At 41.1% G+C, this 108,146-nt stretch overlaps 4 protein-coding genes and 1 long non-coding RNA gene across 19 annotated transcripts; 1 reads left to right on the top strand and 4 right to left on the bottom strand.

The window, feature by feature from the left end:
* Positions 1-1,060: 1,060 nt before the first annotated feature.
* LOC117564004 (ATP-binding cassette sub-family G member 1) lies at positions 1,061-14,110 on the bottom strand. Of its 2 annotated transcripts, XM_034242594.2 has the most exons (7): positions 13,502-14,110; positions 11,033-11,768; positions 4,887-5,213; positions 3,495-4,825; positions 3,331-3,431; positions 2,980-3,268; positions 1,062-2,922 (listed from the first exon to the last, which is right to left on the bottom strand). In XM_034242594.2, exons 2-7 carry the CDS (start codon positions 11,344-11,346, stop codon positions 2,711-2,713), a joined length of 2,574 nt encoding a protein of 857 aa, XP_034098485.1. In that variant the 5' UTR covers positions 11,347-11,768; positions 13,502-14,110; the 3' UTR covers positions 1,062-2,710. The 2 variants fall into 2 exon arrangements, with proteins under 2 accessions (XP_034098486.1, XP_034098485.1); XM_034242595.2 differs by lacking the exons at positions 11,033-11,768; positions 13,502-14,110 and adding an exon at positions 5,281-6,004 and having other exon boundaries at positions 1,061-2,922.
* Positions 14,111-16,660: 2,550 nt separating this feature from the next.
* LOC117565502 (protein borderless) lies at positions 16,661-23,703 on the bottom strand. Its single transcript, XM_034244634.2, has 6 exons — positions 23,036-23,703; positions 19,055-19,562; positions 18,558-18,967; positions 17,753-17,981; positions 17,473-17,679; positions 16,661-17,418 (listed from the first exon to the last, which is right to left on the bottom strand). Exons 1-6 carry the CDS (start codon positions 23,303-23,305, stop codon positions 16,850-16,852), a joined length of 2,193 nt encoding a protein of 730 aa, XP_034100525.1. The 5' UTR covers positions 23,306-23,703; the 3' UTR covers positions 16,661-16,849.
* A 3,157-nt stretch (positions 23,704-26,860) lies between these two features.
* LOC117565500 (protein turtle) lies at positions 26,861-70,331 on the bottom strand. Of its 13 annotated transcripts, none has more exons than XM_034244629.2 (14): positions 70,235-70,331; positions 67,734-68,275; positions 55,873-56,457; positions 52,000-52,121; positions 46,943-47,225; positions 45,420-45,661; positions 44,997-45,071; positions 42,883-43,153; positions 41,868-42,731; positions 37,568-37,651; positions 34,882-35,295; positions 30,125-30,242; positions 29,818-29,888; positions 29,499-29,656 (listed from the first exon to the last, which is right to left on the bottom strand). In XM_034244629.2, exons 3-14 carry the CDS (start codon positions 56,393-56,395, stop codon positions 29,628-29,630), a joined length of 3,096 nt encoding a protein of 1,031 aa, XP_034100520.1. In that variant the 5' UTR covers positions 56,396-56,457; positions 67,734-68,275; positions 70,235-70,331; the 3' UTR covers positions 29,499-29,627. The 13 variants fall into 13 exon arrangements, 11 of the variants coding, with proteins under 11 accessions (XP_034100513.1, XP_034100515.1, XP_034100514.1 ...); XM_034244628.2 differs by lacking the exon at positions 37,568-37,651 and adding an exon at positions 41,324-41,428; XM_034244630.2 differs by lacking the exon at positions 37,568-37,651 and adding an exon at positions 41,324-41,428 and having other exon boundaries at positions 29,558-29,656; positions 29,818-29,847.
* LOC117565510 (uncharacterized) lies at positions 45,635-83,468 on the top strand. Its single transcript, XR_004571884.2, has 3 exons — positions 45,635-45,723; positions 74,026-74,153; positions 82,562-83,468. It is a non-coding gene; the product is annotated as an uncharacterized LOC117565510 (long non-coding RNA).
* LOC117565507 (uncharacterized) lies at positions 79,855-99,716 on the bottom strand. Of its 2 annotated transcripts, none has more exons than XM_034244640.2 (3): positions 99,131-99,715; positions 98,931-99,063; positions 79,855-80,212 (listed from the first exon to the last, which is right to left on the bottom strand). In XM_034244640.2, the coding sequence occupies exons 1-2, from the start codon at positions 99,631-99,633 to the stop codon at positions 98,976-98,978; spliced, it is 591 nt and encodes a 196-aa protein (XP_034100531.1). In that variant the 5' UTR covers positions 99,634-99,715; the 3' UTR covers positions 79,855-80,212; positions 98,931-98,975. The 2 variants fall into 2 exon arrangements, with proteins under 2 accessions (XP_034100531.1, XP_051859328.1); XM_052003368.1 differs by lacking the exon at positions 79,855-80,212 and having other exon boundaries at positions 98,697-99,063; positions 99,131-99,330; positions 99,442-99,716.
* Between the last annotated feature and the right edge of the window lie 8,430 nt (positions 99,717-108,146).

Genomic DNA, 108,146 nt, shown 5'->3' on the forward strand with positions numbered 1-108,146 from the left:
AGTTTTGGCTCGTTTGCTTGATTTATTGAAATTGTCTCTGCTTTTTGCATAACAATTTTCTATGCACACACACAGACATAGAAAATGCTATTTTATGCGGCGCAAATTTTTACCCAAAATATTATCATTGCCCTCTTGGCAACATTTCCTTCTCTCTCTCTCTCTCTCTCACTCTTTCTATCCAGCTGCATCGTTGTATAGCAAAAATTGTCGCGCTGTGTGAAAGTCAACCGTCTCTGTCCCCTCCGTCTGTCTCCCCCCTCTTGGCTACTCTCTATGCACAGCAAAGCTTAGCGCCACATAAATAATAAATTTGTAACATTGCATTTTACAAGCATATGTGTGTGTGTGTGAGAGAGTGCTTGTGTGTGTGTGTGCGATGGCGTATGTGCGTGGCTTGACATTAACAATTTATCAGTGAATCGAAAAAGCAACAAGCCAATAAAAATCACTCCGTTTGACCGGCTACATTGCGCCTCTGTCCTGTCCTCTTTCCGATTGCCCTTCCTCAACCCCCTCTCGCTCACACCCATTACACGGACTGCGCTGCAGTCAGCATCGTTTTGTGCCCATCGCCAGCGTTACAAATGTCAAATGGTTTTGCAATATTGATGTTAGAATACATGACGCCATTGAGAGTACGGGAATGCTACACTGATCAAAATATCTGGTGTGTAATAATATAGTTAGTATAATCGGTGTATTTAGTGTATTTATTTTCAAATTAAGGAATATAGATTAGAAACAATTTGCGATTTAACATTAAAACCAATTAATTGCGTTACAAATAAAATAAATACTTGTTAGGCTGATAAGTCTGGTAACTTTTCGATGAAAGCTTTTGTTAAGCTCTGGCAGTATTTAGTTCAGACATGAACCACTCTTTAAGCTCTTGCGAGCTTTCTTTTTCTTTATAGCTCGTTAGTGCGAGTGAGACAACTGCTGTGTTCAATGCAACTTTAGAATTTCGTTTGAAGTTGCGCGCATTAGAAATTCAATTTCAAAGTATAGCAAAATGAATAAAAGAGTGTTGCTGTTATTGTATGATATATTTAATTTCTTTATTAAAAATATTCTACTGGTATGTGTGTATGTGTTTGACAGTTTGTGTATATGTGCAGGCCGTGTGTGTGTTTATGTTTAATTTTATTTTATTATACAGTTGAACATTCGCTTTAAATATGTTTGTTTCCGTTTTTTGATGTTGTTTATTAGATTTAATGGCTACAACTAAGAATGTAGTACTTAACGCGTTTGCTAATTAATTGGATTGCCATTCTAGAGTCTAGACAATTACAAGTATCGATCCTCACAGGATGCTGAATATGTGGCAACAGCTTCTTGTTTTAGAAGTTTACAAGTTACAAATTTAGATTTGCGATTTGCTTTTGTAATTTCTATATTTATCACAAAATGATGTATAACTAAATGGGGGCAAATTAATCGAAGCATTAATTGAATACGTCCGAATTCCCCTTTTACATTCTTTGGCTTAATTTTGTTGGCCTTTCAGATTGCGTTTGTTTATCAAATTTCAAATAAAAAATGTTTAATTCATATTGCGTTTATTTTGCTGACAGATTTAATAATACAACTAAAGATTTACTAAATTAAAAGATAATATATAATCACACATATGCCGTAAATTACAAACACGTTATTGAAGATTAATCGACTTGCCGTAAGAATAGTAGCTACATATAATAATAATCGTAATAATAGTAATAATTGCTTCATATCACCAGTTTTGCCTGGACACAAACGAATTCCCCTCGCACTTTTTGTTGTCATATCGATTATGAGTGTGTATCACAAGGTTCAGTTTGTTGCTCTGTTTGTTGTTTACAAATATTTCAATTTCTAAGCACGTTCCTAACTAACCGATTTGCAAATTAGTTTGAACACGAACTAGCTGAAAACGTTGGCAAAAAGGTGGATTGGTTTATACGTCACGTTGATTGGTTGGGTCAAAATAGGGACGGACTGATCTATAAAGAACGTTGGGTAAAATTGCACTTTCTATGGAGATGGAGATGGAGACGGATATGGAGTATTGATGTACAAATGTACTTGAGAGTTCACGGATGCCGATTTAAGTGTTTTATCTATGGGAGCTACGCGGTGTCGGTCGGGTACACGGGTTTAACGACTTCTCTACAATTTGTTATAATTTTCAACCTATTTAAGTTCAGACTCTTCTGCTTGGTCACAAGATTTACACTTGAATGGGTTAAATATTGTTTGCTTGTTTTCTGAGAGTATTTTGTGTGTCTCTGTGTGTGTGGTTGTGAACGTGCCTATTTTACGCTAATCAATAATTATTAATCAATTGTAATAATCAATAATCAATAGTCATGCATGCCTATATACTCTATATAAATGTAAAACCTTAACGAACTAGACGTTTTGTGTTTATGCGAATTTCGATTTGTGTTGGCCAGATATTTTTGTTGTTGGGCGCTCTGCGTTTGATCTACTCGCTATTTGGTATATTTTGTTGTTGTTGTGGTTGTCGTAATCTTTAAGTAGAACCTTTAATGCAATGAAAAAACCATATGAGGGAAAACCAGTCGAAATGTCGAAGCACCATTAAGCTACGCCTATCTACGGTCCTCGAACATAAATTCCTATTGCGCGACCTCTATTTACAATAGATTTGATGATTCCAACTTAGCCTAGTCTTAGGGAGTACAAAAAACAGATCGTCTGCTTAACGTATCATATGCAGCTTCCAGCGGAGCACAAAATACGCAATGATGCGAAGGGCGAAGAAGATGCCAAGCAGGGCGACGGCATCGACCCAGAAGCGAGCGTCCTCCATGGACATCCACTCCAAGAACTTCTTGGGCACTCGATGATGACAGTAGATCTCATTGCAGTGCAGCTTGGCTCGATCCATGCCATAGATGGACACCATGGCACCTGGAAATACGGATTGCTAATTAAGGAACTTTAATATAGGAATGAACAGTTATTTACCCTCGAATCCGTAGCGCACGTAGCTGACATATGTGACCCACTGTAAATACGCCGGTATGGTATCGAAATTGACAAAGAAACCCGAGAAGAGAATCGTTGGAATCGTCGTGACAGGACCTAGAAAGACGCCTGTCTCGATGTTCATGCCAGCACCAATGAGCAGACCCAAAGATTGGGCCACTAGCGAGTTGAGCACACAGATTAGCACAAACATTGAGATGCGCTCCAGTTCCATGGGCTGGGAAGTTAAATAGTAGACGACGAGCACAAAGACGCTAGAGAAGACAATCTAAATGGAGATAAAGATGGTCTTTAGTGTATGATCTACATCTGATTGCAATCGCTGCTCACCTGAAAGGGAATATCGGCTATGGTCTTGGCAAAGTAGAACGCCTTCAGGGAGTACCAATAGTTGAGATGCTCCCGCACAAACACCGACATCTCCGTTGGAACTGTGACAAGCAAAACCCAAATTAGAATTCATTTAAACAGCTCAAAAGCTATGTTCCACTTACAGGTTAGAATGGTGGGCATCATGGCCGTGAAAGTGGTGAACAAAGAGACAAAGAAGATGCAGCCGGCATTGCTCATGATCTTGCTGGCCTCGTTGCCCACATCGTAGTAGATCATGCCGATGATGGCGCCCACAATGACGTGCGAAGCGAGTCGCATATGCGTCAACATCTTGTCGCGCATAATAGTGCGAAATGAACGCTTTAAAAGTATCCAAAACTGCGTCCAGCCGCTCGTGGGGAATCCCGTCTTGTTGGGCAATGTGACGACGCTTTCATGCGAGTCCAACAGCGATGTCATGCAGCCCACAACGGGATTTGTGCCGCCAGAGACAGCGTTCTGGCTTTGGCCACCCTTTGACGAGCTGAAGCTGCAGCTGTCGTCGTTGGTGGTGGGCATATTGATGACGCTGCAGTCGGAATTCTGCGACTGTTGGGCCTCCAGCTTCGGTGGTTTCAGTTCGGTTAACTCGTCTGCATCCGCGTCCGCATCGTCGGCAATTGCCTCGAGCGCTTTCGGCGGCTTCTCGTCCTCCAATTTGATCGTAGCTGCTGCCGTCGTCGAAGGCGCTGTGTTGGCGCTGCTGTTGTCTGTGCCGCTGCCGTTGCCCTTGATTATGTCGTTGGCAATAATGCCCTTGGCGTTGGCCAGATTCACGCCGTAATCCTTGTGCATGTACTTCTTGCAAGTGCCACTCTTGACTGCCTCCACCAGCTTGGGCACCGCCTCGCCGTATTCACCCGACGCCACCTCGAGCACATAGTCAGCGGGATTGTGGTAAGAGGGGCATTCATAGCCCAGCGAGGCCAAGTAAGGCACCAAACCATGCACGCGTCCCTCGTAGACACACTGGCCCTGGGCCAGCAGATACAGATGATCGAACTTCTCGAACAGCCGAGCCGAGGGCTGATGAATTGTGCAGACAATGGTGCGTCCTCCGCGCGCCAGGGATTTGAGCAGTGAAATTAGCTGGAAGCAAGTGGAGCTGTCCAGGCCAGAGGTTGGTTCATCGAAGAACATGACCGGCGGATTGTTGACCAGCTCGAGAGCAATTGAGAGCCGTTTTCGCTGGCCACCAGACAGATTGCAAGTGAGCGTGTTCACCGACTCCTTGAGGCCAATCGTTTCCAGTATCTCCTCGACCACTACGCACTTGGCATAGCTGATCATATTCTTGCCCAGCTTGAGATTGGCGGCCACCATCATGGCCTCGCGCACTGTGAGGTTCGCGATGAGCACATCGTCCTGCATGATGTAGCAGGAGAGTTTGCGGAATCTGCGCAGATTGCGCTCCTTGCTGTTGATCAGCACCGAGCCACTTAGCTGTGATGTTCTGCAAGAGATAAAAGAACAGTTAAAATGCTGCCCAGCACAGATAATTACATTGCACTCACTTGTAACCCGCAAGGATATTCATCAGCGTGCTCTTGCCAGCTCCAGAGGGTCCCATGATGGCCGTAATTTGTCCATTGCGAAATTTGCCCGATACGCTCTTCAGAATGGTCTTGAAGCCGCGCAAGTGGCCGTCGGGCACAGAGTAGGAGATGTCACGGAACTCAATGTCCACTGGCGGCCGCTGTGGCAGATGGGACAACGAGATTGTGCCCTTCTTCTGGCCATTGGGGCTGCTGTTGTTCTGCACCTTGGGAGCCAACACATGGTTATTGAGGGTGCCAGGAGTCGTCGAATTGAGTCTTCCATTGCACAGATTATTTTGTGAGCTGCAAAGAGATTACATACAATATATATTTCAGATGGGATTGGATGACTCAAGAATTGGGAGCCTACTTAAGTGGCTTTCTTAGCCAGCATGGAGTTCCGTCTTCGGGTCGTTGCAGGGCGCTCACACAACCGTTTTTGGTCAGTTTGGTTTGAACAAAGGACATAGAACGTTGCGTCCTGTGCAGATTGCACTTGGCCACATCCTGAAGCATATCCGCATACGCCTCAGCATACGCGGAGCGCCTGCGTTGCGCCTCCTCATACTGCGAGTTCGTGATACCAGGGGAATGCGGATGGGGGGGAAGGGCGTTGTTGCTCTCAGTGCTGCTGCAGCTGATTAGCGTTAGCTCCAAGCTGTTGGGCATACTCCTTCTTGCTGCTCGTAGTTGCACCACGCAGTCACAGGCACATTTTAAATTATTCTCCTTCTTTCTCTGTCTCTCTGTTTGCGTCTCTGCGTCTATCACTGCCTACTATCAGCTGGCTGTTTTATCAATTGGAGCTAAATGAGCAATAGTCCCAATCAATCAAGCGCTATCAGCATCGCTGAGCCGCAAGCTTCACAAGTATTTGCCACTTCACGTTGCCCCTCTTTGTTTATTTCCGACCCACACAAGTCCCACAATAGCAGCCACCATCACTGATGCGTGTAAGGGGCAAAGTTCGACTTGCTTCCCATTCATAAAATGCCGTGCGATTGTCATTCATGACAGCGTGAGTGTTCGCTTAAGCATGTTCATTAATATGCTGAACTATATCAATACATATTATACGTATGCATATAATATTGTAGTGACTATTGGCCAAAGTAGACCGCCAATATCGAATGCATGCCAATTACCTATACATGAAATAATAACAATTTGGGTGCAAACTATTTAAGACTGATTGATGGTGCATGGCAATTTGCTCAGCCTACAATTTAATTGATACTAAAAATAGGGAAATAGAACACTCCAGTGGAAGATAAATGTAAAGAATGCATGCTAAGTCATTCAATACTAATAAATTATAAATAGCCCAAAAACTTATTTGTCATACTTTATTAATTTATGTTTTTCTTGTCTTCTCATTTGCAGAATTTCGAATGCAACTGAATCATCGGTAAGTACCCTCATAAATATTTATCTCATTATTGATGTTTTTAGAAAAGATTACTTTTCATACTCAGACTATCTTTAATCATAATTTGCAACACACAAATTATTTACCTTTAAAGAAGTGTAATACTCAGTGTCCCCTATCTTCACTTGACAATTTCGGTTTTGTTTTTCACATAATTAACATAGGTTTGCAGAATTTCGAATTAAATTGCTTGGCGGGAGTATCTTAAATTCGCTGCTGAGAGAGAGTTTATTTTGTTTCAAGTGTTCTTGGGTTGCCGATTTTATTTGTTTTCATTCCATTAAATATTTGCGTTAAGTACCGCACACATTTAGTGCGATAATATTTCCGCAGTGTGTGGTAAATGTTTTTGTAGACCGAAGAATCTTTGGATTAATGAAGCAATTGAAATTCTTTCACTGTTCGAATACCAAATGGGAATGCTGGGGGAGGTGGGGGACTTCGATTGTAATTTTATACTCGACGCACTGTTGTCAATTAGTTTTGCGGGCAGCAATCATCTTTGGCTACAGCAAATTACAGCCATGTGCCGCAGAGCAAAAACGAAACAATCGAAATTGGCAGCGTGGCGAAGCAATTGGCAAAAGAGATCGAGCCACAGACTGTTTGACTGTTTGTATACAGACCAGAACGACGAGTCAGCTGTTGTCTATCTGCAGTCGACGTCGTCGCCAACTAATACCAACGCACTCTCTCAATCGCATTGTTACCAACACATATGCGAAATCAAAACAACAACAGTGTCAACGTCATCGACTCATTTGTGTTTGTAATTTTTGCAGTTTGCTTTTAGCTTGATACGATAAAAACGAGTGAAGCTTTCCCCACCGTTAACCACTTCGTCACCACTATGCAGCAGCCTCAGCTAGAGCTAGAACGAGAACCACAAACACAAACACAACCACAACAACAGCTACCACATCCATTGCCATCTGCTGGCCCGGTTTGTCTGTCCGGGTGTCCGGGTGTCCGCTCGTCGTATATCGTGTATCGTGAATCGTTTCCCGCGAATTTCTCGGTGCGCGTGCACTCAGCTGCTAGTTCGACTGGGTACATTTTAAGTGCGCATGTACTCGCTTTGCACTCAGCACTCAGCGGCCGCACTGGCTTCGTTCAGTGCATGTTAATGTTAACGAACCCAACGAAGCCCCAAGCCAACTTGTCGAAGCAGCAGCAACACTTTGTGTGCGACGCTCTTGCGAAATGCACGCGACTCGTTTGTTCCGCTGACTCAATGCGAGACGGGCCAAGACTGACTGACAGACATGGACATTGAAAATTCTTTTCTTCTTTGTTTGAGTTAGGAATGATCCGTGAGCTCTCTTTGTACTTTGTACTTTTGTGCAGTTGGTTGCTGGAAGCAAATTAGCGAAGCAAAAAACACGAGAGTACTGCAGTATTTTGGATCAAGAAAAGTATTTTTCTTCTGCTCTTATTTGAAATTCAGAATTTCATTATCGACCCTCGAATTACAATTCACACTTTCGCGTAATTTATATACGCCACTTTGGGCACTCGTGGCGCACAGGGTACGATAAGTATAAGTGCTTATCAATCTTAAGGCGTTGTAATTGTTGCCAAGTTCCTGCTGCCAATTTAAACTACCATTAGACCATTATGGAATTGAGTATATTGATTGATTAGCAGGGTAATAAAACAGCTGCTACTGCTACTTCAAGAATTCAATTGCTCTTTGCCCAGCCAAGCGGGTCAGGCATAGTTACATTGTTGTTTAGCACTGATTAAGGCTAGCCGGAAATATCAGCTGGTGCAAAAACACATTAGATCATCTGAGCTCAGCGACAATTAGGCATTCTAACATACATCTACTAGCTGGGTAAAACTGAGCTGCTGCCTAATCTAAACGAAAGTCATATTCATTGTTATTAATATACACATGACCAGATACGAGAGTGGAGAATGTGAGTATGCTAAAAATGTGAATGTGTCGCATTTAAATGCTTTGCTCTCAATTAAAAAACAAAAAAAACGGCATTGCAAATCCCCTGCATACGCGTGTCGCAAGAAGAGACAAAGACTGTAACAAAAGGCCGATAACTTGGTCGAGTACAGTGTATGATAGCGAGGTGGGGTTAAACCTATGTACATCAACAACAACCTTAAGACTGCGCAATTAATGTATCTTGAGTGGGTATCTCGAACGGGGTAACATATTATCTAATGTTCGTTGGTCTCTCTGTCCAGAGTGGACGATTGCACCTTGTGCTTTGCCTCGTCTCGCCTCGATGGAATGCTAGCTAGCTGACCTCGAGGTGTGGGAAAAGGTCAATGTGTCTGGAGTGTGCGAAGCGGACTTTTATGGCTGCCTTGACGCTGTCCAAGTCACCAAGCACCAAGCACCTCCTTGCCTAGCCTTGCCTTGCCTTGGAGGATTCACAAGCTGACAGGAATTAGCAACTTAGCAACTGCGGCGCCCAAGTGTCTGCTTGGGGTTTTTCTTTGCTTTTATTGCCCTGCATTGAAACACTCGGTTTTGCTTGTGGGTTGTATGGTTGGTTGGCCAACACAGTGAACTCCTCGTCGTTGTCGCAACTTTGCATTGCATAATCGTAGCACGTTTCGCCCGAAAGGTGGCCGACTTTCAGAGCCGAAGAGAGCGTCAACATCGCGACCCGTTTAGCTATATAAATTTCTTATGGCAATCGCTGTCGTTTCTAATATGCACATAAATATTTAAAGACAAATCGAAGCACGGAAAAATGAAAATGGACGAACACCACAAAAAAAAGACACCAACGCAATATGGTTGAAAGGCGCCCGCAGAGAACACAGAACAGAGAACGGAGAAACAGAGAAATGAACTCAACTCAACTCAAACTGAAACTGAAACAGCAACTAAAACTGACTACAGCTAAGTTTGGATAACTTGTCCGCTTGTCGGCTTGTCGGCATGTTCGATTTTTCCAAGCCCGCGGCGTCGTCGTTGCCACGAGGCATGAAAGCATATAGTATCGAAGAGGTATGCCGATATGCCTTAATACCCTGCATGTTCAAAATGGTAGGTGAATATTTGTTAATAATGCATAAACACAGAAATACAGAAAGTTATTTGAGCTGTAGTCAAAACTTTAAATACAAATTGAAGCAAAATATCTGTAATTTATAAATATATTGCGTTTATAAACTTGAATTGGGTAACATATGTTAGTAATATATTACAATTTCAATCCAATGAATTTCAACATAGGTATATAGGAAATAGTATTCCTGTGTTTAAAGTTGAATCAAAAGAATTTCGGTTAGCAGTTTATTTCCTCCTCTATAGGAAAGAGTATATTTGTAGGCGATTCCCATTGTCGGTTCCTTTATCCGCTTTGCTTCGCTATTGTTTCTGACAATGTGGCCTTTTCGCCTTTACCGTTTCAACTCGCAGTTACATATTTATTTCGCTGCCAGCTAGTTGTAGTACGAATAGTTGCTCATACGACATGTAGGCCCATTCTTCCTCCCATTCAATGGGAATAAGTGTGCGTGTATTATTTATGGCAGTGCCGACAATAACGAACCAGAGAATAGAGAAGCGCTTTCAAGGGGAAAAAAGATGTAAGGATGTGCCAGGCATTTACAAATGTTCTTGTCTCTGTCTCTGTGCTAAGGTTGGCTTTTGTCTCTGCTCGGTGAACTACGGAAAAGTCCAGCAGTCCGTGCAGCAGTTGTTGCATCTCTTGTGAAAGAACGACACAGGATCGACTATTTTAATTACTTTCGCTTGAGGAGGCGGAGATGGGCGTGAACGGTGTGTGGCATTGATTTGAGCGTGGGTGCTTCAATGTTCTATTAGATGTTCTATTAGCATTTTAATTACAACGTCGCTCTGGGCAGCTACATCGAACCAAGGTCGTAAGTTACCAACTTATTCACTACCAACTCGCTTACTAATATTTTCATACGTTGAAGGACATACAATTGATTAGATTGAGCAATATTTTAGAATGCAGGTTTTGTTTTCCGTCCCGCGACCGTTTGCAAATTATGGTTACTAAATCAAAGTCTGTAACTATAATCACAAAAGTATTACAGAATTATGTTCGTATTGAATGACGACGCTGCACATTTCTCAGCTCGCACGCGATTTGTGCTGCTCCTTAAAAGTGTGCTTGACTCGACTCAAGGATGATGATGACCAAGGGGCCAGCTAGCATTCCGCTAGCATTTGTTGCATGTGCTTTGTCTATCGATTTTTCACTTCCTTTTGCTAAGGTGCGCCGCCATTTTGCGTGTGCGGGTTGAATAGCAAAAATTAGCCAGAGATGACATTCCGCCAGACTGTCCCAGTTTATTTTTGGCCTAGTTCAATTAGCTATTCGGAAAAAAACACACCCATCTTCCGGGTCCTGCTCTCCTCTTGATTTATGGGGGACAACTGAACAAAGCAAGCCTCGAAAGTGTCCTGGCGTGATTTGGCTGATTAGCCAGATATTTGGTATTTTGGTATTTTGGTAGGGAAATTATGAGCTAATGAGCACAGCAGCAACTAACGTATTTGGGTCAGGTGAGCATGTAATGAAGCACCACCTGAAAGGGGGATTATCCTTGGTATATTCCCATTCCCATTCTCATTTCGATTCCATTTTTTCGCCTGTCATTCCCCAAGACATAAGCTATGCTAATCCTATTAACGTGCACTCAATATTTTAATGATGAAATCGTGCGCCTTATCTTTCGTACTCACCCGTAGTTGGCATTGCTGTGCTTCAGGTCATTGGTGGTCTTCTGGAGGGGCAGTGCCTGCAGCTGATTCAACAGTGGCACTGGCTCAGACTTGGCGTTAACTGTGCCAGATAGTTCCCCAGTTGCTGTGGCTCCTGCTACTGCCGGTGTTGTTGTTGCTGTTGTTGTTGTGCTATTGTTGCAGCTCTTGTAGTGAACTGCTGATGACGTCGATGTGGATGTGGATGTGGATGATGTCTTGGCGGGCAGTATGATGGCGCTGGAGCCGTTCTCCTTGTCCACGAGTGGCACATTCGATGCGTGCATGTCATCCATGATGACTGAGAACTCAATGGTCTGTGAATCACTGTGAGTGTCTGTGTTCAGTTCAGTTCAGTTTAATAGTTGCAGTTGGCAATTGGCATTAGGATGTGTCAGTCAGTCAGTCAGTGGTTGGTTGGTTGGTTGGTGCTTGTGCTTCTGCTTTGTGTCTCTTTGAGAGTTCTTTAAAGCTACTAGCTTCTTTATTTCACTGTCGCTTCAGTTTTCTCTATTTATTATTTATATTTATTTGGCGTTGCCTCTATTTACATATGAATCTCTCTGCGTTCGATGCTCGTTCTCTTACGAGTACTTTGAATTATTCATTGTTTATCATGTTCACAATTTCTTGGCATTTCTGTTACGTAGTTGGAAGTCGATGAATAATGCAGGTTGCTATCGCTGTCGATGCTTCTCTTTCTCTTCATCCCAAGCAGCTGCAAAAAAGTAAATTAAATAATCTTATTGGAGGATGTAACACATCTATTTTCGATTGTTTATAACAGCATACAAAACAATGCAAACTGACAGACATTGGACAGTGTTCTCCGCTGCCAGCTGCCAGCTGCCAGCTAGACAGCACCTCATCGATACTGTCACATGAATCACACTCTAATTTCCATTCAATGCCAGAACAAACGCACTAATGTTAACGACACTGATGTTTTCAATGTCGCCAGATGATTCTCGCTTTCGAGTTATCAGCAAAGACAAACAAACAGAGATATTGTGTTGTTGTGATTTGGCGCCAAGTACACGAAGAGGAAGAAGTTAATCTTTGTTCGAAAATAAAAATCTCTTCTGACTATGTAAAAAGTGCAACTTCTCATACAACAGTCTGTTTCTCATTCTATGGTGCGATGTCCACACGTGCTTGGAAAGTTCTGCGCTCTGAGTTTAGCTGCACCCGACTGGGACTTGATGCTTTCGCAGGTGGCTGCCTGATAAGATTGCAGCTGTGTATGAATCGAATCGCAATTCAGCGAATGTCAGTCTATGAAGTGCCCCATACACTATATAAATTTATTACAGATTTGTTTGCCTCGGCGATTAGCGTCGATTGTGATAAGCCCAATCAATCGAATATGGTTTCGGCTGCTCTTCCTGTTAATCGGAGATGTGTAAAAGGCCTTGCTGTCGTTGTTCTTGTTGTTGGTGTAGCTAATCGCTTTGCTCATTTTTGGCCAGCCAAGTGTTATATGCTGGGCCAAGTTATCAGCGTTATCGACGCAGCTGCAAATGGTCTAATCATGATGTCGATGGTAATACCAATGATAATGATAATGTTAATGATAATTATAGTGTTAATCATTTGCTCCTAGCCATTTTCACACTTCATTTGTATGGAATTTCGGGATGGAGTAGACCTTGAGGTCCTACCTTAATATCTTTAAAAGTGGGTTAGTGGTGCATACAAGGAGCAGAGAGTAGGGCGCAGGAGCGTGTCTTATCATTGGCGAATCCTTGACCTTTTCCTTCCCACAAATAGACGAAAGTTCACGATTAATGCATGCAGCAGACAGCAGCCGCAGCAACAAACAGAATTGCTAAGCGATTTATTTATATTTGCGGTAATATTCATAAACAAATTGTGACCGTAAACAATTAAATAAAAATGTTTTGCCAATTCTTCTCGCACTCGCAGCATAGCTGAGAGCGCAGCGTGAGAGTTGAGAACTGAGAACTGAGAGAGCGCACAAAACAGACAAGAGTTTAAACAGAACAGAACGCACGCGCGCTCCGTAGATACAAAACGGGAAGGCATTTAAAGATACATTTTTTTGTTTAAATTAAAACAAGCATGTTGTTCCTATGGCAGCTCTACGACTGAGTATTATGTGAGCAAGCGAGTGCAAACAAAGCTGATAATATTTACACATTTGAACACAGTTGGGGCTAATGCATAGTAAGGGGGATTGGGATGAGGATGGCAGCCAAAGCCATCAATCAATTGGCGGTGGTGTTGATTATGCGGTGGTGCATTGGGCTGCTGATGGCTGCTGCTGCTGCAGTTTGTTGTTGTTGTTGTTGTTTAGCCGGGGGGGGTTGGAAAGTGCGTGCAACAACCACCAACCGTGAGAGGCAGAGAAGAAGCGTGTAACGAAGTCACGCTAGGGACGACGCAATTCCATTTTATTCCTCGTGTACTTAAAAACTATTGTTTGCCTACCTTAATTCCATAGAATGAAATCCAAGAGTTGCCAGCGCGTAAAACTTGTTCTTCTAATTGTTGTTGCTGTTGTTGTTGTTGTTTGTTGTTTTTTTATACTTTATACTGTTGCTGCCGTTGGTTGTTCTCTTGAAACAGACAGCGATGCTCGTGTTGCTAGCTGAATTGCTTTTTGATTTTCTTTATTTTAGGCCCATTTATACAGTCAAATATTTCACATTAATTTGGCTGGTTGTTGTTGGTAAAACACACGAGCTATTGTCTCGCTCTCTATCTCTCTCTCTATTTATATTTTTTAATACGTAATTGTTTTATTTTATTATATTGCACTACAATTCGGTACGAGAACGAGGGGAATGGGAGAGGTAACAGCTGAGCACAGCCAAAGCAACACACATAAAGAGCAGCTCCTCCAGCACAATTTGAGAGTTGTGTGTGTTATGTTGTGTGTGGTGTGCTGTGTGCTGTGTACTGTGTGTCTTTGGGCTAATTTAAGATACCTCGAAAGACAACGAAAAAAAAGTACTAAACGTGTTTCTTCTTTGGCGGCGGGTCGCGCGACGACTGTTCCCCAATGACTTGTGAGGAGACTTGAGCGCAGCGCGAACGAAAAAGAACTGAAACTGCGAGCACAGCTAATGCTGCTGCTAAGCTACGCGCTGTATCTCGCTCTCTCGCTCCCCCTATCATGCGCTCTTTTGCGAGTCTGTGTGACTCTTGCTCTCTGCCGCAGTCACGCTCTCACGATGCTGCTCTCACTTTGTTGCTGGCATATGGGAGTGTGAATGTGTGTGCGTGAGAGAACGAAATCGTGTGGGAGCTGTGTGGAAACGAAGCGACGCTACTTTGTTGTGTTGTGAATGGCACCCCGCTGCACACCCCTCTCCCCATACAGTGGCTTTGTTTGGCTGATTCTCAATGTTGCCACACTGTTTACGGCCTCTCCCCTTATCGGTTGTTACACGAGCACGAGTCTATGCGTTAGTGTGTGTATGTGCTCTGCGCATGTCTCTCTGTGTGTGTTTTTGCTTCAGCTGACTGCCAACAGCTGATCGTAAACACAAAATAATCCTACCCCATGCCCAATGCAGTCTCAGTGCACTTGACTGAGTGCAGCTGCACTCGATCTTCCAACTGCTTTGTTAGATTCTACTGCGTCTTTATTACAGGTTAAGCATTCCTCTCTTAATACTCTGCACACAATTAACTGTTAACTGGGCGACTTTAATAATACCCCCTTCGGCTGCCATTTCGAGCTGAACTTTGAACTGCGCTTACTCAACTCGACTCGTTGCCATTGCCTTTGTGTCGAACAAAGCAAATGTCGAATGGCAAGAATAAAAAACAAAACGGAGCTTTGATTTGCCACGAAGTACCGAGCATGAGCAATATGAGAACTACTGAGTCCACCAGTACACTCTGTTGACGATCGCACTCAAATGCACACACACACACACACACACTCAAATGAACGCTCAACTACATATCTATTCGCTGGTGTGTAAATATCGTATTCAAACTCTGAGCGCCAGCTGCGTGTGTGACCTATCTGTGATAGGAAGAGCGATTCTAGCATTGACCTCATTCTATTCATAATCCGCACTCTGTGTATAAATGTACAAAGTGTGCCTATACTTTTGTACGTGACTGTTGGGCTTGTTAGGCGAACTTGAGCTCAATCGCAGTATCAGCAGTCGATTTTCGATGTTGTTCACAACATTTTGCAAGACAGCGGAAGCAACTATACTTATATTTATGTAAATGTGTTCACTTATTTATTATTGTACTTATCATTGGACTATGATTTAGCATGGATGCCATTTATTCACACGTAGCATTTGTTTTATAGCCGTTCAGCCTAGGATTGGATGGATGCCATGGATGCCATTAATTCACCCGTAGCATTTGTTTTATAGCCGTTCAGCCTAGGATTGGATATTGGAATAAATATAATTATATATTAAAATTAAATCAATTAAGGAATTTTAACTTTAATTTAGATGTTAATCGTGCATTCGAGTAAGGTTGTTATTTTTGTGTTTCTTTTTTTATTCTTGTACTATGGACTTTAAATGAGTATGGATCCCATTTCACTAAGACGGCATTATGAGATTGTCGAAATATGTGACTAGGTTGCACATTCTTCTATTTCATTTCGTCAGATAAATAATTCTGAGTGTTATCAGTTTCCGTGTATTTAAGTGTTCCTTCTATTCTCCTCCACTGCTTACAGCTGGCTGTCATTGGGTGCGTGGCAATTCAGGTCAGAGCTGCACATTTTCGCACTTGATGAGCTGCCATCGTCGACTACCGACAACTGACAAGCGACACGTTGCGACAACGAGCAACTGCATCAAAGCTTTGCGAGTGCAAAACATTTGGCGGTGTGGGTTAAATCAATTGAACCTGTCGTGGTCGTGGTCGTGGTTGGGGATGCAGCCAAAAGCCGCTTTTGCATTGAGTGCATTGTATTTGTTCGACAGAGCAATTAAGCCGACTCAGTCCAACAGTCGTCTCCCGGTGCATTCAGGTGTTTACTTTCCTTACCTTCGAGGCTGCCACGTCACGCCACGTCACATCCCTCCCATCCCACCTGCTATACATATTATATTTGTCTAATCGCTTGTCGTGACTCAATGCACGCTCTGTCGTGATTGAAAAATTACTAACTTCATGACTGCAATCAATAAAAAACTGCTTAAGATTTCCGATATAAATAACTCCATGTTTCGTTGTTCTCAGCTTTAGTAATTCATATTTTTCAAACGAACGTTGTTGTCTTAGAATTTTTTTAAAGTTTTAACATTATTTAGAATCTTAAAAATTAGGAACAATTAATTGAATTTTTAATTAATTACAAAAAACCGTTTTTCTTATTTGATTTAAACGTTCAGAGCTTTTGCTGGAAATGCTATTCCACAAGCTTTGTGTTATAACGTTGTCTCGCTCACACACATATGAATACAGATAAGAGAACCTATTTGCTTGCATACTGTGTGAGAAGAAGACAACCTATGTGTCATTAAAAGCTTTTCAGTAAAGTGCTGCCCATAAGGCGCGCATTTCAAACCTTTTGAATTAATAGAGAATGATGTACCCACTTATTAGTTTCTCAAAATCTAATGTTTTAAAAGTCGATTGCTTTAGTTTTAAATAGTTTTATTTGTCAAAAATTAATTAACTTATAATTTCCCAAAAGAGTTAACTTTAATTACTTTATTATTGAACTGGTTGATTTTGTAAATCATGGAATTCCCCTTATTCTGGCACTAAAGTCACGCTCACTGAACAATCTCGCTGTGTATTTCCATCCTCGGTCGCCTCAAAGCGCCACCTGATCTGCAAAATTCAGGAGGACGCGCGAATCTTTCCGCTGTCTCGCTCTTGGTCGCTGTCGCAGTCGCCACTCTCAGCAGTATCTTCGTCACCGCTGGCTCCCTCGTTGCCCCGGGCAAACAAGTGCCGAAGGCAACTACGCTTCACGTATAAAAAAGCGCACAGAGCGCAAAGTAGAAAGATAATGCCCACGGAGCTGCCAATAATCAAAGCTCGCACTTTACGCTGCGAGGGTACATCGAGTATCAGTTCAGGGCTGGCTGCTTGGTGGGCATCCGATCCCACGGCCAACACCTGTATCTTGAAGGTGGCGTCTTCCTTCAGGTGTCGCAGTTGATAGAAATTGTCAAAGGTTTCGGCGGTGCCGATGAGGAAATGCTCCGGCTCCTTCCACCAACGGACCGTGTACAAGCGTAGCGACTCGAGGCCTTGCAGCGGATGCTCCCAGTGCAGCAGCCAGCCTTGCGGATTGTTGATAATGCTCAGATTCCAAGGTGCACCGAGTCCACCAGTGCTGGACGGTTGACTCTGTTGATGTGGCAGATGTTGGGCATCAAAGTCTTCGCCGCGAATGGGTGAGGCTGGAAGGAAAGCAATGTTAGTGAAGGGAAGTGAGGTACTTGTGAGCGCCTTACGTTGGGTTTCGAAACGCAATTGCTTGCTAAACATCCCGTCGCCATACTTGTCCTGGCTGAGCACCATGAACTCATACTCCCTCCCTGGCAGAAGATGCTGCACAGTGGCCTCCATGACGGTCTTGTCGAGCACTCGCAGAGTTCGCCACTCTGGCGCATCGCTGAGACGATACCACACAGTGTACTCGAGATTGGGTCGCAGGTAGCCTGCGAGAGGGGATGAATAAGCAGGAGAGTTAATCAATTGAATTTTGGCGAAATTGCTTGCAGTTGATCTCACCTGGCTGCCAACGTATTGTGATGCAGGTTTCGGTGCTGTTCGCCGTTAGGTTGTATGGCGGTCGTGGGGCAATGTTCTCAATCATTAATTCAGCTTCGGCCGTTATCGTTGCCGCTTCATTGGTCGCCGAGCATTCGTACATGCCCCGGTCCGTTTCCACCAGATTGGTGATGGTCAAATTGCCGCCGCTAAAACTGTGCCGGTCCACTGCCAGGGCCTGGCCATCTTTCTGTGTGCGTGTGTAAATTAGTTAAATCAGAGTCAGTCGTCGCAAAAATGCTGCACATGGTCGCGAGTCGCGACTCGCCATGGCTACGCGACAACGACACACATGAATATTTCAAAAAGCAATCAAGCGTTTTACCAACCAGGTAGATTGGTACACTACCAGAATAGCAGACAGGCAGTGTGTCGTTGTCCGACCATCTGCGAATTTGGTGAATAGCCAGCTCCGCCGGCAGATAAAAGTCGAGTGTACTCGCCTGTGAAATATCTGCAACCCAAACTGCTAACCAAATAAGGTCCTAGCTTGCATTTAATTCTGTTTTCTTTAAGATATCAATCAAATTTCCCTGAATCTTTTGCCTGCTTTGTTTGAGAGCTGTATATCTCAAAGTCCTTTACGGCTACTTTGTGTAATTCCAGGTGCATTCTTCTATCATGTCTGATGACACTAAGCTAAAATACTCTTCTATACTTCGAGTAGCGAGTACAGCCAGTCAGTTGTCCATTTGGGGGCTTGGAGCAGGGCATGTGGGCAGTGGGCAGTGGGGACAGTCTTTGTAACAATGCAGTTGGGACTTACCCGACTCCACACAATGGAGGGCCGATTGTTTCCGTCCCGGTCGATGGCTTCGCATGGCAGTTCGGCTGTCTCGCCCAGTTTCTGTATGTAAATCGCCTTCGGCGTTACACTGAATATTGGTGGGCGCAGCACAATTACACTAATGATGGGCGAGGGGCCATCGGTGCCGAGGTCATTGTAGGGAGTGCATGTGTAGCTGCCCGCATAGTTCTCGTTCACCTTGGAGAAGAAGAGGCTGCCGTTCATCTTGTAGAACACGCCGGGCACATTGTACGAGTCAAAGAGGAGGCCATCCTTCTCCCAGCGCAGGTTTTTCAATGGCGGATTAGCCCGGAAATGGCAGTCAAGCACGGCTGGCTGTCCATAGGGCAGGTAAACTTCCGGCGGTGCATAAATAACCTTGGCCTTATCTATGGGTATGGGTACATAAGTGAGAGAGAGAGAGAGATACATTATCATCAATTTTGTAGTTATGGCGGGGGCTTCGACTCACGCACATTGTATATTGAGAAAAGCCTTGGCTGTTTGCAGTTCGCCTTCGTTGTTGCGCACCTTGCACTCGTATTCGCCCAAGTCGCTCATCATAGTGGGATCAATGCTTAGGCTGCCATCGGGGCCCATAAACGAGCGTCTGATCAGATCCTGCACCTCCTGTAGCAGCACGCCATCCTTGTACCACGAGGCCTGCGAACTGTCGGGATACTTCATGACGCAGTGAAAGAACGCCGTCTGACCTTCCATGATGGTCTGATTAACGGGTGGGATTTTGATGAGTGAGCCACCTTGCACCGCCAGATGATATCGTGTGCCGTTGTTGCGTACGCTTGGCGAGCGATTGGGGAAAACGATCTGGCAGTGATACCAGCCCTGATCAGACTCTCGAATGGCAGTTAGATTCGCTGACGCTTTGCCGTACTCCGGATGATGGCTGACCAGATGCAGGCGTCCATTGAAAAGCTCGTTCGTCGAGGTTTCGTTCTCGAACCAAGTGAAAATCTTTTTGTTCTGAGAGAAGAGAGAAGAACTTGATAAATGTTTAATTTGTTACTTATTTATTTGTTAGTCAGGAATAGTTTGCGCCAGTTTCAAGTGGAAATCCTTGTGTTCAGATAGAAAAGCGTGCAGGTGGCGTTTGCTTAATGCGGGTAGCATTTATAAATTAGTCTATGATTTTGAATTGATAGTAAAATTACAATTTGTAGTTTGTAGTTTGTAGTGTCGCATGGCAATAAATCATGCAAAAGTCAAGCACATTTGGCAGACTCGGCGCTCGGCACAACGACGCACAAATGCAGTAAATAATTATACGTCCCGTCAGCCCTGGCAATGTAACAGTTAACGACACACACACACACACACACGCACATGTCTGTGTTTTGTGACTGCCTGTCTGTGGGTTTGTATACGTGTGTGTGGGTATATATTTGTTTACGTACATGCACAGACAAAGACCACAAAGTTGTATCTATACGCCCAATATAATTTGCGCAAACACCCGCTGTGTTGAGCACACAGTCGATGTCGATGGCGATGCCGGAGTGGCCGTGAAAGGGAACCCCTCTCGAGCAATGCGAGGACGTTGACTGACCGTGTTTCGGGTCCATGTCCATCTCCGCTCCTGCCCCTCACCGGGTCGCAACATTGTTGACAAATTAAAATGAGCTCACGTGGGGCATAACTTTGGTGACACTGAATCGATTGAGATGCGGAACTCATGTTTCTGTTATTATTTATCCCCTCGATTTGGCCTGCATCTCATTTGGGAAGTCTTTTGTAGGCAGGCAAATATGAATTTGCTTTTCCCATCATTTATTGTATATCATATTTTTTCTAGATTTTTTCCTCTGATAATGTTTGCTAAACTATTATTGTTTTAATTAATGTTGAATAGATATGCCAATGTTTATTAAGCATATTTCATATGTTTATAGACAGATGCAAATTAATTGCGTTAGTGCAAATAAAATGAGTTTGCAGCGCACAATGCAAATATTCGCAAAAAGCAACGTGGAATTAAAAATATTAAAATTCTGCTTCACTGGCTGCTGTTGCGGTTGCCATCCTTTATGTAATTGCCTTGACAATTAACGCAATTCAAATAGCGGTTTTTTAATTTTCACACACTGCTCAACTCGGAAGGAAATGCGTTGCCTTATTAAAGTCCTTTGATTCGGTTATTTCGAGAATGAGGAATGTAGAGATTTCCCCCTTTTAACTTCCCATTCGAAAACTCTGATTCAATACGGTCATGATTGTTTCATTTACTGCACCTCCTGCTGTTAGGCTGCCAATCAGGCAGTCAGTCAGTCTGTCATTCGGTCAGTTATGCTGCCTTCCTCCTACGGATTGATCCAATAATAAACCGCATGCTAGGGATTTGGTTGCATTCGCGACAGTGTTGGGTTATTGATAGCTGATGACCGCAAAGAGTGACAGTCGGGTTGCAATTTGATAGTTTTAATTGTGTGCCACAAGTGTTGGTTGATCTATTGACATTATGTGTCGAGTGCTGCTTTAATTAAAATCGGCAAATACTCATAGATGACAAGTCCCTCTTTGTGTGTGTGTGTGTGTGTGTGTGTCGAGCTTTCCGGCTTTGGCCGAGACGAGCATCAATGTCAGGCAAAACACCAGCATCATCATCATCATCATCATCGTTATCATCATCGCCAGTTTGTGACTGTGAGAAATGTTTTTCTCTTGATGCGATGCGTTGCATCATTTTTGTCTACTTTTGGGACAGCCAGACAGCAGTCGGGGATGCCAAGTACACCCAAGTACACCCAACTGTGTGTCAACTGGCAACATCTGCTGCCTCGCCGTACATTTATCAACATTATCTAACAAATTACAAACGTAACTTGATTTATCCGGTAATTTTTTACCGCTTGCCCAGGCTACTACGTGCGCAAAATTCGCGACTACGGCCGTGAAAAGTAGTTTTTGATTGCACACACACGAGTTTGCATTTGCATAAATATATGTTTTGTTTTTTGTTGCTCGCAGCCAAAGGAAACATAATAGGAGGTCTAGGTGTCAACTCATTCTCTGAGTACTATCTCAACAACATGATCAAGATTAGACCACATTCTTCTGTTTCGGAGGCTTAATTAAGTCACCGAATTGATGGTGGATCAAATCACTCGGTTAATCTGAAAGTTCGCTAAACTGTGACACTGTTTTGGATCGCAGTTTGCGTTGAAACGTTTTCACGCACAATTAAAGTGAATCTATCAAAAATGACATCATGACCCGTTGACCGAGTAGACACTTATGCATTAATACAATACAATAAAACAGAATCAAGCCGAGTCCAAACTGCGAGCTGCGTGTTTGTGTCTGCAGCAAGTGACAGCGAATTACGCAGCCAAGCAAATAGTTAAAAACAGTGGCGAACCAGAAAAGAGCAGACATTCCCCATTCCCCATTCCACAGATTTCGAGCATGATTTTGGGGCGTGTGAGTGATGAGGCGATGAATAGTAATTCACTTGATTTAAATACAAACGTGCGCCGAGTGGGTGGCGAGCACTGCCCCCTTGTCCATTGCCCCCTTGCTCATTGGCCTTTGGTTGTGTAGTCGCGTTGTGCGAATTCCTGCAATGAATTTGCAATTGAATTTAATTGCATTACTCACAGTTGTCAACAAAATGCCAACCAAATTCAATGCGATTCAATTCAATTGAAATTGATTTCAACTCTTTGCTGGTCTGTTCAGTTCAGCTCAGCTCAATACGGCTCGGTTTGTTTCCTTTTTGTTGCCCTCTTTGATGTCACACTTCAGATTCACACTTATCGAGCAGTGCAGTGCAATAATTTAAAGTGTTTGCAATACTGTGCGAAATCAGCGCACACGGGGCTGCGTGTTTAATGAAATTTAAAACACAGACACGCCCAATAAGCAGGGCAGGACTCAACTCGACACACGCCCAAATGACTGCATGTGGTCGTATTTAATTAGTGGCCAGGGCCAAACCAAGCTCGACCAGCATCAGGCAACCCTTTCCCTTTCCCCATCACTGGATGGAGGCAGAGCCCTTTTAATGAATGTGAGAGCGCCGCTGCTCTGTTGCACAGTTGAACGCTGCAGCTACAGCTGCCACGGCAGTAACTGCAATTAAGGCTAACCAAGCGCACGACATCCCACGTCAGTCAGACAGCCAGTCAGACAGTTGCCAGTTGGCGCACCTACGCGTAAATATATATATATATATATATATAGTATTCCTGATAAATTCATAATTTCGACAATTTCATTTGAAGGTGCGTGTGCGTCAGGACACCGCATGAAAAATAAATGTCGTGAACATGTTTGAATGTGCCACACTGCTAAAAAGCGAAACATGTAAATGTTTGGAATCAAACTTCATTCTGCTATCGAGCAGTGCTTTTTTTGAAATGTAATTAACGATGAATGATGGATGGAGGCATACTCTGCGTATGCATACTATTCACATGCAATTCATGAGCTTGACTTACATCTTTGCTCCAGTGGACTACGTAGGAGATTGGGGAATCATATGGGAAATCTATATAGCAATTAAAGACGACATGCGAACCGACTTTGGCCTCCAGATTTGTTTGTTTACGATGATCGCGCGCACATGCCACACAGGATATGTTCATTAAGAGCACCAGCAACAGCAGCAGAAGCGGCAGCGGCGGTTGCTGTGCCTCGCTCTGTCCCGCTCTCCACTTCGTCGTGAGATGACAGCTCTTTGCGTGTGTTCTTTTCTTTGACTTTGGCATTTTGGTTTGGTCTTGGGCTTGGATTTGGGTTTGGGTTTAGAGAAGTGTCTAAGACTAGACGTAGATGCTGGCATATACTACGTATTTAACTTTGCACTCTTTATGCTTTCTCACTTGCACTTAGGGCTTGCGTGGCCTTGCTTTGTAATTTGAGTATTTCCGCATTGTTTTTGTGAATCACAACAATTTGAAGTCGCAAATGAAAGAAAATCAGGTCTGATCCGTTTACGTAATCGTGTCTCAAAACAAAATATTTGTTGTATTATTATTTGAATGATGCTGTATGCTGTATGCTTTATGCTTTGTATGTTTGGCGGAATACTATCAAGACTGAGGACAAAACTGAACGGGGTCGCGCACTCGGGAACTACTCTCGACGACTGCAGAATCGCTACTGAAAAATGCCACTGAAAACATGCGATCAAGAGGCGGAACGCGTTCCGTTGTCATCAGCGATGATTTTGACTAGAGTAGAACTAGTACTACATATATGATGAGCACATATTACTCTATGTACTTGTAGAAATTTGAGCATGAGATGCTTGCACTGCGCTCAGTGTGCACTGACGAGCTGAGCCTGAGCTGACGATGATGATCATCAGTTGAGAGACCTTAGCACACTCCACTTTCACATGCCTCGAGGCTTGACTTTTGACATACGCCCACAAATCGCAGAGGCGTTTGGCTTTGCCCCGCTCTCTTTGTCTGTGTCATTCGCAATTTGAAATATGCTCACAATTCACTTTCATCGACGTTTATCCACTTAAATAATTGGGGGTGCGCTCCGTCTCCGAAGACGTCTATGTCTATTATTGTCACTGCATCTTTGCAATTTTTATTCGCTTAATTACTCAGACGGATGGACAATAAACGCCATTCGATGCGCAGGCGTATGGGTTAAATGAATTACTCATACGACTCGTAGTCCATTTCAGTGTGTGAAAAGTTATGATACTCGTAATTGGTCGACTGTATACACACACATATATTAATTGAATGACAGGTCTACGTTTCCGGGTCATCGGGTTATACTCGGTTGCAGCTGCGCCCAAATGAAAACTCAATTTCATGATTGCTTTATTTGATCAATTTCAAATTGTTTTTGTTGTTTTTTTTTGTATTTTTATTTGTATTTTTTGTAATTTTATTTGTTTAAAAATTTTGTTCATTTTGCTAATTTCATTTTATAATTGTGTCTTGTGTTAATTACAATATATTTCGTTCTAAACTGATTTTTTTTGTTCTTGTACGTTTTTTATACGCTGAAATGCTGGGGGAATATTTGTGTGTTGTTTCTTTTTATCGGAATGGAAAGTTGTGAAAATCAAGCGAAAGTTTTGAAGAAGGTGCAGTTGAAAGTAAGGAATACATATGGTGTGAAGGCAGATAGGAAAGATGTTTGGAAGGAAAGGAATGATGAATAGAAAGAGTTCATTTTAATTGTTTAGTGATAGTTGTGCTTGGGCTTAAGATTGAATTCTTTCGTTTATTAGACTTTTTCTTGTTTTGTTGTTGTTTCTATTCGAGTCGAAATGTTGAAGTTGACTGGCGCACCTTGTCCAAAAATCAAAGTGGCAGACTAAAGCGTTAGATTTACTTACGAGTAAATTAATTTGTAATTTATTCCTTTTACTTAATGTACATGCCATTTAATTCAATAATTTATGTTCATATAAATAATTGTATGTATATACTATATATTTATATATATGCATGTATATATATATTTTTTTAAAGTCCTTCACTTTGCGTGTGTGTGTTTCTTGTATGTAAGTTGCTCTATTTTTCATCGTTCGCATCTTTCAATTTATTTCTCAATTCTCAATTAAAATTTAATAAGTACATTAATACGCATACTGTAATTGTTGTTTTGGGTTTCTTTCTTCCTTTTCATTTTCATTGTTATTTTCATTTTCATTTGAATTTTGTTTTTCTTTAAAGTTTTTATATTTTATTTTCGCTTAATTGGATTTTTCGTTAATGCTCAATTAATTCATTAATTGCGTTCTAGTTAACATTATGTGACAGATTATGTGGTAATGTGTAGGTGTGGGTCTGTGTGTGTGTGTGTGTATGTGTGTTTGTGTGTATCTGTATCTTTGCCTACTCAATAGAAAAATGAACTTTCTTTTAATATTGTTGGTAAGCATTTACAATTAATCGAGCTCCATCAGCATTACGAGTACTTTGTGCAGTAACAATCAATTATCAATTACATATTTGAATTTCAATTGCGATTTCTGTTTGATCAAATGAGAAACCATTTGGAGAAGCGTCTACACTGCAGTGAAACTTTATTACACTCTCTCTCTCACTTCTGGAATATAGTAAAACACTTATTTACTGCGCTTAGAGCACAGACAGCTCAGGGGCTGGTTTATATAATTTGAACTATTTAAAATTAATCAAAATGAAATTGTCTGATGCAAACAAAAGGCAAGACAAATTATTGAGATCATTTGTGTCATGTTCTGAATATTTTGTTTGTATTAACTTTCAATTCATTTCGTTTTTCTTTTTTTTGTTTCTTTTTGTTTTTGTTTGCTGCTCAACGATTTGCTTAAATTGGTATTTATTTTTTAGTATATCAATTTTATTATTATATTAGGTATTATTATATATTTGTTGTTGATGTTGTAATTTACATACGTTATACACACGGCAATCGTCGTCCTCATGCATCTCGCGCTCTGGCAGTGTTTTGGCGTCAAGTTGTGTCAAACCATTCCGTACAATTTGATGTTCAGACAAGTTTATCATTAACAAGTTATTAAGTATATAATAACTGAAACTGAAATTCATCAAGCATCTCTGCTCATCTCTTACATCTCTCGCCTAAGTAAAACTGAAATTGGGTTTCGGGTCGCGATATAAAGAAGAATTTACCAAACACTAACTCCTATATGCATCAATTTGAAATCGTATATAATAAAATCTGATACTTAAATCTCTCAGTTGAATTATACTACAGACTTATATCATTCTTGTGAATTGGTTTTTTCTTTTATATATGTAGGACCTGCACAACGGGTACAACTCAAATATCAATCCTATCCATAGCCATATAGCCCAGTAATTCTCCATTTCTATTCCTGTTTCGCTTGCTCTTGTTTTTGTTTTTAGTTTCAATTTTTATATTAATTAATATTATAAGTTTAATGAATGTCAATTAGCGCTAACGCAGTATTGTTTCATCATTATTTGTGTCCTGTTTTGTTTGTTTATGTTTTCTTTTGGTTTGTTGGTTGGTTGGTTGTGTTGAGCGTGTTTATGGATTTGCTTGAAAGAGGGCTCCTATACTCGGCACTGGAAAAAGTATTTAGGTTTTTGTTTTCTGTATTCTCAATAAATGTACATATCATTGGAGTTACTCGTAATAATCTTTTTTGTTGTTAATTGTGTGTAGCTCAACAGTAAACATATGTATATGCAGCAGTTATATGTATTTCACGTAATTATTTGGTTTAACTGATTTTATTGTGATACTTTCATTAAATTTCGGTAATTACGATTTTCACATTTGCATTTGTATTTAAATAATTTAATTTGAAACAATTTGTCTATATATTTAGCTTTACTGAGTTTTTATCGCTTTATTTAAATTTAATTTTCAATTTCAACACTTCTCATTCGTTTTGTTTTGCTTATCAAGTTTAACAACTAAGGACTTAACATCTATATCTTGAATATCTTCATCATTTGTTTGTATTAATTCGTTAATTAATTAATTAATTTACGTTAGTGTTAATGTAACATAATGTACGCTTACGCTTGTGGATTTCTTTTTAATTGATGTTTAACATATCAATCTGTGTTTCGCTTCGTTACGCCTATATATGTTATATGTATATATATCTAATATGTAATTTTGTTGTTTTCTTTTTATAAATAATAATAATAATAATCATTTTGCATACACGTACTGTGTGTCAAATATCAATTACATATTATATTGAGTTTTTATAAGTAATATGTCCTCATAATTGCTATAGTTTTGTTTTAATATTATGCTTAAAGTTTGCTTCTTTGCTTTGCTTTCCTTTCTTTGCGTGCCATCTTATAATGCTGTGTTTCGATTCGTGCATTTCATTTTATTATATTTACAAAAATTATCTTCGCTTCTTTGTTGTTCTCTTGTCATCATTTTGTGTTGTTCGCCTAGCGTGAATATTCCACAACTAATTGTTTACTTGCTTCTCTCTGCGGTCACCTAAATGGCTTCACATACTCGAAGTACTTCCAACTGCTTCTATGAAATGGGCAAGCACTGTTCGTATGTTTTTATTGCCGGATTGCGATTGATTGCGATATCATCTAATCATATGGTTTATGCGGTTGACTTCGATAGCACATTCAAACTGCTGCCGCATTCTCATACTGCATTCAAGTCTGACTGTCTGTTGGATATGCTTTGCGGTCGCCTCAACTGCGGTTCAGCAAATGCTCTCAATTTCGGGACCGCCTGCTCGTTGCATGGCCTTACGCTTCCGATATGCATAGAACTCTTCCCGCATGGCCTGCAGGCGAGCCTCGACATTGTCATAGCGGGGCAGGCTGCGCAGCTTGCGGGCAGCTGAGGCATGCAGCAAGCTGCCGCTCAACGGCCCCAAAGTGTGGTGATAAGGCAAAGTCGCTGCATGGTGATGTTGTTGTTGTTGCTGCTGTTGCTGCTGCTGCTGCTGATGATGATGATGATGTTGGTAGGGATGAGGATAGTGATGGGTGTCTATATGCAGATTGAGATCGTCGCGAAGAAGTCCGACACCGACACCGACTCCGACTCCCGTTGGCGTCGAGGCACTGGGCGTTGGTGTGGCAGGATCGAATTCGTAATGGCCATCGACGCTGCCCACATCCACAGCGGGGCATGCCTTGGGCAGATTACTGTCCGTGGCTGCGTTCAGTCTTGAGATCATTTCCAGCCAATGGGCCATGGTGTAGGGTGGCGTCAGGCCGGCCGAGGGCGGACTGGGCTGCAGATAGGAGTAGTGGTATGGCTGCTGCTGCAACTGGCCTGCCACCAAGGTCTGTGCTTGCGCCTGCTGATTACCCGACGCCGCAACGCTGGCTCCAAAGTACGCTGAGTGCTTGGGCGGCGATGGAGGAGGCCTATAGGGCGGCAAGAGTCGCCACTCGCTTGTGCTGCCCGGATGATTGGAGGTGTTCTTGGAACCAAAGCCACTGGAGCTGGATCGCGACTCGGGTGACGCCTCCAGACCCACTCTGGCGCCATTGGCCGTGCCTCGCAGGGATAGATTGAGATCGGGCAGTGGCGAGAGCAGTTCGTGCTGCTGGCGACTGAAGAGTCTCGAGTAGTGGCGGGGATACCAGCGAGTGCGCGGTCGATAGCTGTGATATGGCAGCTGAGTCTGATAGTAATTGCGCCACGAAGGCGGCGACGGCAGCTGCAACGGCACAAAGTGATCCTCGAGTGGATGCTGAGGAGGCTGCTGCTGGCGACGCGTCTCCTCCTGAATGGTGCGCAGCGAGGGCAGTTCCTGCGAGTGATAGCGATAGCGACTCAGATTCCCGGTGCCACTGAGATGTGATGTGGGCAGCGAGCGTTCCGCAGAGTTGGGATACACCGTGCTGAGATCGCTGAAGTGCGTATGATGCGTTGGATATGCGCCGCTATAAGACAGCAGCTGATGCTGATGCTGATGATGATGATGGCCTGGCGTGCTGGCTGGCGAGCTGGAGAAGATGCGGGAGACGCGAGTCGGTGTGTACAGCGGGGGAGAGAGCAGCTGCTGGCCGAGACTGCCGCTGATCGTGTTGATGTGCAATGGTCCACTGTTGGCCGTGTTGTGTTGCAAGTTCCTGTAGATGTTGTGCGAGTTTGAGCTGTAGGGACGCAGCACATTTTGATAGCGTGCACCAGTTACAGCCTCATCGAACTGCTGTTGCTGCTGCTGCTTGACAGCGCCGCCAATCTTGAGCAAGCCACCCAAACCCTGAAGGAAACCCCTCGCGGAATCTGCTGCCGACTGCAAGCTGACCTGACTGGATGACGCGACGAGTGGACGCCGCCAGGAGGCACGAGCTGTGATAAAATTACGACGCGAGAGGAAGCCGCCATCGTCACTGGATGATTTCTGTGACACATTGCTGTTCCTTCTCTCAAATAATGCGCCGTCGACGACATCGATGCTGTTTTCCAGGATGGTCTGATCGTAGCCGGGCTTAGCTCCATCTTGTGTCGAACGTCGCTTGGCATCGGGATCGCAGTCTTCGGGTAGATTGGGTGAGCTGTAGATGGATTGACAGTTGGTGCAGCGATCGGGTGGCCAAATCCAGTGCAGTATGGCGATGAGTATGGCAGTTAGACTTGATATTCGGGTTTGTTTGTACCTAGCACATGAGATGGCGCGATTAGTTGGTAGGTAAATGTAGTAAGGAAATCAAAACATACAACTAAAGAGTAAACGTGTTTAAACCGAAAAGCAGAATGAAACTGAGGATAAAATCGAACTGAAGATTGTATTGGTTTTAGTATAGAAAAGTTTGCTTACGATTTTGATTATGACAGGATGGACCTGGAACTATAAAAACGCTTTCATAATCACGATAATGTTCAGTATTGCTATGTTTAGATGTAGCGAGAGTAGAAGTAGTAGTAGTAGTAGTAGTAGTAGTAGTAGTAGTAGAAGTAGAAGTAGTTATAGGTGCATGGCGTATAGTACCAATCAATGTGTTTTTGGGCGGATGAATGGACGCAAGAGACAGTTAAGGGGGAAAGATCAATTTAGATCAATTTAATCGTGAGGTCGTTTCAGGAATTCGTCAGGCATTCCTATAACTTAGACGGTCTATACTCACTTTTTTAAAGGCACTTGACCAGAGGAAATTGAGCCCGTACTACGATTGTGCAAATGATGATGATTATTGGCTGCAATGTTACGAGCGTCCGTTATCCTGCAAGCTACCATGTTGAACTCTGTAAACGTATAATTTCTACAATTAATTTGGCGTGCAGCGTGAGCCATCCTATCCGATAAATAAAATACATGATAGCAGCTAACAAGCACACACTATATAACGAGTATGTATGTATGTCCGTATCGAATGTACATACATAGCATACTGCACTACCATTTACACATTGCATTCCCCATATATATGTACGCGTATATATATATGTATATATATAGATATACATGTGTGGCAAATACGAAGTACTGTTCCATTTGCTGTTCCATTGTTATGAGACAGCTTCTCGAACTAGCACAAACTGGCATAACGCGACCCAGCTGAAAGTCAGCTCGATTATAAACCAAATAAGTAGAACTTATGTACTTATGAGAGAGAGTGTGTGAAAGGGCGGGCGGGTCATTGGCACCCAAACTACATACTCGTACAATGTGAGTACATTCATGTGTGTACGACGCGACCAGTGTATGTATTCGAATTGTAGAGCAGGACATGGGACACGGACGTTATACCAATTTGCATGCTAGCCAGAGAGTCATCATTGACAACTCCAACAACTCGAGAAACAACATCAGCAACAATAACAACAACAGCATTATCATTGTTATTCGCGTAAACATAGTTGTTGTTGTCATTGTTATATTATTGTAGTTGTAGTTGTTGTTGTTGTGATTGTTGTTGTGTTAACATAGTTAAAAATTTAGCAGTTTACTAGATAATTACTAAGAGTACTGAGTACAGAGTACAAAAGCACAGGCAACAATACACCCACACACCAGTTAGGCCATTCTATCTATTCTAGAGACTATGCTATGGAATTGTTAGTTTTATTTGCGGTTTTAGTTTAGTTGCGTTTAGCTTAGCTTAGTTTAGTTTAGTTTAGTTCAGCTTAGTTAATTAGGGTTGCAATTACATATGTATGTACAAGAGGTAACCAATTTAAAATAGCTAGACAATCTAATTTAGTTGGCTGGGGATCAAAGGGGAGTACAAGTACTTCTGCGTCATTGAGTTAACTAACGATGCATTCGAGCAGAGGACCATATTTGGATTCGCATCAGCCTCATCAATTTCCCATAGGCTACATACATATATGCGACTATACGAGTATACGAATGTATAAACGCATAGCATGTGCTCTTCGCAGTATTTTATTTAGGATCGGGCTTCGAAATGTTGGAAAAAAAAAACAATGACACATGAAATGGCTTTTTAATGGTCAGTTGAAAATTGTGCCAACGGAAAGAAGTAACCAAGTAAGTGCAAATCAAGAAGAAACTGAAAACCGAAACTGATTGGTCAAAGTCAAATGCAAATGCAAATTAAAACCGAAAATAGAGCTGATTATGGTCGACTTAAACTTAAATGCGAGTACCAAACAAAATTGATGACGAAAGAAATGCTGTCAAGTTGCTGGCCAAAAGCTGACCGACAACTTGGGGGCTAGAAAATCAAATGAAAAGTTATTTAGATAAACATTAAACAACGAGTGTAAAGTGTTAAAGTTTTGGCAGTGAGTTCTTTTATTTGTTTTTGTGAGTTTCGACGTTCAGTTCGATATACGGTAAATAGTAATTATGAAGACCGTGAAATGACTTTTTGGCCGCCTTGAGTGAGTGCTTGAGAGATTTAAGAAAGTGTGCTTGGTAGACGAGTACTTAAACGCTTTTAGTTTGTTCTTTTTTTTTTTTTTTGATTTTGATTTAAAATGGAATGGAATTATACAGATATTCACTGAGAACGATTAATTCGCATGCGTTCGATTCATGAACCTGTTACGAGTACGAGAGTGAATAATGAAATGCGCACGTGCTAATGCGGTTGGTTGCTTGCGTATGTGTATGTATGTATGTGTGTGTGTGTGGGTATGTAGGTGTGATACTAAGTTAGGCATGTATGTATTAGTTAGTTGGTACTTGATACTTGGTATTGGATTCTGGGTACTGGGTATCTGGGTACTTGGTATTGCGTCTGAAAATAACCTTTTAGTTGTTTCACTTGTACAGTTCGAATCTGTTGCACACACGACATCGATTTATTATGGATTATAAAAAACTTACCCAGTTGCTTTGCTTGACGTTGCAGGGGGCATAGTTGGGTAGCTTTTTATTATTATTATTTGATGTTTTCGTTCTCAGTGGAAATTCGTTCTCTTGCAACACCCCAAAACAATTTGCATTCACAAACGAGATTCTGATCACACTCAGGATGGCAATCCGCAAAGATTGGCCCAAAATCTCTAACAATTTGCGCATACAATTGCAGGTTGTGCTTTTATCTCAGTGTCACAGTTGACACTTCAAATGCTACAATATTTGTAGCGCGATCATTTTATGTATGTTCTTTGACTTAAGATGCGGTTTTACGGTTTTTTTGTTTTGTCTGTTTTGACATCGATTGTGGGCCTTATTTTACCATCTTTGTGCGTGAATTGTTTACAAAAAACGTCTGCCCAGTATTGTGCTATATATATATTATCAATCTCTTGTTCTTGTACATATATATATAGGTTTTGAGATCATATCCTATGGCTAAACACCTTTATCCGGCATGAACTCAGCCCTGGGCAGAAACAACGACGAATTGGCTAAGAACATGCTTTGAAAATATCATTGGGGGATAAAGGTGTTTGGTTTTTGTCTGGTTTTAATATTGTTTGTGGTTTTCAGCAGTTACGTTAATCATTTGCAACTTCTCTTCTCTCTTGTATTTCTTGCATGTGTATAGAACTCCTTTCAAACGAAAATGAAAACGCATAAAAATCATAAGAACTAACTATTTGATAATAATTTCAATTTATACTTGGTTGTTTTATACGCTATTGATTTTGCAATGCATCATTTTCCATTTTGCATTTATTTCTTTTGACTTGTTGTTTGTGTTGTTCAAGTGTGTGGAGGTTTTACAAATCATACTATATAAATAATTCATTTGAAAAAAAAACACATCATTAATTAAAAATGAATAAGCATTTTATGCTGTTAAATTGAAACAGAAAAGGCTTCAAACAAAAAGGTCACACAAAAAAGCAGACAACTTTCATAAAGGAGTCCCCGCCATTGAAATTTCCGTTCAGTTCAGCGGCTGCATTTCAATTTGAAATTCCCTAATTAAAGGAAAATAACCATTTGAGCATCATTTCATATAGTTGCAGGTTGCACATGAAGCCAGTTTACGTTTAACTAAGTTTGCAACAACTATGTTGATATTTGTAATTGTACATGCTTTGGAATTGATTTCAACTAAATTATGGAATCATAACAGAATGCACTGGAGGGGGGATTTGGTCTGATTAATGCTGTATAAATCTTATTTCAGTATAAAACAATGAACAATAAATAACCAAGTCAAACAAGGGGAAGGGGATAAAATGAACAAATTAAACATAGAGCATTCAACATAAATGTAAGGTGCAATATTGCCAATGTGTAATTGAAATATAATATATTTGCCTATTAAAGGGAATCAGCGTCAGGTGAGGTCAGGTCAAGGCAGTTCAACATTACGGACGAATTGAAAACATATTAAATTCATTGAAAGTATAAATAAAATATAAAATTCAAAGGCCAGTTACAAAATCAAGGTTGTTGTATATACATAAATATTGAAAATATTATTTGTTACTTGTTTGAATTGAATTGAAAATTAATTCGACTTGCACACAACTACAACGGAAGAGTAAAAACAATTCGTCAGGCATAATTTGGTTAATTTGTTATCAAATGCCTTTTGATTTTTGTTTTACAATAAGTATTTGGTTTCAGTAAACAAACAATTTTAAATACGAGTATGTTTGTATATATCAATTTAAATTTCAATATCAATATCAGTATAGATATTGCTTTCAATATCAATTTCAATTTCAATGCATTGTTGTTGTCGAAATAGCCAATGAGAGGAGAGGTGTGTAAGTCGGGGGAACTAAACAAACTTTATTGAACTTGCAATGTCTTCAAGTACTGAAACAAAGTACACATTTAATTAAGATTGTAATGCCTTAAACATTCAGTTCGATAATTAAATATGCGCAAACATAAAAGGCCGTGTGGCCCAAGCAAAACTCATAAAAGCACGTCGAAAATTACGAGTGTCAACTACAAGTTAATTGAAAATGGGAAATTCTATGGCCTTGACCGCAGAATGGTTATTGCCAATATGTTGAATCGTTTGCTCTGTTGCCACGTATTGGGGCACAAATCGAATCGAATCGAAAGTAACTGTTGTTGGAACATATACGTGAGTAGTATATATTTTTAGTATTTGTAGTAGTAGCAGTATTTGTGGTAGTAGTGGAAGATTGGTAGAAGTATAAGTTGGAGTAATTAGTATGTGGTAAGTTGTAAAGCAATTAGTTAGTTTTTGGTGGTTGGTTTAGTTTGTTAGTAAGCTGAGCATAATTGCCAAAAGTGTCACAATCATCGTCATAGTCAACAACAACAACACGAACAACAATGAAGACGAGGACGAGGAGTCATCGTCATCATCATCGTCATCATCATTGTTATTATTGTTATTAGTTATTTGGATTCTTTTTTTTTTTTGGTTCTTTGTTATTTGTTATTCTCGTTATGATCATCATCATCATCATCATTATAGTCATTAAAAACCATTTCAAGTGTGTGTTCAGCTTTTCGCCTCAGTGTTACCTTTTTCCTGTTTTCGTCGTTTACGTTTATTGCAAATTTTTACGGCACAAACCGATAAAATGATCGCAACAATAAAAAACAGGATGCCCCCAACGACGCCGGCTGTTATAGCTTTATGTTTGACACGCGCCGGCACCGGGAATTTCACCTCATCGCTCGACTCGAACGATTTCTCCGAGTTGGCCAGCACACGGAAATAGTAGGTGCGACCGCCCACCAAGTTCTTCACCAGATACTGCGTCTCCTCCGGTCGTATCTGGCCGCGATTGAGCGTCTTCCATTCCGCATCCGTGCGATATTTAATGGTATAGAACTTGACGATGTGTGCGCGCTCCAACGGCGACTGCCAAGTGATGAGGAAGCCATTCGAGATTTCCGTCACGGACACATTGCGCGGTGGTCCAGGCTTCGGTCCTGTGAAACGTAAAATGAAACAGGACAGAGTATTAGGACATGCGTGAATGAATGGTGCAATTAAATTCGATTAGTCTTATCCAAAATCATGTACTCATGAGCTCATCTGAACACAGATTTGATTGTACCCGCTACCCATAGGGTAGAAGGGTATTCTAACTTTGTGCCGTCAGAATATGTGTGTAACAATTCTTTATATTTTGCACTCTATGATATATTTTAAATGTTGTAGTATACTAATAAACCAAATATGAGCTTGGGTATATTTTTAGTATTTTGTTTTAGGTATTTGGTATAATTTTCAATAATTTGGTATATTTTTATGTGTAGCGGGTATCTTGCAGTCGAGCACACTCAACTGTAGCTTACTTGTTTTATCTTTGTTTATACCTAATTACATACGAATATAGGGTATTTTGTTTGCCTTATGAGCATCATAAACATTTCATTTGATCACTTTTTTTGTGGCACGGATGTATTTATGAGCTCACCTCAAATGTGTGTGTGTACATATTTTAATTCGCATTTACATATGCACACATTGTGGTTTTACTTTTGCATAATTATCCCATTTCTCTTTACAAACCAATGTAGAGAGTTAAATGGCTTTTGGGACGTGAACCTATCGCAAATTGGTTAGCAATTTCTAAGTATTTATTATGTGTACTACTTCGTTGTCCCTCGCGATGTTATGAATATAGACAAATTAAAATGGCTTTAAACATGTCATTAAAAAGTAAGTCGAGCGAGTGCTGACAGTTGTCTGACATCGCTTCTCAAAATGTCGATGGTGTCTAAGGATATTAGAATTCGTGTCGCAAACACACACGCACTTTCATTTTGATGGCGGGGTGAAAAGGTAAATGTAACAAAAGACAGGAGCAGGCAATAAGTGGAAGCCATTTATTTAACCACTGCACAGAACGGCGTGGTGTGTGTTGCTAGCAAAACGTTAGTGAAAAATGCCACGCTTATTATTTATGCATGTATGTTAATTAGAAATGCTTTTAAAGAGCACTCAAGAGATTTGAAAGCGCATATATCAAAAGTTGATTATGCGCAATGCGGCGACGGCGGCAGCAGCGGTTGCTGGCTGCAGTAAATGAGCAAAAGAGTTTTGCCTGCCTCCTCCGCCTCCGCCTCCGCTTCCGCCTCCACCTCTGTCTCTGCTTCCTCGTCTTCGGCTTGCTCCTAATGCTCGACGTGCCGTACTGCTTGTCCTTCGTCTGGTATCATGAAAAATACCCACAGATTTGACATAATATAAACGAGACAAGTGACAAACATATATATGTATATAAAAAAAACGGCGAACAGAAAACGGAAAAAAAAATGGAAAGCAGGAAAATGCCACGCCACACAGAGGCCATAGGCGAAAGGCGAAATGAGATGGGTTGACTGTGGAGACTGGGGAGACTGTAAAAATGTCAAGGGTAGACAGGGCTACACAGGACTACGCAAAGCAGACAGAAACTCATCGTACACATAGAGGCATCCACCATCTACGCCAGGGGTAAGTAAATGTTATTTATGGCTGAAACAAGTTAGAACTGGCATCAGCTACAGCACAGCGTCAGCATCAGAAGCTTATCCTGCATGAGCGGCCCACAAAGTGTGGGTGAGTTAGAGGCAGTAAATCTGCAGTCTGCAAGGAAATACTCGTAAAAGGCATTACTTAAGCGCATTAAAAGGTACGCACACACACACACACAGACACACGCATACTGGCACACGACTTGCAACAGCCGTAAAATGTCATTGTAAACAATGCAAAAGCACAATGAGTGCGCACTTTACCCTTACGAACAGCTAAGAGCTTTGAACTGGTAGCAGGAATGTGCAACTCGAAGTTGCTAACTGTCGGGGGAGAGAAGGAGAGAGGGTGCAAAGAAATGGTCATGATGTGAGAATTCAAAGGCAAATGGCCATAGCTGAAGCTACAGCGAAAGATGCAATTGCAACTGCGACTGCAACTGCAGCACTTGGTGGCAGCAATACAATAAGTAAACAAAGGAGCAACAATGGCCGAGAAATTTCAAATGTAATTGCTTTTTCAAGTCTGATGCCCACTTCTCGAACCTTAGCATTTACATTCACATTCGCATAAGACTCGTACATATTCTCATTTCATTTCATTTCATTCATTTGCACGTTTGGTGGACCTTCACGGAATGAATATGCATAGCTTTGTGGTGTGGTATAGGATCGTAGCTTGAACTGAAACAAACATGGGAAAATATATTTTGAATAAATTGGATAATAATACGAGTACCTTGCATTCTCAACTTGGGTGGCGAATAAACTATCATGCCTCTCGAATCGGTATGAAAGTAAATGTCAAAATAGGCTAAAAGGTCTGCAAATAAAACAGAAAACAAAAATTGCAACAAAACAAAACATATTCAAATTCCAATTCCAATTTCAAATGAAATGCAAAAATAAATGCCAAAATAGTATGTATATGCCAATGCCAGATTAATTGAATGCCGAGCACTCTTGAAGAACCCAAAAAATATTGAAGTTGAAAATATTGAGTGTGCAGGTTGGAAATGAAAAGAGTGCAATTACCCAACAAACCAAACATAGAAGAGTTTTCTACATACATACATAAGTGTGCTTAAACAAATAGCAAAAAGCTACAAAATAACTAGAAAGGAGAAAAACAAAGGATTGCCACCAAGTCTTATGTCGGGTCTTTGAGGGGTTTGTTCATCATCGCAAATCCGCCCGCTTTGAAACCACTGAAAAACTAACTCACGTGAAATAATCGATTAGTTGTTTACCTTGATGGCGGCTGAATGAAGTATGTGAAATATATTTACCAAGGAACGTATAGAACATATAATATTGAGCATATGCTGTATGAGCTATAAGTATAGTGGTGGGATTTTAACGCAACAATTACGCATACGTATGTGTGTGTGTGTGTGAGTGTGTATGCTAGCAATATGCGAATAATGTCGGCAACAAAATACGTGAATGTGTGTGTGTTTGTTTGTACTGCGTGCCACAGGCACGGATCAAAAAACAACTGCAAAAAGCTGGTGCTCTGCAATTATGACAGTGAAATGCATTGAATATTCATAAATTCGCAACTACGGGCAAAAAGTGTGTGTCGGTTGGCGAGTGTGTTTGTGTTAAACGTAATCAGCCTTGACATGATTTCCGGCTGCTCTTGTTGTTGCTTTATCTGCTTTCTTTTTGTGCTGTCTGAAAGGAAATTTGTTACTGATCATGTGGCGTTGTTGTTGCCGTTGTTGTTCGCTCACTGTTGTTACCCGTTTACGTTGTTATTAATTTTTAAGCTTTACGACGCGAAAGCATAAAACAACATCAAGGCAGCAGTGAGCATGCGACTTGGCGTATTTCGTATTTCGTATTTCGCATGGTGTATGGTGTATGGCGTGTACACGGGGCGTATGGGGAATGCCTCGCGCGCACACGCACACTCGTGAGTACAGTCACAAATACAAACACACTCACACGCATACAAGCACATAAATTGCTTTACGCGCGAGGTTGAAATATGGTTTTTATGCAGGATTTACGAAAACAAAAAAAAAAAACGAAAAAACAAAAGATTAATAAAAAAAACACTAAAGGAGCAGAGAAAAAAGCCAAAAAGAAATATTATTTCTGTTTGTTGTTTCTGCGGCAATGTTAATGACAGTTGTTGTTGTAGCCGAGGCTGTTGTTATTGTTGTTGTTGTAGTTGTTGTTCTTGTCGTTGTTGGTTGGCTGGTTGTTGTTCTTGGTTGTTGTTGTTTGGGTAGCGGCTCTTCACAGTGGTGTTTAGCTGCTCTGGGTCATATGAGGCGAAAGGATGTGTTGTGTGAGTGAGCTTGCTGTATGGATGGATAGATGGCTGGAAGGATGGATGCGTGGCTTGATGGTTGTAGGATGTAGGGATGCAGGGATGTAGAATGTAGGATGTAGGATGGTCTGTAGGTGTTTCGCTACAAGCGCCAAAGGTACACACGTACACGAAATCCAGGGTTGCATTACACAACACACAACACATTTGGCTGTTAGTTGACGCTGCTATTGTTGTTGTTGTTGTTTTTGGTGGTGTTGTTGTTATTGTTGTTGTTGTAGATGTTACCGTTGGCGTAAGCGTTGTTGTTACTGTTGCCATTGCCATACTTGTCGTTGTACTTGTTGTTGTTGTAGTCATTTTGTTGTTGCTTAACATACGCGTGCGCCAAACGCACCGAGATACACATACAACTACACGCAGAGACAGACACAGACACAGATACAGATATAGATACAGATACAGATGCAGAGCTACAAACACAGGCACATACAAGGGACACTAATACGAGTATAATAAATACGCTAAATGGGGGAAAACACTTACATATGCGTATGCAAGTGTGTGTGTATGTGTGTGTGTGTGTATGTGTGTGGGTGTTTGTGCAAGTACCGGTATGTAGGCTTGTGTGTGTGTCATTTCGTATTCTGTTGTGTTGTACTTTGTGTGGTTGTATGCGTGTGCGTGCGTGTACTAAAGTACGAGTACGTTTCGTTGGGCTAAGAGTATAGGTGGCCTCTACAGTAAAAGAGTGAGTGAGAGACACAGCGAGAGAGAGAGAGAGAGAGAGAGAGAAAGGGGGGAGGGGGTAATGAAGAGAGGAAGATAGGGGAGCAAGGCCGGGGCTGGCTGAATGTGGTGCAGACAGAGGCAGAGGGTAAAGTAAAAAATTAACTATTATCGCAAAACGGTTGGAAAAACACGCAGCCACGATGGTATTCAAATTGCCGCACCTACACACTCAGCTACACACTCTGTCCCGGCAGGAGAATGCTGAGAAGAGGGGGCGAGACAGGGAGTCGTCTGTAAGTCTTTTTGTTGCCTGTGTTAAATGTGGCTCGGCATTTGGTAATATGCTTGTTTAAATTACGCCACCCAGCCACGCCACTGTTGCTCTTGTTTCACTTGTCGTTGTCGTTGTTGTTGTTTTTATTATTGTTGTGCTGTTGTGTTGCCATTGTTGTTGGCGTGGGCGTTGTCATATCGACCGCACGACCTGCGCCACACGACAACGACGACATCACGTCTGTGTCTGTGTCTGTTACTCTGTATGCGTATACACACACATGTGTGCTTGTGTTTGTGTTTGTCCGCGCGGGGCACAATTGTAAAAACAGTTCAATTAATTTAAATAATTAAATGTGGGACAAACTGCTTTAATTACGTTGCGTTGCAAAAAGCGGAACAACGCGCTCTGGCTTATTCACCTTACACTCACACACACACACACACACTCTTACACCTCAATGGCTTCACATACACAATGTACGTACACACATCAGTTATGAGTGTGCGAGTGCAGCATGAAAATGTAATATTCACTTTCATCGCCTCTCTCGCTCTCTCCGCCCAGGAGACGCACATGTGCCGAGTTATGCCCGAGGGACTTGGCGCGAATTTAGGGCGTGCGTTGGCAGCCAATAACAGTGGTGAATCCAAAAGTGGAACAGACCCAGGGACAGTGATATGGGAGGCGTGGCGGGGCGGGGGAGGGTTGGGAAGAGTGGGGCCTAGGACCAACTGGAGAAGCTGGCTTCCTCTGTTGCTCACTGTATATAATTGCTTCGAATATTTAATTGTTGTTTTTCGTCGACTACCTTTTGCCGTAAGCTCCGTCATTTTTTGTATTTTCTCTGCGTACCCATTTGCTGTGGTTTTTTGCTCTGCAAGGTATACGCGGAACCAGGCAAGGGAAACTCTGGGGAGCTCTGGGAGGAACCGAGCGAAAGTCGCTAGCCTGGAAAATTAAATAAGCTTGATGTGGCAGCCATTTTTCGCTGGCATCTTCGTTTTGAGTCCTGCCTTATTTTCGACTTAATTCTGAGAGTTGCAAATAAATACATCATGTGCCCATGTTTGTTGTCGTTGTCGTAGACTTTAAATTGATGCTCACAATGGCGTTTCGTATTTGGTTTTAACATATCATACACATAACTATAGGTATAGGTATTGTTTTTTGTTTGTTTTATGGTAGATTTATGGTAGTTGTCTTACCAGCTTCGTCTGGCATTGGCTGAAATAAGTGATCGGGCGGTTGTGTTGCAGCCTTGACATTACGTGGCGCTGCCGGAGCGTCTTCTATTGAATTTGAATTTTTGCCTTGTGGGGGTCACCAGCAGCGAGAAAAATTCAAAATTCAATGCGCGATTGAGTTTTTGGCAATTGATTTGGTTTCGCATGATTAGTATGAGAAAGTTAATAACGAGAGTAGCGTTTTTGGTTTGGTTGGTTGGTTGGTTGGTTCGATGGAGATCGAGATCGAGATCGTGAGAAAAGAGAAGAAAAAACGAGAGAAAAACAAGAGCGTTATGTTAGAGCCAATCCAGATTAACGAGACTCGCGTCTCAACAGTGCATAAAGTTTGTAGTATGAGAATGTGCAGAACGCTGATCTAGCAACGCGCAATTTGAACAACTGCAGCAAACCCAAAAAGGAAATAGGAAAATCAATATGGAAATCAAAATAAAAATCAAAGTTTGAAACCAAAGCTAAATACTAATCACACTAAGAAGGAATATGGTGGAAACAGGACACTCACCCAGAGTACGCACAGTCATCACTTTGCTCATCATGCCATCGCCGAGGACGTTGCGCCCCACCACCTGGAACTCATAGCTGGTGCCGGAGGCCAAGCCATTGATGGTTACCTGTGTGCTGCCGGACGGCGTCACCGATATCGTCTGCCAGTCGTTGACCCCCGCCTCGCGATACCAAATCGTGTAGTCCTGCTTATACTCGGAGCCACCGCTGTAGCCGGGCAGCCACTGCAGCGTAATCGACGACTCGGTGGCCTTACCCGTGATGTTGTAGGGCGCATGCGGCTGCGTGCCCTCGATGACCAGCTGGGTGACGGCCATTAAGGTGGCCACCTCATTGGAGACCACACACTGATAGTACCCAAAGTCATCGCGGCGCAAATTCTCGATGGTAATGTTGCCGCCAGAGATTTTGACCCGATTGCGCTGTGAGTCGGAGAGTTGTTCGCCCTCCTGGCGTTGCCACTTGATGGTTGGACGCTCTGTGCCCTCCGCCTCGACGGCGTCGCAGTGCATCTCGACGCTGTCGCCGACCTTGCGTTGGTAAAGCGTTTCCGGTTCGACGGTGAACGCCGGAGGCTTGCGAACCAACACTTCCATCACGCCCGAGTCGCCCTGGGTGCCCTGTGCGTTGTACGGTGTGCACGTGTATCGTCCCTGATGGTCCTCGTTGACGCGCGTGAAGAGCAGCGAACCGTTGGCCATTACCACGATGTCCTTCATCTGATAGGGCTCCAGCAGACGCTTATCCTTGGTCCAGGTGACATACTGCAGCTGCGGATTCGACTTGATGTAGCACTGCACAACGCCGGCCAAGCGAAAGGGGAGATACTGCACAGTTGGCGTGAAGGTCACTTTAGCAGGATCTGCAAGAGAATGTCACATTTAGTTTAAGCAAGTAGCAAGTAGAAAAGTTGTCCAGAGTGTCTACACCAAAATTTGTCACTTTAGCTTTAAATGAGGTTTATTATCGACGATGGTTGGTTAAGGGATTTAAAAGTTATGTGCTCTACTCACATTCAACACTCAGGTAGGCCGAAGCACTTTGCGGATCCCCAATGCCGTTGGTCACTTCGCACAAATACTGGCCAGAGTCGTCGGCGCTGATGGGGTTGATAATAAGTGAGCCATCCTTGCGAATGGTGACACGTGTCTCCAGCGAAGCCACCTCACGCACCGGAGAACCCTCGCGGAACCAGCGCACTGTGACATTGCCAGGCATTGCCTTAGCCTCGCATGAGAATATCACTTTTTCGCCCTCGAGTTTCGTTTGGTTGGTGGGCGGCACCTGTGAAAGTGAAACAGAGGGAGAGAGAACACAGCAAAGGTTTATGATGATATTTGCTTAGGAACAGCATGAGTTTCTGACATATGCAGACTAAAGACGCGTTTCGATTGTTGACTGTTGACGGTTGACGTTTGACTGTTGACTAATTCAAAAAACATGAAGCTTGCGTTTAGGATGCGTTGATTATAATGTAGAACTCTAACTTTGCGGTTCACCTGATTCCAAAATTCACAATGTCTCTAGTAGTCACAATGCATGTTTCTTGCTTGACAGCACATTTCTTTCCGACTTCTCGTCATCGATACCACCTCATACCTCAAACCCTCGGTTCCCCTTTGGGAAATAACAATGCTTCTGTCACATGTACAGCAAGTATGAAATGTTGTTTCTTTCTGTGCCCTTGCTCTTCCCTACTGGCATTGACAAGTTGTCAGTCAAATGTCAGCGACAACATTCAAACCCATTCCTCCATTTCGATCTGCCTTTGGTAATTGCATGAGTGCATTCTGCTCATCTTCTCGATTTATTCAAAGGCCACATCGCTTTGGAGCAACTCGATTGAAAAAACTCTGTCTTCAGTTAGTTTTTAGTTGTGTGGCTCGAGTGATGTGGGTTGACAAAAGGATATTGCTCAACGCATATTCCAAAATAAATTGCTTGTGAACTCAACCCATATTTAATTTTGCGTTTCAAGTGCAAAGACATTTGGATAATCAGTTAGCAAAAAGCGAACCAGAATCTACGCATATTTAATATGAATTGCTACTGCATATGCTGTTTTCTGTTCTAGAAAAGGTCTGAAATTTAAATCTTAATGGCTTAAACGTCAATATTTTATGGCATACCATGTGCATGTGTGTAGTGTGGTTGCCTGACTTACTGTAAATACCCGAAATGCAAATACATTAGCGGACGGCGCACAAAAGTATGCTATTCATATTAGAAGGCAGACATCGCTTGAACGCTTTAACGTGCATGTGTGTGTGTGTATGTTTGGTTTTTGTGTATGGAAAGGAGGGAGGCACTATATGAATGTATGTTTGGCAACACGGGCGGCTATTTGTATGCATGTTGTAAATAGTAAATGGCAGAAAGGGAGTCGGGGAGTCTGGCTCAGGCTGGACGAATGACCATGTCAAGTGTGCGCTCGCCGAGACCCTTTTCGCTATGGGTTTTTGCCGCTGTTGGCACTTTTTCGTTTGCAGTTGTTGTTACTGGCAAGCGAGGCTGGACGAATCCCAAATGCGGGCGCGACCAGCACAAAGGCAGCACCGTCCGCATCCCGCCAACCGACTCATCGACCAACAGACCGACAGACAGACAGAGACCCCGAATGCAGAGCACATAAAAAGTTGCACACTTGTAATACTTTTTTTGCTCTCCTTTCTTTTTTGTGCTTTCGGATCTGGGGTGTGCTCTCGTTGGTAAAGTGCAAATGTAAGGCCGCGTTTTGGTCTGAATTTTTTGTGTTGGCCAAAGCTGATGACGTTTCCTGGCTGACGGTCTCGTCGGTCTATGGGCGGATTGGTCGACTAGTTGGGATGGTGTTGTTTGGTCGAGTACGTGCGAAAATGGCATGCCTGAGAATGGTTTGGTTTTTGATCAGCACTGATGGCTTCTGATTTTGGCTGTGAGTTTGTGTTTTGCTGTTTTGTAAAAATCCAGCGAAAGGAAAAGAAAACATTTTGGATGATTAGTTTGCTTTGAGTTCGGTTGTTTGTCTGTTAGGCGTTGGGCAAAGCATTTTTGATTTGTTTAATGGTAAAGCGCTTAACAGATTATAAGATAACTATTATGCAGAAAATGCACGAAAAGAGATTATGAACAAAATTTGAAAACTTACTCTTATAGTAAATTTTTCAGAGATGCCGTTCATTTTGGATTTAGTAAGCGTATTTTTATTTCGTGCCGCTTTGTCCTTTTTAATTGTTAGTTGGAGAATTGTTTAATTTGTTTGTGTTCGTGTGCAGAAATTATAGGGAAGATTCTGTTAGAATTTCACTGATTGCTGTTTTTTATTTTATTTATTTATTTTTTTTTTTTGGTCTTCTGTGCATACAATGGATATCCATTATAATGGAAACGAAAATACAACTAGGTCAACCAATGTCTTCTAAAGAGAAGGGTGTATTTTAATTTAATGTCGTTGATTTAATAAGCCTTATGCAATCATTTAAATTTTGTTGGATTTACATGTCTAACTATTTGATAATATTTGTTTAGTTATTTATCTGATAATTAAGTCATTTGTTTTATAGGTTTTTACCATTATTACAGCGCCACCCGCAATTATAACACGGGCCGTATGGGAGACTTGCCCCTCACCATTGCGTGCAATGCAAGTGTATTCTCCAATGTCCTCGTGGCGTATGGTTGATATCCGTAGCTCGGTACCATCGTTGAAGATGCCCACCGTGGGCGAGGGATCAACTGGATTTGCGTCCTTGTACCAAAGAATCTCTGGCGTTGGTGTGCCATCGGCTTGGCAATTGAGTATAATTGAGTCACCTGCAAGAAACAAATAACGCAACCGAGGCAACGTCGACAATGCACAATGGCAAATTAATAAGGTAAGTGCCGGCAATTGTTACGCTTCTCGCTCGTATGCCTAACATTACTATACTACTACTGAATGCAGTAATGCGGCTATAAAAAACTGAAAGAAAATTGCATGCGCCTGCCTGCCATTTGCATTACCCGTCTTCCGGCTAACGGTAGTTGCTGGCTCGACCTCCCGCTGCATGCGTCTTTATACTGTATATGAGTACTGAGTACTGAACACTGAGTACTGTAGTTGCAAGGAACAGCGCCCCTTACTGTGCTTTGTCGGCTAACTACTCGCACTTGGTGCTGCCATCGCCATTTGTAGCAGACAATAGAGCACAATAAGGCCGTGCATTGTTGTTACTTTAGTCGTTATTCGTTGATTCTACCGTTGTCGTTGTTCTTGTTGTTATAGCTCTGTTGCTCAGCTTTGTGCCGCCTGAGTTGGCTGACAAACCATCAGAGCTGTCTGATTTATGCGCTGCAGCGCCATTTTCTCTTGACGCATTTCCGGCGCAACCGTTGTCTTTTGTTTGGCTTTCGAATTGTTGTGTGTGAGTTTGTGTGTGTCTTGGATGCCACTAGCTGCTGGCTGTCGCAATGCTGAGTGGCTGCGCGTAAACATTTTAACTTTGATTAAGCGACGGAAATTCGATTTGGTCTGCGATTCCACACGCATAAAGGCTTATCGATTTTGTCGGGCATTGAGTATTCAGTATTAAGTGCCGACTGTTGAGTGTTCGGGGCATTCGGCGAAAGATGACAAATGAGGGCACATAAGTAACAGTAGCTCAAACAAGCGTATTCTCTGCGGACCAGAGTTGAAAAGTATGCCATACTTTTTACTAGTGCGCACCATTATGACGCATGAGTGAACGCTGGGCGATGCGATGGGCGATGGGCGATGGTCGATGGGCACCGTTTGTTCGAGGCCCCGGGGTCGTGCCCATAAATAGACTCGTAGCTCATTTCAAGGTGACAGACTCTTTAGGGGACACTGCAACAAATTGCCAACCATTTGACACAGTCAAAATTGGATAGAATTCTCGAGGCGAGAGCGCGGCAAACGCAGGCAATGGCTTGAGCTCCTACTCCACTACACTTAATCTATGAAACGTCATTTATTGCAAATAACACGGCAAAATATGAGTCAACTCAGCTTTGACAATCTTACTGAGTTTTCGGTGAGTTTTGGCCGGGGGGTTATTATTGATGGCTTTGGCATTTATCATTGTTGAGACTCACCTAAATTAACATATATAATATCCTCTGGTGTAACACTAAAGCGCGGCGGTGCATGTACATCTAAGTGGAACCATGTACCATTCTTATGTTGCTTGGGATCACGGTTCAGGAATACGACCTTGCACTCGTACCAGCCCTGATCCGACTCTCTGATGCTCGTCAAGTTGAGTGAAGCGGAGCCGAAAGGCGAGTCCTGCGATACACGTGACACACGTCCTTTGTAGCCCTCTTCAATGTGTTCCGGGTAGCTCTCATACCAAATGTAGATGGGCAGATCGGAGCCCTGTTTTTGTGCGGTGCATAGAATTGAATTGAAATTGACTAGTGAGTACAGAGATCAAGATTTTCGTGTGGCTTCGAGTCGATTCGATTCGATAGTTTTGCATTGATTTACATACTGATGTACGAATTTATGGCATTGACTCAACTTATGCTAAAACATTTTTACATATTCCAAGACAATTTATATACACAAAGTGATACCATATGTTAAACAAACAAAATTATTATTTACAACACAAATTGGGTAGCTAAAATAGTTAGTTTAAAGCATGCAATATTAAATCGGGAAGGGTGCAAATACATACAGTTGTAGGAATGTTAATCTAGTTGAAGTGGGACTGCAACACACACCAAAGCTGTCAAAAATAAAATTGAATTACGACAGACCCAACACTTGCAATGATATTGTGAAAATCATCATCAGGTCGAGGGGTTACATTTTGAAAAACAAAGTCAACATGAGACAATAAAAAAGTCATCACGTTAACGTGTAGAAATTGCGCTGCCAACGAAACTGTTGTCTGTGCCTGTGACCGAAAGAGAGAGAAAGAGAGAAAAACTGAAAGAAACATTTATGATATGCAGACGCACACGGTCACATTTTCACTATCAACAAGGACACACTTGGTAGCTGCAGCAGCCTGCAGCTATCCTTCCCCCCCTTCTCACTATTGCATAGGCGTTCAGTTTGCATGGCCATCAACAGAAACAGCAACAACTACAGTTGGAGTGCCAGCGCATCCTGGCAACAATAAATCATGTGCGAACAACTAAAACAACAAAGCCCAGCTACGGAGAGAGATACATTTGAAATTCTAGCTTGAGCTGATAAAAAATGTGCATGTAAAATATTTTGGGGCAAACTACAACAATTGGGGTCAACCTGCAGTCAAGCTCTCTCACTCCCGCAATGTCAGTTTGTTTTGTTTTTCGTTTATTTATTTGTTATTCGCAACTGGCAGCAGAGAATGCAAAATATATTGAATGTATCAGGGATTGCAGCGCATGTGCATTTAGATGAAGTCATGCAATTTCTTTCGCACGACTTGGCCACATCAAGTATCGCCACTTGTAACAACAATACATACTACATATACACATTTCCAGTAGTAAGTTTGAGTCTGATGCGTGTCCTTAATTGTCTGGCTGCAAATTTTTGATACGATAGGAGCGAAATAATTGATTTTGGTTAAATAATTGGTAGGCATATTACTCATACTCCCGAGCATGCGGGAGCATCAAAGCTAATCGATTTATTTTTGAGCTGTCGAGTGTCTTCTCGCCTCGTTTATTAAATGTGGAGTGCGAAGACTACGGCAAAGGCAAGATGAGTATATCGCTATAGGAGACTATGAGCATATGACTATACTCATATATGTGTGTACGTATACATTTTAATAATTTTCCCGGCTGACGTATGAAATAATTTGCTTTGGCAGCGGCAAGCAAGCACAACATAGCAGCATATATAGTAGAAAGTAGACACCAGGGGACTTGGAAGATGCCATGGCATTTGTGGGCTTTCACATATTTATTAGAGCGCAACCCAACGTTGTTGGCAGGCAGTCGAGCGAGTGCCAAAATTAATATTCGCACTCGCAGAAGCGTCATAAGTTGACTCAGTAAACATTTTTCCGCCTAATTTATTCAGTAGCAATTAATTTAGATTGCAACTAAGGCAACGAACGAAGACACCGCTCCTTAGTTGGACTGTAGCAGCCAGGACAAGCTAGGGCAGTCTGGCTTTGGGCCCCTTAAACCAAATAACAGTCAGCAAAGGAACGCGCGTGGAACGCACAGAAGTAGGCAACGTAAACTATATGAGTGTGTGTGTGTGTGGCAGCGCACTTTAATGTAAAATCGCTATACGTTTGTACTTTCGAAGAGTGTGCGTAAGGCAAAAACTTGTCATTTTTGTGTGCAATACTGTTCCATATATAATTAGTCTCTTACAAACAAAATAAAGCATACAAAGAATGGAAAAAAAAAGAAGAGAACAACAGAGGCAAAGAGAAGAAGTAGTAGAAGTAGAGAGCTAGTCATATAAATTAAAAGCTAAAGCCTTCTTAATCCCTTTAATTCATTCATTTACTGCTGCTCTGCTGCCCTGCCACAATTTGCCGGCATATTCTTAATACGACAAAGCGACGACTGTTTCAACGTATGCGTGTGTGTATTTTTATCGCAGCAAAACATAAACTTACTTTTTGCAGTACTTATAACTTTGTTTGGCATTAAAAATGCTTGTAAAACTTTTAACTTGGCACAAAAAGCAGCGGCGACGTTATCTGTCCAAATGCACAAACACACACACACAAACGAAGAAGCAAACGGAGACGAAGACACACACACACACATGCACGTGCGTGCGTCGTAGTACAGTCACGAACAGTGAGATTCCCTTACTTATATTCACTCAGACAGAGACACGCGAGGCAGCACTCACCCAGATACAGATAGGGCTACAAATCGCAGTCGCAGATATAGATACTATATACACACAGACTCACAAAACTTTAGCTGCAATATTCCGCTCAATGCTCGCTGCTTTCGGCCTGCGAAGCAAAGTATAAAGCGTAAAGCGTTGACGTGGACCTAAGAGAAGCCACCACAGCATACAGCACATAGAGCAGAACACAGCGTCTACATTTCTACTTTATTATCCTTGCGGTTTTTCTTAGTTTTTGCTCGGTTTAACTTTGCTATCAAGCAGCAACAATAAAGTAAGTTTATCGGCTTGCAGCGGCTTAGGCGTGCTTCAAATTATGAAAGTTAAGCTCATAGACCTTGCTGCCTGGCCGTCAACCAGCCAGTCGTAGTTGCATTTTCAGAGTCTGATGGGATCAGCTACGTGTTACTAGATGCTACGATGCTATTTTATAACTAATTCATGCAGGCGTCATAATACATAATGGGAAACAGTGAGCAGATATCGAATAAAAGTTACAGATTACGTGTTACAGTACGTCAGATAAATCATATTTTTGCTTGGGTCTATTGTGTAATGTGAAAGCAAACAAAAAAGTAACTAGGAATTTCAATGGGAAAAGGAGGTAAAGGTAAAATTTCTTTATTTTTGTGCTCTAGAAAAATATTTGCATAATGAAATTGCAGCCATTTTATGGCAATGCGGCGTTTGCGAGTTTGCTGCGCATTTCATTTGTTCGCTTGCTTGTAAATGTAATAGAAATAAATTGTACCTTACGGCTTGCTCTACACTTCAACGGATTTGCAGTGCTGGTTTGGTTTGGTGGTGAAATTTGAGTTGGGGATTGGTATTTCTAGTGAAATGTACTCGAATATGCTGTTAGTCAGACAGAGAGTTGAGGGAAATATGTAATGATTCCGCCTTGTTAATTACGTTTCAAATTCTTGTATTTAATTATTAAGTTCATCACACAGAAATAGTCTGCAGAGCAAGATATCTTCATACAAACTTTGCTGTTTTATCGTGGCAAAGTTTTCTAGAATTCCAGTCACTTACTCTGCAAGTTTAACTGAGAACTTAAGGAAACATTATCATATTTCCGGCAACCATTGAAAGGTGCAAAGGGTTGTCTAAGTTGGGATTGTGGCTAAAATGTTTTTATTTCTTTTTATTTTGTGGTGAATTTTTGCTATGAAATTTTGCGACTAATTGTTTTTTTTTTTGTGTTTTGGCAGTGAAAAGCTAAAGTTTTTGTATACATATTTAGAATTTAAATTTGCGATTTGCGAACGAGATTGTTTTGAACGAAATGAACGTATGTGAACTTTTCTTCTCTTTCGCTCTCTTTGGTCTGATTTGTTATCTTTTGATTTTTGAAAAGCGTTTCAAATTCTCATTTATTTCTTAATGTCGCAAAAATACTCTTGTCAGTGGAAGTGTGTCTGTGTGTGTTTGTGTCGAATCGTAGTGTCACGGTTTGTGGCTTATCTACAGCGAGGCTCTATGAATCTGCTTTTAAAAATTGCTATCGAAGAAGCTTGAAGCGCAGTATGCTCGCTGTTTGTTACTTGTCTAGGAGTAGTTTAAATGATTAAAATATACTGAGGTTAGAGAAATGAAGAGTTTAAGTTGGTTGCTAGCATCTAGCAAATTAAAGTAAATAATATAAAAAATAAATTAAATTCGCCAATCGAGCAACACATTAAACATATACGAGCATGATTAATACGAAAATTCCGTCTCAAGCTAAAAAATATATCGTATTGTATAATTGTAAATCGTATATCCAACATCATATAGACAGCAACACACATGAGCATTAACAATATTTGTAAGTTGCAATAGCAAAAGCTGTATACAGATTAACATTTTTAATTAAATGATTCTTAATATCAAAGAATTTCGGTTATTACGCATACGCACCGTAGAGCCAGAGCTTCAACTGATGTTTAGCTCTTGGCCTACGTGGCAATAACAATAGTTACATTCGTTCGAATATCATGTAGCCAAACTATATTGAAAATGGAACTTAGAAGCATAAATTGAAAACAGAATAGAACATACTTAGAATTGAGATTATAATAATTAACCGATAATTATTAGTTAAGGGGATGCTCATATAGTAAGTAAGTATGTAAGGTGGTATATATGATAGTAGGTAAAGAATTCAGAAAACGTTGAATAGCTTGATATGTAAGTATTTTATCGATTACTGTGTTACATTTTGTCGCGCTTTCATTGGCATTGTCTTTGTCTGACTGTTTCTTACTTTCTTTAGCTTTTTTGCGTATCAAACAACAATATAAAAAAGAGAGTTTAGAGAAGAAATTTATCTGTGATATCGTACCGTTTCGCTCACCTTCTTGTCCCACTGCAGGACATATGGCACTGGATGATCGTTGGGGAACTCCACGTGGCAGTTGAAGACGACACCCTCGCCCAGGATGGCTGTGATGTGCACAGCATCTTCTGCAAATAAAAGATGAGGGAATATTTAGTTCAATCTTTAGCGTATTAAATATTCGGTTATATAAATTCAACACTGAAAAACTGCACTACAGCATCTATATCCGTCCATTCGGGGCAGATTGAATGCTTTTGGCGATTGCCAGTTTGACGTCCATTGATTGAAGGCTGTCGCAAAAGTTTCGCTGAGCAGCTTTGCTATCAATCTCTCCCTTATTGCGGATTCTCGTACTCGTGCCGCACCCATAATACGGCCAATCCTCAAGCCACAGTCGATGTCATCCTTTTTGTGCTGGCCTCCTGACTGTCGCCGTGCTTCTATGTTTACTTGACATTCGGCACGATTTACTATGTTGGCCTGACATTTGCTCGCCCCGCCTGTTTCCCAGGTCGTTGCTATGTGCACCAGCTGCCTTTGTGTGTACTAGAGAGTAGCCAGCGTAGAGGGTTGTCAAGGATGCATTGGCATGCTGTTGACGGTTCTATTTTTTTTTTTGCTGAATACAGAGAGACAAGAGAATGGGGGCAAAGCGGGTTACTTTTAAATGGATTCGTTGATAGCCACATCGGTCACATGTCAAGTGCCGGTCATTCCGCAGAAACGAACTTTGAGGTTTGCTGATAGGATTTGGCCTCCGCTTAAAGCATTCATGTCTCTTGACATGCAGTAGCTTGTGCAGGATAAAAATGTTCTATTATCCCATTGCGCTGCTAAAGTTTTGTTAGTTGTCCAGCGTAGCCACTTTATAGCCTCGACTTCGACATCGCTCGATAATTTACCTTGATTAAGATCTATGCATATCACACGACCAGGCGAACAAATGGCCATCTTCTTGTCCATTTTGTAACCCCCCGGGAGCCACAAAGAAGCGTGTATTTCTCTTCTCTCATTCCACCTTGGAGTATTAGCAATTTTGTCTATCCATTGGGTGAAACGTGACATTTGATTAGCGTCTGTCAGTCGCGTAGCCATGAGACGGCTGTCGACTTTAGTCGTCAACACTTCAAATGGAACGAGCTTGGCGTTGATTTCTGCCACTGTCTGTGACAGCCAAGTTCTGTTGTTGTTCTTGATCTGCGAATGTGTTGTGTTAAAAACGTAGCCGTCGACTCAACAGCCACGGCAACCAACAAAAAGTGCAGCCCTAACGGCATTACTTATTAACGACGCCTCACGTTCAACGCTTTAATTGCCGAAATTGCTTTTTTGCCCCAGTTCAGAGGACCAGCACCACAGCTGAACTATAACCGTAGGCTACGTACGGATGGCTATGGTCTGCGACGAACTTGAGGGAAAATGCAAATGAATAGTCGGGAGCTCTAACACCCGACGCCCGATGTCCGACACCCGAAACACGGAACAATGGCGATGAAAACGAACCGATGCAATGCCCTAGCGCATCCTGCTACTCATTTGCACTTCAGAGTACTCACTACTCGCTACTGGCCAGGGACAAAAACACTAGAATATACGGCTTCAGCTGGGCTGGCCGTGGCCAACATGTGCTAGGCTTGTTAACAAGCAGCTTTTGACCTGTATCCGAATTGCCATGTCATTGTTATGACCATCAATGTGGGATCGTTACATTGTTCAAAAGTGTGATAGCAACAGACGTGAGTAACATTTAAAGTATCTACGAAAATCGACTCGTCTTCGAATTATGATAGAATTATGCTGGGGCTGTCAATAACTGGCAAGAAAAACAAATTAACATATTTTGCTAGTTCACGCCCTGTGGCATGGTCAGCAACATGAGAATGTATATGTGTGTGTGAATAGAATATAGCTCCGGTCATGCGTATGGGGAAAAGTGAAAAGAAAATGCAGGCAGACAGTGGAAAAAGGAAATGGTGTGAGTGTCTACACGGCTGTCAAGCTGCCAAGGATCTCAACTGCAGGCGGCCTAGTTGCCTCCTCTTAGTCGGCTCCTCGACTCCATGGTTCGCTTAGTTCGTTTGTGCCTGTCAACTAGTCGCCCCGTCGCTTAGACACTTAATCAGTCACTCACTGGCTTGGATGTCCTCCTTTGTCTCCGCCAGCTTATGCAATGAACGCTTGTTGACTTTGGCATTTGCATAAATTTCTGTTAACTTGGCTAGCTTAGGCAACATTTTGCCACATTGAAAGTAAAACACTATGAAAGCGTGGCTGCCGCATCCACTATGTGAATGCGAGTACGAAAGTACAGCACTGCTCGAGACGCTGCACAAAAAGCAACATAAAAATCAACGTCATAAACAACAAACGCAACAACAAGAATTGGAGTATAGTAAGCGTGTACAGTCAACGTACTTGAGCGTCTATTGCCCTTTGATAATGTTGCAGACATGTCGGCAGCTACTCGAGGGAAGCAGGAAACACAAGGTATCAGGGTGAGAGCAGAAACCAAAGAGCAGAGGGTAAAAAGCAACCCCCAACCCAGCTATTCCCGAGGCCCCTTTCCGTTAGTGTTGGTGTTAGTGATGGTGTTGGGTGTGTTTTTGTCGCGCCTTTTGATTGCGTTAACATGCAAAAGTGGTCTCATTATTCCATTTAAAATGTCCTTCAGCCAGAACAGAACTGAACAGAACAGAACTGAACAGAACAGAACAGAACAGAACAGTCGTTGGTGCCAGGCACTTGATGTCCTCCCGTCTTGCCTTGAGTTATTCAGCAACGCACTTTGTTTTCGTGTTTTTGAAGTTGAGTCCGTCGTTGGCAAGGTGGCAAGCTCTCAAGCTGGCAAAGCTGTTTACTTCCACTACCATTCAATTCTGCCAGTCTCGGCACTTTCACTAGCCCAGTAGTCACTCCTCTGCCTCCCATCTCTGTTGCCCATTTTACGCCTTGAGGCGCACTTCGCAATTGACCTTTCGACCGCGCACGAAGTGGCCATCCGTTGGCAGCTATAGAAAATCCCAAGCGGATTTTCAATTTTCGGCTAAATTAATTTAATTCATTTGAAGAACATTACAGTACATTAAAGCAAGCATTCATGGGAGACTTTATTCGCTCGCAGTCCAGGAGACATCCACTGCATTGAATGCCCAAGCGGCTGTCACGTTCTCGTTTTCATTTTCGATCTCTGTTACCTTCCGCTACACTCTTAGATGCTAATCATTTGAATATTCATATACTCTACCCGAACATTCAGGCAACTCTAGCACTCGAGCAGCGTTCGGTTGCTGTCAGCTTTGAGCTGCTGCCATTAGGCCGAGCTGGGTTGTACTTTTGTACTTTCGTACTGTCGCACTTCAACTAACTGTCAACTAATTGCCAAATGTAATCAGCTTTTCCCGCACGTAAGCCGCTTATTGTGCACCATTAAATTTTCGTGAATTCCGAATAAAAATGAATCTAAACGAAATGAAACGAAACGTAACGTAACTTAACGTCACAAAGCGAAATGCCTCGCCACAGTACAGTCAGTGCGAGAAATATGCACACACATGAATGTGGGCGAAATAGAGAAATAGAAATAGAAATTGACATAGAAATAGAAATGTGTTCAACGGTTGATTGCTGCCGCGCAGAGAAATTTTCATACCTCAACGACAATCAATAGAAATTGTTAGCGGATTTACCAAAAGGTTTTTCTATATACACAAAATACATATAGTGTACAGACTTTTTGTTGCTATAATATTTACCCGCATGTCGAATAAAGCTTTTATGCGATTTTGCTGAAATGTAATTAATCTGGAGATGTGCACATGTGGGTGCCACGTGCAAATAACTCTACCTCTTCAAATGAACCATTGGCTGGGCACTTACCTGGTATATTGTGAGCTTGTGCATTTTTTGCCAACAAGGCAAGCAGCCAAATCAGTACAAATTTGAGGTTGAGGGTCTGTATTGATCCGCTGCTGACGTGGCAGGTTTTTGTTCTCGGTCTAGAGCAGCCGTCGTTGACGTTGACGTCGACGTCCTCGTCGTCGTCGTCGTCCTGGTGGCGGCGGTGTCTTCTTTTCGTTGTGTTCACTGTTACCGCAGCCGTTTTTACCGAGGGTGCCGTCGGAGTCACGGACTGGATCGTTGTTGTTGCTGTCGCAATTGCGATTGTTGGTATAAAACTTGCTGTAGTTGTTACTGCTGCTGCTGTTGCTGCTGCTGCTGGTTTTACGATTGTTGACTCCACTGTAGTAGTAGTAGTAGTACTCTCGTTGATTGTGTCTGATTGTTGTGCCTGCTGTTGCTCGCTTCTTGTTGGTAGGCTTGAGTTGGTGGCACACGACCAACGCGACCGGCTTAATGCCTGACACCATCGATAAGACCCAAGGTCCGCACACACGCCCATGCCTCTGCTCCCATAGTCAATGCCGCCTAACGTATTCTCGTTCTCACTTGCAGTGGCGTCATCTGTAACAAAGAGAAATGCATATGAGATGTTGTATTATCTGTTATTTCTTTTTGTGTTGTGATCTACTACATAATCGTTTGGGTGCTCGTGAGTACAGCGAGTACACCTGGCTGCACTTGATGAATCTGTCACGCCATAAGACATCAACAACAACATCATCTGTCAATCGAGATGTCATCTGGCATGCCATCTGGCAGGCAACTCGAACATGCCAATCAGTGTAATGTTCAGCTCTCTAGTGTGCTTCGTGCTCTCTTCATTTGTGCAGCTCCCAATGCAATTGATTTCATTATTAACGTCGAAATCAGTTTGAAAAAGGTACGAGCAGTTATCACAATACTAAAATCTTGAACAAGTTTGCCATGTGTAAATTACAAATTAATAAACAAAAGTTTTTCGTAAGAACGCGCTACGTGAGACAAACACCTTTGCGGAGACATCAACACTATTACACAGGCTTAGGCACAGACACAAACACTTGGCCATAAAATTAAGCAGCTAATATGTTGTAGCTACAAGACAGACAAACTAATAAGGGCTAGTCGAGATACAAAAAGAACGCGAGAGAGAGAGAGGGACGCGACACTTGGGAAATTGAGACTAAGGACAAAGGAACAGACCCATAAACTTGCCTTGTGCCTATACAAATAGAACAAACTTTTCCTTTCTTTACGCTCTTGTGTTCAGAACACTAAAACTTTCCGTTTTAATGTAAAACTCGTGTTGATTGTCATCATGGTCTTTTGTTGTATTCGTATAAAGAATGTTGTATAGTTTGCTCGTATCTGGGGATCTCGAACTAGGTGTTATGTGCTATGTGAGTCCTGTTTGCTGAGTAGTTAATTAAAAGGGCTTGTGCCCACAATTAGCAATCTTATTCGCTTGTAGCCCAATTCGCCCCCACAAGTATGCAACGAAATGTTGCGCCTCACCCTTTGTTGTTCATCTATCCTCAGTGGGTATGTGTTTTCATTCGTTTGCTGCCAAAAATGTATTTTTAATTAAATTATTTGAAATGCTTTAAACGGAATTCGCTTAATTTGTGTATAATCTAGCGACGCACAGAGACAGCTCCTGGAATGCTGTTCTACCCACAACGGAGAAACCATCCACATGAACATAAAAATGCTACACATACATATAACCGCAAATACGCTCACATACACACTTCTATTGCTCACATGAGCACACTCTGCGTATTTTAAAACGCAGGATTCGTGTCTTTTGATACGTTTTTCCCTGACATGGCCCCAAGTAGCCACGTGAAAGAGGAGCGACGTAAACGTTTTCATCTGGGTTTACTGTTGCTTCTGTCTTTGTTTTATTAAATGTTGTCTGTGCAATTAAGCAACTCGAGTACACACATACACGGAGAGAAAAATGAAGGTCGATATTCAAATCTCTTAATTCTTCAATATCACCAAAAAATTTAAGTTTTATTTAGTGCAAATTCACATCACGCAAATAATAATTAATAATTCTTTTTTGAAATCTTTTTAAAATGAAGGAAATCTTCTTAAGCAAAGAATTTTTAGCTTAATATTGTTTTTTTTCTCTCTGTGTACACACAAGTTGAGCTGGTACGCAAAAAATGGCAACGCATGATAATGTCAGAAATCGAGAAGGCAAGGTGATGAGGTGACGATGGAACGAAGTCGTTACGAGTCGGGAAGACAACTCATTACGTTTAATTTTCAATTTTGTGGAAATGGGGAAAAGGGTTTTGTGGTTTGCTTTTGTGCTTCGCTTTCGACGGCAGTGTATAAACGTCATTAGTGATGTTTTAATGCATAACTTAATACCCTCCAGTGAGAGCGCTAAACAGACGACGAACAATAAACAACAACAGCAACTGTGCCACAGCCAGGTCCATGATGCTCAGCAGGACGAGACACATGCGTTGGTTTTAATCCTTTTGCCATGTCATGTACAATTTTAATAACGTCAAGGTTTGTGAAGTATTATGAAAACTTTTTGCGCGTTGGCATTATGACAAGTTTATTAAAACAAAATTTATTTATAGAGCGTGCGCGCTCCGAGAATAAGTGCCCACAGTTCCCCCCTCCTCTATTCATTACTCCACTTTGCTTGGTCCCTGGCGCAAGCCCAAGCCCTACATGCTCTACCTCACTAACTATGGCAACCACATCAAAACTATAGGCCCTCCACTTCTGGCAGACAGCAAGCAGCGAAAATCACATTAGGCGTCCTTCCCATTTCCATTCCCATTTCTGGGCACGGGCGAACAACAGTACCATGGAGCAATGGTGTGCACGGCACGGCACAGAGAGCCAACTAAAATAGAACAAAAGCCGGAAAAATGATTTCCCTTATGGCTGAATTTTCATTACCGAAAAACCCGCTATGGCGTATGATTTCATTTGTAAATCAGCTCAAGTTGAGCTCGAACATCGCATAATGGACGCCGGATGTCGGACGATGGGACGATGGGCCGGGAAATCAGGAACGACAGACGTAAGAGACAACTGACGGGCTAGTTGACTGTGGCAGCCATCTTTGTTGCAGACCCAACTAACAATGACAAATCAGCAAACGAATTGCATTTTCTGCCACTACACCAAATGCAAACCAAACCGAATGTGTGTGGCAATCATTGAATGAAGTACAGTTAGGAGAGGAGACAGAAAGACAGTCAAACGTGCTAAGAGATGGACTCAGGACGTGGCTGATAAATTAGTTGATTGATTCGGCTTACATACTACGACTACCAGTACACACTGCCTATCTTTGCAATTGTGTGTGCATGTGTGTGTGCGTAATATGTGACCAAGTGCATCACGAGACTCATAACTAGATTTTCGGGTACAGCGTTGTCATTAAATTTGTTTGTGTACAGCAATGTATACGGGCACTACTACGGAGATGTACCAACTCCAAAATTCATGACGCATTGAGGACATGGAACGCATTCCAATGAGTCCTTTTGACGTTCACATTTACGTTTACGTTGACGTAGACGAGCCGCCATTTTATATTTGCCCTACGTGGTGACAGCACTTTATAGCATCCGTTTCCGCTGCCATTGCTGCTGCTGATGTTGTTTGTGCCGCTGCCGCTGCCGCTGCTACTGAGAGGCGGATGTGGATGATGTGGCGAGTGAAAGCTTTTGGTTGACTGCACACTGAAGTTGAAAATGGGCAACTGTCGATTAGTGGTCGGTTGCATTACGAGCTCATTCACATGATCTTTCTTCCAGCTACTTGGCTCATTTACATTAGACCTCTCTTTTAATTAAAAATCCTAATTTCCCCGAAAAAAAACACACAAATTTTCTGTTATCCACAAAATTATTCCACAACACACACATGACCGTGGCTGGAATTCATGTCTAATTTTTTTTGAGTGCTCCCAGCTTATACAACGCTAGCTCTAAATGTCGCAAGAGCGAAAGTGCTTGGCACAAAAATAAAACTAATTAAATGTGTTGCATACAATTCACTTACTAGCAGCTCCTTGCAATCAACCACACTAGGTATTCGGCCAAGAAAGATTTTCAACACCGAATTCTACTCTAATAACTAGGAGTGCTTGTTCAGCTTAGCCCCCATTACTTCTCTCAGTTGTCTTGCAACGCCTTAAGACACTTTGAAACGTGGCTGGGCGAATGTTTGAATGTGCAGTGCGAGTATGTGATAAAAGCGCTCTTAAGCACAAAACACAAAATTTCACAAGTTTTGCTCATTGTGATGCCATTGTAGCAGCCGGACCCAACTAAGGGAAGGCCATGTACTTGTTCATGCCCCAAAAAATATTAAGAAGCAGCAGAAGCTGCAGCAAAACATCCACTTGTAGTGCGAGTAAAGTACAGCTAGCAACCAGTACAAGGGCTAGGGTACTCAGCTGTTTTCGTACTGTTTTCGTTTTTAATATCGCTCATACGCCGCATTGTGCGACTTACAACTTTAATGAAATGGGTCGTCCCTTTTGCTCGATGCTCGCAGTTCGCTGCATTTATGTTTTAGTTGGATAAAGAGAGTCGAGGCATGAGGTACGCGCATGTAAGCTTGTTAGCGCATCAGGAAAAGAACAATGGGGAAAACAATAAGAAGAACAGTCACCATGTATTATATCATAGCATGCTTGTAGTATGTAGGACACTTATGAAACATATGGAATCAGCCTCAACGCAGCTGCTGCTGTCTTTTTCTCTTGCGGACGTTAAATTATCTTGTTGACTTTCATTGTTGACGCACTGTGTCCGTCTCGACAACGTGACGCAGTTGTGCCTCAATTAAACGCCTGCAGATTCTATAGTACATGATTCACCTTTCCAGCCCCATTCATTATTGCGAAATGCTATGCAAATAACAAAGTTATTTATTGAGCATAATGACTTTAGAACCAAAAAACTCAAGAAAATAAAAGCCACAATACAATACAAAATCATACCAAAATATAGATACTATCAGTTAATCTAATGTCAAGGTAATTTTGAAAAAGTCCAGCTAATTTCTCATAACCATTAGGAAGAATGTTGCGTAAAAGAAGTAGAATGAAGCATCAAACGACTGCCAAAGTCAATATATCATTATGCAGGCACTTAACGCTAAATGATCTTAAAAATATGCGGCAAAATAAACTGGCGCCCATCGTCAGGACATCCCAAAATACAGCAGCCATTTTGGCCTCATGGCGATTGGGATTGTGGCTCCAAAAACAAGGCGATGACCGAGGGCCTCGGACTGTAATGGGAATTGGACAGGGACTGGCTCTGGGACTAGGACTGGGACAAGCATGGACCATTGTACAATTTTAATTGCTCTAAAATGTTGTAATACAACACGAACCACAAATAAATAAAATTTGCTGACATCAACAGGATGTTTGCGGGTTCCTGTGCGGGCCAGAGTCATCGAGACCAGCACAACCCATAATGGTCTAATGGCTGACAACCGCCCCACCACGCTTTGAAATTTAATTTGGTCGGTGAGACTTTCAAACATTCAGGAGCGGCTAGCAGAATGGCCGCCTATTGGCTTGTGCATAAATAGCCAAAGAGGATGGGAGACGAGGGAACGAATGGCCGGTCAGGCTGGCCAGGAAATGATATGGCTTTTGTTAAGCGACCCGTCTGTCTGAAGGCAAAACTTCTGGAATGTACAATACGAATATGTATCCTCATCAACAGAAAGAACCATAGCAATAGCTTAGGTAGCTGTTGCTGCTACTGTTGTTGCTGTTATTGTTGTTGTTGTTGTTATTACTGAGGCGCAGTCGTTTTTGTTGCTCATTTATATTATTTACAATAAATTTTTGCTTCTCATTTAGTTTTCACTTTTATCATTGCCATTCAAAAGCCATTACGCAACAAATTTTCATTGAAACCCAAGTCAGAGAGTCAACGTTTGCTTTTGTTGGCCGTCTTTGTTACGTTGCTATTGCCGACATATGTATGGGGCTAGTGATTCCATAATGAATTGTTTAATTTTACTGGCATTTATTTTCTTTATTGGTCATTATTGCATTGCTATCTGATGATACCAAGACCAAGCGGTGAGCACTGACATCAATGACACTGCACAAACAGACCCTTAATTTTCGTCGAGTATGTCACAATATTCTCATTTCTTCGCCTTTCAATTTTTTGCAATTTTCTCTGCAACGTTCCGAGCAAGAAACTTTCTTTTGAAGCAATTAAATTCTTAATAATATTTTTCAAACTGTACAAAGTTTGCTTCGTTCATTTCGTACACATTTCGTTTTTTTGTTGGCTCCCAAAAAGCTCTCTCAGCTTTTCTTAGAATATATTTCCCTCAAATTGTGAAAGAGCAAAATTATTTCAGAAGAAACAGAGCGCTCACCAGGAGCTGGTGGCTTTTGTGGTTAGGACGTTGGATTGTTGGGTTTTTGGGTTGGCTGTGGGAGGACACAACAGACGTCTTAGCGTCAGTCCAGAAGTGCCACAAGCAAACCAAAGCTGAAATGCAAGAGCAAGAGCAAGGCAAAAAAATAGCCCGAAAGACGGGCAGGCGCTATCAAAAGGGAAGTGCAAAGTTTTATGCTTCATACTTAATTGCGGCATTTCGATTAAGAAAAATTAATAATAAAAGTTTTGTTATTATATGTGCTGCTCAAATGAACAAAGTAATATATAAAAGGCCAGCAGACGGAAACTTAAAGAGATGACAATTGTGAAGATATGACCTGCAGATAACCAACAATATTTTACTATAGCTGCTCAGTCTTGATTAACTTAATTAATTATTAATTAATTAATTTAGTAATTATTGAAAACGAATCTTGGGTAGTTGGGTTGTAATCCGATATCCAATCCGTTCAGCGCATTAGAACAAATGAAAAAGTTTATGGTTTCCTTGTGCTTTAACTTTTGCTTGTCATAATTGTTACAGGCGAAGCCATTTTTTATACTATGATAATATGTGTTATATCATTTTGAATATAATGAGCAGGTAAAATAATACGAGTTAGAAGCACAGAACATGACCATAATTGTGTTGGTTCAAGACACAGGGAAATTTGAACACTCCATGCGAAATTCCCGAACCAGACTCTGTCATAAAGTTAGGCACTTGACTCGACACGATGTCCTCTTGTGTCGTTTCTCCCCACCCTGCCCCATTGCCGCCTGCCTCGGTTTATTCATCTTATTCCCACCCCTTAGACAGCAGGCACGTCTTTTGGCGCTGCATTAAATAAAATGCTTCGAGCAGAAGAAAGGAGAATCAAGACTGAAGTGCAAAACTTTTCCCATTATGCAAAAAATGAATTTCCATTTCTTAAAGTGCTCATAGCTGTTGAGCGCTGGAATCCAGTTTGAATTCTGTCTGAACTCAGCTCGCACTTCGTTTACTAAGTATCAGATGAAAAATGTGAAATTAAAAAATATTTAATCTTATGCCTAAGCTATTTATTTGTATGTTTATGTTTACGTCGCAAGTAAATATTCTCTATTTATTTGTATGTTTATATTTACGTCGCAAGTAAATATTCTCATGAGTTGCTTTAATCACTCTTCAATCCATCATCATATACCAACAAACAATATGTCCACAAGTGCGCTTCGTCGTGGTTCAATAATTTTCAAAACAATGAGCCACAGCCAGAGCCCTAGGACTTTTTCAAGATATTGATTTTTCAACACACCCAACACAGCAGGCTAAGCAGCCTCATACACAATTCGTCGTATACACATCGAACCATACTCGTTCACACGCAAACTCTAACAGAGTAATATCAGCAGATTTTGTGCCATACTCATAAAATCGGCGCCTGCTGTGGCTGTGGAAGAGTCCATTGAACCACGAATGAGTATTGAACTGTATGTACAGTGTAACTACACTGCTCGCGAATTGATGTCGTCGTAGTTGTCGTTGAGCTTTTCATTGTTGCGCTGTGGCCTGAATCAGTGTGCGCCCCCTTATTAAAATGGAACGAACCTTTTCAGAATTCCCCTGTTCTGCGGTGTCGTCTTTTCGATATCGGCAAACTAATATAAAAAGGGAAGGGTTCGTGTAGTTTGGAAACTTCGATAACTTTTTTCGTTGCTTAAATTGATTCTCAAGTATTGGCACAAGTTGCTGGAATGGGTTCTGATTGCGCTTTAATAGCGTCTAATGGCCGGCGACAAATGTGGCAAATTACTTTAATGGGTGCTACGAAATAATGAACACCGAACACTTTACAGCACAAGTCGAAGTCCAGTTGCCAAAGAAATTGCCCGAGCGCTGTCCGACCTTAAAATAGCACTCGACGACCATCAGGCAGAGGGCAAAAGCAGAGCACATAGGCTGAGAAAGACAGTGGGAGGCAGTTTGAGGGCGTTCTGTAAAGAAAATCGAGTGAAAATTATGCTTGCTTAAGTTGGTGTTAGCACTTCACTTCTGTGGTTGCCTCTACTCGTATTGGTAAACCATTGTGGTCAGGGAATGTCGTTAAAAGGGTCTATTTAATGTGTGATTCACTTTCTCCTTCTTGCGAATATTAATCATGTGAAAAACTCTCAACTTTTCTTTTGTTGCTACTACCAAAACAAACTTCATAGCCTTTTCACCCTCCTACACTGAGAACAAATGGATCTTTGCCATTACTTGTATATAACTCAAAATATAAATAATAAATATGTATGGCAAAATTCTTTCTCTGGAAACCCAAATTTAATAATTTAAACAATGCAATATATTTATAAATTTATTTCGCTGATCGCGGTATTATTAAATTACAAATATTTATATCTCAGAGAAACTGCATAGTTAGCCTGTTTTCCTGCTGTTATTGCATCCCTCGCAGCAGAGTATGAGGTCGGAGTTTTATATTGCTGTAAAAATACATCAACAACTAGGTCAATTTTTACGCTCCACTGCCAATGAAGTGTAAAAAAAAAAAAACAATGCGCCGTTCTTAGGTTCAAGTGTGTGTACGAGCAGAAAATACGAGTACATGAAGCCATAGTCCGAAGTGTAAGTAGAATTCAATAAAAACTTGTATTGGGTACCCATTCTGTTGCAGGTATGTGCATGTTAAAACTCAGGAGCCAAGAGTTAATACTAAAGAATGGATAGCAAAATAAAAGTGTGCAGATCTAAGGTTGCAGTAGACAATCGGTTGGTGCAGCAAATTGCATTCTAAATTTACACCAACACAGACCTTCACTGACGTCATTAACTCCGCACAGCTGCTGATGCTGATGCTGTTACTATTACTGAAGCAGGAAATTCTGTGTATCTGCTTGACGAATATCTATTTGTGTTCGGGTTCGGATTCGGGTTTGGTTTCAGGTACGGGAAAACGAGTTAGTTCACATCTCTTATACGAAACGTAGCAGATCCCAAGCTGTATAACTTCGTTTTATGTTGATCACCGTTGTGGTGAATAACTCCACTCCACTCCAGTCGAAAAGTAAGCAAATACACATCACATGGCTTACTCTCAGGCTTCTCTGGGCTTATGTTTTGTGCTGAAGCTTCGCGTCATTATGCGCACCAGCTTTTGGGCGCCATGCAGCCATAGAACCGCTCGTTAGTGTATATATAGAGGAATGTCTGTGCAACACACAATACACAAACAGGTCCAGCCAACACATTCGTTTGTGTTCATTATCGAAAGGAAATTGGGTTTTGAATTTAACATTATACATGATGCTTTAAATTCTCAGCAGATTTTCACCTCTTTCGTATTTTGAGTATACACAAATATATGTAACTTGAACATTTTTCGACTCTTCTCAGTTCACACTCGTAGAATCGTATAACAAGACGACTGACTCTCAAGCTAAGTATAACAAGTACTCTCCAAGTTTTTCAGTTTCTTGTTCTACCGCTGCCCCCTTCCTTTGCCCCTTTCCCACATTCAGCTTCCTCCAGTTTACTCCCATTTGGTCTCACATTCAACACAGAAATTCCAATGAACTACGAAACGCTTGACCAGCCGATGTCTCTCCCTCTCCCTCTGCTTTTGCCTCTGCCACAGCAGCAGCCGTTGGCTGGTCACTCGCTGCCTATGTTTTTATGTCTCACAAACGTTGCCCCTTTGCCCCTTTCTCCCTTGTGTGCTCCGCTATTGGGCTTTTTGTTGTGCGCTTTTCGATGATATTTTCATTTTTCTGTTTCTCGATAGCTACTTTTTGTTTACAATTATTGCGCGTCTGTATTCGTCTTTTTATACCCGTCGCCTATTGAGTGAAAAGGTATTATGATTGAGTGGAACTCGAAAAAGTTTGTTTTATGCAGAATATTTAGTAATTCGCGCAGGCAATCTAAAGCCATAATATTAAAAAGAAATATTCTTCATGATCGAACAATAAATGAAAATGTTAAACTAAAGGGAGCATCCAAATAAGTTGAGTGCGGTTCGCTTAGTTCCTCTTAGTTTATGGACAATAAGTAGTTCAAAGTCGAGCAGTGGGTAGTTCTTTAACTTGTTTTCTTTTTCTACATCCCATTTGTATTTGGGCTGGCTGCGTGAGAAAATATCGTTTAGCGAGTCAGTACGATGAATATTTATTCATACTCGTATACAATGAGTTAATGTATACAAATAAGTGAGTGAGTATGTGATGCAAAACACTTAATCGACAATGGTTTATGTTTGACCTTAATTCAGAAACACGCAAACCTGCGACTTGGGCGTACAATCGTGTTAGAATCGCCTCTACTACGAGTATACTATACATTCAATCGATATCTATAATGGGAATCGATTTAGGAGCCACAAACAAGCGAACGGAGCTTGTGGCCTTCATTCATCCAAGTAGTTGTTAGTGCCGTGCGTCATGACTAGACAGCGTCACACAGTACCACAGTTCCAGTATAGAAAACAAAACTCTCCAAATTTGAACTACTTAAGAGAGCAGATATAAATCTTAAAACAAACGACAGCAAACAGACAGCCAAATAAAAGAAAAGCAACAAACCCCCAAATAGATTTCAAGTTGCTTCCCATTTGTTGTGCGAGCACTGAACTAAAGGAATGATGTATGTGTCTGCAAATGTATTTGTGTCAGTCTCTGTCTCTGTGGCAGTATCCGTGAAAATAATCCTTTTTCGGGACCGGACAGACAGTGTGCAGTCCAGAACAAAAGCCAAACGAATCACAGCACCAACAGTGTTGAAACAGAGATAAACGAAACATTTATCATTATTAACAATTTGTAACAATTGCTCTTTCCTCCTGCTACGAAGCTGTCAGACAAACAGAGAGCTGAAGATATAGATGGAGAGAGTGTTCAATGGCCAAACTCTCTGGGAATTGGGATCAATGTGGAATTAAGACCGACGAAATAAATGTTTTTCAACTAAAGATTGACGCAAAGTGAACTCAAGCACAACGCAAAATGTGGCAACAATTCTGATTATGGAAAATGTAATTTCCTCGTTGCAATTGCAACGTCGACAATCCAGAGGGTTTAAAATTGAAACTATAATATGAATATTCTTTTACATGCATCTTCGTTTTGAGTCTTCAGTTACATTGCCCGCTGACGAATATGAACATCAGTAACCATATAAAGAAAATCAAACAGAAATCCCCTATTTCACTCTATTTATATTTCCTTTTAATATTTGTATATTATGAATACAATCAATTGCCAAGTATTAATTCACACTTCCCTTATGATTTCTGGTCAAGTTGTTCTTGTTGTGAATTAGGTATGGCTCCAAAGCATTTTGTAATTGAATCATTTGCCAATTATGATAAGTATGTTAAGTTCATTTTTGAACATTGCAAATTCAATTCCATCTCACATTATCATTAGTTTGTGGCTATTAATTCTAGTACGAATGCAGAATAGACTTACCTCACTGGCGCAAGCATTATACAATGTATTCAAAGCCAATCCAATATATTCGTTGTATTTGTTGCTCCGACGGAATTGTAGTTGCCAAGTGGGCCAAGTCAAGCAGTGCCCAAATTGTTGTTGGGTGTAAGCAAATGACCAACACCAGTCCCAACTCAGCAAAATTAAATGCTCAAGTAATAAAAAGGACTATGTTGCTCCCGTTTTTGTTATTGTTGTTGATGTTGTTGTTGTTATACGGCTTGGCTTTTAACGTTGTAAAAATGGCGTTTTATTGGGAGAGGCGAACTCCTTGTTGGGTTGATTCTTTTTTTATGCTGTTGTTGTTGTTGTTACTGCTGCTGTGAGCGCGTTTTACACTTTGTTTACAGGATAATCGCTTGATTTATGACACTTTCTTTTCATATATATATTTTCGCTTGTGCGTATGTATGTTTGCGTTTTGATGAAGGACTTCAGCAGTCAGCAGTCAGAGTTGGCTGATGCCGACGGATTCTTTCGCGTTGCCTTTGAAACCGTTGCCGTTGACTTTTACGTGGGGGCTGCACAATAAGGGTACATTTTGAAGGAAGAGAACAAAAAGAATATATAAGACGTAAAATAAATGCGAGGGCCAAGCACACACACACACACACACACACACTTGTGCACAATGATATACACTCCACTCGACGCGAGGGTTTTATGCACAACAAATAAAATCAATATGGCGTAAAAATAAGAATATTATGTTCGATTTTGATGTTGTAATCGCAAAATGGTCAAAGGAAGTCGTTGCTTATAAATCCCGATTGGCATTGCCACTTTTGACATTTCCACGCCCAGTTTGTTAGCTACACCTACACTTACACTCACACTCACACACGCACACACACACCGGAGTTTTCTTGAGCCAAGCACGTGACTCATTTGGCATATCGCATTTCTGAGGACGCATTATATAATTATCACACTGCGTAATGTATTGTTAGAACATCCACGAACCGAATCCACATCAACTTTCACAATTTGTCGAACTGTCAACCTTATGGTTTCACTCGCGTTTATTATTTTCGCCCTAACCTTTTCCTTCCGGGCTACCCAAGCTATACAGAACCACAAGCACCAAAAGAACTTTTCACAGCTGTAAGAAGCGGCATTGCCAATTTAAAGCCAATACCTCAAACGTTGCGCGACAACAAGCTGAAGCTCGACGGTGAAGCTGAAGCTGAAGCTGAACAGCCTGCCTGCCTCATGTTTCTGACTCTGACTCTGTCTCGTTTCGGTTTCTGTTTCTGTTTCAAGTTTCTGTTTTTGGCTCAGCGTCGCAGTGACGACGACGACAACACTCTCTTCTGGAAAATTTGCTCTGCCGACTGCTGCACAACTTTTCCAGGCACACACAAAAACTCTGTTCCCAACAACGAACATTTTCCGCAACAGCGCAAGAAATAACAAAAAAATTTGAGTACCATTTTTGTATAGTTTTTTTTTGGTTGCACATTTAATAATCCTACAGAGATGGTAATATTGCCAAACAAAAAAAAAATTACTGTTTTCTTTAACTACAAAATTGTTGCTAATAGTTAATGTGAACCAATCAATAAGATATTGTAAAAATATTTGGTTAGTTGCGATTGGAAACTATTCTCAAAGAATCGGTCCCAAACAGCTGATGCTGATTCCTAATGGCATCGCTATCGACACATTCCAGTGGGCGCAAAAAAATAGCGGGAAATATTCACTTGCGCAACTTTAGCAAACATCCTGCATGACAACTTCTGACTCTCACTCTCTTTTCTCCTCATGTCCCCTTGGACAAGGCTAGAACTTGAGCAGAGTCGCGTTCCAGCTATTGACGACAACCTGCTTTTGCGCTCACTTCTCTGCTCTCTGTGTGATCCTTTAGGCTGCAGGCGAAAACTGGAATTTTTCTTATACTCTGCACAACTTTTCTGCTCTCCGCTCCGCTTTACTCTGCCTCTGCTTCACTGTGGTGCCTTAGTACTTTGGTGCTTTTCTCTAGCTTGACAGCCGTTTGGTTTTTCTTTTTGTAACCTGTGCATCCGCGCGGGTGTGGTCCTTTGGTCCTTTGGCAATGAGCGTGAAAATCACGAGCTACACATTCGATACTTGCTGCTACGAAATTTCCGAATTTGAGCGAGAGAATTGTATTCCATTCGCCGTTTGTTTTTACACACACACACACAATTTGCATTGGCAACTGAAGAAGCACCACCCTAATATTCACGTAGTTTTGAGGTTTTTTTTTGTTGGTTAGTTGGGTGGTTGCTTGTTTCGCTTCAGTTATGTTTCAGCAATAATATTTTTGCATTCAAAGATTTTGATAATTTTTCTTCATATTTTCCGTTGCGAGATACAGATACAAACGACGAGACGGGCACTAATACAAGCACATGCACACGATACGGACACAGAAACAGAAACCAGACACAAACAGCACACCACACACAACTCCACACCACTCCACTCCACACAACACAACACAACACAACACTTACAACTTCACACAAGACTACTGTGAACTCAGTGAATCTGAACAGAACGTTGTATTTCGCAGTCCGCGTTCACGTACGCCGTAGCAGCACAACAATTGAGTACTAAATCTGCGCCGAGCTCAGTGTCAGGAATAAAGCACTGGCGCTGCCCAATGATTGCAGCCACCACAACTTCCGGAGAGCGACGACATCAAGAGAAATAGAGAGCGAGAGTCGCCACGAGAGCGAGAGCCAGAGAGCGGGAAATTGGGAAAGAGCAAGCATGCAGCGAGAGAACCTGCGCGGGAATTGTTGCCAACAGCGGACAGCGAACACACTTTGTTATTGTCTCTTATACTCGAATGCTGCCTCTGCCTCTGCCTCTGCCTCAGCCTCAGCCTCAGTCTCTGCCATGGCAGGCAACGTGGGCTCACCTTTACTGCTGTGCTCGTTGGCTAACCTGTCCGGTCGGTAGTGCATGTGTACTTGTGTTTGTGCGTTTGTGTTTCTGTTTGTGTTTGTATGTGTTGGCCACTCGATAACCCTTCAGCGTGTAGCCCTTTCTGCTGCGACAGCTTGTCGACTGGCTCGTCGTCAGGTCTATGGTATCAACTCTCGTCTCATGTCTCATGTCTCAGGGCTCGACTTCTTCGTCGGCTTCGGCATCGGCTTCATTGAATAATTATCTCAAGTTTGCCAGTTCGCCGTTGTCTGGCCTCAGTAGCGGGCTGGCCCTTTGCTTTTGACCCAAAAACCAGTTTTTATGTTTTGGTTCTGCACCAACTCGTTTCATGGTTTGAAGTTTTGTTTTTTTGAGTTGCGAGCTGTGAGTTTGGGCGCTCAGCAATCGACACAGACACACTGAATATCGTAGGCGTAACGTAACCCGCAGAAAACTCCAAGCATCGACAGATACTCATAGTTTGCCTGCTAGTGCTTGTAGCAGTGATGTGGAAATGTGTTAAGCCACCACACTCTGGCGCACTCGGCAAACAACACACAAACAATTGAATGCGGAGGGTCGTGTCTAGAAAATGAAGTTCAGTCACTTGGCAGCGTTTTGTGTTTAACGTTTGTTTTGATAAATGGCTTTTTAATTATTGCTTGACAGGTTTGCTGCAAACTCAAAGCGTGTTGTTTTGCCCAACCACCAGCTCTGATCATTGCAGATCGCTGTTAAAGTTGTTGAGCAGCTACCTGTCCAACAACTGGCACGCATCCCGTTTTCCCATATGTGAATTACAGAACAACAGCATCCATCCAAAGATTGCCTGCATACATTTATGCCAAGTCATAAAATTCTCACGACTCGACGTTACCTCAAACTGACCTACACTGCTATATTTCAATTAGCGAGGCATATACTCATATGAGCCGCTAAGTCGTCGCAGGCAGCTGCTAGAACTGAATACCCAGTTTTTTTTTTTTTTTTGTTTTTTTTTTTATTCGATGTCAGTTATTTCCCTTGCTAAATCGGAGCCACTGGAAGCTGAGAAACTTGGTGTCTGTAACTGCGCCGGCGTCTTTCTCTCACTCTCTCTGCTAGCTTCTCTGTTGCTCTCTGCTAAAAACGTGCAGCCGCCCCTAATATATCCGTCGAATTTAGGGTAGCCAGCACAAACACGAACATGAACACGAGTTGGAGCAGGAAACCGAACCCCGAATTCGTCTCTGACCCCACCAACTGGCCAACTCTGTAGCCCCAAAGCGAACGCCAACTTTAGCGGCAGTTGGCCAAAATGATTCGTTTTCGCTGAATTTCACTTGGCTCACATTTAGAAGAGGACTGAGGGGTTGAGTCGGCCATACGTACTTATTTATGCTCGATTCAAGTGAATATATGTTGACTTAAGCAGCCTGATTTATGCATTATATTAGCGTGGATTTTAGCTGCAATAAATCTGCAAAATTCGTTGCCATCGCCGTTGCCGTTGTCGTTACGTGCCATAAACCTATGCATGCTAAAAATAATTTACTCTTGCTGTTATTAGTCTGCAAATGCATGTCTACCTATTACCAAGTATTCGTATGTATGATGGTCATTAGCCAAACAAATATTCTGTGTTATTGACTACTGCAGTATATTGTCGTCATCGTCGTCGTCGTCGTCGTAGTTGCGACACTCATTATTTATGACCCAATCACACAGTGTAGCACTCGTCAAACGATTAATTAGGATTAGACATTGAGTAAAGATGAATATTTATGCGAATGCGATGTCTATTCTCAGGCTACTTCTTTCGACCATACAATATTAAATTGCAAATTAAAGCCACATTGTGTTTGACTCGTAGCGAAATCGGAAACTAAAATTTCCTCACGATTTTGCAAGCCATTATTGTTGTTAGTTGGTTGCTGGTGATTACCTTGTCCTTTTTAATTGGACACAACAAAGCAGCTAACAACTGGCAATGAGTAATTAATAGGCAGTCCCAAAAGCCATCCCACAACTTGCCATCTCTCCGCCATTTCACTCGCCTTACAGACTTCAAGTCAAACCACTAATCGAACCACGCCTTTGCGCCACTAATCGAAAAGGTGGCAAAGCAGACGTGTATCGCATTAAAGCACAACGAGAATCGAACGTCGCTCTGTTACCAGTTTGGAACTATTATGTTACTAATCATGTGAATGAAATGCCAAATCTAGGAGTGAAGGGACAAAAGTATACAGCATCTGTATCATACATATGTACATATATGATCTGCGATGCAAAACTTAGCTTTGTTTTGTGACTTGGCAAACATCTAAGGCATTTAGACGACTTTGTTACAGCTTTAGGGTATGACAGCTTGAGGAAGCCGCAGGCAACAAACAATATTCATAATTTGCAGGACCTGTATGTCGTCGCTTGGCACGCGTAAAAATTAAGGTGTTCATGTGACCATAAAAACAATAAAATATTTAACACAAACTTTAACTTAATGCTCGAGTCGTAAAAATGTACGCGAGAAAAAAACAACAGCCTACTGTGCTGCGGCATCGTTAAAAGTATGCTCTACCTCGATCTGTTCGCAATGCTGAACAATAGGAGAGGGATGGGGAGAGAAGCAAGGGTGTAGCTATGTAGGGAAGGTAGGCAAGTTCTTGCCAATGCCGCCTCATTAAACCAGAAATTACACAAAGGATAACGTGCAGCTTGACGGCGACCGTGGCAGCAAAGTGTTTTGTGGGGTGCGGGTGCGGGGTCCAAGTAACATAAAGTGTATGTGTGTGTTTGCTGTCGCACCCCTTACACGTCACCCCTTTAGCTGTGCAGTTTGCTTTGTTTTGGGCACTTTGACGCGCTTACTTTTGGCTTACGGGCAAGCATACAAATAAAAAATTATCGCTTAAGTCCAGGACGGCAATACGCTGTTACAGCGCTATACGCAGTCAGGAACGGGACGGCGGTACAGGACTACTGCATAGCTATTATATTTTATTTTAACATTTTTTCGTCACGTTTGATGCCGTCCAGACAGCACCAGCCCAGCAGAACAAGTCTGAGGAGAACTGGAGGGGGGCAAGAGGCAAGGCAGAAGCAGCCCAGCAGCATCGTTATATATTTTTGTTGTTGTTTGTATTCTATATTTGCTCAGCTCCTGTATAGCGATGCTCACACTACCACCACAATCAGCACCCCCGCGCACATTGCTCCTTACTTTGGGATCCTGCACCATCATTGTCTTTTGACGCTGCGAGCGTTTCTTGCCTGAGTCTCGCTGTGTGTGTGTTTGTGTGTGTCTGTGTCTCACTTCCTGTTTCATCTCTGGCTGCTTCCTGCTTATATCTTATGTGTATTTTTACTGACGCTGATTTTTATTTCTTTGCAGGATGTGATATTTCATTCAGCTCAGCTTACAGAACAGCTAAACGTCGCGTCGCATCGCATCGCATCGTAGGTATCAAGCTCGCCCCTCTATCCCGTCTTCCTCCTGCTCCGTCTTCCTGCTAACGAATGGTAAGTAAAAATATAATTCCTTTTTTTTACGATATTTTCCTGAAAAGAAAACTTGGGGTTATTTAAACATTTTCGCTGAAACCACAATATGATTCCATTTGCCAATTTTCGTGCGGCACATAAATTGGGTAAAAACTTAAATTGAGACCAGTTCCAGTGGCTGATCAATAATAGATTACACCATAAAGTACGTTAAGTACTGGGCTTAAATTAGGTAAAAAAGTAAAACTTAAGTTGAACTCAGCCCTCCAATAGCTGATCAATAAAAAAGTGCGCTCTAAAGTATGCTTCAAAAAACTGAATGGCGCCATTCACAATGTTGAATTCTGTTGGGCGTGCACGAGTACGAGTAGTAAGAGTGAGTGTGAATGTGAATGTGAGTACCAGTGTGAGTGTGATTGCGAATACGAGTATACTCGTTTGCCCGAGGGCCATCGCACGAGTATGTGCGTGCTATTTTGCCAGTACACATAATTTGTATTCGCACCTGCAGCGAAAACCGTGCGTGCACTGAGCCAAAACATGGGTCAAGAATATCAAAAGATACAGAATATCGAAAAATGTGATACGCTTATGCATCGGCTATATTCCCTCAACAATATGTGCAGAAAACTGAACTGGGTGCCAGGCAGTGACTCTCATGTCATTTCACTTTACTTTAGCTGCAGTTTCAGTGTAACACATAAAATACACACACACACACACACACACACAGAGTCGTTTGTGCTACTTGGACAACGTTTTAATATTCGTTGTATACCCTGTAGGGATACAGAGCGAATACATTGTACAATGCATACTGCATACTGCAATGCAGCAGGCAAGTTGTAGACCTCTTTGTGTATTTAAATTTACTCTTCGCACAAATGCTATAGTTGCCCATTAGCGGGGATACTCGAGAGTCGAGAATGCCGAACTAAATGCCCTAGTTTTAGCAGCCACGAGAATGCTACTCATATTTAATTATTTAAAACAATATAGGGTTTTACAATAACACAAACGTGTTTATCTATATATGTGTGTACTCGTATGTGTGTATTGGCAATTCTGCGGCAAGAACTCAAAAATCTTTTGTATGATATTAAATGCGTAATTTATGCGCAATGCATTTTTGCTACACTGGATTTTGTTTATTTATGTTGCCCAACTAAATCCATAAAATAACGCAATAAGCAAATGCTTAAAATTCTTTAGCAATTGATAAATTATTATTTTTTCATTCTCGTTTTAAATGATCCACACAAACAGCAAACACAAATAAAATGCTGCTCACATATTTTGCATACGCCACGCCAAAGAGGGCAGATTTTATTTGTTGTTCTCTTCTCTCCCTTTTAAAATTTTTTAAACCCCACAGAGTGAGGAGCATGCTTTGACAGGGTGTGAGATGCATACACTGAGACGGGGTGCGGGGGAATCAGCTTTTGTGCGACATTCTCTAATTGTTTCGCTTCTGTGTGAGGGGAGGCGAATCTTGGCCGCAACTTGAACTCTTGATGTATGTATGTATGAACAGTACCCCAGATAGCGCACAGCTTAAATATTAGTCATAGTTGAATGTTTGAACGAACAACGATACATGGCAGAAGTACAATACTAAAAGCTAGCAGTCAACTGGCGAGTAAAGCGGCTCCATAAAAGTGCAATAACTATAAATGCCTCCAGCATTTTTCTAGTTTATTTTATTCAGCCAAGCCTAGCTGGAGAAATGTTTGGTCGTCCACTGACTCCTTGTTACAATACTACAAATAGCGAAGGCACACTTTGGGGTTCTGCTGTTGACACAGTTTTTATTCTGCTTTAACAGATTTACTGCAAGTACCTCCGATTTTCTGGCAGCGCTGAAATTTACCACGGCTAGGTAATGAAGGGTGCCCAATGTGAAGCTTAACTAAAATGGGGTCAAACGAATTTATGTTCCAATTATTTAGCTCGAGAAACAATTTCGCAAAGTGGCTCAGTTGCTCAGTCGCTTGCTGACCTAACTCTGAGGTTCTAATTTCAAGTGTCATTCTGAGATTCGCAACGACCGGAAGTCTTCTTTTTGTATTCCACACTCAAGGGTTCTACCTAATCTCTAGCTTATTTAGTTACAAATTCACACAGAAGCTGCCTGAAACGACAGCCGCAGATTATATTTAGTCAATTGCCAGCAACTTTGACACTAGACGATTATGCAAATAAAATTCTATTTGGGCTGCAAATATTTAAGTTATGTAACGATTTTCGTGCGCAGCACACGCATGCTAGCTTCACTGGCAATATCATCCAATCCTTTAAACCATTTAGCACCGAAGCCATTATTAAGCCTATAAAACTTTCTGTAGGTTGGCCAAAGTTCGTCCAGGTGTGCATCACCCATGTGATAGCTTTATTGCATTTAAAGGCACCAAAAACACCCCTAACCTCTAATGCTTGACTGGCTTTGTACAATATTAACACCAGTGATACGATAGTTATTTATATTCGAATTATTGTGAAATCGACGAGAAATAAATGATAGTTATGAATGAACTTTTCAAGCTTCGAGCAGCAATTACGTCTGCAAATTTTTGCATATTCACATTAGCTTCATACATACTCGAACTTATACGATGTGTGCATGTCTTTTGGGTGTGTGTGTGTAGGGGGAGGGGAAAATGTTGAGTGCTGATTTATGTTCTCTAGGGCGTGAGCAGACGTAGTCGCTGCGCAAAAACATCTGAATGCGGCCAGCAACAAATCATTTTACACAGTGCGAGGAGTATTCGTAGTACAACAAACCCAAAACGGGGCAAGTCACGTTACATGGCAAGATGATATCTAATCCGAGCCGAAAATGGCAAAGGGACATCGAAAGTGCCTATTGGAGCCAAACCACAAACTACGGACACTCCGATAGAGATAGCAAGTGAGAAAGAGTGAAAGAGGAAAGGGAGGGAGCTGCATGAACTAACTGGTCCGATAAAATAATAAACTAACTGAGGGCTCGGGATAACGTGATGCAAATTCGGTTGGAAGCTGAATTTGCGAGTCGCCACGGATACGGAAGTGCATTCACCATTGCGATGAACACCAAGTGTTGAGAGAACGGCAATGACTACGACATCGACAACAACAACAACAGCAACAACAACATCAGCACTGACTATGACAATGACAGCAACAGCGACAGCAACAGTGACCTGTGGTCTTTGGCTATGCCAAAAATTTATATATACCCCCAACTGTCAAGTCGTGTGGTGGCGTAGAGAAGTTGATGAAAACCAAACGCTATTGGATACTTGGAATACATATGGAGTGCAATATAATGAGCTGCCTAGATAAAACTGACCGCTCGGTTCGGTCTGTCGCTGGCAGCTTTCGATATAAATCATACAACATTAACAGCTGCTTGGCAACATCAAATCCGAGTTAAGTTTTCCGCACCACAGTTTCTGTCTGTCTCTCTGTCTAACTGTCGGGTGCAGTGGGCCGATTGCCGGAAGCGGATATAAAGAGATCTAAAAATACTGGTGCCAACGAAACAATTGCAAATGCTAGAGAGCTGGAACCTCCTGGCTTTTCCTCCATTCTTCAAGCGCCAGCAGCAGTTTGCTACCATTTGCCAATTTCGGGCTTCCAGCACACTGGCCTGGCCATAAAACAAATCACTTTAGAATTGCATTTTAAATATTTCGGGAAAGCTTTCCACTGCTTCATCCTCGTTCAGTCTTCAGTTTGCAGCGGGAGCAAGGCTTCTTGCAACTAGAGTTCTTCAGGCTGGACCGAATAATTCTGCATCGTCAAATTCACATTTCCAACAATCTGTGTGCGATGTTCAAGTTTTACTTTCACTTTCGACAGTCTAAAAATGAACGAGCTTTGCGTTGGTTAATGATGATCAAATGATTCGCCGCCTGTCTAGAGGAAATGCATAATTTGCACAGTTGATTTCATCATACATTGAGCTCATTGCCGACGAGTCTAATTTCCATTTCTGTTCAAGCTCGTGTTGCAGCACTATTTGTGGGATATCCATTCCAATTTTGGCTCTACTTCCTCCATCTCACTGTAATTGGGACAAGGCATGCCTTGTTTATGTCTAGCAGTTTTGTATAAATGCAGTCATCAGGAAAATTGCTTCGTTTGGTCTGACTTTATCCCTTACGAGTTCTCGCCCAATATCCGTTTTCAAGTACCTCGATTGGTTGAGCTTGAATTTGCTTTACGTTTTAAAAGGCGCATGCTGATTTGCTACTTTAGATCTTCTTTAAGCCCAGGGTATGTGATGAAATGAATTTCTTTCATTATATGTTTTCAATCCGATTTTTTATTAGTAATTTTATGTATAATTAATTTGTCTTTTACTAGTACTATATAATGTTATCTGTGGTAAACACGTGACCTGCGACCTTCAGAGTTCTCTCTCCCTTAACCCCATTGTGTACTTAATCTATTCAGTTGCCTTTTGCACTGAGTTCACAGCGAAACTGGGAGATAAGTGTTAAACAAAATATGTGCTCTTGCGCATTGTTTTTCATTCTTTGTTGCTGTTGCTTTTGTGCTGTTGTTGTCGCTTTAGGTCACCATGACAGTTTTACTGCAGCGCTGCAGCTTGCAGCCTACAGCCTCAACCTGTTCTGCATTCTTGGGTTAAGAATTGCATGGTCGATACTTTTTTTTTAAAGTCAAGTCCTCATTTTTGTATACGTTCATAATATACATTCACAACAATGCACGCTCTATTTTCACACTTGTATATAGAAATGTGTTATTTGCCAATGTTAGATCTCGTTCTGTAATGTAAATCTTCCTTTAATGCCTTATAAGTTACAAGCGCTTGGCCAGTTTAATTTTACTTTCATGTACCGAAATAGAGTAAACACACTAAACAATCCAACAAATAGCTTGTGGCGCTCTCTAACTTTAAACGCTAAACATCTTTACGGCTTTTTGTTGAGCAAGTTGACTGAACCCTTCGTACTTACATGCAACCATTGTTCGACTTCGACTTTGACTGTCATCGCCAGGGGCCCAAAAAGTAGCTCTACAAATATATAAGTAAGTAAAAGCCAAGGAAAAGTTCTGTATGTATCTAGTATATGTGTTTTCTGTATTTAGAAGTTCTTGTGTGTTTCTTGGTTGATTTTTCACTTTGCGATATTGCGTTACATTAAATAATAGAAAATTTCGTTAACCGCTTTAGTCATAATTGCTTTTTGTTTAAGTATATAAAAGTGTTTTTTCTAATACCGATAAATGAATGAAAAATAATAATAGAAAAAAAATCCAGGTAGCTGCAACTAGAAAAAGGTAGCTCGTCTTTCATTTCATTTCATCTCTCATTCTTTTGCCACCATTAATGAAGAGGCAACAGCATCGGTGGGCAAGTCAGCAGCATTTATGGTCGAATAACTTTCCAGTTTTAATTGAGCAGACGTGTGAGTGAATAGCTAAAGTTGTATTTGTAGTCGTAGTTGGAGCTGCCACACAGTGAATCAGCCATTCACTATTTACATATATCGACACCGCCAAAAACCAGTCAACACATATAACCCAGTAAAATGCGAATAGATTGCGTCTTTGTGGAAAATGCGACCACAGCAGAATCTAAAGAAAAATCGATATGCCAAAGTGCCAGGCATTGTTAAGCTGTAAATGTTCTAAATATCGCTTGTATTATTCATCTAAGAGGCTGGTTACGATACTTCATTTTAGGGTGCGCAGTACTTTACTTGCCTGTTGAGTAATATGCTCATCGACAGCAACAACGACATCTTGGCCTATTTAGCAATGCCAATCGTTATTCTGATGCTCCTAGTTTTGCTGTTTACGGTCCGATTTAGTAAGTTGACTCTTTCTTCTCTCGCTGTAGTTTATGTTTGTGGCCATTTGCGAACTGCAAATTTTCAGTGAATTGAGCTTATTGTTGATGCTGCTGTCGCTGTTTGCAGTGCCAAAGCTGACCAACGCCCTTGCCAAGTTTCACAGGTTCTTTAAGTTGTCTGACAATATGGTTGCCAACTTGCGTCGATTTCGAGGTCTTTAGACCAGTTGAATTTAATTTGAGCTCCAATTTTTGCGAATTTAAATTTGAACTAAAAATAAAAAAAATGAAATTTTAGACATAAATTTGGGCTCCGTTAATATTTTTATTTTTTGTAATGCGTTTTTATAGAAAAATCACTGCGAGTCCCACCCAATATGTAATTCAGTCCAATTTCGTTGCACTCAAAGACGGTGCTTTTGCGGTTACTCGATATATGATGCGTGGAGGCATGTCTTACTATAGCAGATACAGAGCTAGGATTATAATTCCTAGATTTAATTAGATTTAAACAAAATTCCAATCACTTAAACACTGACTATCAAAAAGATCAAAATCAGAATCAGAAAGAAAGAGCGAACGGAAGAAAAATACAGAAGTGATGTAAAGAAGACTTAAATTGGAAAATAAGTACAAATATTTTATCTGTGACGGCGCCAAGTTTTACTGAATCGCTTAACACTGAAAGCGAGCCAAGGCACGGTAAGGTGGCACAAAGTAAAGCAAAGTATGCAAAGCTTATTTTACTTCTTATAATGCAGTCGCTGATTGCACAATGACTGTGACCATCTATCTTTGTCAGTCTTTGCCAGTCAACAGTCACCAGAGTGCAATTCGAGAGGTCTACCACTTTTTCGAATAGCAGCAGAAAAATGATTTTTGCATCAAGTGAAGTGTCAAAGGACTGTGCTCCTCTACATTTCTAGCGAGTTTGTGAACAGTGTGTGAAGAGTTTTTTGACAAATTACAAATTACCTGCACTTAACCACATTTTATCACAGAAAGTTTGATATACAAAATTCAATTATGTACATTTCAAGAAATTCTTGATGTTCAACCATTGCTATCCCACGGTTTTGCTAGTTCGAGTTAGAGTTCAGCCAAGAGCTTGAACAAAAGCAAAACTGTTTGCGGTCCAGATAAGCGCATTTAACCCAATCCAACCCAGCAACAGTACAGTAACAACGAAACCAACAGCAACATCAAAGTATAACGATACAGGACAAGCTTCAAGAAAATAGCTATATTAAAAGAGATGACAGAAAGAGATAGATTGGGGAAGAGTAAAAGGGAGTAAAGAACCCAAGTTTTAATTCAATTTGGAGCGCTTTCCAGAATGGACCAAAAACGGCATTCTACAAATTTTCAATTGTATTAGTGTCACTCTTCATCCTATTTTGCCTCCTTACATTTTACAGTGGTAATGATAGAGATGTTAGGAGACCTACTCGGACTGCAATTCCATTTATTGGTTACCAGAATTTAATACAAATAATTATATTATATTATGGATGTCGCAAGCGATGCCAAGTGCCCACATATAACATAGATACGACGTAGCCACTTACACAAACATATACAACCACTCACATTTATCCACAAGAAAAAAGGAAACTCGATTGGGGAAAACTTAACAGAATTGGAAGGGAATACATAACAACAAATATAATAAAATATAATAAAAGCAACCGGTCCTGCGCCAAAGAAATCAACAAAGTTGCAGATGGACAGCTGGGTTGAGTTCAGCTTAACAAATTCACAACACAAGTAACAACAACAACAATAGCGAATCAGTAAACCTTAATCACACAGAGAGGATGTGCAAGTGTTTAGTCTCGCAATATGGGCAGCTGTGTTACAAGCAGGACAAACGAATCACAACTTCATTGAAAGGATTTTGTTTATTGCCACAAACTAAATCCTACCAACCATATTATGATATACTAACTAATAATATTCAGCTCACACAACTATTTCTCCTACCTGGGAGATCAATTGTTCATCGTGTTGGTCCGTAAATTGTGACTTGGATATTTACCCTCCATTCCATTACAGCCACGTGTTTGACTTTGCGATGTCGTGAGCTTTGCATTTCTGTCTCACATTCTATACACACTTTTACCTCCAAAATGGTTAGCCTGTCCGGGAAAAATTTTATTTGCATTTTGTATAAGTCAGATGACAACGTGACCCACATGGTAAATACAACAATACCAAGCAAAGATGTAGAGTCTTTTGAACAGTTTCTGAAACATAAAACAATTCGGTACTATAAGAATATAATAAAAGAATTACATTGAGTAACAGTCAAATTGGCAAAACTGTAATTCTTAAATTGCAGAATGGTTCCATTCTACTATAATTCTTGCAAATATTATAAACACATTCTTATATGTTCCCAAATTCTTTTTTGTTAGCAAAATATGCACTACAATTATTCGATGTAATAGATCAATCATTCTTATGGTAATTGCGATATTATATTCTGTACGAATTAATTGTCCTAAGTTAAGATACTCAATGAAAAAAGGTATTTTTATCTAAACAAGAAAAACAATTTCTTCACACATTTACCATTGCATGAATCTGTATAATATCTGCTTAATTCTATTTTCGACAGTTGGCAACACTAACATAGTATCAACCAGGACCAAAACCGAAGTAACTAGAAAACATCTCTACCAATTCATTTAAAGTCCGTTTATTCTGTCAACCAGTTAAGTCAGTTACGAGGTCGAAAGCAAAGCAAACCTAAAAGCATGTCGATATTAGGCCAGATAAATTGAAAATGAATTGCGAAATAGAGTGAGCTGATGGCAATGGAAGGGCATCCTCCAAAAGAACTTTAGCGAGGGCCTCATAGAAATACATAAACAACAGGCAGCTAGAGGCAGTTATCCAGAAGGAAAGGGCAGCCATCCAGCACAAGCTCAACACAACATAGCACAGTACAACATTCATCCACGTCAATGGCATTAAGTCAGTCGCAGCAAAGGCATCAAGAGAATTGAATGAAGCGGAAACGGAAACCAAGCTAATGAATGAAGCACAACGAACCAAATGAACGCCATGGGTTGCTCAGGGTGCTTGGGTGCCTCGCCCAAAGGTCCAAAACCGATGTTAAACTGTGCACTTCACTGGTTCGGCGAGGTGACCACGGTCTTACTATCCCAATGCAACCTCAGCCATCTTCATCTAACTTAAGGACATTTACAGTTTACACACAAATGAATATTTAAATTTGGAAGCATAATAGCTCTAGTGCCAATAAATGTGATGATCAACACAAAATCAGTGACCGTACCGTGTCGTCAGACCGCGCTAATTTTGGCTTCCAGTATTAACTCTGATAAGCAAAATTCCTAAAATGTGGCGATTAAGACAATATCTGAAAATCGCTCTATTTTACAAATTGTAATTAGGCTTAATTAAGAGACATCTAAGTCAAACTTAAAGTTCATTATCTTATTATTTATGTATTTCAATATCACTATTTCTTTTACATAATAATACAAAAATATTTACATACCGCAAAATAAAAGATAAAGCCTATAATTTAAATATATTTATTATTTAATTTCAATTTCTAAAAATTTTTGAAAGCAGATCGATTCTACTAGTTATCCTTTTGACAAAGAAATAGCTGCCAAATCCTTTAGGAAATATGGCCAGAAAACGAATGTTCTTTTTCAAAAACATTTTGAAATCTTTGGCAGAGCTATGGCTAAAAAACGAATGTCCTTTTTCGAAAACAAGCTATATCTCGGCCATATCCTTGCGCATTTTCAAAGGACATATATTGCCAGGATCGCAAGGACGAACTCCATCGATCGGCATTAGAAAAGTATGGGGTCATCTAAGGATCCAACACTTCTAATTTTTCAGTCCGGGGGCCGAAGAAAACCGCCCGAAATCACAAATTCCAGGATATCTAGAGAACCGCAAGGACGATTGGAATGAAATTTGGCAGGATAATAGTCCTTGCCAAGAAACTTCGATTGACACTAGTCCGGCAAGGATCGGACAGGATATGGCCGAGATATAAGCTATTTTCTCTGAACAAAAAAGTCCTTGTAACTTTGTTGCTTACAGGACATTCGTCCTTTTTGGTATGTCAATCGGTTTGTATTTAAAAGAGCTATCCTTCTGCCAAAGGACATCCCGATCGTCTTTCAAATGGCCGAGATACGGCGGATTTTCTGAAATTTTGCCAATTTTTCTACACCTACCCCTTGAAAAAATTTCAAGTGCATTTTTTGGTATTTCCTTAAAATCTTTGAATGCCAATCGATAGTCCTGTTTGTTTTGATTACAAAAGTGTGCATCCTTGCTAGATCCTTAAGGATTTGGCAGAGCTATGGCTAAGAAACGAATGTCCTTTTTCGAAAACAAGCTATATCTCGGCCATATCCTTGCGCATTTTCAAAGGACATATATTGCCAGGATCGCAAGGACGAACTCCATCGATCGGCATCAAAAAAGTATGGGGTCATCTAAGGATCCAACACTTCTAATTTTTCAGTCCGGAGGCCGAAGAAAACCGCCCGAAATCACAAATTCCAGGATATCTAGAGAACCGCAAGGACGATTGGGATGAAATTTGGCAGGATAATAGTCCTTGCCAAGAAACTTCGATTGACACTAGTCCGGCTAGGATCGGACAGGATATGGCCGAGATATAAGCTATTTTCTCTGAACAAAAAAAGTCCTTGTAACTTTGTTGCTTACAGGACATTCGTCCTTTTTGGTATGTCAATCGGTTTGTATTTAAAAGAGCTATCCTTCTGCCAAAGGACATCCCGATCGTCTTTCAAATGGCCGAGATACGGCGGATTTTCTGAAATTTTGACATATATTGCCAGGATCGCAAGGACGAACTCCATCGATCGGCATTAGAAAAGTATGGGGTCATCTAAGGATCCAACACTTCTAATTTTTCAGTCCGGGGGCCGAAGAAAACCGCCCGAAATCACAAATTCCAGGATATCTAGAGAACCGCAAGGACGATTGGAATGAAATTTGGCAGGATAATAGTCCTTGCCAAGAAACTTCGATTGACACTAGTCCGGCAAGGATCGGACAGGATATGGCCGAGATATAAGCTATTTTCTCTGAACAAAAAAGTCCTTGTAACTTTGTTGCTTACAGGACATTCGTCCTTTTTGGTATGTCAATCGGTTTGTATTTAAAAGAGCTATCCTTCTGCCAAAGGACATCCCGATCGTCTTTCAAATGGCCGAGATACGGCGGATTTTCTGAAATTTTGCCAATTTTTCTACACCTACCCCTTGAAAAAATTTCAAGTGCATTTTTTGGTATTTCCTTAAAATCTTTGAATGCCAATCGATAGTCCTGTTTGTTTTGATTACAAAAGTGTGCATCCTTGCTAGATCCTTAAGGATTTGGCAGAGCTATGGCTAAGAAACGAATGTCCTTTTTCGAAAACAAGCTATATCTCGGCCATATCCTTGCGCATTTTCAAAGGACATATATTGCCAGGATCGCAAGGACGAACTCCATCGATCGGCATCAAAAAAGTATGGGGTCATCTAAGGATCCAACACTTCTAATTTTTCAGTCCGGAGGCCGAAGAAAACCGCCCGAAATCACAAATTCCAGGATATCTAGAGAACCGCAAGGACGATTGGGATGAAATTTGGCAGGATAATAGTCCTTGCCAAGAAACTTCGATTGACACTAGTCCGGCTAGGATCGGACAGGATATGGCCGAGATATAAGCTATTTTCTCTGAACAAAAAAGTCCTTGTAACTTTGTTGCTTACAGGACATTCGTCCTTTTTGGTATGTCAATCGGTTTGTATTTAAAAGAGCTATCCTTCTGCCAAAGGACATCCCGATCGTCTTTCAAATGGCCGAGATACGGCGGATTTTCTGAAATTTTGACAATTTTTCTACACCTACCCCTTGAAAAAATTTCAAGTGCATTTTTTGGTATTATCCTTAAAATCTTTGAATGCCAATCGATAGTCCTGTTTGTTGTGATTACAAAAGTGTGCATCCTTGCTAGATCCTTAAGGATTTGGCAGAGCTATGGCTAAAAAACGAATGTCCTTTTTCGAAAACAAGCTATATCTCGGCCATATCCTTGCGCATTTTCAAAGGACATATATTGCCAGGATCGCAAGGACGAACTCCATCGATCGGCATCAAAAAAGTATGGGGTCATCTAAGGATCCAACACTTCTAATTTTTCAGTCCGGGGGCCGAAGAAAACCGCCCGAAATCACAAATTCCAGGATATCTAGAGAACCGCAAGGACGATTGGAATGAAATTTGGCAGGATAATAGTCCTTGCCAAGAAACTTCGATTGACACTAGTCCGGCAAGGATCGGACAGGATATGGCCGAGATATAAGCTATTTTCTCTGAACAAAAAAGACCTTGTAACTTTGTTGCTTACAGGACATTCGTCTTTTTTGGTATGTCAATCGGTTTGTATTTTAAAAGAGCTATCCTTCTGCCAAAGGACATCCCGATCGTCTTTCAAATGGCCGAGATACGGCGGATTTTCTGAAATTTTGACAATTTTTCTACACCTACCCCTTGAAAAAATTTCAAGTGCATTTTTTGGTATTATCCTTAAAATCTTTGAATGCCAATCGATAGTCCTGTTTGTTGTGATTACAAAAGTGTGCATCCTTGCTAGATCCTTAAGGATTTGGCAGAGCTATGGCTAAAAAACGAATGTCCTTTTTCGAAAACAAGCTATATCTCGGCCATATCCTTGCGCATTTTCAAAGGACATATATTGCCAGGATCGCAAGGACGAACTCCATCGATCGGCATCAAAAAAGTATGGGGTCATCTAAGGATCCAACACTTCTAATTTTTCAGTCCGGGGGCCGAAGAAAACCGCCCGAAATCACAAATTCCAGGATATCTAGAGAACCGCAAGGACGATTGGGATGAAATTTGGCAGGATAATAGTCCTTGCCAAGAAACTTCGATTGACACTAGTCCGGCAAGGATCGGACAGGATATGGCCGAGATATAAGCTATTTTCTCTGAACAAAAAAGACCTTGTAACTTTGTTGCTTACAGGACATTCGTCCTTTTTGGTATGTCAATCGGTTTGTATTTTAAAAGAGCTATCCTTCTGCCAAAGGACATCCCGATCGTCTTTCAAATGGCCGAGATACGGCGGATTTTCTGAAATTTTGACAATTTTTCTACACCTACCCCTTGAAAAAATTTCAAGTGCATTTTTTGGTATTATCCTTAAAATCTTTGAATGCCAATCGATAGTCCTGTTTGTTGTGATTACAAAAGTGTGCATCCTTGCTAGATCCTTAAGGATTTGGCAGAGCTATGGCTAAAAAACGAATGTCCTTTTTCGAAAACAAGCTATATCTCGGCCATATCCTTGCGCATTTTCAAAGGACATATATTGCCAGGATCGCAAGGACGAACTCCATCGATCGGCATCAAAAAAGTATGGGGTCATCTAAGGATCCAACACTTCTAATTTTTCAGTCCGGGGGCCGAAGAAAACCGCCCGAAATCACAAATTCCAGGATATCTAGAGAACCGCAAGGACGATTGGGATGAAATTTGGCAGGATAATAGTCCTTGCCAAGAAACTTCGATTGACACTAGTCCGGCAAGGATCGGACAGGATATGGCCGAGATATAAGCTATTTTCTCTGAACAAAAAAGTCCTTGTAACTTTGTTGCTTACAGGACATTCGTCCTTTTTGGTATGTCAATCGGTTTGTATTTAAAAGAGCTATCCTTCTGCCAAAGGACATCCCGATCGTCTTTCAAATGGCCGAGATACGGCGGATTTTCTGAAATTTTGACAATTTTTCTACACCTACCCCTTGAAAAAATTTCAAGTGCATTTTTTGGTATTATCCTTAAAATCTTTGAATGCCAATCGATAGTCCTGTTTGTTGTGATTACAAAAGTGTGCATCCTTGCTATATCCTTAAGAATTTGGCAGAGCTATGGCTAAAAAACGAATGTCCTTTTTCGAAAACAAGCTATATCTCGGCCATATCCTTGCGCATTTTCAAAGGACATATATTGCCAGGATCGCAAGGACGAACTCCATCGATCGGCATCAAAAAAGTATGGGGTCATCTAAGGATCCAACACTTCTAATTTTTCAGTCCGGGGGCCGAAGAAAACCGCCCGAAATCACAAATTCCAGGATATCTAGAGAACCGCAAGGACGATTGGGATGAAATTTGGCAGGATAATAGTCCTTGCCAAGAAACTTCGATTGACACTAGTCCGGCAAGGATCGGACAGGATATGGCCGAGATATAAGCTATTTTCTCTGAACAAAAAAGTCCTTGTAACTTTGTTGCTTACAGGACATTCGTCCTTTTTGGTATGTCAATCGGTTTGTATTTAAAAGAGCTATCCTTCTGCCAAAGGACATCCCGATCGTCTTTCAAATGGCCGAGATACGGCGGATTTTCTGAAATTTTGACAATTTTTCTACACCTACCCCTTGAAAAAATTTCAAGTGCATTTTTTGGTATTATCCTTAAAATCTTTGAATGCCAATCGATAGTCCTGTTTGTTGTGATTACAAAAGTGTGCATCCTTGCTAGATCCTTAAGGATTTGGCAGAGCTATGGCTAAAAAACGAATGTCCTTTTTCGAAAACAAGCTATATCTCGGCCATATCCTTGCGCATTTTCAAAGGACATATATTGCCAGGATCGCAAGGACGAACTCCATCGATCGGCATCAAAAAAGTATGGGGTCATCTAAGGATCCAACACTTCTAATTTTTCAGTCCGGGGGCCGAAGAAAACCGCCCGAAATCACAAATTCCAGGATATCTAGAGAACCGCAAGGACGATTGGGATGAAATTTGGCAGGATAATAGTCCTTGCCAAGAAACTTCGATTGACACTAGTCCGGCAAGGATCGGACAGGATATGGCCGAGATATAAGCTATTTTCTCTGAACAAAAAAGTCCTTGTAACTTTGTTGCTTACAGGACATTCGTCCTTTTTGGTATGTCAATCGGTTTGTATTTAAAAGAGCTATCCTTCTGCCAAAGGACATCCCGATCGTCTTTCAAATGGCCGAGATACGGCGGATTTTCTGAAATTTTGACAATTTTTCTACACCTACCCCTTGAAAAAATTTCAAGTGCATTTTTTGGTATTATCCTTAAAATCTTTGAATGCCAATCGATAGTCCTGTTTGTTGTGATTACAAAAGTGTGCATCCTTGCTAGATCCTTAAGGATTTGGCAGAGCTATGGCTAAAAAACGAATGTCCTTTTTCGAAAACAAGCTATATCTCGGCCATATCCTTGCGCATTTTCAAAGGACATATATTGCCAGGATCGCAAGGACGAACTCCATCGATCGGCATCAAAAAAGTATGGGGTCATCTAAGGATCCAACACTTCTAATTTTTCAGTCCGGGGGCCGAAGAAAACCGCCCGAAATCACAAATTCCAGGATATCTAGAGAACCGCAAGGACGATTGGGATGAAATTTGGCAGGATAATAGTCCTTGCCAAGAAACTTCGATTGACACTAGTCCGGCAAGGATCGGACAGGATATGGCCGAGATATAAGCTATTTTCTCTGAACAAAAAAGTCCTTGTAACTTTGTTGCTTACAGGACATTCGTCCTTTTTGGTATGTCAATCGGTTTGTATTTAAAAGAGCTATCCTTCTGCCAAAGGACATCCCGATCGTCTTTCAAATGGCCGAGATACGGCGGATTTTCTGAAATTTTGACAATTTTTCTACACCTACCCCTTGAAAAAATTTCAAGTGCATTTTTTGGTATTATCCTTAAAATCTTTGAATGCCAATCGATAGTCCTGTTTGTTGTGATTACAAAAGTGTGCATCCTTGCTAGATCCTTAAGGATTTGGCAGAGCTATGGCTAAAAAACGAATGTCCTTTTTCGAAAACAAGCTATATCTCGGCCATATCCTTGCGCATTTTCAAAGGACATATATTGCCAGGATCGCAAGGACGAACTCCATCGATCGGCATCAAAAAAGTATGGGGTCATCTAAGGATCCAACACTTCTAATTTTTCAGTCCGGGGGCCGAAGAAAACCGCCCGAAATCACAAATTCCAGGATATCTAGAGAACCGCAAGGACGATTGGGATGAAATTTGGCAGGATAATAGTCCTTGCCAAGAAACTTCGATTGACACTAGTCCGGCAAGGATCGGACAGGATATGGCCGAGATATAAGCTATTTTCTCTGAACAAAAAAGTCCTTGTAACTTTGTTGCTTACAGGACATTCGTCCTTTTTGGTATGTCAATCGGTTTGTATTTAAAAGAGCTATCCTTCTGCCAAAGGACATCCCGATCGTCTTTCAAATGGCCGAGATACGGCGGATTTTCTGAAATTTTGACAATTTTTCTACACCTACCCCTTGAAAAAATTTCAAGTGCATTTTTTGGTATTATCCTTAAAATCTTTGAATGCCAATCGATAGTCCTGTTTGTTGTGATTACAAAAGTGTGCATCCTTGCTAGATCCTTAAGGATTTGGCAGAGCTATGGCTAAAAAACGAATGTCCTTTTTCGAAAACAAGCTATATCTCGGCCATATCCTTGCGCATTTTCAAAGGACATATATTGCCAGGATCGCAAGGACGAACTCCATCGATCGGCATCAAAAAAGTATGGGGTCATCTAAGGATCCAACACTTCTAATTTTTCAGTCCGGGGGCCGAAGAAAACCGCCCGAAATCACAAATTCCAGGATATCTAGAGAACCGCAAGGACGATTGGGATGAAATTTGGCAGGATAATAGTCCTTGCCAAGAAACTTCGATTGACACTAGTCCGGCAAGGATCGGACAGGATATGGCCGAGATATAAGCTATTTTCTCTGAACAAAAAAGTCCTTGTAACTTTGTTGCTTACAGGACATTCGTCCTTTTTGGTATGTCAATCGGTTTGTATTTAAAAGAGCTATCCTTCTGCCAAAGGACATCCCGATCGTCTTTCAAATGGCCGAGATACGGCGGATTTTCTGAAATTTTGACAATTTTTCTACACCTACCCCTTGAAAAAATTTCAAGTGCATTTTTTGGTATTATCCTTAAAATCTTTGAATGCCAATCGATAGTCCTGTTTGTTGTGATTACAAAAGTGTGCATCCTTGCTAGATCCTTAAGGATTTGGCAGAGCTATGGCTAAAAAACGAATGTCCTTTTTCGAAAACAAGCTATATCTCGGCCATATCCTTGCGCATTTTCAAAGGACATATATTGCCAGGATCGCAAGGACGAACTCCATCGATCGGCATCAAAAAAGTATGGGGTCATCTAAGGATCCAACACTTCTAATTTTTCAGTCCGGGGGCCGAAGAAAACCGCCCGAAATCACAAATTCCAGGATATCTAGAGAACCGCAAGGACGATTGGGATGAAATTTGGCAGGATAATAGTCCTTGCCAAGAAACTTCGATTGACACTAGTCCGGCAAGGATCGGACAGGATATGGCCGAGATATAAGCTATTTTCTCTGAACAAAAAAGTCCTTGTAACTTTGTTGCTTACAGGACATTCGTCCTTTTTGGTATGTCAATCGGTTTGTATTTAAAAGAGCTATCCTTCTGCCAAAGGACATCCCGATCGTCTTTCAAATGGCCGAGATACGGCGGATTTTCTGAAATTTTGACAATTTTTCTACACCTACCCCTTGAAAAAATTTCAAGTGCATTTTTTGGTATTATCCTTAAAATCTTTGAATGCCAATCGATAGTCCTGTTTGTTGTGATTACAAAAGTGTGCATCCTTGCTAGATCCTTAAGGATTTGGCAGAGCTATGGCTAAAAAACGAATGTCCTTTTTCGAAAACAAGCTATATCTCGGCCATATCCTTGCGCATTTTCAAAGGACATATATTGCCAGGATCGCAAGGACGAACTCCATCGATCGGCATCAAAAAAGTATGGGGTCATCTAAGGATCCAACACTTCTAATTTTTCAGTCCGGGGGCCGAAGAAAACCGCCCGAAATCACAAATTCCAGGATATCTAGAGAACCGCAAGGACGATTGGGATGAAATTTGGCAGGATAATAGTCCTTGCCAAGAAACTTCGATTGACACTAGTCCGGCAAGGATCGGACAGGATATGGCCGAGATATAAGCTATTTTCTCTGAACAAAAAAGTCCTTGTAACTTTGTTGCTTACAGGACATTCGTCCTTTTTGGTATGTCAATCGGTTTGTATTTAAAAGAGCTATCCTTCTGCCAAAGGACATCCCGATCGTCTTTCAAATGGCCGAGATACGGCGGATTTTCTGAAATTTTGACAATTTTTCTACACCTACCCCTTGAAAAAATTTCAAGTGCATTTTTTGGTATTATCCTTAAAATCTTTGAATGCCAATCGATAGTCCTGTTTGTTGTGATTACAAAAGTGTGCATCCTTGCTAGATCCTTAAGGATTTGGCAGAGCTATGGCTAAAAAACGAATGTCCTTTTTCGAAAACAAGCTATATCTCGGCCATATCCTTGCGCATTTTCAAAGGACATATATTGCCAGGATCGCAAGGACGAACTCCATCGATCGGCATCAAAAAAGTATGGGGTCATCTAAGGATCCAACACTTCTAATTTTTCAGTCCGGGGGCCGAAGAAAACCGCCCGAAATCACAAATTCCAGGATATCTAGAGAACCGCAAGGACGATTGGGATGAAATTTGGCAGGATAATAGTCCTTGCCAAGAAACTTCGATTGACACTAGTCCGGCAAGGATCGGACAGGATATGGCCGAGATATAAGCTATTTTCTCTGAACAAAAAAGTCCTTGTAACTTTGTTGCTTACAGGACATTCGTCCTTTTTGGTATGTCAATCGGTTTGTATTTAAAAGAGCTATCCTTCTGCCAAAGGACATCCCGATCGTCTTTCAAATGGCCGAGATACGGCGGATTTTCTGAAATTTTGCCAATTTTTCTACACCTACCCCTTGAAAAAATTTCAAGTGCATTTTTTGGTATTATCCTTAAAATCTTTGAATGCCAATCGATAGTCCTGTTTGTTGTGATTACAAAAGTGTGCATCCTTGCTAGATCCTTAAGGATTTGGCAGAGCTATGGCTAAAAAACGAATGTCCTTTTTCGAAAACAAGCTATATCTCGGCCATATCCTTGCGCATTTTCAAAGGACATATATTGCCAGGATCGCAAGGACGAACTCCATCGATCGGCATCAAAAAAGTATGGGGTCATCTAAGGATCCAACACTTCTAATTTTTCAGTCCGGGGGCCGAAGAAAACCGCCCGAAATCACAAATTCCAGGATATCTAGAGAACCGCAAGGACGATTGGGATGAAATTTGGCAGGATAATAGTCCTTGCCAAGAAACTTCGATTGACACTAGTCCGGCAAGGATCGGACAGGATATGGCCGAGATATAAGCTATTTTCTCTGAACAAAAAAGTCCTTGTAACTTTGTTGCTTACAGGACATTCGTCCTTTTTGGTATGTCAATCGGTTTGTATTTAAAAGAGCTATCCTTCTGCCAAAGGACATCCCGATCGTCTTTCAAATGGCCGAGATACGGCGGATTTTCTGAAATTTTGAAAAATTTTTCTACACCTACCCCTTGAAAAAATTTCAAGTGCATTTTTTGGTATTATCCTTAAAATCTTTGAATGCCAATCGATAGTCCTGTTTGTTTTGATTACAAAAGTGTGCATCCTTGCTAGATCCTTAAGGATTTGGCAGAGCTATGGCTAAAAAACGAATGTCCTTTTTCGAAAACAAGCTATATCTCGGCCATATCCTTGCGCATTTTCAAAGGACATATATTGCCAGGATCGCAAGGACGAACTCCATCGATCGGCATCAAAAAAGTATGGGGTCATCTAAGGATCCAACACTTCTAATTTTTCAGTCCGGGGCCGAAGAAAACCGCCCGAAATCACAAATTCCAGGATATCTAGAGAACCGCAAGGACGATTGGGATGAAATTTGGCAGGATAATAGTCCTTGCCAAGAAACTTCGATTGACACTAGTCCGGCAAGGATCGGACAGGATATGGCCGAGATATAAGCTATTTTCTCTGAACAAAAAAGTCCTTGTAACTTTGTTGCTTACAGGACATTCGTCCTTTTTGGTATGTCAATCGGTTTGTATTTAAAAGAGCTATCCTTCTGCCAAAGGACATCCCGATCGTCTTTCAAATGGCCGAGATACGGCGGATTTTCTGAAATTTTGACAATTTTTCTACACCTACCCCTTGAAAAAATTTCAAGTGCATTTTTTGGTATTATCCTTAAAATCTTTGAATGCCAATCGATAGTCCTGTTTGTTGTGATTACAAAAGTGTGCATCCTTGCTAGATCCTTAAGGATTTGGCAGAGCTATGGCTAAAAAACGAATGTCCTTTTTCGAAAACAAGCTATATCTCGGCCATATCCTTGCGCATTTTCAAAGGACATATATTGGCAGGATCGCAAGGACGAACTCCATCGATCGGCATCAAAAAAGTATGGGGTCATCTAAGGATCCAACACTTCTAATTTTTCAGTCCGGGGGCCGAAGAAAACCGCCCGAAATCACAAATGCCAGGATATCTAGAGAACCGCAAGGACGATTGGGATGAAATTTGGCAGGATAATAGTCCTTGCCAAGAAACTTCGATTGACACTAGTCCGGCAAGGATCGGACAGGATATGGCCGAGATATAAGCTATTTTCTCTGAACAAAAAAGTCCTTGTAACTTTGTTGCTTACAGGACATTCGTCCTTTTTGGTATGTCATTCGGTTTGTATTTAAAAGAGCTATCCTTCTGCCAAAGGACATCCCGATCGTCTTTCAAATGGCCGAGATACGGCGGATTTTCTGAAATTTTGCCTTGAAAAAATTTCAAGTGCATTTTTTGGTATTCTCCTTAAAATCTTTGAATGCTAATCGATAGTCCTGTTTGTTGTGATTACAAAAGTGTGCATCCTTGCTAGATCCTTAAGGATTTGGCAGAGCTATGGCTAAAAAACGAATGTCCTTTTTCGAAAACAAGCTATATCTCGGCCATATCCTTGCGCATTTTCAAAGGACATATATTTCCAGGATCGCAAGGACGAACTCCATCGATCGGCATCAAAAAAGTATGGGGTCATCTAAGGATCCAACACTTCTAATTTTTCAGTCCGGGGGCCGAAGAAAACCGCCGAAATCACAAATTCCAGGATATCTAGAGAACCGCAAGGACGATTGGGATGAAATTTGGCAGGATAATAGTCCTTGCCAAGAAACTTCGATTGACACTAGTCCGGCAAGGATCGGACAGGATATGGCCGAGATATAAGCTATTTTCTCTGAACAAAAAAGTCCTTGTAACTTTGTTGCTTACAGGACATTCGTCCGTTTTGGTATGTCAATAGGTTTGTATTTAAAAGAGCTATCCTTCTGCCAAAGGACATCCCGATCGTCTTTCAAATGGCCGAGATACGGCGGATTTTCTGAAATTTTGACAATTTTTCTACACCTACCCCTTGAAAAAATTTCAAGTGCATTTTTTGGTATTATCCTTAAAATCTTTGAATGCCAATCGATAGTCCTGTTTGTTTTGATTACAAAAGTGTGCATCCTTGCTTGATCCTTAAGGATTTGGCAGAGCTATGGCTAAAAAACGAATGTCCTTTTTCGAAAACAAGCTATATCTCGGCCATATCCTTGCGCATTTTCAAAGGACATATATTGCCAGGATCGCAAGGACGAACTCCATCGATCGGCATCAAAAAAGTATGGGGTCATCTAAGGATCCAACACTTCTAATTTTTCAGTCCGGGGGCCGAAGAAAACCGCCCGAAATCACAAATTCCAGGATATCTAGAGAACCGCAAGGACGATTGGGATGAAATTTGGCAGGATAATAGTCCTTGCCAAGAAACTTCGATTGACACTAGTCCGGCAAGGATCGGACAGGATATGGCCGAGATATAAGCTATTTTCTCTGAACAAAAAAGTCCTTGTAACTTTGTTGCTTACAGGACATTCGTCCTTTTTGGTATGTCAATCGGTTTGTATTTAAAAGAGCTATCCTTCTGCCAAAGGACATCCCGATCGTCTTTCAAATGGCCGAGATACGGCGGATTTTCTGAAATTTTGCCAATTTTTCTACACGTACCCCTTGAAAAAATTTCAAGTGCATTTTTTGGTATTATCCTTAAAATCTTTGAATGCCAATCGATAGTCCTGTTTGTTTTGATTACAAAAGTGTGCATCCTTGCTAGATCCTTAAGGATTTGGCAGAGCTATGGCTAAAAAACGAATGTCCTTTTTCGAAAACAAGCTATATCTCGGCCATATCCTTGCGCGTTTTCAAAGGACATATATTGCCAGGATCGCAAGGACGAACTCCATCGATCGGCATCAAAAAAGTATGGGGTCATCTAAGGATCCAACACTTCTAATTTTTCAGTCCGGGGGCCGAAGAAAACCGCCCGAAATCACAAATTCCAGGATATCTAGAGAACCGCAAGGACGATTGGGATGAAATTTGGCAGGATAATAGTCCTTGCCAAGAAACTTCGATTGACACTAGTCCGGCAAGGATCGCACAGGATATAGCCGAGATATAAGCTATTTTCTCTGAACAAAAAAGTCCTTGTAACTTTGTTGCTTACAGGACATTCGTCCTTTTTGGTATGTCAATCGGTTTGTATTTAAAAGAGCTATCCTTCTGCCAAAGGACATCCCGATCGTCTTTCAAATGGCCGAGATACGGCGGATTTTCTGAAATTTTGCCAATTTTTCTACACCTACCCCTTGAAAAAATTTCAAGTGCACTTTTTGGTATTATCCTTAAAATCTTTGAATGCCAATCGATAGTCCTGTTTGTTTTGATTACAAAAGTGTGCATCCTTGCTAGATCCTTAAGGATTTGGCAGAGCTATGGCTAAAAAACGAATGTCCGTTTTCGAAAACATGCTCTATCTCGGCCATATCCAATGGATTTTTTAAAGTTTTGGCCATTTTTTTTAGGTTTTGGAAGTAAGTCTTATTTTGTAAAGAAAAAAAGAAACTCTGTTTAATAACTGAAGTAAAGCACAAGCTGGCTGGCCAGTTGATGTTCAAATGCACAAACTAAACAAAAGTGCGAGCATACAATGAAAAGATTCAGGAGCAACAAAGAGCGAATTTGCGAAAACGTTGTTGGAGTGAGAACCGGACGTAGGGAGAGAAAAGAAAAATGGTGTGGCATTGACATTGATGATACTGTTGGTGCGTATGCCGCCTAAAGAACACGATACGCAAAGTGTCAATAACAATTTACACTTGAGACGATATCTCAATATTGTCGAACGTCAAAAGCAGCATCGGTACCAACCAACGATACCAACTGTTTCGTCCTGCTCTTAGGCTTTGAGGAGGACAATTCTGATGACAGCAAAACAATGGTGACCATCGTGACGAGTCGATGGTGAAATCTAGTGCTATTGCCGATTCCTTTCCGTTAGTCTTGTCCTTGCCCTTGCTTTTGGCTTTGCTGTTTAGCGCTGTTTTGTTTATTTAACCCAAACCATTCCACCCAAGATCTAAAAAAAAGCAGGTCGCAACGATGCCTTCAAAGTTGACTGAAAATCCAAAATAATTTCATCGGTTGAATAATTGTCGCAAAACAATTTTGTCAGCATGAGTTTTGAGTACCCGAACATTTTTATGCCCGCTACCCACAGGTTAGAAGGTAGAATTATAACTTTGTGCCTACAGGATATGTATAGTATGTAAACTCGTAGTAGCGGGTATCTCACAGTCAACCACACTCGACTGAAGCTTTCTTACTTGTTTAAATGTTATGATACAATAAAAAAAAAGTAACACAAAGAATGACTTTAAGGCATGTCACTAAATTTGACACATTATCTGTGTCAACTTTGCACCAAAATTTTGTGTCAAAACTTTAGAGGCTGATTAAACAATAAAGCCATCGCTTATTATTACATTTGCGAGCACAGAGATTTACTGCTTCATCAAATGTGACTAGTTAATATTAATTGAAAGTTCCAACAACGATTGCTTTCTACAAAAGCAGTCCATTATATGTTAAATAAGCTTTTAATATTAAGTCGCATGAACTTTCATTATTTTTGCAACAATATTTTGTAGCTGTTAGTGATGATTGCAGTGTACCTTTTTGGGCACTTAAATTTGAGTTCAGTTATGTAAATATACTATGTATAACTATGTTGCCGTGATTTTCTTTAGATTTCAGAACTTGAAAATCGTCCAAGTTTTGCGTTTAAAGATTTCAGAGAATCGTTTTTAAATTTTAAATTAGAGGACATGAAAATGATGGCAGGCAGTACCTTGCATATTTGTTTGATGCTTAACAGCGTTAACACTCACAGATACCCATTAAGATCGAGAAGTGATCTGTGCTATATAGTTAGTAGCAGATATATGTATAAGCATCGCTGTATCTGTCGAGTGCTCTACAATAGTACTTGTTCAGACAATGTAAAATGACACAGCCCATCTGACTCAAGTGGCGCTATAGCGCCCTGCCCCGCCTATTGCTCACCAATGTCTGCGACTGCTCCAAATCATGATAAGAGCTCTCATCACAATCATTGACATCAATGCGTTGCTCCTGGTTTTTTAGCCGTCGTTCGCAGCTGATAGCGAGAAAATATGAGTGGAGCAACTTTGTATAAACTGAAGTATATTATTACTACCCATTGCTCGAGTTATTGGCTAAATAATAGGTTATTATGCTAGATTGGCATATGTTACAATAACAGTAAACGAAATGTTAAGGCAGTACTCAATTATTAAAATTTAAAATGTTTGTCAATTATATAATGGGGAATGTTGTATTAAAAGAAAATCGGAGAATGCACATTTCTTTGAATACTAATAGTTCCACAATTTTCTCATTTTCTTTCGACTCATACATCATGAATATGATTCACACATTGTAGGCAATGTTATTTGATTTGATTGCATGTAGATATGTCGAAATACACATATACATATATGAAACAACAATTTAAAGACCTTACTGTGCTTCATTTGAGCCGAGTTTAAGTCATGTGTAAGAAGGCTTTCTAATTGCTTTTTATCTTCAGATTGTTGTAATTGAATTTACTTCCATATATTGGCACTATATTGACAGGTGGGATGGGCTTGCGCTTGCTATAAAATAAAATTTTTGAATATAAATTTCGCAGTCTTTTAAATAAAACTAATGCAACATACTAACCAGGCGCAATGAAACTCGAACAGCTCTTCATCATTGCAATGGTAACTTTGTGCTACATTTGGTCCCTGAATTTGTAAAATCATGCGCATATGTTTTTTCAACGAAGATTGGTCGCAGCATGTGTAGTTCTTCAAATAACCAGCTAGTGTTTGAGTTAGGAATTCCTCTATCAACTGATCCGGGCTAGGACTATTTGAAGCCTGCGGATTAACATAATGCATAATTTTTGATACCGTACGCTCGTAATCAAGTGGCAATCCAGTTATGCGGTCTGGAGTAAATATCCTAGGTAAATTAGCTTTATGCTTAACTTTGGTTAGCACGATCGTCTTGCGCCAAATGTTCTGAATACTTGGACATTTTTGTGGTTGACGCTTTGTGGAATTTTTTAAGCTTTTCTTACTGTGAGACTTCTTATTCTTCTTTTGCATCGCCTGATAAGCTAGTTCAATTTTTGGTACCACGGCGTGTTTGGAGAATCCAACATGTTTCTCAAATTCCATATTTGGCTGTCTTTTATTTTATTATATTTTTATACTATGAATTTAATGTAGATTGATCGGTATTTTTTCAATATAATATGTTAATAAGACAAAAACACCTAAGCTAGCTTCGTGTTGAACGAAAACAATTGCAAGAATATCATCCCTAGAGTAAGCAACAGATTAGAAATTGCAGTTATGAGTGCTCTTTTAATTTAATGTATTGCGTGATACATGATAACAAGTGCAATGCCAGACTTATAATTGCATTTCGTTAGGACCCATACAGCATACACACACCCACCCACATATGTACATTTACAAGCTGTAAGTTTATGTGGCCACAGCCAACTTAACTTTTGAGACAATGTCAACTCCAATGAACGGTCGCTTTAGTTATTATTGCAAATGACACCAATACAAATGAACAAAAAGCAAACCGCACATACATCTTCATTCTCTACATGTTCGTACATTGAAATGTATGTGTGCTCGACCAGGGCTGTGGAACCGCATGATTGTATTGCAAGGAACTATTGTAATTGCCATTACATGCATTTGTTGTAAGTAAGCGTTGATACAGAGTATAACGAGAGCACCTATATCAATGCACAGGACGCAATTCCTATCCCGCACATAACAACTCACACTCACGTAAGTACGATAACGTGCTGCAAAAGACATTGCAGTAGTAGCAGTAGCAGGACAAAAGCAATATAATTAATCATAAAAGAGCAAGCTGAGCTAAACCCACATGATGATTCAACACCAACATTTACGTCTGCTTCGTCCGGATATGGCAAAATGGCAATATTTATATGCTCAAAAATAGTAGTGAAACAGCGAGAAACATTTATACTTTACATATCAAATTGGCCAACCCTTGTGATAATATTTTATTTGTATGTATCCGGTCAAATAAGCATAAGAAATCGTAAAATTTCACTTTAATTTTTTGAATACTTGTCGTATTTTTTATATGACACTACTATTCTATCAATTAGCAATGTTTATGTAGGATATTTTACAAGCCGACTACTCTTTTGCCAATTCACTATTATACTTATGTTTCCAAACAAGACGTACGAGAAAAAAGATGGGGAAAATTCTGATAGCAAGGAAATGACTTCACACCTTTTTCCTCTGTCTGCTGCGCGTAAGCGTTGAGCGAAAGAAAGAAATGGATCAAATATAGATTTATGTGCTTCATGTCAAAATAAATGGATTTTACATGTTGCCACAAAACGCTCGAAGCTTGCTGCCAGTCCGCATGGCACCCAATACGTTAAAAAAAAGAGGTGGAGGTGCAAGTGAAGCCATTGCCAATGCTACCATCAAACGGTACAAACAGCAACAATAATGAAAATATAACGGCACATTAAAATGTCATTTTACACTCACACGCATACAAATAAGTCTACATAACGAATTACCTCGCTTTTATCAATACTTTTATAGAAGGGAGTTAGTTGGTTCGCACAAAACCAAACAATTTACCACAATTTAAATTCGTAGGGTTTGTTTTAGTTAAAAAATACTAACTTTGATCTAAACTTTTCTAGATGTCTCAAAGAGTAAAACTAATATACCAGATTTGTTGAAGTCTAATCTTAGCCGCTTTTTTGAGGTATCTAAAGTCTGCTCGCGATACAGCGTTGCCTAGTCTTTGCTCGACCAAATTGCACCTTTTCTCATCACTTCTCTTTTGTTTGTAGATGTTTGTATGCCACACGCCACAGCACATCACAAGAGACCATCCTCAATAACTTATCAGCGATTTTTTACATTCTGCACGCGTTGTGTGTGTTATGGGCATTGCCAGGAGCACGTGCTGACTGATGTGCTGAATAGGGTCGGAGTCGATGTCGATGTCAGTAAAGTCGTGTCGACTCGAGGCAAATCTAAAGCTGCCGCCTTCAAAGGTCAACTTGAATCACAATGTGGCCAGGCTGATCTCTAAACACTGTCAGCTACGCGCAGTGCTGAATATCGTGCGTTCCTTTGGCGTTTTATTTGCCAAGGTCCCTTTAATCTGCTCTCCTACTGACTGCTTCGCATTTTGATAAATATATTTTTATAAATAAAAACATGACGTAATCGTATGCTTGGCATATAGCATAGACATACACAACTGCGAATCAAGATGTTTCTTTTGATAAGCTAGATAGGAGAATTACAATATTTTACAACAGTGATTCAGACATTGTCTAGCTTTAAAGTCAACTACTGATGAATGTCAAGAGCACAGACATTAAGGGTTCTACTTAATGTGATATTCCTTGTTCCTTACCTATCAACGACCACACACCGACAACCGACAACCAAGGTATCCCCAAAGCCAATTCAACTCTCGCACTGAACCATTCGATTTAATGGAAAATCGACCGCAAAAACAGTAACAACTTGAGCGATTCAGAAATTGCAATATACGTGTACGTTAACCAACCAAGCCACAGCAGGAGGAGACAAGGTGCGGCAGCTGGTACGCTGGCAGCAGACCCCAGTAGAAGTTAGAGTGCTCGTATAGAGTACTCGCATTGCGGTGCCACACGACACGCAATTAGGAGGTCTAACCACAGCCTACAGTGTGTTTCAAAGCTATGCGACACTTAAGAATTTGAACTTGAATGGCTAGCAGAACAAGATTATTAAATCGTCACAGTCATATAGAATCAATGCACTGAAAATTAGAATTATCTTTTTGCTATTTTTTTTAACGGTTTGCCTTTTTAATCAACAGTATTCTTTCTAAGAGAAGTGTGCATATTTTGGTTAGTTGCCTGCGATCCTGCTTTGTACTTGAAAGCATTCTCTGGAGGCGGCAGCCAAAATTCAAGTTGAGGAAAAGCTCTTCGACTTGTCGTCACCGTCTCTAAATTCTTCTTCCACGATTAAAGCATTCGAACAATTGGCAAATAACTGCCCACCAATCCAACCGTTAGTGTTCGCCACGAAAATGGAAGGGGAACTCCTTTCAAACAACAGTGGCATTTCCAGCAAACTAATTCAAGTGTTCCGTGAAATGAGTCGAAAATTGGCATTCGATTTTCGAGTCCATTGCACATTGCAATGTGCACAACCAAAGAGAACGCATAAAGGCATACTGCTTTCAAGTGGAGAATGTTAAGATTCTATTTTGCAAAGAAATGTTTCAAGTACTTGTTTAAAAAAATGCTGCCCGAAAATCTAGAAAGTTGCCATTTTTAAAGGCTAGCAACCAATTTGCAACTTGCATGTGAAGGCAAAATTAATTATGCCATTCAGGCTGGCAATAATTCTCATATATCCATACATAAACCCGAATCATATGCGTGATTTGTATTTCTCATGCAATCCAGGACAATGAGAGAGAGTTTCACAAAGCTAAGACTATGTAACAAGCGCGAATAACTATTTGTGTTTTTAGCAAAAACCATATTGCAATCGACATAAATTATAAAAAGTTTTAAGTCTTATAAATAATGCAATACGCTCACATGATGGCTTGCCAAGTGCCCAAAACTTCGTTTTATAATCAAAGTTGTATTAATGCAAAATGAGCTTAAAAAACATTCTATGTCATAGAAGTCCGCAGCTTGTTGCACTTCCAAAACTGAAAATATCACTGCAACGGTAAAAGTAACAGTAACAACAGTTTTGCTACATGTAGTCGCCATAATTATTCACAACTTTTGCGTAATGAGAGTGTCGCAATGGCGCACCAACAAGCAACGTTCAAATTGTGCCGACTATGCTTTTTACTGTTTTTTGCTGGTGCGCAGCTCATTAAATATTTAATAGTTAAATTAAAAGAATATGCACACTGTGCGCAAAATGAACTGACATGGCACATGGCCGCAATGGAAAATCACAAAATGTGCAGTTGCAGCTAAAAGTTTCAACATAGAATAGTATAAGAGAGCGACAATTTGAAGAGCGCCAAGACTATAGCAATTATTTACCAAAACGTTTATTAAAATTTCCCTTTTTACAACTTGTTAATTTCGTAATAGACTTTCATTGTCCTGACAAGCTCGTTGAGAAGAAACTTTTTGGGACTTGTAAAAGTGGTGCTCGCAGCCTACCAACGATTATAACTGATAGCTAATAGCTGATGGCTGGTGGCTGATGGCTGATGGCTGATGCCTGCTTCGGCACCCACCTAGTCTGCTTGGAGTCTAGGCCTGGTTGCGAAATAAACTTGTTTAAGTGTATTTTTGTTTTTATTGATCGCTTGCGGTTGTGCACAATTTAGATCAAGGATATCGATAACGGCTTCATGTTCATGCCAAAGCATTTTGTCAATGCTAAAGAACATTTATGCCCATTTTCATTTTGGCACGCCGACAACGGCAACTCAGTGAGCGCCTTATGAAAACTCGATAGGCAAAGTGGAAAATAATGTGGCTCGGAAGACAGCGGCATTGTTGTTGTTGTTGTTGGCGTTGCCGTTGTCGTTGTCACTTGGCCGTTTGGCAGTCACTGTTCTGGCTGCGCGGTCGTTACCGGAGTACGGAGTAACAACAAAATTACAAAATTAAATTATTTTCAAGTGAATTTATCAACATGGCATAAACGATTCTGTGCAGCTCCCGGAAATTGCTAAATATTTTTGTTGCCAATTGAGTTTTTTTTTTTTTTTTCGGGGGCTGACATTAAAGCTGCTTTGGCACTTATGATTGTGTTATTAACGACATAATTATACAATTAAATGCTTGGTCATATCGCCCGATCGCATAAACAAATGCTGATTTCATTATTTCAATTGTTGCTTCCTCTCCAATTTCGATTGGGTCGCAACTAATGAGTATAATGAGTATATAAACCTATTCATTGCGACAGCCAAGACGGAAGGTATGGCATGTGAGAACAAGAGATGACTCTTGCTCTCTAATTTATAGAATACAGCAAAAGGAACTCCGATTTCTCAAAGCACTCTGTCAATTAGATACGATGCTACATGCTCCATGCGTCCTCTGCCACGTGTTCCTTTTGCCCTCTAATTCATCGATACACATCGATACAGACATGCTGCCCAACTGATTTCATAACAGACAGCTCGCAAAACACATTACTATCGATGAGGCACAGATAGTCGATTGCTTTTAAAACATTCTTATACTACTTAGAGGTGGAGTTGGAGCCACGAAAAGAGACAGATCCCGGCTGACCAATTGCTAAAGCGAATGCAGCCTGATTAATTAGGCCATTAATTTTGTTAAATTACTCTAATACATTAGGGAGATCGAAGCCATTTATCAAAATTAACCTGAGGACCAATGCAAATGAATAAACCTAGCACACTAATGACTCTCATGAAGCTCTAGTTAGGCTTGAAATAGCGATGAAAACGACGTCAGTTTGCTTGCTCTCAATGATTACGATTACGTGGCATATCAATTGCTCAAAGTTGCGTCGAATACTATTGTACAAACTGAGTACATCACGTCTTGATTCTTTAAAATTTCATTGGTGAAAGCTAGTCTTAATCATGAATTTGCAGTGCAGTGCGGTTTAAAGCGAAGCTATCAAAGTTGAAGATGTTCAACAATTTAAAAATATCGAACAAACTTAAAGTATCTCAAATTGTTCATCTACCCTATGTTTGAAGACAATTCCGCAAATAAGAATTTGAATCACCGACATTTAGACATGAGACTTATCTGTGCAATATATTGCAAAGCAAATTTTTTTTCGGTTTAGGAGTTAGGAGTCTAAGTATGAGTACAGATCTGAACCGTCTATGCTTATTTTCTTACAATTGCTGGCATATTATAATAAATGCACTGTGACCCATCAACACACGCTGGAGCTATACATTCAGTTGCCTTTACCACTCCGCTCCTCTGCCTTCTTTCTGTCGTCTGTTGGTGTCATCAGCTTAAAGTTTCTAAGAAGCAGGGAAACAGCCGCACCCGAGATACATACACATAGGTAGTCAACTCGGCTTTACATTTTTATGTGTTGCTATACAAGCTCTACAAGCTATTGGTGGCTGTCGAGTAGGGACAGGACAGCCCAAGCGAGGAGAAGACAGCAAAAAGAATACAACAACGAAGAGGGGGAAGGACAGGGCGGTGGATACTTCGCTACTACTGCGTGGGCGGCATTAATAATTGAAATATTCACTAACAGAAAGTTGAAGACGTTAATGGCGCTCGTCAAGGCGAAAGGGATGAAACTGCCATTGCCGCAGCCACTGGTGTTTCTCCTTTAGCTGGATGGTTCTGACTCCGACTGCGACTCCGACTCTGACTGCGACTATGACTGTGACTATGGCACTGTTGGTTGTACGCCACACTTCTTGCTTCGTGCTTGATTGAGGTTTACTTTGCCGAGAGGCTAATGCATAAACCATGCACAGACATCAACAAGCATCTTACATGAAGTGGCTGCTGCGCTGCGCGTCTTAGTCCTGATCTCTGTTAGTGTCTGGAGCCTGGAGTCTCAAGTCTGGCCCAAAACAAGCTAAGCAACATATTTTCTAGCTCATTATAAGGCAATGGCAAAGGCAACGGCAACAGCAACGGCTACAGCAACGGCTTTGACAACTGCTGGCTACCACGGCGTCGTCTATGCAGCACAGAAGAGAGAACACACACACACAACGGCAACGCCTCAGAGCGTTGCCCAAGTTGTTTAACTTGTCTTTTTGCCTTGTTTTCTCTTTCTGCTCCGTTTTTGCTGCTTCCTGCTTCCTTCCCCAACAAATATTTCTGCTTCACGATTGCAAATGGTGTAGCCCGTCATATTCCATTTCCATATTCCCAAAACGTTGGCATCTGTAATGAGCCCGTGCTCACAGGCTACGTACAACTTTTCTTGTTTTGTAATTTAAAAATAATTTTGCTGCAAGTTCAAAATTTGTATATGTGTGTGTCTCTGTGCCTGTGTATTTGTATGAGTGTGAATAAACACACACACACGTATATTCTATTTCACTTGAAGGAACACGAGGATGCCAAGAAGCTCGGCCTCTAGCCGGCGGCAGGCGTTTGCCTGCTCACCCGAATATTCCCGTAGCAATCATTTGCGTTTATTATCACAAGGCGTTGAAGGCGCTGCTGTGGCTGTATTGATGTGAAGGGCAAACGTTCTTTCCCACTTCCATCTCCACCTCCATCGCACTTTGACTCCCACTCCCATGGCGCAACCATAAAGTTGCTTCCTACACACTCATATACATATATTTATATATACATACAGACCCAACTATATATCTACTTATATACAAATAAATACGCATGCAGATATACGATTTGTATTGAACATAAAGCAAAGTTATCCGATTTCGTGGAGCTTTAAAGCAATATGCTTAAACTTAAACATTGCCTGTATGTATGTATTTATGTGCGTGAGTGTTTGCACGAGTGTGTGTGCGTGTGTGTGTGTGTGTGCGAGGCACAAACTGTAACCGCAAGCGCCAAAAGGAAATAAATGTGCGACTTTGCAATGAAACAGGCATTTATGATGCCATAAAACAAACCAAGCACAAATATTTCTAACTCATCTTAAAACAAGTATGCCGATTTGTATGGAAGTGTGTGGGAATGTGTGAGTGTTTGTAATATACACGGACATGCATACTATACTCCAAATCGCATGCATTGGTGTCTGTATCCGTGTCCATGTTTGTGTGGAGAGTGAAGCCCTCTCGCCTGTTTCAAATCTTTTGTGTGTATTTGGTCGTGGTTCCAATTCAAGTTGAGACACGCATAAGCTTCGAGTGGATAAAGTTGAGGTTTGATTAGCGCTCAAGTTAAAAATGGCGGCTTCAAATTATTATAGCTTTGTCGAAAGAGTATTTAGCGACTCTGCATATATTGTTCTCAGCCAACAAATTGAATATGCCTCGTTTGCAATAAAGTCTGTTGCATAGTTCGAGTTGTACTGTGTGTGGTAATGGATGTTCTTGTAGTAGTTATGTGTGCGGACCCCGACAAATTTGTAAAATTGCGAAATAAGCCAACACGCATTTTAATAAAAACGACAGAAACATAACGAAAACGCCGTTAAACCCATAACACGATGAAGGGAGTAGCAACAAAATTTGCAGAGCACAGCACACACATACAGTGAAAAGCCACAAAATACAAAAGGCAAAATTACTCCCTCAGGAGTTCAGTGTGCTCTCAACAAAAATACCACAAGCGTTGAGATGGAGCGGACACGGACGTGCCGGGGCAGACAGAGGAGAAGCTGTTGACTGAATACGTAGCCAGAGAGAAAGAGAGAGAGAGAGAGAGAGAGAGAGAGTTTGCCAAATGCTGAAAAGTAAGAAATGAAACGTCGCATATTAAAGTCGGCTTTCCGTTGTGACATCAACGTCAACGTCGTCGTTGTCCCCGTCAACTTCAACGTCATAGTCGACGCCCAAAAAACGGAGGAAATGGCAACGAGAAGGCAAACGAGGCGTGGGGAGATGCTGCGAAGGGAGGGGGTTAAATTATTTTAAAGTGCTTTGCGGTTATTTGGTTGCGTTTGTTACTGCTCTTTTGCCTTGACACTTGAGAAGATTTCAAACACACAACGTCGAAAAAGTTCGTGTATTTACA

Source organism: Drosophila albomicans, chromosome 2L (genome assembly GCF_009650485.2).
Source record: "Drosophila albomicans strain 15112-1751.03 chromosome 2L, ASM965048v2, whole genome shotgun sequence".
NCBI classification, from domain to species: domain Eukaryota; kingdom Metazoa; phylum Arthropoda; class Insecta; order Diptera; family Drosophilidae; genus Drosophila; species Drosophila albomicans.

Excerpts from the sequence above, each read along its gene's own strand:
- LOC117565502 (XM_034244634.2), bottom strand. The coding sequence starts at position 23,305 with ATGCCAAAGTCAAAGAAAAGAACACACGCAAAGAGCTGTCATCTCACG. Across the intron at positions 17,982-18,557 it reads CCTCCATTGTGTGGAGTCGG|AAAGATGGCCAGGCCCTGGC; the intron begins GTAAGTCCCAAC and ends ACACGCACACAG. Across the intron at positions 17,419-17,472 it reads ATTGCGTTTCGAAACCCAAC|CCTCACCCATTCGCGGCGAA; the intron begins GTAAGGCGCTCA and ends CTTTCCTTCCAG.
- LOC117564004 (XM_034242594.2), bottom strand. The coding sequence starts at position 11,346 with ATGGATGACATGCACGCATCGAATGTGCCACTCGTGGACAAGGAGAAC. Across the intron at positions 4,826-4,886 it reads AATATCCTTGCGGGTTACAA|AACATCACAGCTAAGTGGCT; the intron begins GTGAGTGCAATG and ends TATCTCTTGCAG. Across the intron at positions 2,923-2,979 it reads CGTGCGCTACGGATTCGAGG|GTGCCATGGTGTCCATCTAT; the intron begins GTAAATAACTGT and ends CCGTATTTCCAG.
- LOC117565507 (XM_034244640.2), bottom strand. The coding sequence starts at position 99,633 with ATGGAATTTGAGAAACATGTTGGATTCTCCAAACACGCCGTGGTACCA. Across the intron at positions 99,064-99,130 it reads TTCGAGTTTCATTGCGCCTG|CAAGCGCAAGCCCATCCCAC; the intron begins GTTAGTATGTTG and ends TTTATTTTATAG.
- LOC117565500 (XM_034244619.2), bottom strand. The coding sequence starts at position 56,395 with ATGGGCGTGTGTGCGGACCTTGGGTCTTATCGATGGTGTCAGGCATTA. Across the intron at positions 45,072-45,419 it reads CGGGTGGCGCTGTAATAATG|GACAAAGCGGCACGAAATAA; the intron begins GTAAAAACCTAT and ends ACAATTAAAAAG. Across the intron at positions 29,657-30,124 it reads GGTCAAGTGCCTTTAAAAAA|GTACAAACAAACCCGAATAT; the intron begins GTGAGTATAGAC and ends CTCATGTGCTAG.